The sequence below is a fragment of the Mauremys mutica genome, chromosome 16 (genome assembly GCF_020497125.1).
Source record: "Mauremys mutica isolate MM-2020 ecotype Southern chromosome 16, ASM2049712v1, whole genome shotgun sequence".
NCBI classification, from domain to species: domain Eukaryota; kingdom Metazoa; phylum Chordata; order Testudines; family Geoemydidae; genus Mauremys; species Mauremys mutica.
In genome coordinates, this window is record NC_059087.1 from 10410167 (window position 1) to 10554345 (window position 144179).

Here is a 144179-nt window from a genome sequence, read left to right on the forward strand (position 1 = left end):
ACGATACTCCAAACCAACCTTGGCATGAACTCCATTGAGGAACATGGAATGCTAGCCTGGTTAAATGGACATATGCCTAGAAGGGAATAATTTTACATATACTTAGACATGTGAGAAGGAGGGCTGTACAGTATTTAAGGTGGAGCCAATGGAGAGTGAAAAAAAAAACACCTTGGAAAGGCAGGTCATTATTTGTTGTCTGAAAGACAGAAAGACTCAGATGATTGGAATGAAAAAAAGTCTGGGAACTCATGGGATGGGGCTTGGAAACTGGAGAAATTCAACGTGAAAAAGGAAAGCCCGGAGTTACTGCAATTTGGTATGACCAAGATTACAAGACAGATATATGTAAAATATATATCAACACAGAGGATCGTGACAGGTTATATACAGGCAGGAGCATTTACCAAATGAGTTTGATAAAAAGAATTAGATTAATTAAAATTTCAGAAATTTGTAAATGTATAAAAGGGTCAGGGATTGTTAGCCAGAGTAGAGTCATTTTATAAATAATCAAGCTCAATAACACCACCATAGATGTTAAAAGGAAATACCTACACTTCATTGCTGGCTGAGGGTACCTGGAGTCCATTCCTGTAACCTGTGGTAAGGGCTTCTCTACATTTTGGGTTGGGTTGGGTGAATTAATTCACATGTAGACAAGGTAAGCTGTGAATATAAAGAGGATTAACTGTTCCTAATTAACTCCACGTGTGGATGCTCTTATTCTGGAATCAGAGTGCCTTATCATGAATGATCTTAATCTACTTTGGAAGTGTCCAAGTAGTCCTTACTTATGAAAGTAGTTCCATTTGCTTCACTGGAACTACTCACATGAGTAAACAGTACTGTATTGAGCCCTTGGTCTGTAACATCACATAAAATCACAATATGCAATAGTCACCTGGGTCAGTCATACATCTGTTAACTTTGGAGAGGCAAACTCTAGATTTAATATGAAGTGAGTCAAATCTTCACCCAATTTACTGCAAATTCAAATTGGTTAGCATCTCGAGCCTAATGGATTAAGAGGAGGTATCAGAAATCTTGCAAGATAATTGAGCAGGCCCAAGAGGTTCAGCTAAATTTTGTGTGAAGATCAGATAAGCCTCAGTATTCCTAGGAACTTGACCCAAATTTTTGAAGTCTGTTCATCATTAAAACTATAACAGGCTATGATGTTATGAAAAAATTGCTAGCACAGGAAAATGACAATAGCCCTAAAAAGATAATGATGATAACAATATAATTGTACAAGAGCAACAAACCACCAGCCTTAGATCCAGTGGGGTGATTAAGGAAAACAGAGGACCGTTACTGACAGATTAGATTAATATTGCCAAGATCCACAGCCCAGTTTGATGTCCAATGGGGCAGTTAAGAACAAAAGTGGAAAGTTAATGACAGATGAGACTGATATAGCTCAGAGCTTGGATTATTATTATTCTGCATCATGATTAAACATGAGAGGCAGAAGGTCACATCTCACAAGGAGAATTTTCTGGGAAGCCGGAAGTAAAATAATGAAAAGGTTTGTAATTCTATGAGGACGGATGGAAGAGAGACCCAATCCTCAAGGAATTATTAACATCAGTTCACCAGTCTGGCTCACTAGGCACAAGGTGATAGCAGGACACTGCATGCCCATGTGTGGCATACACACAGGAACCAGCACTTGAAGAAGAAGATCTTAAATTTCCTTCAAAACTTTGTCTTAGTAGATTTTAATGCTTCTGCTGTGTGTGTCTTTGTGATGGGGCTCTGTTCATCATGCTGGTGCCTCCAGCTGGCCATCTTGGGGATTAGCTCTGCTGGTCAGTATGCCTTCTTCCAATGGTGCCTTGCCTGCCATCACGTCTACTCTCTGACTTGTGTCACTCCAGGGACCATGGCATCCTCTTCAAGACACAGCCCTCTGGCCATCTTACCATCTGTGCTACTCATTCTGGGGTTTAGTACTGCAGTACAGCTGTCCAGCCACTTCCCCAGTAGGGAATGTGGGGAGGCGGGAGGGAAATCAGGGCCCACCCACTACTCTGGGTCCTGACCCAGAGACCCTGTAAATGGCAGCCACATGCTGGGTCCCCTCCAACTTCTCAATAATTTTCCCTGGGCCACTTCCCCACATGCCTCAGCATGTCAGTCCTAGCAGCCAGCCAGGAGCTCCCTTTCACTCCCCTGATTCCTGCCAGCAACTGCCCTGTCCATGGTGCTAGCTTCCATGTGCTAGCATGTGCTTCCATGGGCTAGCATCCATGTGCTAGGAACCGAGTCCTCTCTCCTTGAGTTCCTGGCAGCGACTGACCCTGCTCTGTAGCTCTTCTTATCTGAGACTGCAAGGCCTGGATTGGCTGCTCTCTGCAACTCCTCCCCGATTGGCTATGGTTCACACAGCTCTGCAGGCCACTCAGAGGACTCACCTCCACTGCTCCCAGCTGATGTTAACCCTTTCTACTCCTGTGTGGGACAGATGCCCCATCACAGTCTGGTTGTTCCATCCATGTCAGCTAGGGGATGATCTTGATAGAGGCCTAAAAATACTCCTAATTTTCTTCCCTATAATCAGGGCCGGCGCTTCCATTTAGGCGACCTAGGCGGTTGCCTAGAATGCCAGGATTTGGGGGGGCGGCAATTCGGCGCCGGGGGGTCCTTCCGCGCTCCAGGTCTTCGGCGGCAATTCTGCGGCAGGTCCTTCACTCGCTTCGGGACCCGCCACCAAAGTGCCCCGAAGATCGGGAGCGCCGAAGGACCCCCCTGCCGCAGAATTGCCGCCAATGACCGGGAGCGCGGAAGGACCCCCGCCTAGGGCGCCAAAAACCCTGGCGCCGCTCCTGCCTATAATTCCTCTTCTCCATATGAAAATCAGCACCATCCTTCAAGTGGAGGAAAATTGGATGGAACAAGTCTTAAAAAATGGTCAGAGAGTTCATTGCTGAGTGACATAAGGTCTGTAAACCTGTCCAATATTCCCAAGAGCACCTCTGCTGCACTCCCTGCCTCTGGACAGGAGACCAGGAATGAAGCCCAGGCCTCACAGAGCACTCACATTTTGGGTCTGATTTTCAGAGGTACTGAAGATTTATGGCTCCCGTTGATTTCAGCTGGGGTTCCGACTGCTCTGCAGCTCTGACAATCTATCCCTGAGTGAACTGACTGGGAAAAACATAATACCCACCATGTGTCAAACACCAGGGCAACACAGGGCTTTAGAAGCTTCACCAACTAGGCAACAATCAAAGGCTATGGAAAAGCAAAGGCAGCATTATGAGCAACATATTTTGGAAATGTTCTGCAAAGAATTGTGGTCCTGACATTATTATCAAAGCAAATCCCAAAGGGACATAGCCACCAGGAGTGATCTCTGGTTAAGTCCTCAAGGTGGTCTGGCTGGGTATTAAGTTTGTGTCCATCACTGGCAATCTTATCACACCAGCTAAGCTGTTTGATTGCTGGCTGTGTTGTGGCATTCCTTGGTAAACTCACTTGGAATTCATTGCTCTTCCATTCTAACACATCTGTACCAAGAAAACTACTGAGTGCTAGAGATGCATCATTTCAGAGATTTTAAAGGTGCAGCAGAGGGGGGTTTTGTTAGAGGAAAGGATTAGCTCAGGGCAGCCTATAATCGTTTGGAGAGACAAATAGAACAGAAAGAAAGAAAGAATCTCACTGTGCCACTGTGCCACTCCAGTGCATGTGGAAGGCTGCTGGACCTGAATATCAGGATGGCATTGCTGAATGGATCCTCACGCAGTGCTGTAGCTGGGCTTCCAAGGAAGAAGAAAACAGGTGGATGGCTGTTTGAAACAGTACATAGCTCAGAAACAAGAGCAGCAACACAGCTGAAAAAAATAGCCCAGGAGCAATGGGAACAGAAATTCTTTACACAAAGTATTTTGCAATCCCCGAAGCCAGTTATGGAAACAAGCAGTGTGCTCAGGGAATTCACTGCATGTTAATTTTGGATTTTCTTGTGTCCTCTGATCTTTTAGCACATAACCACTAACAGCTGATTGAATACAGCACCTCACTTTCTTGGTGCTGTTTTTCATCATCTCTCTTCTTTTGCTTGGCTTCCTACCTGTCATGTTGTTATTCCACCATGATTGCAAGCACTTTGTGCACTCATTCGTCTGTCATATCCCCTGAGCTGAGGATTATGCTCTATCCACAAGAAAATATTTTAAAGAAAGCATTTTCCAATTCTTTAGTTTTTCACCCAAGGATCCCAAAGCACTTTACAAAGCTTAATTCAATTAAACACCAGCAGCACTGCTAAGTAGTAGATAAGTATCATCATCTTGATGGAGGACTCTTTGCAAGCTTGTAGGGTTAGATGTCACTCCACTAATGGGAAATACAGAAGTCATTCTGCCCTGGAAATGGTCCTCCTTTCTTACCCACATGCCTATTTTCATTTATCTTCTGAATGTTCCAATAAAATCTGGTTTGTAAAGATACTGGCATGTTCTCCCTTCTGTTCCTACATCCATGCAGTGCCTAGAAGTCTGCAAAGGAGTATTTCATGTATAATAAATAATACAGAGCTGTCCAACATAGGCTCCCACTGAGAGAAGATGAATTTGAAATAACATTTGAGAGATCAGTCAGAAATCAATAAACTCAATCAGCTAGGATCTTAATGCTGTCCAAGACAACAATGCATGAAACTGACAAACACTGCAAGGTTAGCAAGGTCTACAGAATCATAGAATCACAGGGTTAGAAAGGACCATAAGGGTCATCTAGCCTAACCCCCTGCCAAGATGCAGGATTTGTTGTGTCTTAAACCATCCAAGACAAGTGGCTTTCCAGCCTCCTTTTGCAAACCTCCCGTGAAGAAGCTTCCACAACCTCCCACGCCGGTCTATAGTTAATGTGAAGTGAAACAAACAAGATTCCAAAATGTGCTCCCAAGCCACAGAGAAGAAGGAAAAACCAACAAAAAGATAACCAAATCCGGTGTATCCGCTGTTATATATATTGGAACAAAGAGCATAGGGGTCGCCATAATGGATCAGACCATTGGTCAATCTAATCCAGTATCCCGTCTCCAACAGTGGCCAATCCCACATGCTTCAGAAGAAGGTCCCCTGCAGTCAGCAGTTATAAGATAACTCCCAATTATTGAGGGTCAGGAGTAAACCAGCCCACAGGGAAAGTTACCGTATACCTTGAAACATGAGAGTTTATATCCCCTTTAATGATAGAAGGATCAATGAGACTGGGGCTTATCCCATGCCTCACTTTCCCCTCCTGACATAGGGTATAGACAAGTCCAAGATGGCCTTTCTGGTATCGAAGAACACCCTCTTCAGAGTGTCTCAGTTATTTAACAGAAAGGAACAACATGCAAACAACAAAAGCTTCATTCAGCTATTCCACTGGAAACTCTCTGCCTCTGAGTTAATCATCTTACGTCCTGCCCCTAATACCCCAGAACACACTCAGGCTGGGCCTCTGCTGGCTGTTCAGTCTACCCCCGATAGTGCATAACACTTTGCTGAGCCAGTCCCTAGTAGCTCTCCAGGTGGTCCCATGCCCAGTTCATTCTCCAGCACTGCTCCAGTCCCTTGCTTGGGACCACTTTATCCCTGGGCCTGTTCCTCTTTCCATGAGTCCCTGCCCACCAGGGAGACACCACTAGGAGTAGCTTCCTACCCAGCTCCCCTGAAGAGCCTGTCTCCTTAGGAGCTTCCTCTCTTCTCATATTTATTAGGCCCAGGTGTTCCTTACTAATTAACTTCCACCCAACTACCTAGGCAATTCCACAGGTGGATCTGGGTTGACTCATTCTCCTTAGCGGAGTCTGCCATAGGTAGTCTGGGGGCCTGACCCCCTTAGGGCCAAACCCTGGACAGACTTTACAAAAACACTCCACATTGGCCAAAATTGAACTTCCATTGAAGTCCATGGTCAATGCTCCTACTGATTTCAATGGCAGCAGAATTAGGCCAACACTAGACTGAGGAAATCTCATTCTCAACAATGTAATAGCCACACAGGAAAACTATGAGCAGTATCATTTACATGTGTGTTAAAATGCCCGAAAAAGAAAACCCTTGAAACCACAGATACCGCTCCTGCCAAACATTCAACTAGAGAACCTGTGGGTGTCAATAATTAAAAGAACAAGAGAAGAAATGGTACCAAATAAGTGTTAAGTACTCAGATCAATATCCTTGTGTGCTCTGTGTACCCAGAAAACCACTGGTTTTAGGAACAGTGCAATGCAAAAGCGGAAAGAGGCAGCCTGGAGCAGCCAGTCCTCTCTCCTCTCTGGGGGGTGGAGAGGGAAGACATAAGTTATCTCTAATAGATACAATGCAAAATCTCTCTTTGGAGAGGTGTTAAAATGCCCTAAACTGCAGGAAATTTCAAGGATTTTTAGGGAAGACCCCACCAAACCTCCCATACGTATCTGTTTTACAGCAGCCCAGATTCTCCAGCCTGGTCAAATTTACATGACTGAAGTTTTAGAAACGGGAGTAGGGAGCCATAGGGATGTGACCCAAGCAGGTTTGTATACATGCAGCCAAATATCACTTTCTATACCACCACAATAACTCCTTTCTCAAACATTCTTTTCTATCTATCTTAAGTATTTATCCACCCCCACACTCCTGGCCATATTATCTGAGCACCTCACAATCTTTAATGTATTTATCTGCACAACACTCCTGTGAGGCAGAGCAGAGCTATTATCCCCATTTTACAGATGGGGGACTGAGGCACAGAGAGATTACATGATGTGCTCATGAAGAAAGCCTATGGCAGAGCAAGGCCTTGCACCCAGGTCTCCAAAATCAGTGCTCTAACCAGTTGGCCATGCTTTTTCTCTTGTCTTGGTCTTTTTCCCTTGGTGTGTCCTATCACCATATGATGATGCAACACTGAATTGCGGTATAACATGTTGTTTGGTCAAGGCATAGACATCTTGTTAAATAGCTGAAGCCACTCATCAATGGCTCAGTTTGGATTCTGTAGGGTTTTAATAAATGCATTTCCATGACAGCTGGCACTTGGTGGCTGTAATTCATTTGCACACATGATTAAAAATTCAGTCAAGATTAATCCTTATTTTTCTACTCTTTAAACTACCTTCAAACAAAATCACCTACAGCAATTCGTATGGTAATCAACCAAAAAAAAAAACAACGTAGACATGAAGAAGGCACATGGGTAAAAGGTAAAGTTATTAAAATTCAAATCATTTTCCCCACAAAGTTTAGGTAGAGCTGCCCCTCGTCTACTCCATGTGATCTGAATAAGTAATTGACAATCTGCTAACAGCCTTTTATATATAGCGCACTAAGAAAAATCATGTGATAATTACAAACCCCTCCATGACATACATGAAAGACACTTGGCTTGTGGACTATATTGAAGAAATCCAACTGCATTGGAAATTAACTCAGAAAGATAGCACAATTGTTTAATTACAACCAACAGTGCAACAAGCTTTAAGACTAAGCTTGATAAGTTTATGGAGGGGACGGTATGATGGGATAGCCTAATTTTGGCAATTAATTTGGCAACTGATCTTTGAGTATCAGCAGGTAAGTATGCCCAGTGGTCTGTGATGGGATGTTAGATGGGGTGGGATCTGAGTTACTGCAGAGAATTCTTTCCTGGGTGCTGGCTGGTAAGTCTTGCCCACATGCTCAGGGTTTAACTGATCGCCATATTTGGGGTCAGGAAGGAATTTTCCTCCAGAGCAGATTGGCAGAGGCCCTGGAGGTTTTTTGCCTTCCTCTGCAGCATGGGGCACGGGTCACTTGCTGGAGGATTCTCTGCAGCTTGAGGTCTTCAAACCACAATTTGAGGACTTCAATAACTTGGACATAGGTTAGGGGTTTGTTAAAGGAGTGGGTGGGTGAGATTCTGTGGCCTGCATTGTGCAGGAGGTCAGACTAGATGATCATAATGGTCCCTTCTGACCTTAAAGTCTATGAGTCTATGAGTAAGCTAGGGCTAGATTGGAGGTGCATTGGGATTTGCATGAGATCATTGGCTCCATCCTCAGTTTCCTCTGCCTTCATCAGGAGTGATTGCTTCACCCAACTAAAAAGGGTGCCAAATCTCCTGCCCACGGGCACATTCCTCCGGATCCCGGGAGGGAAATTCCAGGGAAAGCTGCTGCTGTGTAACCCAACTCTTACAGTGGCTTAGAGTCATCATCAGGCCCAGATTCAAAACCAAGGTCCTCCTGACCACTTATTAAATTGTCTCAGGACAATTTAAAAAAAAGTGTTGGGAGTTCAGTTCTTGCCAAATTCTAACTCATGTGATAGCTTCTGCCTACCTGAATTCCCCCTGCTTTGGCTGTTAAACAGATCACTCCCCAGAGGTGGCTAAACTCATCCTGATATATTTTGTATCTACCTCAAATGGTTGCTGTAATCCTGAATTAGGTAGGGACAAACTTTACCCTAGCAGAATACCTAGGAGAACAGGGATGATGTGTATACTCTGCTCCAATAATCATTTCAGCTAGTGTTGAACTCTACAGGGAAGACTGGCAGAATGGAGCATTGTGTTGCTAGATAGCATATGGTGCTGCTATCGACAAATCCTATAATCTGCTGGCGCACACCCTAACTGGCATGCCATATCTGCAGAGTACAGGCCAGCCTCCAGTCCCACTTTCTAGTCTGTCAAATGCCAGGCAGAATTCATGCCTTCATGTTTGCTGATGGGCACAGGGGTGCTGAGAGCAGCTGGGAGTAGGACCCTGTGTTGAGATGCTCAGGTGAAAGGCGCTACGGAAGCACAGAATATTTATTATAAATGACTGTATTTTTTTTTCTGATTATGGTATATAGAGATGGCTGGAAAAGTCACTTGGGGGCTTGATCTCCTCATACTTTGGAAATTTGCACTGGGTATGAGGGGATGTGGTTGGGTGTTGGGGAGCTAGTTCCCGGCCAGCCTCGGTTCTAACCAGAATTAAATGCTGCTTCTGGGCAATTTATGCCAGTGATGAAGGGTCCTTAATGGACCCTGCACCAGTGGAGGAGGATAGTGGATCTTCACACTCCCTGCACTCCACCGCGCTCTGCTATATTGCAGTGGGGAAAGACAGCGGTCACAGCCAGCCCATGTGCGGCAGCAGGGAGTTTCCCTCCAACAGGGAAATGTCTCGAGTGGCACAAGGGGGCCAGATCTGAGTAGAGAATCTGGCCCAGAATCTGCCCACTTGTTGTGTGTTCCCTGTCCAGGAAGGAGAAGTCTGGCTGAAGGGCTGAGGTGCACTAGATTCCTTCTAAACTTTCTAGCGTTTCTCTGCTTCCATCTGGAGCTTAGGTAATAGGACACATTTTATAAACTGAACTATAGACTCAAAGTAAGTGCAAAATATTTACATTGCTGTGGTGTTATGAATCTTACATGGAAAATAGAATTCAGTCCAAGCTGCAAACTCATTTGAACAGGTCTGGGCCCATATTTAAATGGAACAAAATGAGGAGAGGATAAAGGTCTCGGTGAGATGCATAGAAAGAGTATGATGTGGAGTACCCTGAAATCTACTGGCCAAACCCTGGGCCATCACTCTGGCTCCTTTGCTTCATGTTTGCATCGCAAAGGGGCCGGGACAGCTGCCTTTTCCTTGGCTCTACATCATTCCCAGGTGGTCTCCCCGTAGCAGGTGTGTGAGTCATGCCAGAGTGCTGCTGTGCTTTGAGAAACCACGGTTGTGTAACGTTCCCTTAGGTGCTAACCAGCAGATGTCAATTAGCAACCCCAAGGTCCCTAGCTTTATCGTGCTCCCAGTCAAAACCCAGATCCAAACATCCCCAAACTTTGCAGTATTCAAAATTTAGATCCAAATTTTGCCGCTTGAGATCATCTCTCTAGATCAGATTACACTCTCCTCCTAGCTCTTTGGTTTTATGAACTTAACTTTTTAAAGGTATCTGAAACATGATGAGTTTGGATTTGACAATTCTGTACTTCCCTTCTTATTTCATGAACAAACAAACTCAAGTACTGACATACTTACAATGTGGAGAGGGACCAACATATAAAGTGACAGTTATTTTAGTAATGCCTCTAATCCATTAGTACGTGGTGAGCAATAAGCTAACATAACAAGATGACCTTTGCTAAGGAGACAGACTGGGAAAATATGTTTCTTTTCTCTAGGATATGAACTGAGCATAACGTTATTTCAGAAGTGATAAAGATCAGAGAGACGTAACACAAGGAAGATGAAATCTGACTTGTTGACTTATTCAAGCTGGAATATCCTATTGATTCCCTCTGTCAGCCCAAACAACCCATCTGTGTTCTACTGAGTTTTGGTCAAAGGATCTTCACTCTTTCATAATGTAGACAAGTTAACCTACTTAAACAAGATAATCAGCTATCATAGTGTAAATGGGGGAACGGTCCCGCTATTGTGGGGGAATTTTCCTGGCTTCTGCACTACCCCGGTGAAATGAGCTAGCAAAAGGATCTGAGTCCTTGCTCCCACTTCCTTTACCCAGAAGCCTCCCTGCCCTCGAGGACTCCCCTTCCACTCTCCTGTTTGGCAGAGTCCTCGTAACTCTGACAAGGCTGGGCCCAGGATTCCTGGGGGGCTCGACCCCCAACCCTGCTGTGGTCACCTAGGACAGGGGCTAGGGTGTCCCCACTCCGGGGTACTCGCTCTGCACTGGGCACCTCCCTGACCCACTGATCAGTTCATACAATTTAAAGCAAATACAAGTTGTTTAATTAACAATTAATTTTTAAAAAGAATAAGAAAAAATGGGAAAGGTTAAAGGAAAACACATCACCCTGCTCTGTGGCAGGGAACATCACAACCAGTGTCTCTGGAATGTCGGGGCAGTTCACAGGCTGTTCCTTGTAGGTCCCAGGTCTCTTTCTCAGGCCCTAGCTGTGCTGCAGGGATGCTGCTGGTTGGACACTTGCAATGGTGGTGGCCACACACCTCCGGGCTTTGGGTGGTGGGACCTTTCTTCCCAGCCCCAGCCCCCCGTCGGGTTAAGATCCCCCTCCCAGTCTGGCCTGCAAGGATCCTTGGCTGGGGGTATCTTTCTGTACTGGGCCCTTTGCCCAAGGTCCCCCCTTGGCTGGCCCCAGTTGCTCACCACACCTGGCTCTCTGGCTGCAGCTCTGCTCCCAGCACAGGGTCTGCTCTCCCTGGGCCGTGTCGCTGGCTCTGTGGCTGCAGCTCTGCTCCCAGCACAGGGTCTGCTCCCCCTGGGCCGTGTCGCTGGCTCTGTGGCTGCAGCTCTGCTCCCAGCACAGGGTCTGCTCCCCCTGGGCCGTGTCGCTGGCTCTGTGGCTGCAGCTCTGCTCCCAGCACAGGGTCTGCTCCCCCTGGGCCGTGTCGCTGGCTCTCTGGCTGCAGCTCTGCTCCCAGCACAGGGTCTGCTCCCCCTGGGCCGTGTCACTGGCTCTGTGGCTGCAGCTCTGCTCCCAGCACAGGGTCTGCTCTCCCTGGGCCGTGTCGCTGGCTCTGTGGCTGCAGCTCTGCTCCCAGCACAGGATCTGCTCTCCCTGGGCCGTGTCACTGGCTCTGTGGCTGCAGCTCTGCTCCCAGCACAGGGTCTGCTCCCCCTGGGCCGTGTCACTGGCTCTGTGGCTGCAGCTCTGCTCCCAGCACAGGGTCTGCTCTCCCTGGGCCGTGTCGCTGGCTCTCTGGCTGCAGCTCTGCTCCCAGCAGAGGGTCTGCTCTCCCTGGGCCGTGTCGCTGGCTCTATGGCTGCAGCTCTGCTCCCAGCACAGGATCTGCTCTCCCTGGGCCGTGTCACTGGCTCTGTGGCTGCAGCTCTGCTCCCAGCACAGGGTCTGCTCTCCCTGGGCCGTGTCGCTGGCTCTATGGCTGCAGCTCTGCTCCCAGCACAGGGTCTGCTCTCCCTGGGCCGTGTCGCTGGCTCTATGGCTGCAGCTCTGCTCCCAGCACAGGATCTGCTCTCCCTGGACCGTGTCACTGGCTCTATGGCTGCAGCTCTGCTCCCAGCACAGGGTCTGCTCTCCCTGGGCCGTGTCTCTGGCTCCGTGGCTGCGTTTCTGGCCCCTCTGGATCTGGCACAGCTCTGCTCCCCAGCTCGGCTTGGGCTCTTGCTTCTCCTTAGCTCAGCCCCACTCTGTCTGACCCAGGCAAGTCCAGCTCACACGGAGGCCGGGACCCCCCTGGCCTTCTGACTCCCTGATTAGCCTGCCCGCCCTGTCAATCAGGCTCGGAGGCTGAGGCAGACCTGGAGCATTGGCCTCTCCCCAATCTTTTAGTACTGGGAACTAGCCAACCAAAACACCCCCACTGAACGTTAGTAAGGGGGCAACAGTCCCCTTACAACTGGATGAGCTGAAAAGACATAAATCCTCCACACACTAAACAAATGACTACAAAAAGCAGACACTAATGGCAATAAGCTTGTAACATTGCAGCCATTCAACAATTACAGGCATTCAGCTGTTTGTTACAACACTCACTTGTGACTTTTTGGGCAAACCACTGAAACCTTGAGGATCAGATCTTCAGACTCCGTTGACTTCAAGGATCTGCCCCATAGGGTGAAATTCACCCCTTTGCAAGGAGCCAGCATAAATTCTGTGCACTACTTCAATCCCAATCAGGCTCTCAAAATAAGGTGAGAGACTTGAGTGGTGTATGCCTGTTGGGCTGGGCTTCTGCACAGAGGGAAATTTCACCCTGAGTCAACATCAGAAGTCATGGGTAAGCTCTGTTTCTCTCTTTTCCAGTTAAAGATGATCATGGCACAACTTGGTTGATTGCTCATGAAAGGTATTCTCAAGTATTTTGGAAACAGAACTGTGTTGGTTAATCGTGATTGGTCATGTAAGTCAGATGGCATTGTTCCTTTTCCAACATCTCTGGCATGTGTGGTAGTGTGGGTGTAATTTTGCTTTGCAGGAGTATTTGTGTAGGCTGTTTTGAAACTATGTAAATGTACCCGAGAGTACATTTACTGCTCAAGCACTCTTGGGCAACTAGAATGCAACCAGAGGGATGAATACATCCAGAGGAAACACTTACAAGTTGGGTCGATGTTTGTGAAAAATTATATGCAGTATTTGTCAAGCTCTGTCTGCAGTGACCTTGATGCAAACCCATGTTCTCTGAAACCCATGTCCTCGGAAACAAATTCATGAATGGCATAGCGCGCAGCCCAAGACCATGGTTCAATATTTGGCCGTTTCCTCACTATATGTTGTGCATACAATGGCACTTGATTCATCCTTGCTTATCATCACTGATTGGAAAAGAACAGTGCTTCCGCCATCTCCGTACATATTCTCTTTGAGGTGGTGTGGGCATGAATCGTCCTGAGAGAGTTAAGTAGAACTATTAGCATCAATCAAGAAAGGCTTGGGTGAGGGTGGGTGCACATGGCGAAGTGTACGTACAGGACATGCCAGCATCAAAGGGCTCTTGAACTAGAAAGAGTGATCTGATAGGAGATGAGTCATTAAAATGATAAATAAAGATGAAAATCTGACAGGTACCACAGTCTAGTAGACAGGGTACTGGCCTGAGAGTCAGAGGCCTGGCTCCTGTTCCTGGCTCTGTCATTCTGTGTAACCTCTGACAAATCCGTTTGCCTTTCTATGCTTCTGTTTCCCCTCCCACCCACCCATCATGTGTCTGTGTATTTAGACTGTAAGCTCTTCAGACCCAGGACACTCTCTCATTATGTGGATTTTACAGTGCCTAACACAATGGTGTCCCAGTCTTGGTTGGCACCTGTACATGCTACTGTAATCCAAATAATAGAATTGCCTATAGTGCAGTAATTCAACAACTGATCACCTTTTGTTTCCTGTCAAATCATAACTAACCTTCTAAACACAGCGTAGTGACTAGGGTCCAGATCAAGCCTCTTGCCCATTCCCTTAAAGATGTGCAAGAAGGAGGGTGGGTGGGTGCTGGGGGAAAGTTAATAGTTAGCCTTATGCTGTATTAATTTCCCCAAGTATTCTCTGCGAGGGGAAAACAATACGACTCCTGGCCCTGGTCTCTCCCTACTCAGAGATCCCTTCCCCCGCCCCCACATCCAAGGGGATTGTGAAGCTGACTCCCCGACTCCACCTTTTGAGAAGGCAGATCCACGGAGGGGTTCTCTCAGGGTCACCATTCTTCCCTTAGTAGCTAATTACACACATCAAATACCACCCTGAGATCATGAAACACCCTGGAAATGTAGGGGATTGTTAATCCATAATAATGAGCTGCAGCGATAGTAAGGGGGGAAAAACCAACCTAAAAGAACTGTGCTTAGTTCAGAAAAGTTTCTCAGAGGTTGGGGGGAAATGGAAATGTCACTGCCATGAGCTGACAGGGTACATTTAACACAGCGCCTAATACCAGGGGTCAGACGACTGTGCTGTTCTACCAAAAAACCTATTAGCAGCCTGCAGAAAGGCCTCTCCATCTATCCACAGAGAGGGTTAATGAGATTCCTTAATTGGGTACAATGGAGAGGGGAAGCTGCAGCTTTATATTTTAGCTCTGCGATCAAACAAGACCTTAATGCCCTCAGGACATTGTCTTTAACAAGAAACAGTAGTGTGACTAATTCTACAACCACAGGACCTAACGGGGAGAAACCAGATCCAGCCCGCTAGCAAACTGGAGACACACAGGGAGAGTTTAAAATAAGGCATCCTGAGTCTTGCCAAACTTTAACTTCCCATGCTATCGGCATTCAGGCTATGGTGAGCTTGTATTTTACTCCCCGGGCTTTGGGGCTGGTTCCCAGCAAAGGGCCACTGGCTTCATGCAAGATCCAGAGAAAATCTTTGATGGCCGAAAGCAGCCACAGCAACCGCTGCCTCCTTGGCTCGTGGACCCGCAGTGCTGCTGAACAGTTGGTGGAACTGGTTGCAGAGGGGAATGGCCCAGGAAGTAAATCCCCATTGTAGCTTCTGCCAGTGAAGTCCTATAGAATCCCTTGCTGAATTTAAAGCTGCCATCCCTTAGTGCTGAAGGCAGCATGGTCTACTGGATAGGGCACCAAACTGAGCACTGGGAGACCCGACTTCTATTCCTGGATCTGCCACTGACTTGCTCTGCCTTCATATCTCATTGCCTTTGTTTCCCCTCCCACCCTTTGTCTGACTTCTCTACTAGACTAAACTCGTACAGCCTAGTGCCTCTTACCATGTGCACCGTGCTGAGGCCTCTAGGTGGTACCATAGTACAGATGACAAATCACACCACCATTAGCAGGGCAGTGATGATCGCTCCTGCCCGCCCCCAGGGGAGGCTTCCTTGCAGGATTGCAGCAGCAGGGGTGAGTCTGGCCCGCTGTCTGCATGAAAAGTTATAAACAAATGATCAAATGTCAATCTCATCTGGGGAGAGAAGGCGAGTGCCTTTGGGAGTGCCCAGAGCTCAGGCCTCAACATGGCAAAGCACTTAAGCCCTTGTGTAGCATTAACTATGTGTTTAAGCAATCAAGTCAATGGAACTACTTGCACTTCAGGACTTTGCTGCATGGGGGCCCTGGAATGCACTCTGCTATCATGGGCTCCATAAGCTTTAATAGAGCATAGAGTTTCCTTTCAGTGTCTCACTAGGAATGGGAGCCATTTTATTTAGTATATAGAGATATACCTATCTCATAGAACTAGAAGGGACCCTGAAAGGTCATCATAGCCAACCCCCTGCCTTCACTAGCAGGACCAAGTACTGATGTTGCCCTAGATCTCTAAGTGGCCCCCTCAAGGGCTGAGCTCACAACCCTGGGTTGAATAGGCTAATGCTCAAACCACCAAGCTATCCCTCCCCTCCAGTTGTAAAATGCTAGTTTGAAAGACCATCTACAATAATTTATTTTCCACAGCAAACTGCTAAAGCCATTACCCGCTGGCTATGAGAAACATATTTTCCTAGAACCCTGAGGTTTTAACTCTTCTCTGACTGTAATCCTGCATTCCAACCCAGAGCCCGATTCTGAGGTGCTTGGGATTTGTGACTGCTTGGGACCTTTGAAGATCATGGTGAAATCCTAGCCCTAGTGAAGTCATTTGCAAAACTCACATTGACTTCAGTGGAGCCAGGTTTTCACCCACGGTGCTCATCTTTCCATATAAGGAGATTAGAGGTAGCTCTTCAGCTGCCTGAAGCTAACTTAGTAAAGTACTGAAGGGGGCAGGAAGACATGGAATCATTTTTTGCTTTGCAATGGTATTTTGGAAGTGGAATCCAAAGGCTCATACTGTAACAGAGTTAGGGAGACTAAAGGATCATGAGTAATGAAGCACCTTGACCACTAGTAGTGGAAGACTAGTGTGTTGGAGAAGAACTAGGATATTGGACTGAAGGACCTAAGTCTCTTCTCTCACTGGTTTAAATCAGAAGTACCTGCAATCCCATTGCAGAGTAATGCAGTGGGAATAGAATCAGACTCAAGGGACTTATGTGAAAAAGTGAAGAGAGACCCAGTTATTATGGAAGTTCCTATGGACTGCACAAGCAAGACCTGATTCACCCCTATGTAAGAGGGCACAACTCCACTGCAGTCAATGGAGTTACATCCTCTAACGCCAGAGGTGGATATATGGTCCTAATTTTCAACCAGACTGTTTTTCTCCCATTTCTAAGGTGGAGGGACAGTTAAGTGAAGGGATTACTGCTACATAATTCCGACAAGATATTGCCTTTCCGGATTATGAATTTGGACTGAAAAATGTGTCATTTCTTAGTTGTATTTTTCTGCTATACCCGCTAAGTCTGTATATTTAAGAGCGACTGTGAATTCTTCTTTCTGCCTTTTCTCCAGGGAGGAAGTGTAGGTTATTATAATAGGTTGTCAGTGAAACAGTTCGTGTTAGTAATGCTAAGGGAATTCTGTGCAATACCTAAGTCAGTTAGATGCTAATGCCTGATGTTATGAGGAGAGATGTGCCAAACCCAGAGGCTATAATCTGAATACCTTCAAATTTCAGGGACAGTTTGCTTTTGCAGCCTGGTATCCTATAGTTTTGCTTATGGGATGGCTCTGTCATAGTCCCTGGGTACTCTGCTTCTGCTAAGACCTTTCCCCGCCCATGCCTCCACTTCTCTTTGAGTGGGATCCCACAACTGAACCACTCTGGGTTTCACCCCTCTGGTTGCAACCAAGTTACTGATGGGCTTGACACCTTCAAGAGTTTCCCTCTAAGAGCCTGTGGACAGCAGCAGTATCAGTGAGACAGTAGTGTGCCTAGGAACCCCGCTCATGAACCAGGACCCCATTGTGTTAGGTGCTGTACACACCTAACAAAAGGACAGTCCCTGTCTCAAAGTGCTTACAGACACAGAAGCAGCTTCTCCAAAACAAAGTATGATTTACTGTGCCCAATATGTACATAATGCTGTACCCAGAGAGGTGGAGCTTAACCAGAGACCTTTACTTATGCTTGGCATTCCTCTCATGCCCCGAGATAGACGTGACTTAATCTTGGTGTCCCCTGTTCTAGTCATGGGAACCAAGTTGTATCCTGCTTTCAGGAGACTCTGACTCTTGGTCAGTTTGCGTCAGCCTGCAGGATGCTCCCGCTCAGTGTCTGCTCTTTCCCCTTTGCCTTTCTACCAGGAGCACCTTTGAACAGGTCAGTGGCTTTTGATCTGCACATTCTCAGCCATGACCAAACAGTCCGGTCACAGAGTTGGACCTATGGAGTCACTCTTCATGGTTATGGTGTTTGCAGGGCCGGCTCCAGACCCCAGCGCGCCAAGCGTGCGCTCGGGGCGGCATTTTGCCAGGAGGGCGGCAGGCGACTCCGGCGGACCTTCCGCAGTCATGCCTGCGGGAGGTCGACTGGAGCTGCTGGTCCCGCGGCTCCGGTCGACCTCCCGCAGGCATGACTGCGGATGCTCCACCGGAGCCGCGGGACCAGAGGACCCTCCGCAGGCATGTCTGCAAGAGGTCCCCCGGAGCCGCGGGACCGGCGTGCTTGGAGCGGCCAAATTCCTAGAGCCGTCCCTGGGTGTTTGTGGGGGATGCTCCTTATCCAAGCCATTTTTTCCTGCCTGGTTTCTTTTAACAGCCTCTTTTGATCTAACTATCCATCCAGGCAGCATAATATCAGCAATATATTGAGGGACACTGGATATTTATTTTTTTAAAATCATACATTTTCCTGTTTCCACAGGACCCATAACTGATTGGGGCTTGATTATCTGGTTCAGATGTGAACACAACTGATCTTGCAAAGTTTCTCCTATTTGGAGCTAAAAACCTCTGGACCTAGACCTCCCCCCACTGCAGCTTGAGACTATTGCTTCTTGTTCTGTCATCTGCCACCACTGAGAACAGTGGCCCTGATTCAGCTTTGAGTTCAAGACCTGTTGTAAACCTATTCCAGTTCCAGTGCAAACATCATCTCATCTCTAGTGATGAGACTGTTAAAATGGGAGACACTAAACATTTTGTATATAGTCATATCATGCTTTTGTTGTGTATTTGGTTGTCATGGTTTTTGCTGCTATGGCAACTGAGTTAGAGTATTATGGTCTGTAAATAAAATGGAGGTTTTGGTTAGCTGTCTGCTCTCTGGCCTCAAGTGATTGCTTCCTACTCCGGCTGCCCCAAGGATATAACAGCTTTCACCCTCTGGATGTGGCTCAAGGATTCAGGAGTAGAACTGGTCTCTGACTGGATCTAAATGTCTGTGTGGGTAACAGCTCTCATTCTCCAGGTCTGGGAAAGATTGTCAGAAAAGGATCGATCGAAACATTTCACAAATTTGTGTTGAAACAAATTTTTAAAAAGTCAATACAACATTTTGATTTTTTTTTTAAAAATGACATTTTCAATTCAAAACTACTTTGCTCCAGTTTGATTTTTATAAAGGTAAAAGACCCTCAAAACCAAAATGAAATGTGTCATTCGACCCAATATAAAAACCAATTTTGTTGGTCCTGACATAAAATCTTTTGACTTTTTTGGCCACCAGACTGAAAAATTGGGTATTTGCACAGTTTTATTTGTGAGTTGATGGACTCAGTTCAGTTCCCAGTGGACGAAGTACATCAGAAAGTTATGCAATGGCAGTGTTTTATGGGTTTCACACACCTTTGGCGATCCAGTCCGGTCACCCCATGAAAAATAACAGCACCTCTGTAAAATACAGATTTCCGTTGCCCTGCATTTATTCCAAAGCATGTGAAAGCTTAGCTGTGAAGCCTTTTGTTAGCCCTCTTTAATTTGAAAAAGGAGTTTACATAATCTGATCTGAATGCATGTAAGTCATATTTGCTTCAGCCTTGTTTTGCATTGTCTGCTGAACAGAAAATTGAAGGCTACACACTAATAGCATGTTAACAAGCAAGTATTCGATGTGGCACCAAAAGCTTTTTCTTTTTGCATTAATTGAAATTATCACTGTTTGACATAAAATACATCAGCTAATGATTTTGAACAAGCACATTTCACAATTAGAGTTGTGAAAACTAAACTAGAGCTAATGAAAACTAAAGGGTATAACAAATCCCATCATGAATAGTTTGACTGGGAGGGGAAAAATCACCACTATTAGTTTTGCTTGGTTTAAACTGAAAAAAAACCAACAAAGCACAACCACCGAACCATTTTCTGTTAGTTTAGATACTACAATGCCATGGTGCTTGGGTTGCTAGGAATATATTTGTTGTTTGTCTAACTCACGGTCAGAGAATTTTACAGCACAGCTCTGAGGATAAAAAACTTGGGAAGTTTCACCTGTTTCAAAGTGAGGTTTAAAAATACCATATTGTTTTGCTTCAAAAGGATCCCAGATTCCACACACTCTGAGATGTTTTAACTTCTAAACCATTCCAGAGTTTTGTTCTTGTAGAGGGTCAGAAATAGACTCCAAGACTCGCTAACCTGCAGCATGATTCCCCGCAGTGCTCTTTAAAAGCTCTTTTGATGTAATGTCTATAAATAACTTCAAGCAGAATATATTTAAAAAACAGCATTGTCCATTAATGTTCTAGACACCTTACCTAAGGCACTTCTTGTCACAGCTGTCCCTACAGCAAATTCATTTCTAGGGTACTTGATATCAGTCAAATTATTGCATCCCACAGTCTGTTCTATACTTAGTGATTTCTGTAGACTAGTTTTATGACCGACGACAGAATCCAGAGCTCTAGATGTGATCGGATATGTAGTTCATCCAACTGCAAAGACTGAATAGTTATGTATTATGGTTTGCAGAACATCAGAAGTGTGCTCGGGCCAAACAAAAATTGACAGGTGCCTGCCCCAAGGAGATTACAGTTCAAATCAAATGTAAAACGGCAAAGGATGACAATAACCAAAGGGCTGGGGAGGGGAGTGGGGGTATTGGTAATAAGTAATGAAAGATTATGAGATAGGATCTTTGTACCCATGCATAATTTATAATCTGTCACTACCTAGTACTTGTGGAAAACAGATACACAATACAAATTTCTTCTGCTCTAATCTGAAGATATAAATATCTAGACCCTGGATCTTGCTAAGCACCCAACTACTCAAAAACCTCTACTCCACTTTGGAGTTAGCAATTCAAAATCCCTTTAACAAGTTCAGGTTCTTTCTGGTGAATGCACAGACTAGTGAATGTAATGAAAGCCAGCCTGACTGCTGAACTGCTAGAATGGAAATAAGGATAAGTTTGAGTTCCTTCGTACTTCACAGTGCTTAAATGAAGACAAATGTTATGCCATAATAGGGAATCTAGTTGGCAATAATTAGTTTGACTAAGTCTAGAAGGAAATGAGTTTACTCTAAATCAAATTATCTCAAAGTAATTTAGATTGGATTTTTCAACTCCCATTGAATTTCGGCACTTAAACTTCCTTAGACTCCTCTGTAACTCTAGTAGTAGCATTAAGGCTGAGATTTTCATAGAGTGCAGGCAGCAAAGAGTTCTGTGGCACCTTATAGACTAACAAACGTATTGGAGCATGAGCTTTCATGGGTGACTACTCGCTTTGTCGGATGCATGTCATCCAATGAAGCGGGTATTCACCCACGAAAGCTCATGCTCCAATACATTTGTTAGTCTATAAGGTGCCACAGAACTCTTTGCCGCTTTTACAGATCCAGACTAATACGGCTACCCCTCTGATACATAGAGTGCAGGGTGATTCACTACTAAGAATGCACTATAAATAGCTTTCACCATGATATCAGGAATCAGAATGTATCTTAAACAGGAGGCATTTATTAGAGAAATCACTACAATTACAGGCACAAACAATAAGGCTTCCACACAGGTCGAGTTCCAGCTTACCATGGACCCTGCACTGCCTGGACTTCTCCCCAATGCATAGAGACATCTAGTGGCTGGCTAATATATAACAAATCATCACAGCTTTTGCTTCTGCAGCACTGGACTCAAGACCATAGTGGAAATTAGTTTCACGGCCTTATTATAGTCATTTGACAGTATCATAGGTCCTATTGTCTTGAAGGAAAACTAAATATTCCCTAATAGTCCCAGGCTGAGAGTGGTCTAGAACTGTGAACCCACCCAAATCAGTGTCAGGTCAAGCACAAATGTCACTGATCTGGCCTGCCTGGCAAGAGGCCAGGGCACAATAGAACTTGGATCCAACGGTGGAGGATGGGGCAGAGAGAGAGAGAGAGAGAGAGAGAGAGAGAAGCAGGTCCCTCTCTCTCTCCCGCTTTTGCCTCCAATGTTTGAATTTAACCCACTGCTGTGTTATGCTTTATGAGGGGTGATTTGAGAACCCCATAATTCATAGCACAGTAGAATGCTAATTTGAAACAAAAGGCCCAGCAGCAAACTGCATCATGAAGCGGTGGCAGTGATGTTCCCAAACCCCCTATCTGGAGAAGAGATTATCCCCATCCCCTTGGGAGCTAGAAATGGTGATGGTGAGTGAGTTAGTAGACAAAGCATAAATCACCAGGCCCAGACCATCCTTGGAGGCCCCCTTTACTCTCCTTCCTCTGAGAGGCCTTTTCTCCACAATCCAGTCTTGTCCTACAAAATTCTAAGCTGCATAGAATTTGCTGCTGTGTTCCAGTACAATCTGGGACTACAGTTCAGTGACAATCAGATCTTCTGAGAACGCCATGTCGTCACTGCATGTCTCTCTTGTAGGATCAACATGTGACCTGCTCAGCTGGGGCATTTAAGTCTGTGATAAAGTGGGAGCCTGGCAGACAACCAGCACTAAATTCACAGGTTTCAAGTGGCTTGTTTACCTGACTTTACCAGCCACTCAAAGATGTGTCTGTCATGCATTCTTAACAATTAAACCCTAATCCACTATCTGCATAAAATGGCTACTAATCTAAAAAAATCTCCTTTGACTGATACCCAGACCCCGGATATTTTGCTGCCAAAAGTACATTTCAAGACCTCGCAAACAACTAGTGATGCTGAAAAAAGACGTTGAGAATGCAGTATTTAAAACAATGATGGTGTCAGCCATGTGTGTAGTAGATTTAATCCATCCAGGGATTACTAGCACATTTGTGGAAAGAGGCCTTTAAGGACTGAACTGTGTTAAAAAGAAAATCTTAATATCATTCTTCAAAGGACATGATCTGTTAAAAAGATGATTTGAAATAAGACTGCATACCCAAAGCCATCTCAACAGTATCATTTAAGAGATTAAACAGAGCTGGAGTGTGGGCGGAGATTCTCCCTCCCAGCAGTAGAGTATCTGATAGCCTTGAGGGATTCTCTCATACAGTTCATCAATTCTTATCATATTTAATCCAGATACTTCTGAGAACACACTGCAGAGAAAACTGGAACCAATTTAGCAGATAAGTTCCCAAAGTAGGTAACCGACCCCTCTCCAACCCAAAGAAACCCACAAGTGGGACTGTCAATTTCAAATAATCTAAAACAATATCAAAGTCCCATTATGTATCGCATGCCTCTCAAACTTTGAGCAAAGTGGACTTTCTCATGAGGAACGATGAGATCTCATGGCATGAGATGCCTCACGATTTTGGGGTGTATAAGACAAATGGGACAGATTTGTGCCCAGTGATTCGATCATCAGGCAGCAGTAAATCTTCTTGGTGTGGAGCACAATGAAACAAATTGTTTACAACTTCACCAGGGGCCTGGAACCATGTGAAATAACCACAAAACTTAGGTAGGTTAGCCCTGTCTGGGTATTGGTGAGACCTGGATGCTTGAGGTCATAGAATGCTCTAGCCTGTCTCCTAGGATGGCTTTGGCACAGCTACCCCTGTAGGCACAGAAGTGGAGATACAGAGAAAAGTGCACGTCCACGTGCCCATGGGAGGAACCAGACCCAATGTTTTATTATAATGAATTGCAGATTCTGTCTGTTGGAGAGGTTTGATCAAAAAATACTGTGTCCTCCCTGGGGAGAAGTGGATCAGAAAGAAGAACTGGCCCCAAATTTGAATCATCCCCTAAACCAAGTCAAACCTGAGCTTTTCCTCAAGTCCTGACTGATTAAAATCAGACTCCCATTTCACTTATTCTGAAATACTCATACTCTTTTGTAATTTCCCTCTACTTCCCGAGTTACTCAGCAGCAAGCAACACACACCTGCATGCCAGGGTGCCTGATTATCACCAACAGTAAAGGAGATCCTGACTAGCCCAGTGGTGATGCTGGATAGGTGGGAATCCTCTAGCCACCCTTCTGCTGCAGTCCTTTTACTTAAAAGGAAATTCATGTTGGTGATGCCCCCACTTGACTGAGAACCTCCGGGAATAAACTGAGCTAATCCGTGCAATGGGTTTAACCCAGAATTACCAGTTATAAACTCTATACAGAAAATAACTCTAATCTAAGAGTGTAACGTACCTTTACTTCACAACCAGGGGCGGCTCTAGACATTTCACCACCCCAAGCAGGGCGGCATGCCACTGGAGGCGCTCTGCCGGTCGCCGGGAGGGCGGCAGGTGGCTCCGGAGGTCTGGGGGTCCGCTGGTCCCGCGGCTTTGGTAGACCACCGGAGCTGCAGGAGCAGTGGACCCTCCGCAGGCACGCCTGCGGGAGGTCCACCGGAGCCGCCTGCCACCCTCCCGTCGACCGGCAGAGCGCCCCCCGTGGCATGCTGCCCCAAGCACGCGCTTGGCGTGCTGGGTCCTGGAGCCGCCCCTGTTCACAACTCAGAAAAACAGGATATAACAGATTGAGACTAATTAAAATGCCACAACCACTTCAAGTCAGTAGGGGAAGCTTGAATAAAGTCAATTAATAAACGCCATTCACGGTAGTAAAGGAAATGTAACCAACTTACATCTGCACCACCACTACCAGTTACCACACCCCTGCGTGTGCACTCCTCTTAATTCCAGAATTCTAGATGCTTCCGTGGGTGGACATGAAAACCCTGAAGCCTGGGACTCTGCTGGTCCAGTGAAGTAGTTCAAGTCAACAAGGGGTAGACCGACTGTAACTTGGGAATCAATCTAAGCTGCACAACCCCTGTGAAAAAGGGAGTCGTTATAGCCAGAGGTCAGTAACTCTGGATGCTGGCTAGACAACAAGACCACTTCTCTTCTCAGACTCATGGAAACCACATAAAGTCTCTTTGCTATCCCCTTTCTGGTCACAGCAACAGCCTTTGCCCCGGCTCCCATGAAGCCCAGCAATAGCCTTCTTGGCTCCCTGCGTGGTCAAAGCACCAACAGTTTCTGGTTTTCTATCTACAATTTAGTAGTAGCTCCTAGCTTAGACATAGCTCCGCAAAGCAACCCCCGTCCCCTGACCAAGGGACGGGTAACAGCTCTCGAGTCCGAACAGGGGATGGCACTAGCAGGCTGGCGTCCCACGTGGATGGAGCTCAGAGAAGACTTCCAGTCACTCAGCAGCTACTTTTTCCTTTGTATCAGCTGCCCCCCCACAAAAAAATGGAGCCCACCACATACTGCCTCTGCCTTCAAAATGAGGCTCCTCTCACACCTGGAGGTGGAAGGCTCTCTCTTCCCCAAGGTATCATGGGAGTTGTAGTCTCCAAGGCCAAATTGCAGCACTCAGGGTCTTCCCAACCAGAACACCCCAATTAAATTCAGAGGCCCTCAAAGAGGGGGTGCCTACATCTTCCTTCCCTCCTTTCAAGATCTCATGGCAGAGTCTGCCAGCTCCTGTCAGACCCCAGGTGCCGGTGAATACAAACTATAGGTATAGCCCCAGAGTATGCAAAAGCTGAACAAAGCAGTGGCTGTGGTTGAGCAGAGGCTGCCAGAACTTGCAATGAGATCTTCACATGCATCAGAGGAACTGTCCCCAGAAGGGTTGTGTCCGGGGGGGACCACAAAGTGGAAGGAATCAGAGTGGTTCTGCAGGATCAGGGAGTATTAGAAAACCTCAAAAAATTGGGATCAGATAAGCTTTTGTTCTTCCAGTATATATCCACGCATCTAGGTTCTTCTGTGGCTGCCCATCTCTGCAATACGTCAGTGCTACCTCAGCAACAGCGCTAAACCTTTTGAGGTGTGCTTATCACATATTAACAAGGCAGAACCAAATAATAAAACCCAGCATTAGCTGTGTCACTGTACAAGTGAGCACTGAAAAACATTTATGGCCACGTTCTAGCCCCTAGCATCTCCTTATTCATCAATATCTCCCTGAAATGTAACAGTTTTAATTAAGGTCTCAACCTCTATTCCTTGCTTTCATCATGTCTCTCAATCCGTTACTTAAAACTGAGTCCAGTTCTCATCCTTCAAAGACTTGATCCACAGGTCCTAAAGGAGATTCAATCACAAGGGAAGCAAAGGGAGCCAACAAATATTGTATCCTCAGATTAAAACTCAAAGGGAAAGCTTTTCACACACATTTTGTTAAAGGTCTGTTGCTGTAGAGCAAGGAAATAATTTACACAGACCTAGGAAAGTATAGCTTTTTTTCCAAGCCTATTCCTTACTAAAAAGCAATGTTAAAAGCTTGTTAGAGTTGCAAGGTAAAGCACTAAAATGTCATGAAACACAACTATTAGATTGCTTGAGCAGTCTTAACTCTGCCCTTGTACACATGCATTATGATACAGCCAGATTCCATGATAACACGCTATTCATTATAAAGGACCGTTGCCACATTTACCAGCCTGGGCACTGGGGTCACAGTTCGCCAAAGTATCTAAGCATATGAGCAGCCCCTAACTGAACATTTTAATTAAAAAATCAATATGAAATAAAACCCTCAATGACTAGAGAAATCAAAACATTCTGTTAATAAAATGTTAAAAATTGAAATCAAACATTTTGACCTTATTTGAACACATCATCTTCATTTTTCTCCCCAAAACAAAATTTCTTTGAAATTGACCCAATTTCACATAACATTTCACTTTCAACATATCAATATTTCCAATGGAAAAAACATTCCTTTGGAAAATTTCTGATCAGTTCTAATAATAATAATTTCTATGCCCAGGGAGTACTGTTTCACTTTGCAACCTTGATGAATTTATAATTTTTTTTAAATGGAATTTCCTAGGTTTGTTTGGATTTTTTTAAAAGGAAAAACAAAAACAAAACAAAAAATGTGATCCTGTGATATACTTTTCCCTGTACAAGGTGAGTACACAATGAAGCAACTTGTTACCAAGAGAGAAATACAAGGGAGTTTATGCTGAAGCTTCAGAAAACTAGGAGTCTGTTTGGGACAATAATTATCTTTGCAACCAAATAATAGAAAATAATATTGTACAGCCAGAAAAGCACTTTTACAAGTGGGTTATATCCCTTCATTTTACAGAACTACTAATTCTATCCTTTTCACCAGCAATTTTTGTAACCTATTCTTACTTATATACCATTTCATGTAAGAATTACCTAGTAGAATTCTCTGACGTGTGTCATATAGGAGGTCAGACTAGCTGATCACAGTCATCCCTTCTGCTCTTAAAAAAAATATCAATTGATCAATTAATGAATTTGAAGTGTTGGAAACTCAACAGCCTACACCAGTCATCTGTTCAACTGTCCGTTTATTTACTTTAATTGTACACAACTATTCAGATTGGAAATATAGAAAGCAATTGGGTTTGTATCTACTTTAGAGACACATTCCAATACCCTGTACAAGTTAGTGGCATATTATACCACAAATAGATCAACTGAAGTATAATGGACTCATTTGGGAGTAAGATCTACATGAGTAAATATATCAGAATCTGGCCCTTAATAGTCTGTCCACATTTTCTGTCTTTTACCCAAGCAATTATAAACTGTCACTTTCACATATCAGTTATCCATTCATTGATCCATGGATCTCAGATAGGAAGATTAAAAGGGAACCTTAACATGAAGCAGTCCAAAAGTTTTAAACATTTACTTTTTCCTTTTAATGAGGCAATTGGCATGATCAGCAATAGTTGCCATTACACATTGTGCTCCATGCAAATGAGATTAGGGTATACGTGTTTTTTTTTCCTTGGGTTTTGCTTCTCTGCTGATTGACTGCCAAATGGAAAAAAAATCTGGCATCTGAAGACTTGACAATTTTCAAACCGAATAACAGGCCCCCGGGTTTTCTGCAGGCATTTATAACAATATATTTTTAAGCCAGATTAATGGAGTTTTTTTGTGCAGTACCAAATTTATTAAAAGATTGCTTTTCCGTGTATGTTTTCCTTTCTTCTTTTGTTACACTGTTGCTTTGAAATATAAATTGCAGCAGCAGGGGGGAAATGAAATATAATGGGAAACAGCATTATAAGCACATTAGGAATTAGAAGACTATCCTGGAAAATATGTATTTGAGTATTAAATAAGTTTTTATTTCTTATTTGATTAGCCCCAATGCTATAAGTTTGCTCATGGGTAGGAATACAACTCAGTTTGACACCCGAAGACTGAAAAACAACTGTGTTCCAGTGAGACTTAATTAAAATAAATAGCCGCGGAACGTCCTTCAACTGCAGGTGAAAGTAGCGAAATCAGAAATGAATGTGGCTGATGTGAAATAGTTCAGAAAATACAAAACAACCAGTAGGTTGCAAATGAGGCATTTACAAGACCATTTGCCCTGTGGGGAATTTCTGGCCCTGTGAGTTGTATTCTGTTTGGCTCTTTTGGAGTGGGGATGGTGGGAAGCGGGGGAGGGGAGACAGTCTCCCTTGTAGATCAGGTGAGCTTTAAAGGGACACCACCTGTATAAGAGGTATGGAACAGAACTAGTGTCATTGCTACATGAGCTTCAAACATGATCTGAGGGTGGATAGAATTGAGATTCAAGTAGCAGAAGCACGAGGCACAATCCTGCTCTCAGTTATATGTTTGCAACTCTTACTGGGACTTAGGCAGCTATAAGTGAGAACAGAGTTGGGTCATGTACATCTAATGGACAAGCTGTGATGGTGGGTTAGTTAAGCTCTATGGCATTTTGGGGTGCAATCCAGAACAGTGATGTCACCTTTGCCCTGCAAACATGGGTGCCTCACAATGCTTTGTTTCTGTAGCTCCCACTGGGGCCGCTTACAAACAGCCTTCCAGCATGCAGGTTACACCCTGAGTGTCTGTGTATAGCTGCAGCCTGCCAGCCACACGTCAGTCACACACTGGCTTCCACCAGCCTCGGTTACCAGTTGCAGGGTGACCCCAACACACTCCCAGATTTCGCCCCAAAACATGTGTTCTGCACTGTCCAGCTGGACAGTCCAGATAAATTAGGCCCGTTGTCCCTCTAAAGGGATCAATATACAACAGTTTCTACCATAAATGGAGTTACCCACACAGTTCCATTTAAAGACAACATGGGATTAGCTTTTAATTAAAAAATAAAACAAGTTTATTTAATCACAAAGAGAGAGATTTTAAGTGAGCACAAATATAAGGCATTAAAGTCTGAAATGGTTACAAGAGAAACAAAGATAACACGCTGCCTAGGACTAAAACTTACCAAGCTACACTTGGTTCAAGATACATTCTTACCATATGCTCCCCGTAACAGGGCTGATCAAATTTCAGGTTGGGATCTCTCCTAAAGTCCATAGGTTGTTTGTCTTCATAGGTTAAAAGGAGAGAGATGGACAGGGAGAGAACTTGGGATGGTTTGCCCCTCATTTTCATAGCTCAGTCACTCTTTGAAATGTATTTTCTGGAGGGTACCCCTAGGTAAAGTTCATTCCTAGTGTGAAGTTGTCCTCAAGGAGCCTGGTGTTTAAAAGGGATCCTTGCGGTTGGTTGCTAAGAAAGCAGATCTGTTTGGTCCTGCCCCATTCCTTGCCAAAGAATGGCCACTTGAGAGGTGATTGCCCATCGGCTTTGATGACAGTTGACTAGAGGCAGCAGCTTATCCTTTGTCTTTGAGAAACAGGTTTACCCTCTCCCCAGATTTGTCTGGTAAGCATACTTCAGTCATGATTTCGGCTTACATAATGCTGCTACATACATTTCATCATGATAGTATTGACCAGCCAGCTATTAGTTTTCTAATGATTCCTCACAAGGCATGTTTTGCACAAAGATTAAACCAGCCGTGTGTAAGTACAGGGGTGCAGTTCATCACAGTGTCATTAGCCTTCACCTCTGTGAGCCAAAGAATTCAAATCACAGAAACGTCCATTTCAATCCTGGATTTCTTCACAGTGAAAACAATGATTTTATCCTTCCCGTCATTCAATAAACCCCAGAGTGCAGGATGACTGGCTCTGCTCAAGTGAGTGCTATGACCAGAGCCAGGAGGCGGTATGGAGAGAACACATTGTATAATTCCCAGGGCCCATTAGCGTCTATGTATACAAGACCATAACAAATTAGAGGAGCCCTGAGGCTACTCTAATACTGGTGGAGGAGAGTGAACAGGCTCTCAGTTGCCACTGAATGGCCAAAGATAGTGTAGAGTCCCTGTGTTACCCTACATCCACCACCCCTATACAGGAATCTGAATAATACAAAATCAGACTCAATTTATTCTGATCTTTTCTGAGAAACAGGGAGAAGATAAAGAATAATCTTTCAGCAGCTGGAGACTTCAGTGGTATAGTCCAGTGCCACACCATGAGCATCACTTCCATTGAAAGGAGTGAGAAGTACATGAACCTAATGGAAGAACAGATCCCATAATCACGATGAGACAAAGTTTCTTTGATACCTGGATAAATGATCCAGTCTTGGCGGTATTTTAATTTTTAATGTGATAGCTATATCATAATCCTAAATAGACTCCTGTAAATCCATTTAGAAGCATAATTAAATGAAAATCAAGTTTGAATAGAAGGTGCATTGATTTTCCATGCCAGAAACGAAGCAATTTAGTCTTTTACTCAAGGTGGTACTATTCTGTGCCAGTACTAATTAAATTCTAATGTGTTCAGAGCACAGAAATTATATTGTCTCATAGTGAAGTAACTATATCAAACTGAGGGGCAGAGACTTTAATGGCCTGATCTGGTGAATTAACATAAACCAGCAGCCCTTGTTATATTGCAAGTACATTTTTCATTGGAACTGACATTTCTTGATTTTTATAGATTACTATATGGGTGGGGGGAAGAGAGGGTTGCTGGTTAATTTTTGTTATTGTTTGGTCCTAGAAGTTGGAATTTCAGAAGAATAAATGATAAATGTCTGGAGAGTTAAAAAACACTAAATAAAAAACAAAAATGTAACCAAATCCCCTCCCCTTAAAAAAATCTCAGAGGCCCAGACTTGTTATAAAACCTAGTCCCAAACCCTTGGTTTGAAGCGTAATTGCCTAAAAATCTGTATATATAATATTAATCTTTAATCTGCTGATGGCTTTGATCTGGTCAGCCAGCTGAATGCAGTGGGTGGATGCATCTCAAAAGGCCATAGAAGCCACAAGATTGTTTCCCAGCCAGTTTCTTTAGGACTTCCAGCCAAATATCCTTATGCTATGGCCCAATTAAATCCAATTTGCACAAGTAAAGCAGGGTTCGAATTTGGATAGGAGGCCTGCAAGAAATACCAAAAACTCCATATGGCAAGGAGTGGGATTGATGAGTCAGCAGAAAAACAACTTCTCTCTGAGCAAATACTGACCCGGATGTTAAGAAGACTGGGAAAGAAGCTTTGTCCAGTTCATGCACATTATGGGCTCCACTTTCAAAGGCCCAGCTTCCCTTTTTGCAGGCATTGTTTGCATCATAAAATTGTGCCTGCTTTCTCTTACATCTGCAGTTGATTGCAAGCAGAAATATCAGTATAACCAGATACACGTTAGAAGAGGACAGTTAGCTAGCTGAGGTTTATTACTCATTGATATTGTTGATCTGGCAAAAGAAAACTAGTTTTCCCTGTTCCCTAGTCTTGCCTTGCTGGCACTGCCATTGGCAGACTGTTTTCCTGCCAGCATGCCATACAGTTATAACTAGAACTAGTAGGGAATTTTTCCACAAAACCTTTTATCAGCAGAAAACGGCAATTTGCTGAAACTGAAACGTTGGGTTTTGACAAATTTCCTGTTTCAAAGCTTTTTCGAAAATAAACTTGAAACTTGTCAAAAAGTCCCACTGTGGCATTTTCAAAACACAAAAGTTCTGTTTTTTCGGGTAGAAACTACTTTTTGTTTAGAAATTATAGTTACAGATAAAAAAGGCCAAAGTCAGCATATTTCAATTGGTCCAATCCAAATTTTTTTCTATTCATGAAAGTTTGAGATTTTAATATTTTGTCTTAATATGGGAAAAGAACATTTTCAAAATCTTGAAAATTCACCCAGGACAGGAAAACCATTTCCTACCCAGCTCCAGGAATAACCCTGTACCAATGCTTCTATATGTGATCAATATCGATTAGATCATTTTGAATTAGTTGTCGGTCAGTCATTTAGGTAAGTACCACTCTTGTCTTGCCTGAGGCTAAATCTCTAAATTACGGTTGGTCAGAAAACAAGATTTCTGTTCTGTGAAAAACTGAGGTTTCAAAAATTGTTTTCATTCCAATGCAAAATGAAAGCAAGACCTTTCAAAATAATTGAGAGAGACAGAGAGACAGATAGACAGAAAAACTCACCCCAGAATAACCAATGGTTAGGGGACTCATCTAGGATGTGGGAGACCTAGAGTCAAGCCCCTGCTCTGAATTAGGTATTCTGGGGTGAATGCCTCTTTCTCTCATGTTTTTTCATGAAATTTTCAAAAAGTGTCAGTTTTGTCCCAATGTTGAACAGGAAATATTTTTGAAGTCTCAATTTTTGTGGGACAGGAAACCTGTTTCCCACTGAGATCTAAAAATAGGAAGAACAGCAACTACCTCACAGAAGTGTTGTGAATCTTCAATTAATGAATGTTTGAAGTACTCTTAGATCCTTGTTTGAAAGGAGTTCTATAGACGTATGTGGCAACAGTCCATTAGATACCTTTGAGTATCTGGACTGCAGTGTTAAAATATTTTTTCCTCCTTGATCTACTTCTTTAATCATTTTCTTTCCTTTTTGCTTCTCCAGGAAGGCCTTGTAAGTTCTTTGTCCAACTTGGATATAATTCGTGCCTAAGTCTATCAATAGTATTTAAGGTGTTCTCTGACTTGTAACAGAGGACTTTGGTCAACCATTCCAACAGGCATCTTCTCCTCTTGTCCGATATTTACAATCACCATGAAATTTACTACTTTCAGAATTAAAATTCTGAACTTGACCCTTGCTGGCCAGAAGGAGCTGTATGAAGTGACTGCATCATGTTGGGTTTCCTATAATACCTGATAGCAAATAAAACATTTTAAAAACTATCAAACACCAGAATCCTGTATAATTTACCAGCTAGCAAGTTCCTTTTAGGGAGGAAAGGGAAATGTTAGGAATATGAATTAAAGTTATACTTGCTCCAGGAGCGTGCATTTTGTATATGTGTTAAAGTTCTGCTTTAACATCTATGCTTGGAGTAAATCCCAGAAGAGATTGAATCAATTTCCATTCATTATGAAAGAGAAACTTAAAATTACTCTGATGTACAGACACTTGGTATTCCCAACATCTTTCAGGCCATTGAGATTAGTGGTGTGTGACAGGATCTGTGATGATTAGTGATCAAGAGCCTTAAATCATGGTGCCGTTCGTATTAACAGAAAAGCTTAAAGGGCGGGGTCTGTGTTATAAGAAGACTCTAATCCACAGCTTTCATTAACAATGTCCAAAACTGGAAATCAGCCATCTTTATCTGCGCCTCACTTTTATATCTAAAACGTATTCAGCAAAGAAAGAGAAAATTCCATAAATTACCATTCCTTGTTTCTATTGCTTCTGAAACCAAACAGCAATTTTTGAATAAATATCTATACCCCAAATACATGTATCATGAATACCACATGTTTTAAGAGCAGTTAATAAATCTGTAAATCCTTTGGTGGCCTCTTGAGCCCTACAGAGTCTTCCTTTGTCCTTGACCTATGAGATATTCTTGCTGAAGGAAATTCTACAAAAATTAAAGAACTGGAAGAATGTAAACAAAACTATGGCAGAGTGTTGGATTCCTTCTGATCTTCTATTACAAAAATTCCCTTGAAAGTATTTTGTTCTTCTTGTAATGTGATGAAATAGCATCCACCTGGGGGAAAACTCACTCTGGAAATCATAGTGCTAGGTGTTAGGCACATTTCTGTGACTGGTTCAGGTAATAAATTCAAACAGCTGTCTTCCATGATCACCGGTCTGGTGAAGGGGTCAACTGTCTTGTCACAGGAAGACGTGAAAACAGTGTATCTGGTTAAGCCAGAAATACAGAAAAAACGAAATGACGACTAAATAATAAGCAAAATGCCAGCCTGAGCATGTGCAATTCCAAATAGCTTCTCATGGTGTGTCCCAATAATAATTATGGTTTGCTCTTATGGACAGAAATCTTGATCCCAGTCTGAAATACTTTCCAGTTTGGTGGTGGGGGAGGTAAAGATCCAGGGTTATGTTGCTGGCTCATATCTAATACAGAAAGGAAGATATTCCAAAGGAAAGGGTGTTAGCCTGGGATGTGGTTTCAATTCCCTGCTTCGCTACACATTTCTGTGTGCCATTGGGCAAATCACTTAGTCTCTCTGTGCCTCAATTCCGCATCTGTAAAGCAGGGATAATAGCACTGTCCTGCCTCACAGGGATGCTATGAGAATACATAAGATTATAAGGTGCTCAGATGTGACTGTGATGGGGGGATGGGGTTTAAATGTAGCACAGCTGGTAGAACATTTCCCCACGGAACCGTTTTATATCAGAAAGTGTTGATTCAACATAATTAAAAGGTTTCCCAGGAATATATCAATTGTGTCAAAATTTTTGACAAAAAATTATTGAAGAGCTTAGTTTTGATATGGTCAAAGATCTTCATTTTGACTTTTATATTACATTATATAGCTAGAGAGCACTTCAAACTTATCATAATGAAATGTTTCAATAAGGTCACTTCAATATTTCTGAAACAATTTTGCTTTGCAAGAAATTTAGAATTGATTTTTTGTTCCAATTCAGGATAAAAGGAGTTGTCCAAATATCAGAATTTCCCATGGAATAGCTCTAAGAAGTGCCTAAGATAGATAGACCATACTGAAACTCTTGGGCCAGAGTCTCAGCTGCTATCCCGGCATCACTCCATTGAAATTAATTAAGCTGTTTGAGTTATACCTGTTATAGATCTTACCCGTAAAGTCAGAAAAAGTGGGCTGAAAGTGAACATAAGAACAGCCATACTGGGTCAGACCAAAGGTCCATCAAGCCCAGTATCCTGTCTTCCAACAGTGGCCAATGCCAGATGCTTCAGAGAAAATGAACAGAACAGGTAATCATCAAGTGATCCATTTCTTGTCGCTCATTCCCAGCGTCTGGCAAACACTGTTACAAGATTTCGTATACAATTTCCAGTATAATTCTTGTCCCAAGATGCCCTATGGGATGCATTATTCAGATATTTGTGTTTCCATTCCATTGGATTGAAGTCCAATGAGTGCTGAGGGCAGGATGGATGTTAAAAATAATTCTAGACAATTTTCTGAATCGCCAAAAAAAACTTGATTCTGGTTTTGGGGTGAAGGTTGACATTAGTTTTTGTTTTATCCAAAGAAGCTTGCCAACAACTCATTTAAAAGCTCAATAAAATGTTCACATTGCCATCTTACATTTTCCAAAGCAGGGAGCTTTGTTGCCATAACCTCTTCCAATGGTATTGGGGGGCAGGGGGGAACGAAAGAGTTTAGAGGTAAAAAAATACTTTGTTTTAACTAGAGCAGAGGTTTGTTTTGATGCAGTTTAATGCCTAAACCAAAGATGCCGTTAAAAAGAAACAAATGCCAGCTCTTGAGTTCAGTATAAAGACATTCAGAACAAACGAAAATGACAACAGAAGTTCAGTGCTGAGATTTGTCCTTGAAGTGCTGAAGACAGTGTACTGCCGCATAAATGCCTTGAGGCAACAAAGGCTGCAACAAAAGATGGAAAGAGGAGGCGAGTCAGTCGTCTGTTTTCTTTGCTTCCTTTTTAACTTTCCCGTTCAGGGTCATTTTTGTTAACGATGTCATGAAAAGTCATTATTCTCAGCAAGACTGCAGAATGTTGAGCCATAAGTTAGAACGTCTCATTCCCAACTAATATGCAGTTTATCCCTACAAATATCAGGAGAAAAGGATGAAAGAAGCCAAAGCAAATTTTCCCCACCAATAAAGAGAAAAATCAGGCACAACTGAAGCTTTTCTCTTTTCTATAAGCCATTCCTTTAATAACAAAAGGAATAAATTATCTCTGTTTTCATACAATGCTCAATCCACAGCCTATTTATGTTAAATATCTTAATGGGATAACTAAAACCACCCTTCAACTTCCTGTTCACACATCAGACATTTACTGTACCTGAAGTAGCTTCTTTGGGGAATGACCTACACACTGATTAGTTATACAAATATATATGTAAAGTTTGCTGGTGCTGACATTTAATTAAGGGTACATATGTCTGATAATTAAACTTGGCTGTTGTAAGAAAACTTTCATGGCATACTTTTGATGAATGACGGCCAATGACTTTTGATAAGGATTCTAAGTTTCCAATATACATTGTCATGATTTGTGTCTTTCAGTATTGGATGAAATCCCACATCATTGAAAAGACCCCCAGGAGCTCAGCCAATTCCTTTTCTGGGACTCACTCTCTATCAAATTGTGAAGTACTCTAAGAAGTAACCCCAAAGAAAAAAACCTCATTGGAGCATACACATAATTTACATGCATGTCAGAATACATAACACCTGGATATTTACTACCATGATAATTTATTCTGAGTGATGAAATACTTGCATTGTCTATTAGCTCCACTGGTAATTAATTACTTTCCTCAGTATTACTGGACAAAAGGAAAAACAAAGCTGTGCTGAGTGGAAAATGGTAACTGTAGTGGAACTGCCTGATGGGTTTGCAACAAAATCTGAAACCACACAGAACACTGTCATGCTTTATATTAAGCTTCCATTTATAAAGGGTTAATAAAGCATTTTATAAGCATGTGACAGACATAACTAGTATGCAGATAAGCACATGAACAGAAGATGTTATACACAGTTATAAGCAACAAAATGACCTGTTTTAATAGTTGATTGGTATAGATTCCAACATAGAATCATAGGACTGGAAGGGACCTCAAGAAGTCATCTAGTCCAGTCCCCTGGACTCATGGCAGGATAAGTATTATCTAGACCATCCCTGACAGGTGTTTGTCCAACCTGCTCTTAAAAATCTCCAATGATGGAGATTCCGCAACCTCCCTAGGCAATTTATTCCAGTGCTTAACCACCCTGACAGTTAGGAATGTCCAACCTAAACCACCCTTGCTGCAATTTAAAGCTCATTGTTTGTCCTAGCCTCAAACGTTAAGAAAAAAAAATTGCCCTCCTCCTTGTAATAACCTTTTACGTACTTGAAAACATCTATTAACCCTTTATAAATGATATATTCATAAAAAGCATGACCCCAAATTTGACTCTTTTCTGATTTTCCTACCAACTTAAAATGCCAGACTATGTTCACAAAAGTATTTGCTGAGGGTTCTTGCCCTGAAAATTTACAAAATTCTCAGTTTTTACTCAAAACCAGGAAAAAATGTAGTTGTTTTAACTGGTGTTGATGTGAAGATTTTGTATTTCCTCTAACTCGAAGTTCAGGTGTGTGTGTGTGGGGGGGTGGAGTATGAGACGCAAATCCACACACACTAAATCAAAGCACCATATTCAATATAATTAAAAAATATGTAGAAAGGATCTTTCATCCTGATAGGTTAGCTCTACTTCGTTCAACATCCAACAACAGGAGTCTTAAAGAAGTTCAGATAACCATAAATAAATGTTTGCATCAAATACAGACACATTCCCAAGTGGCTACTTTGCAGTGATCTCCTGTTGTAAGCACGTATCTTGCGTGTTGATGTAAAAAATTAGGGTGAGATTCACCCATATGCCTAGGGCCAGTGCAACACTAAGATCCTCAAATAAGAGCTTAACAGGAATCTAATTGGTGCATTAGAGTTGTGCTGACCCTCTTCACAGGGGCAAGTTGCACCCTCACTGATAAGAAAAACACATCTGGAATCAGTAGGTTAACACTGCCTATGTCTTTTATATCATCGGATGATGCTCTTTCCCCCTCCCCCCTTTTTTTTATTAAATAGACTTGTCGGAGCTGTCGATGTTGCCATTACAAAGCTTCCAAATTCTGTACATATCTAGATAACATTACCTAGTTATGTGCTGTTTTCCTTCGGTATTTTCTATACAAGTATATCAGCTTAAAAGATTTCCAACATATCTCATTACTTGCACTATATGTACTTACCACTGTGGTACTGAAGTGCTAAGTAAATACTGTAGTTCAATAAGCACCTGATTTTTAGGGTGCTTACCCCCCAACTCAGTTTCCAAACCTTCAGCAACACAGTCATCATTTCAGGCCCATTAAAGATTTCCTTAGTTAGTTTGTAACCAGATCTTCAGTTGCGTTTCCTACATGGTGTTTGCAATTGTATGGAATATGTCATTGTTTGTGCAGTGAACAGATATTAATTTGTTATTTGGTTAATGTAGCATTACATGACTTTAAGCATCTCATAAACAGAAATCCATTTTAAAAACTGAATCACAGTGCGATTGTAGACAAGACATTTACATGCAAAAATATTGGTACACTGGGTGTTTTAATTTCTATTTCCTCTAAGATCATAATCTTAAAAGTCTTGCAGGTATATTAAAATAGAACAATAGCAAAGAATGACTATTTTTATTGCATCTCTCGTGTTATTCCCCTAGATGCCATTGTTTCACAGACGGAACATATTTGTGCCAATTGTAAAACCTTAGAAAACACTGGACTTGTCAATGAAAAATCAAAACCTAAAATATTTCAATTTGGAAATGTTACCACAGTGCCTCATGGGAGTTGTAGCTGGGTTGCCTCATGTGCCTATTCTCCTCTATAGGCCAGACTCCCTGGTCAGCCTATATCTCCTGTGATTTGCCATGGTCTCCCCTTTTGGTGATGGCATCATAGCAGATAAAGTTTGGCTGGGGAGCCCAACCTACAGAGAAGAGGACCATGAGGCATCCCCGCTATAACTCCCATGAGGCACTGCAGAGACATTTCTACATTCAAATAATTCTAGTTTTCAAGCCAAATTTTTATTTTTATTTTCAGGCACTGGATTATTGACCAAAAAAAAAAAATCTGCAGAAAGTTCACCCTTTTCATGAAAGAATTTTGTTACTGTTGTTGTTGGAAACCTATTTTTTTCCACTGGAAAACATTTTCAACCGAAAATTTTCACCCAGCCCTGGATGATCCCCCACATTTAGATTATACCTAACATAATCATCTTCCTTCCCCACTGTGTGTGGACTGTGTCACTCCTCATCTTTTCCTCGCTTTACTGCCTCAAACTCCAATTAACCACACTTACATGTCAAGTCCTACACAAGCTGTACTCTGTCTGCAGCTTTCCTTCCATTTTCTCCTACTTCTCCTCCTCCTCTCACCTCCTTCTCTTCTCAGCTCTGTGCCTTCTTTCTTGCTGCCCACTACTGGTTTTAGGGTGACCAGATGTCCCGATTTTATAGGGACAGTCCTGATTTTGGGGTCTTTTTCTTATATAGACTCCTATTACCCCCCACCCCCATCCCGATTTTTCACACTTTCTGTCTGGTCACCCTAACTGGTTTTGGGTTTACAGTGAGCCTCAGATGACTCAACCCTTGCATCCACACAGCATCTATTGTTCTCAATGGGGCTCTGCATAGACACAGGGGTCCACCCACACAGAGCTTATTGCAGGATCAGGGGCTATGCCTGGAAAACAAACTCTCTCCACTTCTCATCTGCCAAATGCTTCCTTGCTTCTCCTCCACATCTCTCTTTTAATCCCAGTTCTTCCCTGTGGGTCTCCTTTTCTATATGAGTTTCCTTGCCAATGACTTGTACACCCACTTATTTCCTTTTTTGAACTATAGCATGGGTTTTATCTGCTCCACCATCAGCGCTTCAAGGCAAGGACTGTATCTTAATCTGTGTTATGGAAGACACCATAGATGTGGATCCATATAATTCTTAGTATACATCACTAGTTATAATTATAGTTTCCAGGGACCCTGACAGTGTCTTTAGGGAAGTGAACTTTCAATGGGACAAGTTAAAAAAGTGACATGCTCCAGCCCTTACCTTGCCCTCAATCCGTGCATACAACTCTCATTGAGATCAATGGGGCTTGGGAGAGCAGATCAAGGACAGAATTTAGCCCTTAGATTACATTTACTGCAACAGTTAATGGGTCAAATTCAGTTCCTGTTGAAGTCACAGGGGTTTTCCCACAGACGTCAATGGAACCAGGATTAGGTCCATTGCATGTTGATTAGATATCACTTGGTTATTAAAAAAAACAAAAAACAAAAAACCAACCACACCAGTTTCTCTAGTTTAACTATCAAAGAGGACAAGGGGTTTAAATGCATAGTATCCTGCATCATTAAGAGTGTGATTTTTCAAAAGAGCTTATGGGAGTTAGGCACACAAATCCCATTGACATTCAATGGAAGTTGAATACCCAAATCCCTTGGGCTCCTTTGGGAACCCCAGCCTAAGGGGTACTCTAGCCATTAGCCTCGAATAACATACAATGCCTGCTCTGTTAAGTAGTAGGACAGTTATTGATTGTTTTTCATACTTAGTTCTTATTGCTCACTGTAAATAGTTGAGAAGTCAGCAGTTGCCAGCATTTATCACATAGTCATATTCTAAGTGCCTGGGGTTATTTCCTTTTCTACATATAGGGGAACATTGTGGTATATTAGAAACCACAGTCTAGTAACTATTGGCAGATGATGGCTTTTCATATAACAAACGCTGGAGAGCCCCTATTCCATTAAGTAGCTATCCTGTTATATGGCTCAATCCTACAGTCTTAATGTAAGTGAAATACTTGAGCAAAACTACCATTGACTTCAGTGGGTAAGGACAACCTGATCAGGACTCCAAAAAGTATTTATTTACCATAACACACGGTGGCAATATTTTAAAGGCAATGCCTACATGGACCACTGAAAGGATATTTAATGAAAAGCTAGCGTCATTATCCTCCTGTAATACAAGACTAGGAATATGAGGCCTGATTCAAAGCCCATGGAAGTCAATAGGAATCTTTCCATTGATTGCAATAGGTTATGGAGCAGTGCCATGAAAGCAAAAAGTTATTTTGTGCTTAATGTCACCAGGTCACTTTCTTGTTTCTTATTTATTCTTTTTAGCCCCTGGGGAACATTTGTTTTCAAAACAGAATTTTTGTAAACTGACAAGTCACCTGCAAGGAGAAAGCAATACACAATCCCAACCTCGTTTGTTCCCCTTGTAGTCTGCTTTTGCCAAAGTCTCCAATATCCTTTTCCTAGCTAAAGCTCAGAACCAGTACCCTGTCCTACTTCTCTTCGACTTGTCTGCCACCTTTCACCATGCTCTTCTTGAAGTCTCATCCTTCCTTGGCTTCCGTGATTCTGTCCTTTTTCAGTTCTCCTCCTACCTCTCCAATTGCTCTGTTAAAGGATCCTCTTCATCTATCCGCCAACTTTCTGTGGTGCTCCATGGGGCTCTGTCCTGGGTCCTTCTCTTCTCCCTTTACAGCCTCTCTCTAGGTATCTCATCCACAAACACAAATTCAACTACCATCCTTACGCTGATGACTCTTGGATCTACTTCTCTACTCCAGACTTTTCTCCTTGTGTCCAAACTAAAATGTCGGCCTGTTTCTCTGACATCTCCCTGTGGATATCTAGGGTCTCGATTTAGCCATTTTGGGCTTGTGCTGATCTCCTCCCAAGCTCTCCCCGCTGCCTCCTTTCTCAATCAGACCACCATCCGGCCTGTCACTAAGCATTATCTTCAACTCAGACGTCTCTCTAGGTCCTCACATCCAGGCTGTGTCTAAATCTAGCCAATTCTTAATATCACTAATATGCGGCCTTTCCTATCAATCCGCTCAGCTGAAGCACTCTTGATTACTACAACATCCTTCTCTCTGACCTTGACAAATGCAATATTACCCCGCTTATATCTATTCAGAATGCTGCTGCAAAGATCACGTTCTCAGCATATTGCTTTGACCATGTCACCCCTCTCTTTGCATCCCTTCCCCTTCTGTACTACATCAAACAAAGTGCTTGTATTCACTTCCAAGGCCCTTCATCCAATCCCCACCCTACCTATCAGCACTCATTCACTATACAGCTGTTGATTCTCATTTTCAATTGGCCCACGTTGCCAGTCTCCATCTTCCACTCACTAAATTTTCAAACAAGAACCTTTGTGCTTTCTCCCATGCTTGGGAGGAGCTCCCCATAAACATCCACAAAGCTGCCTCATTATCCTTTTTCAAATCCCTCCTTGAAACTCTCTTTTGCCAGGATGCCTACAAAAAACTTAACAGTTTGTCTGCTGATGTGCTGAGACCACTCTCATCATTGTGACTCCTTGCGTTTCCCGGTCTGGCTGTCTCCATTTGATGTCTCTTATCTTACCTTAGACTGAAGCTCCCTGGGGCAGGGACCATCTTTTTGTTCTATGTTTGTACAGCACCTAGCACAATAGGGTCCTGTTCCATGAGCAGGGCTCCTAGGTGCTACAGTAATATGAATAATAACACACACATGCATACACACAGACATACACACACACACACACACATATATGTGCATACACACACGTGAATAAACCCTGTTGAGAAACCCATTTCTAAAGAGGATTATCTGCCAAACCTGCAACTGGAAAACAAATATTGATGTAATGGCTCAGCAGCTAGTTGCAGATTTACTAACACAATGATTACAAAAACGCACTGTCTGAAAAGTGAAGCAAAGTAAGGAGGATTAGGAAGGGCAAGGACAACTGAATTAAAAATGCTCATCTTTTATTAATCATATACATTTTGCATAAGAAGATTATTTTTGCTAGCAGGGTCTAACAACACAATTACTCATCATAATCATTGCTACAGTTTGCCTACCATATAACAATTTAATGCTACGGTGCTAAAAACATCATCTTGCCACAGAACCCAGAATCTACCTCGACAAGCCTCACACAGAGATGTGCTTTCAATAGTTTTGGTGCTGTTTTCAGAAGCTAAGAACTCACATTTTGACCCGAATGTAGCTCATCATATCTCAGAATCCTGTTTTGGCCAATATTTAGTACTGTATGTGGCTGCGTGTTAGGGGTTAAGAAGGAAGCATCATACAATAGAATAGCTATCACTTTTACCCCTAGGCTACTGACCTATTGGATCTACCATTGTGCACCTCCTCTCACCCTCTGTCAGGCCTGCCAACTGTTTGCCAGTACCTTGAGGGAGAGGAGGTGGAGCTATAGCACCTCTACTCCATGTCCCACTTGGGGCCACTATCAACATCCAGCATGGGAGCAGACACTATGCACCCCAGCGTACGGGGACTGTAATTCCGCTTGGCACTTATATACTCAATATATAAAAACCACTTGGTACTCAATGCTTTTTTTTGCCTCTGTCTTCATGAACAAGGTCAGCTCCCAGACTACTGCACTGGGCAGCACAGTATGGGGAGGAGGTGACCAGCCCTCTGTGGAGAAAGAAGTGGTTCAGGACTATTTAGAAAAGCTGGATGAGCACAAGTCCATGGGGCCGGATGCACTGCATCTGAGGGTGCTAACGGAGTTGGCGGATGTGATTGCAGAGCCATTGGCCATTATCTTTGAAAACTCATGGTGATCGGGGGAGGTCCCGGATGACTGGAAAAAGGCTAATGTAGTGCCCACCTTTAAAAAAGGACAGGAGGAGGATCCAGGGAACTACAAGCCAGTCAGTCTCATCTCAGTCCCTGGAAAAATCACGGAGCAGGTCCTCAAGGAACCAATTCTGAAGCACTTAGAGGAGAGGAAAGTGATCAGGAACAGTCAGCATGGATTCACCAAGGGCAAGTCATGCCTGACTAACCTAATTGCCTTCTATGAGGAGATAACTGGCTCTGTGGATCGGGGAAAGCAGTGGACATGACTTTAGCAAAACTTTTGATACGGTCTCCCACAATATTTTTGCTGGCAAGTTAAAGAAGTATGGGCTGGATGATCGTCGGGCTCAACGAGTAGTGATCAATGGCTCCATGTCTAGTTGGCAGCCGGTATCAAGCGGAGTGCCTCAGAGGTCAGTCCAGGGGCCGGTTTTGTTCAATATCTTCATTAATGATCTAGAGGATGGCATGGATTGCACCCTCAGCAAGTTTGCAGATGACACTAAACTTGGAAGAATGGTAGATATGCTGGAGGGTAGGGATAGGATACAGAGGGACCTAGACAAATTAGAGGTTTGGGCCAAAATAAATCTGATGAGGTTCAACAAGGACAAGTGCTGAGTCCTGCACTTAGGATGGAAGAATCCCATGAACTGCTACAAACTAGGGACTGAGTGGCTAGGCAGTAGTTCTGCAGAAAAGGACCTAGGGGTTACAGTGGATGAGAAGCTGGATATAAGTCAAAAGTGTGCCCTTGTTGCCAAGAAGGCTAACAGCATTTTGGGCTGTATAAGTAGAAGCATTGCCAGCAGATCGAAGGACATGATCATTCCCCTCTATTCAGCATTGGTGAGGCCTCATCTGGAGTACTGTGTCCAGTTTTGGGCCCCACACTACAAGAAGGATGTGGAAAAATTGGAAAGAGTCCAGCGGAGGGCAACAAAAATGATTAGGGGGCTGGACACATGATTTATGAGGTGAGGCTGAGGTAACTGGGATTATTTAGTCTGCAGAAGAGAAGAATGAGGGGGGATTTGCTAGCTGCTTTCAACTACCTGAAAGAGGGTTCCAAAGAGGATGGATCTAGACTGTTCTCAGTGGTACCAGATGACAGAACAAGGAGTAATAGTCTCAAGTTGCAGTGGGGGAAGTTTAGGTTGGATATTAGGAAAAACTTTTTCACTAAGAGGGTGGTGAAGCACTGGAATGGGTTACCTAGGGAGATGGTGGAATCTCCTTCCTTAGAGGTTTTTAAGGTCAGGCTTGACAAAGCTCTGGCTGGGATGATTTCATAGAATCATAGAATCATAGAATTCAAGATCAGAAGGGACCATGATGATCATCTAGTCTGACCTCCTGCAAGATGCTTCGGAGGAAGGCGAAAAACCTCCAGGGCCACTGCCAATCTACCCTGGAGGAAAATTCCTTCCCGACCCCAAATATGGCGGTCAGCTGAACCCCGAGCATGCGGGCAAGACTCTCCAGCCATACCCTCTGGAAAAAGGCTAACAATATCCTATCATTGAGCCATTGTACTAATTACCAGTGTGGCACTTAATTGACCTATTGACTAAGCCCGTTATCCTATCATACCATCTCCTCCATAAACTTATCTAGCTTAATCTTAAAGTCATGGAGGTCCTTTGCCCCCACTGTTTCCTTTGGTAGGCTGTTCCAGAATTGCATTCCTCTGATGGTTAGAAACCTTCGTCTAATTTCAAGCCTAAATTTCCTGACTGACAATTTATATCCGTTTGTCCTCGTGTCCACATTAGCACTGAGCTGAAATAATTCCTCTCCTTCCCTGGTATTTATCCCTCTGATATATTTAAAGAGTGCAATCATATCTCCTCTTATCCTTCTTTTGGTTAAGGAAAACAAACCGAGCTCCTCAAGTCTCCTTTCATACGACAGGCTTTCCATTCCTCGGATCATTCTAGTGGCCCTTCTTTGTACCCGTTCCAGTTTGAATTCATCCTTCTTAAACATGGGAGACCAAAACTGCACACAATACTCCAAATGAGGTCTTACCAACGCCTTATATAACGGGACTAGCACCTCCTTATCCCTACTAGAAATACCTCGCCTAATGCATCCCAAGACCACATTAGCTTTTTTAACGGCCACATCACATTGCCTACTCATAGTCATCCTACGATCAACCAGGACTCCTAGGTCCTTCTCCTCCTCCGTTACTTCCAACTGGTGCGTCCCCAGCTTATAACTAAAGTTCTTGTTAGTCATCCCCAAATGCATAACCTTACACTTCTCACTATTGAATTTCATCCTGTTACTAATTTAGTTGGGAATTGGTCCTGCTTTGAGCAGGATGTTGGACTAGATGACCTCCTGAGGTCCCTTCCAACCCTGATATTCTATGATTCTATGATTATGCAGGGCATAGCCTGGGGAATGATCTTTGCATTGTGCCCCCACAGAGGAGCCCAGGAGTATCTGTCCCTAAGCAAAGACACTTAAAGAAAGGCTGGTCCTTTGCATCCAGAAAGGGCAGTTACTAATTCTGTATATAGCACCTACTGTTCACCATCATGACTGAGCACTTTCCAGGCAGACACACAGACAAAGACATCTGGTAAACACTAATGATGTGCATCTTTCTCTGGATTCAGTGACGATGATACTAGCCATGTTGCTCTTTTTTTTTTTTTTGGTGAGGACAACCTCAGAAGATTTAGAAATTCAAGCCCACCAGAGCTCAGATGTTCCTTCAGAACTTTTGAAGTTTCCCTGCTCTACCTCTTCCCTTCCTGCTGTATATCCATCAGCTCCCTCCAAACACTCAACCTACCACTGTTTATCTAGGTTCTTTGACCAGGCCCATCCCTGGGATATCAGAACACCCATCACTCCCTTTTCTGGAGTCCTCACAGGTTCCCCACCTTTAAATATCACATTATCCCTCTCTTTAGTCTTCCAGGTCTGACCCTGCACTGAATCATCTGACTCTATTGTTCAAATCTCTCATGATTTAGGGACTTCTTTGGGACTGAGAAGCTTCTTCCCTAACACTGGAAAAACTCCATCATCCCATATATTGAAGATAACAATGAGCCAGCACAGATTTCCACACTTCACAAGACCTCACTCAGGTTCTGGTGGTTCTACCATTGGAGCAGCTGGGGAACTACCTTGCTCCACAAAATGAGAAAATACCATTCAGGGTAAATCAAATTTACTTTAGCTTTTCGTTTACCAGGAAAGCTCTCCCAGAATAAGTCTCTAGGGGAGGGCAACTGTTCTGAGGCTCAGGCTGCATGGCAGTATCCAGGAGAGGCTCCACAGAAGCAGAAATGGGACTTCACTGAGTAGTCTGGTAGCCCCAGTGGAGTACTGCAGGGCTTGTTCAAAAAAGCCTTTAAATTATTGAGCAAACACGCAGCAGAGGCATATTAGAAGTGTGACCCAGAGTTACCGTTGAGGTCTGAGAACACTTCCCTGAATCTTTTCCAAACTAAAAATAATAATAAAAAAAAGAGTTTAGAGATTCCTATATCTTCAGAACCTGAGGGCTCATCCCAAAATTTCTGACACAAAATATTTTATTATTACTGCAGGTGGTGTTGATTGCACAATGAAACTGCCTTTGTTTGGCTTAGAATGTAACCTACAACTGTAAGGAGAGCAGCCTCAATTCCATCTTTGGCTACCTTTCTACCTTGCATCTTTCTGGGAGCCTTCTCACTGATGCGGCCTTTGAAGTCCACCTTCTCTCAGCGTCTAGCACAAACATCATTAATGTTGGGGCAGTTTACATCAGAACCCAGAGCCATGGAGGCTGGTGTCACAGGTTGAAACTCATTAGGCAAACGACTTTTGATAGTTCAACAATTTGAAAGTATCTAATTAACTCAGCAGGGGGTGTGCTGATTTTAATATTCCAAGCCTCAGATTGGGTAATGTCTTGTTAAAGATTCAGCTTCCATGAAACTTGAAAATGGCTCTTTCATTTTCACTGGAGAGAGGTGTGGGCATTAATAGCTGTATCCTAGAGCCTGATAGATTTTTGGCAGACCAGAATCTTTGAGGCTGAAGTCACCATAAATTACACCTGCTCATTGATCAACTTACAATGTGTCTGTTGTAAAACTGTGACTTCTTATAGCATCAGGCAGGCCCAACCTTAGCAAGTCAGAGGCTTAGGGACACCCAGAGCATGGGGATGCATCCCCGACCATCTTGGTAAATAGCCATCGATGGACCTATCCACCAGGAACTTATCTAATTCTTTTTTGAACCCAGTTATATTTTTTGTCTTCACAACACCCCCTGGCAAAAAGAAACAGCCAGGTTGGCTGTGACCCTCATTTCATGAGACAGACACACTGTCAGCTTGCCTCCTAGGTGAAGGATTCTGTGTGGGGTTTTTTTTGCCCTCTTACTCCTCCCCCGATATACTAATCTCATCCTTTGTCTTTATTCATAAACAGGACACCCCCAGCTATTTGTTTCATCTTGTAGACTTCCTTTCTAGTACATTGCATAATCTCTTCCTTTACCTATGCAAACAGGCCTACACATTGTGGGGCACACAATACACAAGTGACCAGGCAGGGAGATAGGAACATTTCCAAGGTAACAGGTGCCTTTCAGGCAGGAGGTGATCTGCCTAAACTCTAAGACCTTAAGAACCTACCTTTTCAGTAGAGATACATAACTCCTTAAATATGATCTGTACACACACTTTGCAATGATCATGATGACCAGTGGGCAACGGGCTCTCACACGCCATGGTTTGTTGAACTATTATGCATATATCCAATCCAGGGCATCTCTGTAAAACCCTACATATTCCCTGAGTCCTCTGCTAGTTGGCATCAAGGGGTCTCTGGGTCTCACCACACACTGGGAGCTCTGGGCCAAGTTCTACCCACAGTTACTCCTGGAAAAACCTATAGAGTCCAACAGGGTTCCTTGGGTGTAACTATGGGAAATATTTGGCCATGGGTGTGTGATATAGGGACAAAGGGTAGTAAATAGACTGCCCTCGACTCAGGATGCATTGTGACTCAAACACCTCTGCAGTACAGTTCCTCCCATGCTTCCTCTTTTCTTCAGAGTGGTAGTAATTTACTCCTGACCTGTACCACACCGGCACATTACAACATTCCCAGTTCAGTCAAGTTGTTCTTCTCCACTGGCCAGCGTGTCCAGAGGGTGGCACCCATTCCTCACTCGCACCCTGTTGACCAGCTCTGCAGAGGACATAAACAGGTGCACAGTACCCACTTACTCCTGCATGCCTTGACCCCAGGCTCAGGTAGTCCATGGAGAGGTGTGTCCTACTCTCTTTCATACCTCTGTGTGGTTGTACAGCACAAGTCACAAGCTGACCCCAGGAAAAGCAAGAGACTGCCCATAATGCCCTTGCAGAGATGATTAATGAAGCTAACCCTCCCATGCACATTTTACCTATAGAAACGCTGTTTACCGTGTGTGTGTCAACAGCCAGACATGGAAGATTGTGCGGTGCCATCTGTTGTATTTCGTTTCAGATCAAGGCAGTGACGCGGAGGTTTAATGGAGTTATTTTTGTGCTCAGTGCTACTGCTACACAGAATGGTAATTAAGAGGGGTGAGCACTGGACTGGAAGGCAATATGCGTGAGACTCGTGGAAGTAGCCCTGAAGCTATAATAGTACTGAAAACAAGTTCTGTTACTTAGAGCTTCAGTAAATCAAGTTCATGGAAGGTGAGGGTGGCAGAGGGTTTGGTTTGTTTTTTTCAGCTGTAGTATCATCATTAGAGGGTCCTCAAGACTATCTTGTGGTCGAAGCTGCATTCATATTTCAGAGATAAGAGGTGAGTGGGAAGAGCTTTTATTTTTAATGGAGAAGTCTCCAGTTCTTTTAATTTTGTTTTGATAAGAAAATGCCGCATGAGTTGCTTCTCTCTTCAGAAAAGAAAAAATACAAGTGTGTGAGGAGCCACAAATGTGGTATATAACTTCAGAGTGGCTCTTGGCTTATTGTGAATGACTTGTTTTGGAAACAGAGGGACAGATGCAAAACAACGGGCAATGTTTGAAAATTCCAGTCACTGGCTCCATGCCCTCAATGAAGGAAAGGACAGGAACTAGCAGCCAGAAAACTATGAGATGCCCTGGTATGAAGAAGATGACAGGAAGAACGGTTGTGTGGTTGAGGGAATGGACTGGGATGCAGGAGATCTGGGTTTAATTTCCAGGCCTCTAGCGCAGACTTCCTGTGGGATCTTGGGCAAGTTATCTATTCTCTTTGGGCCTCAGTTCCCAGTCTCCAAAATGGAAACAAACAAATCTGCCTTTCTCTCACCTTTTGTCTGGCTTTTCTATTTTGACTGCAAGCTCTTCAAGGCAGGGGCCTGGTTGGGGCCTACCAGAGTAGGAAGGCGAGTGTTAACATGATACAGCAGGAAATGTCTTAAATGACCTCCATTTCTTTGGCTTTACTTACTTCAAATACTTAATTTCAGCATGTCAGGGTCTGCACCCTCACTTGAAACTGGGGGGTTTCAAAGTGAGGACCCGCATGTCTTCCCCCACCCCAAAATCCTAGGGTAGGTCTCCCCTTTTGCTGCCACCACCTCGGTCAATTACGTGGGCCGGGACACCCCTGTTTCCCCCCTGTCTCCCTTCAAAGACACTCCCTGGGAACACTGATCAACTCACAGAGGAGGAACCTTCCCCCTCCCCTCTCCTCCCTCTCTCCTAGCCACTCTGGAGAGATATACACCGATTCAACTCTGTGAATCACTGAGAGAGAGTGTCTTAGCCCCTTCCCCGATCCACAGTAGAAGGGATTTAATCAAATCTTTATAGAAAGAATTTATTAAAAGAAAAACAAGAAAATACAGAATCTCTATGAGTCCAAGCTGGACACTCATAGGGTATAACCTTGCTAAGTTCTGGACAGAATCCTCTCTCTTTCTCAGTACAACCAGTACAAGCAGAATTAAGAATAATCAATAACAAACACACAGAATTGCAAACATAGGATTATTAGATAAGGACACAAAGTATCTTTCTAATACTCACTATCTTGACTAGAAGAAATTAGTTCAGAAAGGTGGAAGCTGGTAGACTTGATTAAAACATCTGGACTCTTGTAACTCCAGACGGCTAAAGACAATACACACACACACAGAGGGAAAAAGTTCCCTCCTAGGAATTTCAAATTCTCTTCCCTGATTGGTCCTCAGGTCAGGTGCCCACCAGGTACTATGCTTTAACCCTTTACTAACTATTCATGACACAGCATCTAACACCTCTCTCTTAGGTTCTAAGTGCCCTTGACAAATTACTAAAAACATGATGTGACAGAGATGGAAACAGCAGTAACAAACCACCTACTTCTCCCTCTCCAAGAGAAACCACAGAATTAAAACGTCCCCACCTCAGCTCTCACAAAACCTAATCCAGATTACTCCCAACCTCAAACTTTCCCACGTTAATAAAATGTCCTTTCCAGAAAGACGACAACAGCCCAATTGTTTTAATGCCAATATGTCTTCTCTCAAACTGCCTTTGTTTTACATGATTCCTGTGGTAATGTGAGTAGTTTGCGTAGCAGTGGTTTTTGCCCCTTCATGGGTACTCACAGTGGAAAATTAGGCCCCTCTTTCCCTAGGTAAATGTGCTGCTTGTCTAGATGTTGAAGTCAGATTGGCCACTCTATATAATACTGGCTTTTTCAACAAAGCAATTTATTACTAACTGCAAGAAAGAAACCCTCATAATAGCAAAATAGTGATGAGAACAACATTATTTGTCAGACTCTGAGCCTGGTTCTCCTCTCACATCATATTTACACTCAAATAAATTTATTGTGCCCGATTCTCCATTGACTTGCACCTGGTATAGCCATTTACACCTGTGCAAACAAAGGGAGTGTAATAGTGGGTGTAAACCACTACCATTTTGATTCAATAGTATTTTACATAGGTGGAAAATATCATTCATGTTGGAAAGCCGTGGAGAATCAGGCTTACTCCAGACTTCACTGGAATTACTATTGGCATACAGTTAGGCATATCAGAATTGCAATACAAAGTTCTTTGCTTTCTGATACAAGTTAGCTTCATGGAGCCACAATGAACAACAAAAGTCATCCCATTGAAAGAATGAATCATTTTGTAAAGGATGAATCGCATTGTAAAGGCTGAAGGACAGAAAATAGGATTTTCTTGAGGAGAGATGCAGATAACGTGTAAAGAAGAACACTAACAACATTACTGTTTCTATCAAATGGTCCCATTCAGTCTGTTATATGAAGGAGACTTATTTCCCCTTACAGATCTGACATCCCAGCCGTGCAAGGTCTTTCTCACATGATTTCAGTGGGACTATTCAAAAGGTACATGCCATTTCTAGTCATTTTCAAAAGGCAGAGGACTGCAGGACTGGCCCCAGAATTAGCAAATCCAATCATCAGTGGACGTTAGTGACAGATTAATGGGAAAAAATTATATCTGAATTCTGAAATGTGCAAATTACATAATCACATCAAAGTCAGCAAGACATTGTACAGAGGACGGGAACCAAATGTACTTGTTCCACAGGCAACCTTAAATATTGTAATTTTACAGTTTTGTACTGTGTTGTACCATGGTAACCATCTGACATCTCATCTAGTAACTCAGTGGAGTATTTAAAAAAACCCACTTATCTAAATTTTAAGCAGTCTACCTCTGTAGTGGAGAAAGTCAACTGTTCCTCTATCAAGGACCTGTAGCTCACCCTTGTAGAGGAATAGGCTCAACGGGGCAGATCCTCAGCTGGTGTAAATCAGCATAACCCTACTGTCTTATATGAAGCCTTGCTAAATAACACTAGTTGAGCATCTGGCAAAAAGAGTTGATAGGATCCTAACATACATGGAAAAGACCTAATTCAGAACAGGGAGGCACGTGTCCAAGGCACGGTTGCTTTAATGACAACAGCAAGAGTTATTCCCCTGTCAATGTGTCCTGTACTGGTAAAAGTGAAAGGATTGTGCATGGAAGACGCACAGGGAAAATATTCAAGTTTTCATGCAAGGAAGATGCCTAGTTAATGACACTCCTGAATATTTCGTCCATGGGCATTGCACTTTGGCCATTACAGCATGCATATAAATGTCACGGTAATTGGTACATTGGGCCAGATCCAAAACTCACTGAAGGACTCCCACTGAGTTCACTGGACTTTGGATCAAGTTAATTTAGAGAGGAATGAAGACCTCCAGTTATACAGGCTTCTTGATGATGCCCAGTGAAGAGTCCATGATTACTTAATGTATCTACCTCACTTGCTGCTATAGAGGCCCAAAGTGAAAGTAACTCCCCAAAAGCGCTTGGCTATTGCAATTGTCCCCTTTTGCATTAAAAAGTGTTAGTATCTTTTAACTTTGTCAAGCTGAATCTCAGTAACTACTTGGAACATTAAGCTCACATCACCAAGAACAATAAGTCCCAGGGAGAAAACAAATTCACTCTCTCTCACTACAGTTTTTAGCTTGCTTTAAAACCCACCTTTAAAAGCTTTGCTGAATAGATGGATTCACAGACTTTAGGGCCAGAAGGACCATTGGGAGTCTCACCTCCTGCATGTCGCAAGCAACAGAACCTCACCCACTCCCTCTTATAATAGACCCATAACCTCTGGCTGAATTACTGAAGTTCTCAAATCATGATTTAAAGACTTCACATTACATAGAATCCATCCTTTACACTAGTTTGAGCCAGCAAGGGACCCATGCCCTATGCTGCAGAGGAAGGCAAAAAAAAACACACCCAGGGTCTCTGGACATTCCCCAGTCATCTGCATTTCTATCAGTGATGGGATGAGTGCCTTTAAGCTGAACCTTGTTAATTCTCTTATGAGCTTACATTCAAAAGGCTCAAAAGGCTTATCTTCTTATCTGATACTTCACTATGACAGAATAAACAGCTCTAAACAACGGTTGAGCCCACCAGTAATTTACCTTGTCAAGAAAAGATTAACGGTGGTATTCTCATGTCTAATTTGTGTCTCCTTTTGTGCAGTAACCTATCTGGTGGTTTACCTGCCCAGCTATTCACAGTGTAGACCCATCAAGACAAGAATTTAAACATTTACAGGAAGAAAGGCATGTGTTGATAGGAGTGGTACCCATTTCCATCTAACAGAGGAAGTACAATGACATTTCATACAATTACAGTGGAAAATTGGTTACAACCTTAACTATCGTAAAAAAGTCTCACTACAATTCAGTTAGGCTTGTATTTAAAACTAATACAAACAGTACACATGAGCTTGCAATTTTTTGCTTCTTTATTCAGTTCCAGGCTTATTTTCCTGCTCTCCCGAGATTTAACAAAAATCTAAGAAGTTTGTTTCACGGGATGCATGTGGAAAATTCTGTTATGCGGCATGTTTGGAAATATCCCGCTTTCCCTCTGCTGCTTCTAACCACATCAGTAGGCAGATTCTCACTTCCTCATACATATTCCCTCTTAAGGGACCCTCTCCCCATTTTGGCTGATAGCATCTCTTCCTGCATCACTTTCAATTGTTTGTAGCTATAATAGGCAGTCATCCTGCAGTCAGATCTGCACAGGTGAACTCTTATGCCTGTGGGGAAATAAATTTACTGTAAATGTATCTGCATGGTTGCAAAGGCAGATCCAATTACCTTAGATGATATGCTCTGCAGAGCAAGAATTGTGTCTTTATTCTCTTTGTAAAATGCCATGCACACCCACATAGCAGAGTTAAGTAATAACAACAACAAACAACAACATCCTTCAATGCAGACATTACATCATCACGAAGTATCCCATTACCTTCAGGGAAATTAATGGACTTTACATTAGTGGAAATTCTTGTTTATTCTATGAACTATATATTTGAAGCTATAGCCAACAGTCTGAGGGTCTCATTGTGCTTCTTACTGTCTGTCCATTACACATTAAACATCATAATAGAAAAGGCAGACATTAAGAGCAGAAATTCTAGTCCCCCTACTCTGGCTAAGCTATTTCCAACTGAAAGAAACAATGGGTTATCTATACAACAATTTCCACTACCTTAAGACAGAAGAACTTCATCTTCAGTGAAACCTGCCAGTACTAGTTATTGAGAGAATTCATTCTTCTACAGTGAAAATTATTCTGCAATAACTTTGACATTATTACAATTCAAGATATATAATTTTATGATAGATCAAAAGCCTAGGAAATTGTTGGGGGGAGAAGAGAATGAAATAGTCTCAGTTGAAATCAGGGCTATCATGGCATTAAAGGTTACATATAAAGAGTAAGGCCTTGTCTACGCAGAAGGAAACATTTGGCTAAACCAGGTTTAAACATGGTTTAAAAAAACACCCTTAGGATAACAAAGCACAGTTTGCATAACCATTATGGATGGGACACAACTGGTTTCTAAACATGGTTTGTAAAACTTTCTCCAGACCACACTGGTTCTTAGATTATCCCTTTATTCCAGCCAGAAATTCAGAGCCAGATTCTCTGTTCCTCCTGAGCTCTACTTACTGCAGACAATAAGCCACTTTTTCTCCCAACCCATATTCTGGGATTTACCCAGACCCCAAGACAAATTAGAGCAAATTCAGGGCTGCTCTAACCTCAGCTGCAACAGCCTCCTGGTGCCCTTTTAGTAGCCAACAATAGCCGTAGTGCAGTGCACGCACCCTGGATATGCCATCTAAGCCAGGGTTGGTAGAAGGGGGCAGGACAGAGCTGTCCCAACAGCTCTGTAGTGCTTAGGGAGCTCCCTCATGTTAGACTATTCGCTGGTTCTGTGAGATATACAATCCATTATTGATGCAGGAGCAATGTAAAGGGACTAGAGAGGAATACTGGTTTGGAAAAAAGGGATTTCCCCAGAGTGCTGATGGGACCTACAAGTGTGAGAACAGTCTGCGGCTTCCTTTATTATAAACCCATCAACTCATTGGCATAAAGCCTGCGCTACTAGGGATTCTAAAGTGCATGTTTGAGAGCCATTATGAGGGAGTCAGAATCCAGGAAAGTGGGCCTGAAAGGTAGGGAGAAAAAGGGTGAAGTCATAAGAATATTTTTCTTGATTAAATAGCCCTAAATGGGCATCTCTGTTTATTTACCTGTGTTCGCACTCCGCACTACTCCCTTTGCTACACAAATTTCTGTTCAAACACAGACCGGTCATTGCATCTGGAACAGCGAAGTTCAAATGCATTAGCTGCAAGACAAGGACACACAGGTATTTCAAACTATGTCATCATCAACACAGAGGCACAGTCATATTTCTGAGGGTGAGGAGATTGTTTTGTCAGATAGCAGCACATGGCAGTTCAGTAACATATTGTAGTGTACACTGCTAGAGCCATGCCTGAACATAAAAAGCAGAGTGATTTGTTTAGAGAATGTGTTTTGCATACTGTAAAGCTTTGTAGGTGAAATTCACCCCTTTGCAGAGGGGTAGCAGAAGACCCATGGACCACCTACATCCACTTAAAAGGGTTTCAGTCCAAAAGGTCTTTAAGGAGTGTGGCAAATTGCCGGCACTAGTATGATGGGTCTTGCGCTTTCTCTTCTTGGGTGTGGGGGGGTGTCAGGGCACTGTTTCTTGCCCCTGAACTGGGGTTTTAACTGCCCCACTAGTGTCCTAGAGGAGGAGAGTGGAGAGGGAGGGACTCGGGTTCCTTCCCCTGGGCTACTTCCCTCTCCTGCCTTCAGCTTGTGGGGGCTTCCTGCCCTCCCTCTGCACAAGCCAGGTGTCCCTTTACCTAGGGTCTTGGTCTTCTTAGCCCACCACAGCACTTCTCCAAATTTTCCTCTGCTTCCCTCCAAACTGTTTTCTGCTCCAACACCAATTCACTCTGCTCCAACTCCTCCAAACTGCTCTCTAGGCTCCCTTCTAACCCTCTCCTGCTGCCCTCTGGTCATGCTGTATCACAGGAGGCTTTGAGAGGACTTAGGTGCTAGTGCTTATATTGTCTGCTGGCCTTCATCTTGTCATGGTGATGGACAAACACTGAGATATCTAGAATAAGTTAGTGGATTAGAGACAGGCCCAAACCAAAACTGTGGAGAAGCGTGGATTCACACCCAGATCCAAACTTCACAGCAATATCCTATCTCTATAGCAGGCAGAACAAGAACTGTGGACACAAATAACTCCCTCCAAGCTTTGAAAAAAGCTCTCCTACAGATCCAAGCTAACTCCCAGGCCACAGGTAGAGGTGGCCCATCTCACAAATGGATTAGATCAGATGTTCTCTACCTGAGGGTTACAGCCCCCAATACATGCTAGGTGACTACTCTTACCATGTTGTTAAATGGGAGATGGGCCAGGACCAAGCTAGATGGGAGCAGGTGGAATAGGTTGAGAAATGCTATATCTAACACCATCATAGTATACCTTATACAAAGGTTATTCCAGGCTCACAATCACTGCAGATTGTTTCCTAGTTTTATCTTTTTCCTGCATATAGAAAATTATTGTATGGCACACTTTAAATGAAAGGAATGATACAGACACTTCATCACAGTGTTGATACAAGTTGAAGAACTGATTGCTATTTGGTATATTTGCCTGAGGAATGTAGAGGAAGACTGAAATTTTCCCTCTCTAATTTGTTACCTGACTCTAAATGTTCAGTAATTTCCTATCCTTGTGATGTGTTTTCCCCTTCATGTTATGATTTTTGTGTAGTTTGCATTATTATTTGCTACCAGAGAACAGAGTGCAGCATGCGATTTACCTTGCTCTCCATCTTCAAGACAGTTGTGAGGCTTCTCTTTCTCATGGAAATTCATAGATAAATCACTCAGCATGTTTGCTATTTAGCCCATGTATGTAATATTTCATTTTTATGATACTAAATTATATCATGACCTCAAGGCATGAGATGCAATAAACTGCATGATAGCCAACTTTTTATACTGGAGGCCTTCACTATTTCAGTATAATATAAATATTGAGCATATGAATTTCAGGGAGAAGGTCCCATTTAGGAAGATCAAAGAAGTCTGCTCATTTTAGAGTCACAGCCTATCATTAATTCACTCCACTGATAACTCCAAAGGGAAATCCAGGTAAAGACTGATGATGTCATAAGGCCTAATATTCTGCTTCAGTTCTCCCCTAGCATAGACCCATCAACCTTGCTATCTACAATTATTGTTGATAAATTATGTTCCACAGCAGGTAATCACGTGTATTGCTAGTGCTGATAGGGACAATAAAAAAGATGAACTTCCATGCACCTGCTAGGTGAGCATGACCTGATACCCTAGACAGACAACCACCATTGAGTCTGCTCAGAGAAGCGAGATGCACTCATTTTAAAGTGTCCCTCTAAATGTGGAAGTACCTAATCTGCCACCAGAGCTCTATCGGTCCAATAAAAGATATTATCTCACCTACCTTGGCTCTCTAATATCCTGGGACACGGCTACTGCTCACCACATACCTTTAGCAGTGTTAGCCAATATCATTAACACAAAACAGTGAAGAATGTGGGGGTTCGTACTGGTTGTCTGAAATGGGATGAATTCAACCTGAGTAATTCCACTGACCTTAGTCTACTAGGCACAGATGGCATTTCACTTTAACCGCTGACAGTGAATTAAGGACCAAATCCAGCCCCACGTCCATAGCTGCGGAAGGCCCAGGGGAATGGAACCGGTAAGGTTCCGAGCAAAGGGAGGTGCATGTGAGAGCATCATGCAGAGACCGTATACCCTTGAGTGGCCTGCACTCAGATTTCCGCAGCAGCAGTGGGAGCATGGGCCCCATGAATCACTGTTACACAATCCCTTGTCCTGTAAGGGGCTGAATAAGGGCATTCAGAGGCCAATCCAATCTTTTGGGCTGCAGTAGCCTTCTCAGAGCATCTCCAGAGTCACTTCATGGTCTGGTAGGGTAGATTTCCTGCCCTCACACTCTCTTACATATCTACCCAGCAAGAAAGTTGCTTTGGCAGAAAGTTTGCCTCTAAGTGCTGAGTCACACATCCCAAAAGTAGCAGAGGATTAATACATGTTATTTATTTTAATTTTGCTTATCAGGGGGAAAAATGTTTCTATTGCTCTGAAGTGGGACTTAGAGATGGTTGGAATGATCAGTTGCAGAGTTCTTAAAGTCTGATTGCTGGTGTGTTTCAGCTATTGTATGCTAAAAAGATTTAAGGGAAACGTGGCTTAGTGTTCTACACAAAGGAACTCCTGGGTTTTAATGACCATTGCACAACTCACCGCATGGCCAATTTGTGTTTGAGTTATTAAGAGCAGGTAACAATATATTTCAATAAGAGTGGGCTGAACTGAGCCCTGACATAACTCACTGATGCACTCCAGTTAAATAAATAGTTGCACTAAGAATGAATTTGACCCTATATATATATATATACACACACACACACACAAACAGAGTTTTCTTAATCCATATGCTGTGAAATTGCCCTTTGAATGGCATATTCTTATTATTTTTAATAATAATTTCCCATTTTTTCCAACCATTTTTCTATTCTTCAGTTGAACAGGCTTGGGAAGGATAAAAATAGAAACCACTCTTTTGCAAATAATAGCAGTTATTGTGTCCTTTTACCATGTTACTCAAGGTTGTTCCTGCAGTATTTTGAAAATCATTTTGCACAGATCCCAAATAACATCCAAATACCTCGATTTTTGATATTGCAATAGCAAGATTCAGTATGGAAATGACCTGCTGAGAACCTAAGGGAGAACTAATTCCTTTTCACTTGTCTAACTTGGGCTAAATTAGTGTGCTGTAATATTACAAGTAAAGCGCTAGAGAGGACAGAAACTCAGCTGATGTAAATTGTGTAGCACCTGTTAAGAGCTGCTGTAAAGAATTACCCAGAGGAAGTCTTAAGAACGGCCATATTGGGTCAGGATAATAGTCCATCTAGCCTAGTATCCTGTCTGACAATGGTCAGTACCAAAGGGAATGAACAGAACAGAGCAATTTCAAGTGCTCCATCCCCTGTTGTCCAGTCCCAACTTCTGGAGGTTGGAGGTTTAGGGACACCTGGAGCACAGGATTGTCTACCTGACCATCTTAGCTAATAGATCCATCAATGATTATCTTCCATGAACTTTCTAATTTTTTGGTGAACCCAGTTATACTTTTGGCCTTCACAACATCCCCTGGCAATGAGTTTCACAGGCTGACTGTGTGTTGTGTGTAGAAGTACTTCCTTTTGTTTGTTTAAAACCTGCTGCCTATTAATTTCAGCAGGTGACCCCTGGTTCTTGTGTTATGTGAATAACACTTCCCTATTCACTTTCTCTACACCACTCACAATTTCATAGACCTCTTTCAACCCTTCCCCCTTAGTCATCTCTTTTTCTAAGCTGACCAGTCCCAGACTTTTTAAATCTCTCCTTGTATGGAAGCTGTTCCATATCCCTGATCATTTTTGTTGCCCTTCCCTGTACCCTTTGCAATTCCAATATATCTTGGCTGAGATGGGTCAACCAGAACTGCAGGCAGTATTCAGAGTGTGAGAATAGTGGCATTATGCTGTTTTCTACCTTATTATCTGTCCCTTTCCTAGGGGTTCCTAACATTGTGTTAGCTTTTTTGACTGCTGCTACGCACTGAGGGGCTCTTTCATAGATTTCGGTTCCTCACCTTGATGTCACTATGGGTTGCAAGGCTCTAATTTGCAGTTCACAATGACAAACTTTGGAACTATGCTTCACATTCTTGAGCGCCATCTACTGGCACCATAACTATTTACTTTCTATACTGATCTAGAGCCATGCTGCGACTGCTCCATACAGCTCAGTGACTCTGCATTGATTTACGGCGTTGAGGCTCTGACCTACTGGCTTTAACTAAGAGATTGTCATTTGCCAGTAGCATAAGGCTGCCGAAAAGAGAGAGCCTTTGACTCAGTTCTCCACTGTAAAGGTCAGTCATTACAGACAGGGTGCCAAGCTCTGCCCTTTGATTCTGGTGTGCCTGGCCCAAGTTAAACCCTGAAGGGGGATGCTACTAGTGGATAACATTCCCCCCAACAGACAACCAGGTGCAGCAGAGCCTCACAACACCACATCCCTTCTGTCCAATCATCAATCAGGCAAAGCTCCCTCCCTCCCTGACCCATTTCCCTTTTCATCCCCTAACAGGTCCCCTCCCCTGGTCAGCACACATCTGGCAAAGGAGGGAGCGGCGGGTGGTGAAGCTGGCAGCTGAGTCACCCCCATCACTTTTACACTGGTTGCAAATTCCCCCTATGCAGGAATCTCCAGAACATTCAACAGTCAGTTTAAGTTCATTTTGCACTGTGTGAAAAGTGTAAAGAGAACTTAGCAGACTGAAGAACCCAGCTCTTTGAATCCAGGTCTGCGGATCTCTGCAGAGTCAACCATTACAAATGATTGAGGGCAGAGATGCAGCAAAAATTAATTGCTGGTAAAACTCCTCAGCTGCTCGTCACTCGGGTATATTTTCAAATTCCTAAGAAGCGTAGGAAGCAGCAGTAAAGTTTGTAGTTTATGCATGGATCTGTATGAACTAGGTTAAGCTATTGCTTTCTCTTTCCAAGAATTTGGTCAATTGAATCCAATTTTGAAAGCTTGGGAGAATAATTTCAAATATAAAGGATTCCCGACTCTTTCTGCGTCTTCACGCTCTCCTGACACTGGCATTATTTACCCACATGTTGCCAGTAATTAGGAGTTAGATTATAAACTAATAGCAAACCAACTTCCTTGGTTAATTTAAGGAGGTAAAAGGTCTAGGGAACCCTTGCAAATCCTGTTTTAAAGTGCAATTTTTTTAAACTAAAACATCCATTAAATGAACAGTAGCCCATACAGCCAGCGCATTTTATTCTTTGGGGAAAGAGTCAGTGTCAGCCATGTGGGCAGTCATTCCTAATGGTTAGAGCAGAATTCAGAGCCAAGCATCAGAGCTGGAGTCAGAGGCCAGGTGCCAGAGCCTAGGATAATGGTTAGAGCAGAATTCAGAGCCAAGCGTCAGAACTGGAGTCAGAGGCCAGGTGCCAGACCCTGGGATAATGGTTAGAGCAGAATTCAGAGCCAAGCATCAGAGCTGGAGTCAGAGGCCAGGTGCCAGAGCCTAGGATGAAAGCCAGTCAGGAACTGGATCGAGGGCTAGAACCAGTTTACCTGGAGTGAAGCAAGGCAGGAGCAAGGCTGGGTCCAAGGCTGGAAAAAGGCAGACGTTAACACTACCATGAGTTTGACCACCTTGCTGCTGGTCTTAAGAGCAAGTCTGATGATCCCCTCAGCCAATCGGGGAAGGGGGATTGGGCCAATCAAATGGCTCCATTTGGGCCCAGCCCTGCTCATCAGACTGCCTCGGGGGTAAGCCAGTGGATCGTTACTGCTAACAGTCAGTTTACAGTATGAAAATCAAAAACAAAGTGCCATCATCACATATTTTCTATATTCTTCAACATAGTGTCCATCAGTGTACTCGAAATATCATGAAAGTTGGCCTGTTTCACTGAACACTTTAAATACAATTCATGTGCTGTCAAAGACCATACACTGCACTGTGCGCTCTTCATACAGTATCGAACATATGTGGAAAACACACTGCTTTCCCCTCTGAATTTACAACAGTGTCAGCCAACAGTGACATGGTGCCAGCTATTCAGGTCTTTAAATAGATATTTATTCGTGCTTGCCTGTGGAGTTACCATAAGCCCCGAGAAAGGGCAGCCCACAGTTTTGCTGCCCAAGAAGCCGACCAAGTACCAGACTGTCACAATCTGGTCCCTGCTTTCCTCTCTGCTCCAGCATGAGGGGGGCTGCTCTCTCCATGGTGCTGTCATCTGCAGCGTATCTAGTCAGAGCAGGAGTATCGGGGGTGCTTTCCTCCCGCACCTTCCTCCCTTGCTCAGGTACCAAGAGTGCGCCATAATCTCACCCTGTATGATTAACAAGCCATCCAATGCATCTGAAAATCCATAAAATGATGACAGATGGCAGGGATGTCAAGAGCCAGTAAATGGGACTTGTTTCCTATCTGTTTATTCCTGGAAACAGCCTTGCCTTATAGTATTTGCTCATCCCCAGAAGACATTATTCTACTGCTGAAAAGGATGTTAGCTGCTGCAAGAGGCCCTCTTGGTGCCTGGCACGCTCGTACTGGCAAATGTCTCAAGAACGGATCGCTAATCCCACCCTCACAGATGTTGGTTGTCTTTTACAATGACAGCCAGGCCATATGTGGAGAGAACATCAAAAGGAAGCCTAGAAGGACAGGCAACGTGCCAACAAAAAGAATCCTTTTGGGCCATCAGGAAGAACAGAAGGCACTTGAAAATCCCACGATCTGTCGCTCTCCATCAGCCAATATTATATATGTAACCAAGTTTCTGAATATATAAACGAAGAAGTCATTCTGTTTGGGTATTTATAGGTTGGACATGATCTGCTGGCTTGGTGTTTTGACAGCTTAATCATGTGAGAGAAAGGAGGAGAGCGGGAAAACAACCCAAACCACTACACTAATGAGTGCTGGAAGGCATCAGGATTTTGCTGAGTGGCCCATTATTGGTCTTGCAATGTCAGCAAAGGGCACCCTCTATTAACAAACTGAAGCTGAATCCCTGCACAATAACACAGCAAGAGACAAAAATCTGCCAGAGTTCGCTTCAGGAGGGGGAGAGGGAAGACACATAAACCACTGAACTATAATAACGAAACCCCGTGTGCACTAGTGTTCTGTTTTCAGTAGGGAGCGATCTTCAACTCACGTGAGCAGCCAATGGAAGAAAAATGACTGGACTACTGCCATCGTTTATGTAAATGGCTGGCAACAAAGACTGCTGAAAAAGAACACCTAGACTGAGTTCACAGAATAAGCAGTTTAAAAATGTCACTAAAAGGAAGTGACCCTCCTTCTCTGTAAGTAGTTTTAGCTTTGGCCCCACAACCGTTCAGTCATCAACATCCTCTGGTGACATTTTCTGAATAAAGTCTTGTTTCATGTTCATTTATTTCCGATAATGTATTTCTGATGGGAGTTTGCGGGCTTGTCTAACACAGGGAGGTTAGCGTGCAGGGATGTAGAGTGTGAATTTGAAGTGTACTAGCTACTCTGCACTAGATCTCTGGGTGGACACTCTTACTGCGCACTAAGAGCGCCCTCACACATACCCTTCCAAAGTGCACTAAGATAACATGCACGCAGGCTCTCAGTGCACTGTAAGAGTGTGCACACAGGAAGTTAGTGCAGAGAAACGAGTGAGTTTTAACTTTATACCTTAGCTCACGGAGCACAAATTTCCCTATATAGCCAAGAGAAATGCAGCCTACATCACTAGCTGCTCTGCATTTGAATTCCAGGCTTCTGGAGAGGAGGTTTTCAACATTGATCCAGGTTGGCTAAATATCAAGGGCTAGCCTGTGCTCATGTTACAGACCGAGGGACAGCACAATGCCACTTAACATCCCGCTTAAATAGACTTTAGGCCATATGCTGCTCCTCTGCATAGGGGTTAATTTCACCCACAAATGAGCGCTCTCTCACACAAGTAGTCTTAGTGAAGCCACTGGGAAGTTGTGTGAATAAGTGCTCACCAATGAAAGTGTTGCAAAATCTGGACCGAAATTATTACATAAGTTCAAGCTTGGGCCATTTATTATAGTATTTTGAAGGAATTCTGTTGTGGAAATTGCATCAACCCATTGCAAAGTGGACAGAGAAGAGACATGGTTATCATGCTATAGGATACTATTAATTTATATATAATATGGATCATACAAAGCATTCGACATTGATGGTAGAATAGAGAGTTTGCATACTTCTGTTAGAATTAATTTGCAATGTATCCTGTTGGGTGAAATCTCATTGTTTTCAAGATCCAAGCCCAGTGTAAGGTGTAATAGACATTAAAATATATCTGAAAATATGTTGACAACCTGTCTCTCGTTGCCCTTGTAACTGTCTGGTGGCAATCACCCTTATGCACATTCCAACCTTAATTTCCTCTTGAAGCTAAAGACTATGAGAGTCAATAGCCCCATCCCAATAGGTAGGACATCTTGTCTGGGGATCATGAATTAAGCTAAAGCTAAAATATACAGTTCTCAGGAAAGGAAAACCCTGATGTTTGAAAGAATTTTCTTAGTTTCTCAAAACCAGAGACTCCCATAATTCACTTACGGATAAGAGTTCCATCTCTCTGAGTCTAGTGAAGGAGAACCCCTGCAAGGCAACAGATAAGAGTAACTGCCTCCTTTCCTGTGCAGAGTGTCCTATTTAGGGTGACCAGATAGCAACTGTGAAAAAAAGGGACAGGGGGTGGGGAGTAAGAGGTGCCTATATAAAAAAAAGTCCCCAAAAACGGGACTGTCCCTATAAAAACAGGACATCTGGTCACCCTAGAGTCCTATTGTATCTTATATGTTAAATAAGAACAAGAGGACTGGGGAAAAAATGTAGGTTTCAAACAGTTAATAGCTTGGCTGGAGACCCAAAAACCTGAATGTTCCAGAGGTCAAACTTCCTGATACCTCAAGAAGCCGTGTGTGTGTGTGTGTGTGTGTGTGTTCACCCCAACTTAGAAACTGTACATTTGTTTGCTTATGAATCTCATCTACTATGAATAATCTGTCTTGTTCCTCCATCTCACATTCTATAACAAGCCTCAAAAGATGTGAAGAGAAGAGCATTAGATATAATCAAAGAATGAATGGATCATGTCCACTGGATTTAAAAGCCTATAAGGGATTCTTTGTTTCCTTTTTAAATTATTGTTGCACTTCAGAAGTGATAGGCATTGTATAGCACAAAAACGGTATGTTGGAAGATATAAACACCTAGCCAGGGTATAACTTTGACATATTAAAAGAAATTGTTTTAAAAGGGGGATTCCAATTAATTGAGGCTAATTCTGAAAAGCAATCCATTAAATTAGCTAAGCTCTCCAACTAAAAGCACCGAAGAAATTTGTTACACGTGGATGCCAGCTCCTAGATATTAACAGGAGACGCAGTGAGATAGAGAGCTGAAAGCCAAGAGCTATTTGGCAAATGGCCAATAGAAATAAGACTGGGACCCCCTCCAACGAGTCCTAAAATCAAGGTATATAAAGCTGAGGTCATCACATTGGACCCCAGAACTAGCTGAACCCCTGTGGACAGCCTCTCCCCTCATCCAGGGTCACAGGACTAGGCAGTTTTTTCCAGCAGAAGAGTTTAAGCAGAGTTCAATGAACTCCCTCTCATCAGGTCACAGGATCAAGAACTGACTTACTTACCCCATGCAGAAGCAGAAGCTGCGGAATCCCCAGTGCAAGCAGATGCACAGACCAGCCATGTGGAAAGGATTCTTCCTCATCGCAGTGTAGAAGTAAGAAGTAGTAGTTAGATTTTCTTTGACAATTGTATTTCCTCTTCTGTTCTTTAACATAAGTAACTGTAGGTTATCTTGCTGAGTCTACACTCTTCAGTAAGACCTCAAGAAACCATATTTTAGATTTTAACTAATGATATATGCATTCCTGGAGCCCAAGCAATTGGCCTAAGAGATTTGAACTATAATGTTAAGCAATAGCTTCTGATATTCTAAACTTGTCCCTTTCAGACCAAAGCATTCAAATAGCAGGGACCACACTCTTGAAAGTGCCTTATAGACAGGTGCATCCTTACCCCTTGGAGAAATACTGGAGGTGTGTTAGGTACTAAAGAACTGACGATTAATGTCATAAATAAGTATAAGAAGAAATTTACGTGATTAGCATTGTTCCTTGGCATAGCTACTAAGTCTCAGTCATAGGTACCGTGACCCTCTACTGGAGCGCCTCCTACTGTCCATTCTGGGGAGGAGCTCTTCCAGCCTGGCTCTCTCTTCTTGCAGTTCCTCAGCCCGGTGTTTCTCTCTGTCGCTTTTTGGCCCCTCTCTTGCCCTTCAGGAGCTGCCGCACCTCATCTTCAAGGCTTAGCCATCCAGCCAAGTCACAAGAGTCCTTCCCTTCTGGGGTATTATCACAGTTTTCCACACTGTCCCAGGGAATCTTTAAATCCAATGTCCTGGCCAAGCCACTCCCTCAGTGGCTGGAACAAACAGACCAGACAGTGTTTAAGTTTTCTGCCCAGATTGTGACACTCATTCAGTGGCTTGTAGGGGAACCCAGGCCCACCCTCTACTCTGGGTTCCAGTCCAGGGCCCTAGCTCCAGCAGTGAAGGTCTGGGGAATCACAAACTGTCCTGCCACTCTCCTGGACTATTTCCTACCTTGCCTATCCCAGGCTGACATTCTCCACCCTTCTAGCCAAATCCCTATCCTCTGGGTCTGCAAGACAAAGCCCTCCTTTTGGATCCAAATCCCTTTCACTCCCTTGTCCCAGGGGAATGACTGCAGTCCTCTTCCCTGCAGCCCTTTCTGCTACCAGCTCCCTCGTTTACAGAGGCCCAGTCTGTTCCTGCATGGATGAGCTTCCTTTAATTAGGGCTTTCCTCTCAGCTTAAATATTACACACACACACACACACAGCCTAATAGATTAATTGGCCCATCTGGCCAATGATAACCCTTTCAGCACAAGTGTGAGGAGCACACCGTATCACACTCACAGTCTTCGACAACTGCTTTCAGGACTGTATTGGTATGTTCAGAACATCCCTAGAACATTGTTTGAGTCTACACTCTACTGATGCCCTGTTGATTAAATACAGATGTGGTTCTGGGCGAATTAATAAACTGAGTGTGTTGGGGTCACCCTGCAAGTAGTAACCAAGGCTGGTGGAAGCCAGAGAGTGGCTGGTGTGTTGCTGACAGGCTGCTGGGGGTCAGAGCTGCTGGACCACGGCTGTGGTTATACACAGACATTCAGGGTGTGAGTGGCCCAGGTTGGGAGCCACAAAAAGCAGAGCATTGTGAAGCACCCAAGGTTGAAGGGCAGGTGGTGACACAACCCCATCCTCATTGGTCTGAATTCCAGGATTTCACCCTGGAATGTGACAGCGATTTTTGGAAAAAAGTGACCCATTTTTCAGAAGTGACGGACACTTACGGCTATGCCCACTCTGCAATAAAAGGCGTGTGGTGGCCTGGCCATGGCTGGCCCGGCTCCACTGACTTCAGCTCACAGCGCTCAGGCTACGGGGCCCAAGTGACTGCGCGGATGTTCAGGCTTGGGTTCAAGCCCAGGCTCTGAAACCCTGTGAGGTGGGTGATTCTCAGGGCCCGGGCTCCAGCCTGAGCTGGACTGTCTATACTGCACCTTTTATCCCTGCAGCCCAAGCCCCGTGAACCCAAGTCAATTATCCCAGCCTCTGAGACTTACGGCCATGGGTTTTTTACTACAGTGTCGAGATCCCCTTTAGGAGCCTAAGTCCTATTGACTTGTACTGTGGAGTAATCAATAGCCAATAAACACAGAACCCACCCACGACATTTTTACAGAGTCAATTCTCCGAGATGAGCCACTCTTCAAAAAGACTAATAAATATTAAAGCTTTGCTACCATCAGAGTTTTGCCCTAAACTAAAACAAAAGATACTTATGCAGTTAAACTTACACAGATGGAAATCTCCTGTGATGACATTTCACTATACAGAAAACATGGTGTGCTCAGAATGCAAAATTTCCTCTCTAGCTGGTGTTTGAAACATGCAAACAAAAGTCCTAGATACATGTTGTAGCCTTCAAAGAACTCACACATGCATTTAAATCCATTCCACACCTTCAAAGGATGAAACTGTAAAATACATAATCTTCCATTCATTATTAGGAGGCAGATCGGGTGGAAAAAGCTGAGCTGAAAAGGTGGCCATAAAATAACTTATTTCGCTTGTTCGATTCTATAATACAAGAATATAGATAACAAAGTTCTTGTTCCACTGAAGCACACTGGGAGAAAGGAAGATTATGGAAGATAAACATTCAACAAAATTCAGAGTTTTACTTTGCATGCCTGTCATTCCTCTAATGATTGAAATTATATATTCCTCCCAACCTCAGAGATCCAGCTTATTGACCCCTTTTTTACTGCACACTACAGAATATACTGGGATTGAGTCATCTTTGCAGTCACAGGCAGATTTAAGAACTTCAGCCTTTCATTATATTTTTTTTCTCTGCAGAGGAAAATATATATATATATATCTCCAGCCCTTCAGTTCCGTTAATGAGTCCGTTTGATTCAGGAGAGTGGAAAGTACAAATAAATGAGAAGGAGAGACAGAAGGATGAAGGTGTTTCTTTCAAAACAGGAGATCTATGCAACTACATGGCATAGAAATAAAAGAAGTGGCCGGGTAATTACACTGTACGTTAACATCTCAACCAAACATTAAGGACTTGAATTCTTGATCTCCTCTGAATGAGACTCAACTGGATTCTTGAAAGGCAAACTCTGGGCTCCTGGCACCCCTGCTGCCAGCATAACTCTCAGCAGGCAACCCCCAGGGTTGGGATATGCATCCAGAAAGGCCTTGGTGATGGAATCAGGGTTGCTGGAGCCAACCGGTGCCATCTTAAAAGTGGGAGTGATTAGCCCAGGAGAGGGTCGGTGCCAGGAAACGTGCGGATTCTTTGCACGGCGCTGTAGATACATACTGTGCATACTCACTGCAACCAAACTCCCCGAGGAGCCTACCGTATGAGTCCAGGACACTATAAAACAGAACACACACAAAGTTGGGGGGGATTGTTATATAACTGGGGCATGCCACAGGACCAGTAGGTCTTCAGGCAACTGTTCCAAGTGCAACGTGAAAGAAAACAATGAGCCACAAGGGCGCAGAAGAAACAAAAGCAATGGCAAGGTAAGGTGGTGTGCAGCAGCAGGAGCGAGAGGAAGGTGTAGGATGAGACAGGGCAGACCGAGAGCTGGGAAGGGCCCCTTTTTAAGATACAAGTATGAATAGCTTGAATATGGTGTCGAAGGTGTGCAGAAGCCAACAACATGGCTAGGGAACTGGGCTGGAAATCAGGAGACCAGAATTTTACTCCCCTCTCTGCTGCGGGCCAGCTGGGTGAACTTGGGTAAGTCACACCCACTTTGTGCCTCTATTTCTCCTCTAGCCCTTTGTCTTGTCTATTCAGATTGAGAACTCTATTGGGCAAGGACTGTCTCTTATGTGTATGCATGGAACCTAGGGCACACGGGCCCTGCTATCAGCGAGGTCCTCTAGGACAGTGGGTCTCAAACTAGGGCCGCTGCTTGTTCAGGGAAAGCCCCTGGCAGGCCGAGCTGGTTTGTTTACCTGCTGTGTCTACAGGTTCGGCCGATCGCAGCTCCCACTGGCCGCAGTTCGCTGCTCCAGGCCAATGGGGGCTGCGGGAAACGGCGGTCAGTACGTCCCTCGGCCCGCGCCACTTCCTACAGCTCCCATTGTCCTGGAGCAGCGAACCACGGCCACTGTGAGCGGCCATCGGCCGAATCTGCAGACACGGCAGGTAAACAAACCGGCCCGGCCCGCCAGGGGCTTTCCCTGCACAAGCGGCGGCCCTAGTTTGAGAACTCCTGCTCTAGGAGTTACTGTAATACAAATAAATGACAGACAGCACTGGAGCAGCGGAAAAGGACTGAGACAACTACTTTCTCACACGCAGAGCAGGATTCCCCTCCAGATAAATACTGAGGCATCACAGCAATGCCTGTACTGCAAGTGCCTCTGCTCGACTTGTTTTTCAGCTAAATACAAAGGCTCCATTTGCCAGAGTTGTGAATAGAGCACCCTTGCTGGAACAGTAGTTAAAGGAAAAGAAGGAACATGCCTATCGAGGAGGAAGAATTCTGCACAGAAGATGGGGAAGGAAAACAATCATTTTTAAAGCAGCCATATGAAAAATAAACCTACTCTGGCTTTGAGCCGAGATGCACCCAGGCATACTTAAAAGAAACAAGTCATTTTAATTAGCTTTTCTTGGACTCATGAGCTTGTGGGGCTTAGGGGTGCTGGAGAATAGAGAAATAAATACCTATAAACCTAAATGAAGTGCAAACTGGCCCTGTTGCAAGCTCTCTCAGCTCTGCTAATAATCACTTTCAACAATGCAAATCCACAGTGACCTCTGTTGTTCCTTTCATATTGGAGATTAAAGCATGGCGCGCTCACATTGCTGCTGCTGAGCATGCTGTGTGAACAGGGAAATCAATGACTCCTTCAGTCCGGTAGAGTGTTATCAGCAATGAAATAATTAATTTCAATTCAACTATTTAAAAGGAAGATGCTGTAAACAGAAAAATGCCCTTTTCTGAAAACACGAGGCATATGGAAGATGTTACTAACCTCTCTGTTCATTACACTAGATGCTTTTTATTGCAGAAGTAATGTTAAAGGGGGGTTTCCATATTCTTTCCTGCCCAAACATTTCCTTAATGCACTTAATATTCATCATTTAAGAAAAACTGAAGTGGCTGCTTTGGTGGCCACTTTTTACCACCTCACGTTCCTGGGATAAGCTATGGTTCTTCAGGAGTAAGCATCTCCAGCACATGCTCCTGGAGGTCAGTGCTCATCTGTCTTGATGGCTTGTCACCTCGTTTCTTGCAACCAAGTGCTTTCGTTTTTAATGTTCTGGGAACTGGCTCACAATACATTTTCGGGACCCACCAGCACCAAATCACATGAAAGCTAAACAGTGGGGTTCTCCACAGAGCCTGCCCAGGAGGGCATCAGTAGCTTCTCAAACTGGCACGGTATTAGAGCAGAAGGGTGTAGGGGGCCGGGAGTGCGAGGAGGGCTCCAGGCGCCACACGGCTCCGGCCTGGCCCCCGACCTCATCCCCAAGCGGCGTGGCTCTGGCCCGATCCCGACCGCGGCCGGCCGGGCGGTGCGAATCCGGCCCAGTCCCGACCTCAGCCGGCCGGGCGAAATGGCTCCAGCCCAGCCCCTGGGCCCGGCCAGCCGGGGAGCATGGCTCCAGCCCGGCCCCAGCCAGCTGGGCGCCCCGACTCTGGCTCTGGCCGAGCGCCCCGGCTCCGGTCCCAACCCCGGCCAAGTGGCCCGGCCCAGCCCCGGCCCGGCCCCCATCTCCAGGCAGCGCGGTAAGGGGGCAGGGAGCATGGACGGAGTGTTGGATAGAGGGCAGGGGAGTTGGATTAGTGTCGGGGCAGTCAGAGGGCAGGGAACAGGGGGATTTAAGGGTTCCGGGGGGGGAGGCTGTCAGGAAAAAGCAGGGGTTGGATGGGGCGGCAGGGGGCAGTCAGGGGACAGGGAAGGGTGGTGGATGGGCACAGGGGTCTGGGGGGGGGCTGTCAAGGAACGTGGGGGGTTGGATGGGGCAGGAGTCCCGGGCGGGGCATGACCCCCCTCATGGGGTGAGGAGGAGGGAACCAGTTGTTAATATTTTGGCAGCTCATCACTGGCTACAGCTACTTCTGCTACTCCACCTAAAAATAGTCCGGGTACTGTGCCTGGTAGAACTCAGTGGTTCCTGTTTCACAGACACCTCTAGATTGGCTGTTCTGTCTGAAGGGGTGATAAAGTTGTAGTAATGGCTGAGGTACCTCTGGGTTCTGCTTCTGGCAGCCAGTGGGGAAGGAGATTGCACATGCCCTGGCTTCACAGGGGAGGTTATATTGACCCCCACTTTCAGACCCACCCTTCTTCTCTGTCCCCAAAAGTCATCCTCCATGCTGCATAGACAAAGGGTCGTGCGTAGGGTTTGGTGTCCCTCTGCACAGACAGACCCCCAATCACACAGCAGAACTGCATTAACTTGAGCCTTCCTAGATAGCAGGGCTGGCTTGGAGCAATATTCCACTCATTATAAGCAAATGTCCATCATTTGATTCTTCTCCAGGCTCAGTGCATCTCTGAAGGTTAAAAGTCAACAGCAGTAGAACCTGGAATTCAGCCAAGGTCTTGTGTGTTAGGGTCACCGGCCTCTCCAAGGGAGACTTTTCATTAATAATTGTTTTCCTTTTATGCTGCGCCAAGCTGCTAAATGGTGATAAGCCGTTCAAGATGTAAAGAGAAACAGGGCAGTATGTCTGAAAAATAATAAGGAGCTGCATAATTTCTCTCTCTTTTGGACACATTAGTCTGTATTTGAGATTTATAAACAGCTGCCATGCTTACTGCACAACCAATTCAATTTGGTGACCACCTACCTTTATCTACGTCAGGTATAGCTACAGTGCCAGTATAAAACATTTAAGCACTGAATATGCTGCACACAGCATACAGTGTAGATTAGATAGATGATCGGAATACACTCAGCTTTTTAAACAGTGCAGGTAACTAAACAGTGGAGGAGTTTACCAAGGGGCATTGGACCTGAGTCTTATTTATAGTGCGTGTAATGTAATTTACACAGCCAGAGAGGTGTAAAGTGGCTTTCGTGCAATGAAAATCTTAGAGATTTTAAATCAAGACTGGATGTCTGTTTAGAAGAATAATTCCTAGCACTGCAGTGAATTGCTTTGGTGGAATTCAATGACCTGGGTTATCTTTGGTTTCCTCTAAAGCAGTGGTTCTCAACCTTTTTTTTTTTCATGGACCACTTGAAAATTGCTGAGGGTCTCGGCGGACCACTTAATGATCTTTCCAAATGTTGTTTGTACCGTTAGCTAACTATTGTAAAGCCCTTTGGATAAAATTGGTTTTTTGTTCTACAAATAAAAGCACACAACTCATATTTTAATATCAGTAGTCGTACCTTTCTAATGGGATGGATTCTAATGCGATGGATGTGCCCTCTCTCCCCTGCCGTGGCAGCCCCTGAGCTGGGCCTGGGAGGGGGGAGTGTCTCTCCCCCAACACAGCAGCCACAGAGCTGAGGCTGAGAAGGAGAGCCTTCTCTCCCTGACAGCTGCAGCCCTAGAAAGTCGCCTTTTTCTCTGGCTGCTGCAGCCCTGCATGTCCCAAATTCCCCACACCCCCTCTTCTCACCCCTGTCCCCTCCCAGCTTCCCCCTATTCCCCTCAAGGCCACCACCTCGCCTTACATGTGCATCTTCTCCAGGGTCCAGGCACCTAATTAGTGGAGCCACGCCTGCACAGTTCCACTAATTAAGTGGGTGGCCCTTCGTTCTCTCGTGTGCAGCTTCCCAGGTGTACACCTTAGAGGGACCTATCACGGACCATCTGAATGGAGCTCGTGGACCACTGGTGGTTCATGGACCACAGTTTGAGAACCTGTGCTCTAAAAATCACTTCAGGCCTTAAAATCTATGACTCAACAGGAATCAAACAAGGAAAATACAATAGGGGACTCCAGTATAGGGCTTTAGGGCCTAGACGTGGGTGGTCTAGTCAGAGAGAGTATTTACGTATGATTTTAGCCCCTTTACCTATTTGTGAATTATTCTAAGGTTTTGAGATTTACGAACATACATGCTCGCTATTCAAACATTTTCAGCCAATAGGTTCTTTACCAACTATTTGCAACTTACAGTGAGAGACTGGTTGCCTACACCACACCTCATTGTTATTTTCATGCAAACTGAATGACTGACAGAGTTATGTAAACAAGAAGAGGAGCTGAAAGCTTTCCAGGAGCCAGGTGAATCCATCAGGCACTAATCACCACACAAAGCTATTTACACTGGTACTCATGAGGCTCAATTTCTGGGTGAAGTTCAGAGGGCTAACACAAAGCTTACGTACCACTTAAATCTCTCTCAAGATCTATTTTAAGTACATAACTGGGGCATAGGTGGTGTATAAGCCTTGCATGGACGCTGTTCACAGGGTTAGATTTCATACACTGGCAAACAAAGTTAAATCCTCTTCTACAAGAACAAGACCTGGGTAAGTTAGAAGGTCGGGAGCTGGATTTAGACCTGACAGCCAGAGCACTTTTCGAGGTCAACCAAGACGGCAGCCTATTACAAGTGGAGTGATATATAAAAAGGTATCTGTAACAGCCAATCTTTTACGTGCATCTCCGACCACTCCCAAAGTTCAGAGAACCTGGAATTTCAACAAACAGCTAACTGAATTGAGATTTCTCCAGCGTGGCTCATAATCATCAATGAACAAAAATCTGACACTGGGCTATTGCTGACTTAGGGTGAAGTTGTGCCCCAGTATGGATAAATCAAGCTAATACTAAAGTTCTGCCCTTCGGAGCAGAATCTGCCTCTTCCATTTCCCTTCTATTAAAATACAAAACCAAAAAACACCTATTAGATCAAAAAGATGCATTTCAGCAAGTTAACAGAGCCATAAATGTTGTAGCCCTGTTTCACATTTCCTGCTTTCTGCAAAAACTATGGAAGCCTTAAAAATTCAAAAAAAAAAAGGGCTCTTTAAATTTTGTCATTAGGGAGAAAACTTAGGACAGCAGAGTGGACTTGTCGCTTAATAATAATGGATGACAAACTGAAATGTTTATTTTCAAAATTACTTTAAATAAAATCCACACCCAACACAGAAGCCAAGTAGAGATATTTCATTTCCATCAGGATTCTAATGCCAAGATATTGAAAAGTGAATAGTGCAATTACTTCCTGAACTAGTGCTGCTTCACCCAGAATTTCTGCTAATGTTTTTGTGGATGAATAGTCCTTTTGATCTACATCATCCAGACAAGATCTTTTCCTGCCTTGTGTTCTTCTGCCAACAACTTTCCCCTATAGTATGGGTTAACCTGCCCCACCCATTATACCCCTTCAAATGTGCCCCGCAAATCAAATCTTTCTTTTCATAAGATCTTTGATAAGCATTTGCTGAGTTCAATCATCTCCAGTATTTTTTCTTTGCTTATGTTCTCTATCAACGATACTTTCAGAATTCTTCTAATACCACAATTTGAAGGACTGTAGCTTATTATCGATCGCTTGGATATCCATGTTTCACATCTGTAATTTAACACAAACCAAAAGTAAGTTTTTAAGAGTCAGAATTTAGTCTTCAGATTTATCTCTCTTCTCATCAGATGATTATTCTTCCAGAACATCTCTTTCACTCTTACTATTCTGGAGGTGACTTCAATATCCAATGTTCCATCTTTTGTAATTATGTTTCCTAGGTAGCAATATTTTCTCACTTGCTGTATGGCTGTCTCATTCATTGGAAGCTTGCATATTTTCCCAAATCCTTGCATACCATAGTTTTTTTTCTTGTCGTTCAACTTTAGACCATATTCTTTGCCACATTCATACATATAATCTCCACTAACTTCACCAGACCTTCTTCTGAATCAGCCAACAGTGCTGTCATCTGCATAGCGAATGTTATTCACCCATTTTCCATTCATTTTAATACCTTCTTCTGTTTCTTCAATTAATTTAATCAAATATGCACTCTAAATGTTGAATAAAGTTGGTGACATCATACAACCTTGTCTCACTCCTCTCTTGATCTCTATTAGATTCTCATTTTCTTTTCTATTATAATCACCTTCGGATTCCAGAATAAATTGATTTTGTTTCTTGGCATTTGTATCCATCAACCCTTACAGACCTTCCTATGTTAAGCAATTTGTACTGGTAGATTCTGTCAAATTCTTTCTGGAAGTCTGCAAAAACCCCACAAATATATTGTTTTCCCCATTTCAATTGGTCTTTCTAATATGAACTTCAAGTTCATAATGCCATTTATTGTGCCCTTTCCGCATTTGAAGCCGTATTGTTCTTAATTTATTTGTTTATCAATCTTTTCTTGTATTCAGTATTGAACAACTCACAAAAGTATCTTAGAGATGTACAGTATTAGGCTGATAGTTCTATAGACTTAACAATTCATAGCATTTTGGGGAGGGGGGCAATTTGGATACAAACAGAAGTCTATTGACAACTCTCCTGTCTCCGACTTATTCTTTATTATCTCTGACAGGGCTTTCAAAGCTTCATCCCCTATACTTTTTTAACAATTCAGCCAGTTATTCCATCACAACGTACTGCTTTTCCATTTGGAAGTCTCTTTATTGTTGCCATGATTTCTTCATCCATTATCAGCAGGCTTTCTTGATTAATCTCTAGTTCAGGTTTTTCCAGACTAAAATCACCATATAGTTTGCCATCGCTCATTCATGTTTTATAGGTCTGTGAAATATTGTCCAATTTTGTCCTTAAAGGTTCTATTTTCATCTTTCTACTGCAATTGAAGGCTCTTATCTTTCGATACATCTCACTTTGTTTGTTCTCTTTATCCACTTGTTCGATTTCTTTGCATTTCTTATTCAATCATTCAGACTTCACTAATCTGCATTTATTCTTTATCATTTTATTTAGTCTTTGGTATTCCACTTTTCTGTTGTCAAGTTTTGTGCTTTTATTTTTCTTCTTTCGCCCATCAAAGCAACGATGTCATCTGTTATCCACGGGTTTTTCTTAGCTATTAACCTCTTCCCCTACATGCTTATCTGAACTTGATAGCCTATTTCAGGCATTCCCAAGTCACTTGGTCATTGTTTTCATTAATGATCTGCATCGCTTCTTCTTGGTAGTGACTTTGTATCTTGTGATTCCTCAGGGCTTCCAGGTTCCATCTTATATAGCATTTGATTATCTGTAACTTTTTCAATTTGATATTCAGTCTCATCAATACCATTGTATGATCTGATCCACAATCTGCCCTTGGTAAATCATTAACCTTCCTAACACCATTTCTATGCCTACGGTTGATTGTGATAAAATCAATTTTTTTTTGTACATCCCTTGTGGTGATTCCTATGAATGCTTTGTGCTTTCTTTTTGTTCATAATAAGTATTGCAGATAATGCAGTCATGTTTCTTGCAAAATTCTAAGAATCTTTGTCCACTGTGGTTTCTTTTACCAAGACTAAAAGGGACAAGGGCCACAGATACTCTCTCTCTTTCTTCCTACTTTTGCATTCCAATTTCCTATAAAACTTACTATTCTTTCTTCCCACTGCTGATTTCCATTGTTTCTACAGTGTTTTCATAGAATTCTTCTACATCCTCATCAGAATCTGCAGTTGTAGGGGCATATACCTGAGTATTCATTATATCGTTAGCTAGTTTAGGGAGTCAAAATATCCAGCCAAAATGTCAGAAGGTTCGATGTTTCCAAAAGTAGTTTCCTCAACTCCTCTAGGAGCCTTGGATTTGTTCCTACACTAATGGAAGTCGATGGCAATGCTTTTATTGATGTAGCCTGTTGTACGTTCTTGCCTGTTGTACGTTCTTTATTGTAAGCACAGCTTGCCGGTTTTGTGTTACAATTGCTAGTACCCTAGTGATCAGTTTCCAGTAATGATTCCACTTACCAAAGGCAGTGTGGTCCAATTGATAAGCACTAGAATGGGAGTCAGGAGAGGTGGCATCTACTTCTGCTTCTACAATTGAGTTGTTGTGTAATGTTCATCATTCATCTTTCTCTTAGAACATAAGAACGGCCATACTGGATCAGATCAATGGTCAATTTAGCCCAGTATCTTGTCTTCTGACAGTGGCCAATACCACTCTTCCAAGCCTTTGTTTCTCTTGCCTATTTAGAGCATAAGCTCTTTGGGACAAGGTCTATCTTTTATTCTAGGTTTGTGCAGTGGGGCAACCAACTTCAACTGGAGCCTCTAGGCACTAACACAATACAAACCGTAATGACTAATTTCCATTATTATTGATGTTATAGTAAATGAGAAATGATTAGGTTTCTTGGGCCTATTCTTCGGCAATTCACTATAGGAAACTATCACCAATGCAGAGACTCATGCTACTTAAATTCTGTTATTTTTCGGACTTAAGTGGTACATCGGTCCAGTGTATAGGGGTGAATTTCACCCTAGCTGATTCTTTTTTTGAGTGACAAGGGTTGGGGGGGAATACCATATAAATTAATTAATTTCCTAAACCATGGAAATTAAATAGATGTACCCAAAGTTACAGTAAAATGCATGTAGCTTTTTATTATATTATTTATTGATAAGAGTCACAATGATTCAATGGAGCATAAATTAGCCTCTATTCGTTTTTGATTTAATCAAGTTTATTGGCAAGTTCTTGGCAATTTTCTTCTCCTGTTAGACTTTTCAAGTGTCTTCAACAGATAAAAGGTATTTTAGTTCAAAGAAATATGAGCTATTTTTAATGGAAGTACTAGATTTGAATAGAATGGATACAAAAAAAGGAAAAAAAATCTCCAGACATCAGATTGGTTTGAAAAGCACATATTAGAAGTCAAATATCGTATCAAAGTCACCATAAATAATCAAATGCCATCATTTGCCCATTTTTGGTATTTAAAAAAGTGACAAAGGCTAATATGAATTCAAGGCTTTAAAATTAAGAGACTCAAGGACCCCAGGAGATTTGTATCTGAAATCCTTTGTGCGCGTAGCTCCAGTTGTGCAAACAACTCTGCAAGGACAGAGACAGTGCTGCCAACTCTTGTGATAGTAGCACAAGTCCTGTGATTCTATGGTATATTTCTTAAAGCCCCGGCTACCAGAATCAAGTGCAAAGCTTGAAAATGTGAAGCAAGTGCATGTTACAGGATCAGAAACCAAATAAAAAGAACCCAATTTTTATTATTTTAAAGAAATGTAACAATTCTTAAGCCACTTCATGATTTTTTGGAGTTTGACTTATGATTTCTGAATGATTGATGTCGGCAATACCGTAGACCCTTCTGCAATGCCTCCGTGGCTGAAGCTGCTTGCAAAAATCCAGGCCCAAAGGTCAGATCCTGCTCCCACTAAACTCAGTGGGCTTGAGCACTCTCTGGGCTGGTCTACACTACAGCTGTAAGTTGACCTAAGTCACGCTGCTTCAGTTACATACGTTAAATAACTTAGGTCGACTTACAGCGGTGTCTACACTATGTCAATAGGAGACGCTCTCCTGCCGACTTACCTTACTCTTCTCGGGGAGCTGGAGTACAAGAGTCAACAGGAGAGCACTCTGCCATTGACTTAGTGGGTCTTCATCAGACCTACTAATTTGACACCGCTGCATCGATCGCACCGATGTAGTCGTAAGTATAGATAAGACCTCTGTGTGAAGTTCACCTCTGTGCAGCGGACCAGCACAAGCCTAATAGCTCCACTGACTTAAATAGTACAATGTCCACTTACACTTGCTGAGGACCAGGCCAATACAGCTTAAATGAGACTTTTGTTCTGGATAGGTTTTGTGCTGGCCCTCTACATGGGGGTAAATTTCACCCTTGGCTCCCCTGGAAGTCGACAGGAGCCAAACGGAGGGTGCTCAGCAAATTGCAGGAAGCACTTGGTTCCTCACAGGATCCGGCCTCACGTTTCAGCATAACGTACATGACCATAGCTCTTAGGCTCAAGTAAATCAGTGTAGCTCCATCAAGTTACACTAGCTGAGACGTTGGCCTACGATAACCTTCAGAGCATGGAGTTAGGATTTGGAGAGATTGCTACGAAGAAAGAAAGATAAGCATTCAGCAGACCTCTCTACTGGAGTGTGGAAGAAGGGCTGACAGAAATGAAGAGACTAGAATTAAATTTATTCCTCCCTCCCCCGCCACACACACACACATTCCCATTTGCAGAAGAATTCCCAGGGAGATTCTTATGGGCTGAGACAGACATTTATACAGTAAAGTTATCTGATATAAATCAACTTGCTACAGTATATTACACATTATTTAGAGTTACTTTGATGTTTCTAAAAATATGAATGTAAGTCGTATAATCTAATACGAAATTACAGCTTCCTCATCGTAGAAGGGAAAAAGGAAAACCTGATGTCGCTGATGTACTTGAGAACACATGATCTATTTTGATAACGCATTGTATTTATAAAGTCTGTCCCCAGGCAGGCTATGCTAAAATGAATTGGAATCAAAAGGCATGTGGTCAGGATGATTGGGAATAATTCTGGTACCATTTTTTCTAGGTCAATACCGAGGTATGCAGCAATACAGAAGATTCAAAACATGCATCTAAATATATCGCCTCAAAAAATTAGACAGAAGTATTCCTGTCCATCTCTGATAACTGCAGTTATTCCATGATGGCAGTGAGCACCACATATGTTTATGGATTCGTACTGATTTTTTTCTTGTCTGTTTCTGATTTCACCAGGCCGTCATTCATTACCATCTCGCATGATTGGTTCCACAAACAGACGATGCAAAAGGAAAGTCATTTTTTATAACACATGGACCTTGGGTTATATGTCTGTGGCATGCTGCTCAAATGTCTTATTTTGAATTGCACTAGATCATTGCCATTGCTAAGACCCATCTTAAATATCCTAAATCTGAAAACATAGTGATTGATAGAGGCTCTAATCACACTTGTTGATTGTAACGGTCCTTCTGGCCTTAAGAATTATGAATCCTGCAAGCAGCAATGCACTTGCTTAATTTTGTTCAGGTGAGTCATCCCATTGAAACCACTGACACTTCTCATACGTGACAAGTTAAGCACGCATGTATTTGCAGGATCGGGGCCATCATTCTTAAAAGTGTAATTAAATGTGAGGCTGGTGAGGGGAAAGTGGCATCCGAATGAGGTGGGTTGCATGACCCCAATACCACCTGTTTCCTTTTTCAGGTCCAGGAGCAATTCATGGCATTAGTCATCACCTTTAAGTCCTTATGTGATTGGGGTGCTGGGGGGGGGCCACACTGAGATTGCTTAAATCAGGGCAAATTGGAAAAAGAAGGGGGGGGCAGACAATCCCCAAAGATAGTGATTATTCTAATACTTCGATCCACCAAGCTAGCAACAGAGCAGCTTCTGCAATTGGTTACACAGAAGCCAAAACACGGTTCCCTTAAAGCAACCCAGCCTTTGGGCTCCCTCCCAGACAGGATCGGACACATTACCTTCCAGGTTAATGAATATTTCAGATCTTACCAAATACGCACTCACAGCCCATTCTTATTGACTAAACTAAAATGTATTAAAAAAGAAGCGAGAGAAAGTATTGGTTAAAAGATCATTATACGTACAGACCTGAGTGCAGTTCTGAGATCAGTTTCATAATAGAAATGGTGAGCCTAGAAGTTGTAAAGAATTCTTAGAATTAGTCCGTAGGTTCAGTCAAATGTCCAGTACCAGAGTGATCCGGATTGGACTTAAAGCTGAATACAGCTCAAGCAGATCGGAGATGCAAGGATCAGGTCCCAAGGGTCTTTTATGCAGTTCCTGGGCAGCGCAGAGTCCTTGAATAAACAATAGGCTTTTGAAGTAACCTTTTGTTTCCTAAACGTCACTGGTAATTAATTACACGGGTTAACACAGAGGTGGGCAAACTGGGGCCCGCAGGACCATCCTGCCCAGCCGGGGAGCCCAGCCCCCAGCCCCTCCCTTGCTATCCCCCCTCCCCCGCAGCCTCAGCTTGCTGTGCCACCAGAGCTCTGGGCGGTGGGGCTGCGAGCTCCTGCCGGGTAGCACGGCTGTGAGAGTTGCCGACCTGCCCCAGTGCTCTAGACTTTGCGGCGGTGTGGCTGGCTCCAGCCAGGTGGCGCGGCTGCCATTCCTGGTGCTCTGAGCAGCATGGTAAGGGGGCGGGGAGGTTGGATAAGGGGCAGGGGCGTGTGGGGGGCAGTCAGGGGACAGGGAGCAGGGGGCGTGGGAGTCCCAGGGGGCTGTCAGGGGGTGTGGGTGTGGATAGTGATTGGGGCAGTCAGGGGACAGGGGGCGTGGGAGTCCCAGGGGGCTGTCAGGGGGTGTGGGTGTGGATAGTGGTTGGGGGCAGTCAGGGGACAGGGAGCGGGGGGGGTTGAATAGGGGGTGGTATACTGGGGGGCGGATGGGGCGGGGGAGTGGTCAGTGGACAAGGAGCAGGCGGTTGGATGGGGCGGGGGTTCTGAGGGTGGTAGTCAGAGGGTGAGAATGGGAGGGGGCAGATAGAGGGCGGGGTCCAGACTGTTTGGGGAGGCACAGCCTTCCCTACCCGGCCCTCCATACAGTTTCGGAACCCCGATGTGGCCCTCAGGACAAAAAGTTTGCCCAGCCCTGGGTTAAAATAAGGTAATTATCCATTAAGCAGTTTAGAGTCAGTTTACCACAAATTTTAAAGAGACATATAGACAATGACATTATTTTACCCAAGTTTCATCTCAATGTTCATATTTCCTTTTGATCTCTGAATTAACAGAATACATCCCTAGACAGGAACCATTTGGTTACATTGTTAACCCCTAACAAGATATAGGTAAACATGGACTACTACAATCACTATCTTCTTCCAATTCTTTAATAATACAAGTTTACTTTTCAAAGCTCTAGCCTATCTAACATGGAATGGCCCTAATTACCATTTACATACTTTTCTAACATGTCTCTAAAGGTTGAATGTGGGTCAATTAGCCTGCAAGCTGCTTACCCCTTTCTGGCAATGTGTCACACCTTGAATGGTCTGACACCTAGTTATTTAAGAGCATGCATCTCAAACTACCCCATCCAGGCCTTTAGATCCGCTGGAAATTGCATTCTAGCCCCATATAAGGGTCCAATCCCAGGGGGTGATGGGCAGCTTTGACTCCTCTTGGGAGAGATTCTCTACTGCTTTATACCTTGGGTTGCATTTACACCTGAGCAAAATGAGTGCACAGAGTAGGTGTCAAATTATACCATTCTAATGTGGTAGCATTTTACAGCAGGGATTGAACTGGGGATCATCAGAACTAAAAGCATAAACCTTTACTAAAGCGTGTGTTGCAGAGTCAAGACTCCTTATCTGGGGCTGTAACAGACTCTTCTGTGTCGATTGGGCACAGAGGATATGATCTGTAATACACACTGATCCGTGGGTTACCCATGACAGAGGAGAATCAGGCCCAATGGTGTCTAGTTCTGATATTTCTTACACCAATTTTACATTGGGCTTGATTCTCATTTCATGTACACCAGTTTTACTGTGCTGCAACTCCGCGAATAACTCCAATGAAGTGTACGTAAGGCCAGAATCAGGCCTTCTGTTTCTGGTGGCAGATCATTCTCATCTAAGAAGCCCTGGGCCTGATTCTCCTTTCACTTTCGCTGTTGTGTTTCCACTGCCTTCAGCGGAGTTTATTCAGATTTACAAAGTGAGAGGAGAATCAGGCCTGAATTTAAAATGCATTTGTCCTTTGTAGTCCAGCAGAGCTCACATCCAGAAATTGTTTATTTCTTTGTTTTCTGTTCTCATTTTCTGTAGTTGGAGTTCCTGTTTCTATTCTACACAAGTTATTACATTGCACCCGTCACCATAACTGCAGCAACAACAGGTGCTCAAGAAATAATGATACTCAACTCATACATAGTGCTTTTCATCCAGAGCCCTCAAAGCACTTTACAAAGAAGGTATTATTCCCATTTTATAGATGAGGAAATTGAGGCAGTGACAGGTGAAGTTACTTGCCCAAGATCACCCAGTAGGCTAGTGGCAGTACTGGGAACAGAATTCAGGTCTCCTGTGTTAGCAGCTGACTTTGTATTACCTGTGGTAATCATACCATAAGTGACTTCCTCCCTCCAGGCATATACACTTCTATCCTGATATAATGCAACCCAATATAACAAGAATTTGGATATAACACAGTAAAGCAGTGCTCGGGGGCAGTGGGGGGCGCTCTGGCGGATCAAAGCAAGTTCGATATAACGCGGTTTCACCTATAACGCGGTAAGATTTTTTGGCTCCCGAGGACAGCGTTATATCGGAGTAGATGTGTAGCAGTTTTATACCTGGGCAACAAAAAGGCTTTTCTATCCAACATTATTTAAAACCTTGTAAAGTCTAGTTATTTACAGTTAGATAAAGATTTGATCGAAATTTTTTGCTTTCACAGCATTAGCTGTCAGGTCATCTATCTTTAATGCAGAGAGTTAGTGCACAAAATATGGAAAGAACTAGCTGGCTGTGCAGCTGCATGCTGTTACAGAGCTTGATCCTTGCATTAAACTACCAAATGGAGACAGTGGAGTTTGGGGGCGTTTTTTTGTTCTGTTTTGCTTAAAATATGGAAGGTCACTGCAGTGACATCATAGATCCATGGCTTGAAACCATGAAAAATGCAAGAGCACACGCTGACATTTCCATGCTTTTTCAAAACCACCACGAAACACATAAAAAACATTTTATGGTTGTCCGGTTACCACGCCACGGGCATATTTTAGTATTAATTCTTGAACTGGTTCATCACCTATAACCATGCCACTACTAAGCCAGTATTATTACCCCCATTTTACATATGGAGAAGCTGAGGTCAAAAAGAAGCCATTTCCCCAAGGCCACACACAAAGTATCAGGTGTGCAAATATGTAATAAAATGCTAAATTGCATGAAATTTTAAGTTTTTACACATTCTTTCTGATGGAGTTATGCTCAGTGGAGCATTTACCCTCGTTGTGGATCCAGCCCAAAGAACTGTTTGCATTTCTATGACAGATTTTGCATATTTTCAAGTGGAAATTGGTCCACTTCTATGTAAAAATACCTCTCACACCAAACCAGGCGAAAATAAATTATTTGGATGCAAAAACAATGACCACTTGTTGAAATACTGCGTGAAGCCTGTTCCTACAAACACTTTGGGCTCGTCTACAAGGAAACCCTCAGGAAAATTAAGGCAAATCAATTAACTGTGTGAAGTTAACGAGCATAAGTTAAAGTGGCCTGCGACGTGCAGAAGGTCAGACTAGATGATCATGATGGTCCCTTCTGGCTTTAAAGTCTGTGAGTGTAAGTGTGTTAACGTCAAACAACACGTGAATGTTCTCATCCAGGAGTAAAGAGGCCTTAGTTCACTGCAGTCTTTACCATTTTACTCTTGAATGAGCGAGCTCGTAGTGGAGGTATCTGATCACCGCAGCGATGCCTCCTTCTGGCCACATCTGGGGATTAGCTCTGCCAGTCTGATGCCACTTCCTGCGGTTGCTCACTCCATCTCTCTCGCTCGCTCTCTGGGGAGTTGACTGCTCCCGCTTCATGGCTTGACCCTTCAGCCACTGTAGTTTCCCCTTTTTTGCCACTCACCCCATGGCTGGTACTGGAACCTCTACACAGGTCCCAGCTCAGGAACCCTACAACAAGCAGTCACAGTCTGGACGGTCCTAAACCTCACCGCTGTATCCCTGGGCTACTTCCTACCTTGCCTTCTCTCCCCCTGGGAATGACTGCAGCCTCTCTCTCTGCAGCCCCTTTCCGCTCTCAGCCACTGGGATTCAGACAGGCCCCTGCAGCTCCTCTCCCACCGAGCCTCATCTCTAATTAGTCCTCCTCCAGGACTCCTCCTAGCCCAGTTAACTGGCCCACCTAGCCACCTGAACCCCTTCACGCCTTGTGTGGAGTAGATACCCCATCACAGGGGGTTACAATTCTCTAAGTTACGTGCATTGGCCTTATGCTTTCGGTTGTTCACCTTAACACCAGCCATGTGAGCAGCACCACTGAGATCAGGATCTGTGGCCCCCATTTAATAAAGCACTTAAGCATATGCCTAATTTTAAGAACATGATTAGTCCCAATGGGATTAATGTTCTTAAGTATCTTGCTGGATTTACACACGCTTGGATTTAGCAGCAAGCCTTGAAGTCATAGTTTTAATGGATCCATTCACATGGAAAGAGGGTTGCTCCTTTATCTTAGAGTGGAGAGCAAGCATTGAGCTAAAAAGCTGAGGGACGGAGAGGTTAGTGCGTTCACTGCCTTTGTTCTAGAAGATAAGCTAGCACTTGGCAATTGGCTGTATATATCCAATAACCACATACCAGGGAAGCACTCCATTCCAGAGACTGAGTGAGGTCTATGAACTATGCTGATGTTACACCCGCTGAGAATCTAGCCCAAAACCTGTCTCCACAGGCCATCACCAATAGTCCAGACAGCTGGGGAAAGCAGGCATGAGATATTTTCACTACCTATGATAGATGCTGGTAGCAACGGATTTGGAGTTTTTGCACATCTCTAAAAATAAATAAAGGTGTTTTATAGTGAACTTGATTTTACATAAAATTTTGGACTAATAAAGTATATCTCAGATCTGTAAGGGCTTTAGCCTCTAGATTGCATGGTGCTGGCGTTTAATTACACAGGTATTTTCCCCCTAGCTCTGCTGTCATGTAATCCCTCTTAAATTAGGTCTCAATGCCTAAAATGCATATTCTTTAATACAATTCAGAGGTCATAATCATACCCTTAGAAACAAGTAATCTATATAGCAAAGTTTTCACAGTGCTTGAATGCTCATGCGGCAACTGATCACTTTGATATTCCTTGCTCTCCCCCCCTTGCTCATTCTCTCTTGATTTTTTGGTGTCAGAACCAACTTAGTATGAAGCCATACATTTTAAAAGTCATCTCTAAAACAGCAACATTAAACATGTCACAGTGAAAGCCAAACAAATCAATATATATTATAGCGTTCACGGTACAGCGAGCACTAGAGTTAAGGTTGCAAAGACACGTTTATTCTTAAACCCATCTTTACACTCACTCAAAAAAAAAAAATCCTACTTTCTTCACAAAACTTGCAGCACATCTAATCTGTGATGGAAAAATAATAGTTACAAATCCATGGCTCCCTAGGACTTCACGGTTCTAATTACGTTGCATGCTACAGATATTTCAAACTTCAAGGGGCAGGACTTGGACACTGCGTCTTCTCCAAAACCACAGGTCCCGCTAACTCAAGGATTGGCAGCAGTTCTCAAACTTCATTGCACCGCGACACCCTTCTGACAACCAAAATAAATTACTACATGACCCCAGGAGGGGGAGAGGGGTCAAAACCCGAGCCCATTCGAGCCCCGCCACTCCAGGCTGGGGGGCCAGAGCCCAAGCCCCACCGCCCTGGGTGGGCAGGCCAAAGCTGAAACTCAAGGGCTTCATCCCCAGATGGGGGGGGCCTATAACCTGAGTCCTGCCACCCAGGGCCGAAGCTCTGCCACTGAGGGCTGAAGCCTTCGGGTTTTGGCTTCGGCCCTGGCCAGTGGGGCTCGGCCTTTGGCCCTAGGCCCTAGCAAGTCTAATGCCAGCCCTGGCAACCTCATTAAAATGGGGTTGTGACCCACTTTGGAGTCCTGACCCACAGTTTGAGACCCACTAGGATAGAGGTAGGATGGTCTAGCATTTAGGGCACTGGCTTAGGATCTATGAGATATGGGTTCAGTTCTGGAATCAGCTGATTTCAACCAGAGCTAAGTACCTAGAGAGATTTTCAAAGTTCCTATCAGTATCTCTCATTGCCTAAATACCTCTAAAAATACAGCCATTAGACTCATTGTGCCTCAGTTCTGCATCTGTAAAATGGGGATAACTGAACTTCCTTACCTCATGGACAGGGGGAGAGGAGGTCTGAAGATAAATACATTAAAGATTGCAAGGCTTTCAGATACTACAGTAACATAGGCCACATAAGTATTTCAGAATAGACAGAAACTAAAGAAGGATCTCTACTCACCCATAGTAGTATAGGGCTTATGACACACAAGTGAACAGTTCTGATTTAATCCAGTATGGGACAGTGGAACACAAAGACACTAGTTCACTTCAATCTACATTACGTTAAATGGAGCACTTAAATTAACTTGGATATGAGAGATTACTAATTTCACAGAGGTTCCTTATACTTAAAATGGAGAATGCCACTGTAAGATCTCTAGAACTTGAATGTACATTTTAGGGGTGCCCAATTGCACCATCAGATCATTAGATGTTAGATATACTGTATTGGTTAATCACTTATCTCATTAGATTAATAGAGATAAAGTCTACTCTTATTTACAACATACGCTACCCCAATGGAGTCAACTGGGTTGTATCAGATGCAAACGAGGGCCCAGTTTGGCTCTTGGTTTCATATTATATAATGTTCGGAATAAGTTCTTAAGTGAACTGTGGCATACCAGGAACAGAACAGTAGTTTTATTCTAATTGTTTAAATCTCAGTCATGCCTTAGAGGTTTCAAGAAGATGAGAGACTCATTGTGCTAGGCACTAACATATCTATTGCTCTTAGGGTGCCCCAAACAGGGCTAACCCCTCACATATACATGCCCTGCCCTGCAGTCTACATTCACCCTGACATAAAAACCTCGGGTCATAAACCAGGCAAAAAAGTGGGTGAATAGAGACAAAGAATGAAGATAACAATCCTAAGTTCACTCATTAAAGCACAGGCATATCTTAATGGTTGCATTCGTTATATTGTGCTTGCATCTTACCTTTCCTCCCACTTCACCACTTGTAAGCAAAATGACAGAAGTGCATTTAGGAAGGATTTGAATCAGGTGAGGGAGGAGGAGCTTAATAAACAAGCTTAATTCAGCTACAAGATCAAGCTGGAGAGAAATGTTCTGGCTCCACCCACAACACCCACTTTCTGTTGCCCCCTGCAGGCTGTTTATAAAATACAGGGTGGAAGCCTCTCTCTTTATCACTGGCTTAATATACCCTCAGGACAGCACATTGTCACCTAGCAACAGCTGAGACTTGACTCCACCCTTTGCTGTTGCTCTTGTGTGTGGTATTTACCATATGCAAGTGGCCTATGGGATACCCACGTGAGATTTAATCAGCTCTCAGAAGTTGCTAGGCGACGGTGTCCTGCCTTCGGGATACGTTCAGCCAGTGATGATGAACAATTTCTACTTTGCATTTTAATATATGTGGCATATATAGACATGCACACGGCAATTAGCATGCACTTACAATAACAATGAAATGATTAATCAGCTGAGATTGCAAACGACTGGAAGTTCATTTTGTTTTTAACTGAGAGAGTTTAGCCAGCACCGTGATTAAAGAGCTGGTTCTAAGGTCCCGAAGAATAAACTTTGGCTTTGTTGTTACTGATGAAGGCAGGATTTTGCAGCAACTTTGTTATTTTGTGAAGGAAGGAAAGGGAAATTTGGTGTTTTGTTTCTTTTAACGCTTATGAAAACAAGGGGGCATTTTACATTAACTGCAGATTTGTCACATCACCTGTACTACGTAGTGTGTTAGCAAGGGAAGGAGGAGCTAGAACCAAAGAAGATTACAGTAACTCAAACTTGCTTCAAGAAGATAGCTACTGGAAAGATGAGAGCGGTGTTCCCATTAGACGCTTAAAGAGGTGATACACTATTGTATTGATCCTACAGTAGACAGAGTTTTCCAGATACCATCTACTTAGGCAATGAAAAAACAAATATTCTTGTATCTGACTACTTGCTTGCAGAGACACAGATCATTTTTGATTATTAGGCCTGTACAGTTATAGAACAACAGTTTACATTGACTAATGGACTATAAATGACCTAGTCTAAAGCCCACTGAAATCAACAGAAAGACTCCACTGTGACCACAGCTATCATGCTGACCAATATTGTCTCGCTGTTTCCTTGCTCTCTGGACTACATCCATCTGTTGTCTCTTGTCTATACTGAGTTTGTAAGTTCTTTGGGGACAGGGACTGTTTTTGTGTGTTTTGTACAGTGCTGGACACAATGAGGCCTTGATCCATGACAGGGACTCCCCCTAAGCACTACAATACCACCAATAATAATTTCAGTGGACTCTGGGTCCAGCCCACAATTACCCAACATAGATAGTGAATATAACAGGCAGAGTAGCAGTAGTGTGCAGGAATAGTAAAGGTGTGGATTAAAGGCTGTACATTTGTGAACTGTGGGTGCTCCAATTCTGCAATGTGATCTCCACTGAACCATAGGCTCACACTGCCTCTGCTTGCTCTGCCTTTGTAGATACATGTCCAATCTCTCTTCCCATCCCTCATGCCGATATTATTGTTTTAAAATTCTCACTTTTATATTTATTGCCTACAGCAACTCATCCTACCTTTCTTTTTCCTCTTATTTCCTACCCTGGGGTTTGTTCTTTTGCCAGAAGCTGGGAATGAACCACAGGGGATGGATCACTTGATGATTCCCTGTTCTGTTCATTCCCTCTGGGGCACCTGGCATTGGCCATTGTCAGAAGACAGGATGCTGGGCTAGATGGACCTTTGGTCTGACCCAGTAGGGCCGTTCTTATGTTCATCTTTGCATAATCTTCTTCCTTCTGCCACTGTTTATAAATATTGCGATTTTTTTTCACTTCTCTGTGGAACTCTCCCTCTCTCTCTTCATTTTTCTGACTTTCTTTGTCATACTGAATCCAATCTCCAAAACCTGTCTCTTTTTCCTCTCCTTAATACTGCTCCCTTTCATGATTTATCATCTCCTCTCTTCCTCTTCTTGTAAACCCAAGCTGTTTTTTCCTCACTCAGGACCACCAGTTCTTAACCTGCATGTGTTTATTATTGATTATCATTATTTTCCCCCTTTATTGCTGTCTCTGTCTGCTCTACTTCAACAGACCTTTGGATCAAAAATGATGAATTAATACAAAACAATGTGTGTGATTTGCACTCCCTCTGGACGAGCAGTCGCTACAGAGGAATCCTTGTTATTCAGGTCAATAACTTGGTGATATAATGTACTGGCTCTGTGCACAGGAGTGAGTGAATGAAGTGCTCTTTGGTGGCTGGCCCAGAAAGAAGGTAAGGCGGCTGCTACTAGGGAAGAGAGCGCCTTGAAGTTGAGAGAGAGAGAGAAGCAGACCAGCGTTCTAGTCCTAGATCCCTTTCAGTTCCCATACAATGTATTTTGTTGTATTGATCTGTTATCTGTAGACATGGATTCATACAGATGGACCCCTGACAACAGCATTCACGCCCTGAAGTAACAGCAGGAGGTTGAAATTCCCCTACTGTGCAGAGGGCTAACACATGGCCTACAACCCCTTTTGTCCCTCTTCAATGCTGAAAATAGGATTTAAGTCATGTGTGGGCCTAACCCTCTGCATATGGGAGAATTTGACCAAGTTGCACGCATGAGTGCACCAGGAGAAGAACATGCACATCCTATTAATTACAGCAGGTTGAATAATGAACATTAATTCACAAATAATTCTTTATTGGGGAAAAATGCAAGAAATTCATAACAAATTTTAATTGCGCCAAGTTATTCAACCTGCTCCTCTACTATTTACTTGCATCAGTCATCAGTAGGAAGGACTGCAACAACAATGGAGGGGAGGGAGCTTTCCAAACCCATGGCTTGGATTCTTTTCTTGGCTCACACTCCAGCCTCAGTCTTGCTAAGAATAGTTCTCCTAATAATTAAACACTAATGTTCTTTTGTGAGCACATTATAATGAAATAAATTGCTTCCAGGGAACAATAAACTTCGGAGAACATCTGAAGCATTTTAACAGCAGAGAGCATTTTGCTGCTGCACTGTTCACTTGAAAAGGAGACGGCGAATGTCTTGGAAACAATCTTCTGCACTTTTAGTATTTCTAATAAATTGGGGCACTTCAATGTGCGATTTTACTCATTCCCAAATACTCAGTGCCACCCGAGATGGTAGCATTTATTATACAAGACTCTACTTCATTTTCCATGCAAAATTCTCGACCCAAAAAAAATGAGTAACTTTTTAAGGTTAAAGAATGCAGATATGATAGGAGAATTTCTTTCCTCCAGGGTAACCTTTAGTCATTTGGAACTTGACTCTGCAGTCTTTACATCTTAATTCATCTAAATCCCCACTGCATTGTATGGGACTTCTCATGTGAATAAGGATTTCAGGATTGGGCTCTTGTCTTCTTAGGGCCTGGTCTAAGTCATATAAAAGTCAAAAGCCAGAATCCCCTTGACTTCAATGAGTGTGAGATCAGACTCTTTTGGCTTGATCCTACCAGGTGGTCAGCACCTTACTGTGCTTCTCAGGATCAGGCCCACATTAAATACTATGTAAATGACACACACACAGGGTTTTATACATGGATGTACTGGTTTTCTATAACAGTGTACATTTTAAAATCATTGTAACCTACTAATTGCAAAGTGCCCCGTAGGAATGCTTACAAAGTAGTTATGTGGGGTATGCCAGACATGCTATACCGTGACCATGAAATTAAAGTTTGCATGCATGACCAGTATTTTGCAATTTAAAAGTCCATTTAAAATACACATTTTGTGTAAGCAAAGAGTGGATACGAGATATAACTGTTCCACCCACTTTTCTTTTGCAATTGATTAAAACTGGACCAGGTAGAAAGGGTTAATGTTTGAATGCTAGTAGAAAATGTGTATTTTTGCCATGCTGCTTATTTAGGGTTATGGGCTAGAGCTCCCGGAGCTTGAAAATTGTAACAACTACCACGAGTTGACATCATTCATGTATCAGAGGAATAAAATGTATTCATGTGTATAGTGCAATTCCCAAGCAGTGCTAGACACGCCAGTACAGTATAGCCATGTGAATGAAGCTGTTTGTATTAAAGACAGTTAGACAGTCTATTCAGAACAGATATTTTGGTTGTTGCTAAGAATATAAAAGTAGTACAAACCATAGGAGATCAATTCTGAGTCATGTGAAACAGGCAAATAAATCTTCCTTCTGCTGTTCTCAAAATGTATCGCCTTTGCTTGTGCACTGGTGTTTCTCCAAGACAGATGGATTATCACTAGAACACTTTTTAGTACACCGTTCTTGTATTTACATAGTGTAAGGTTCCAACATTTAACCAATTGGTGCTTATAGCTTTGAAGAACTTGTAGGTTAATTATGACTCTGTGGACATGATGGGAGTGATAAAATTAAGCACTTTGGTAGTTAAACAGTCTGCTCATTAGTTTACACTACCTGAAGCAGACTAATTTGTTGCATTTTTTTTCTGCTTGAGGAAGAATAATATGTATCGAAGCACTACCTGTTTGCAAAATGTAAGTCCTCTTTCTTTGCATCTTCCTAGTGGTGGGACTCTTGTAGCCTGGAGTGAGATTAAGTTTTAGATTTTATGAAGACACTGTGGTGCTCTAAATAAAGAGGGCTGCTTATAATTGCTTTGAATCTACACATGGACATTCATCGAGTCTAAGGCCAGAAAACACCATTGTGATCATCTATTGTCGATACCAGCATTGCTACATGTTTTGGGCTAAATTATAAGTTCCACTACATTGGCACCTTCTGAAATGATCAGAAGGGTATCATCTCCTGTACATGGCAAGAGATCCACCATCACCCTATGTATAAGTCAAGATGCAGACAGAAATATACCATTCCTGCCTTTGTATTGACGGGAACCGCAGTGTTTCTATGTCTCCATCAAGGTGCCTCAGTTATAACACAGGCAGTGGGAGTATTAAAAAGGAATAACGTATCCTCTGCACAGTTTTTCTTTTTGGTTCTGATTAATTTTCACTTTAAAGATCCTTATTCCCACCGGTGTAAGAAAACCTTCCCAAGAAGCGAGTGGGTCCTGGCTTGTTTGGGTAATGGAAAAATACCCTGATATAAGTCAGATGCCAATAACTCTCATGCTTAGCATTTAACACAGCTCTAAGTAGCTGCAAAATTAAACATAGTTTTATTCTTGTGGCCCTTGCCAAGCACTTAGCTCAGTGGCAGATCTTTGACAGACAGGGCTCATTGTAGTATTTGCTGTAGAGGTGCCTAGCAGGACAGGGTCTCTGCCTGAAAGAGCTTCCCACCTAAATAGGTGTATCAGACAAAGGGTCTGGGAAAGGGCTGTACTATTATCCCCATTTTACAGATGGGGAACTGAAGCACAGAGGGAATAAGTGATTTATTCAAGCTGAGACCAGAACCGTAGAGCAGACCTAGGAATTGAAGTCAGTTCTCCTGAGTTCTAGTCCAGTCCCTTAACCACAAGACCATCTTTCCTCACAAATGCAATACAATTTTTCATCCCCGTTTTCCCCCCACAGTGCTACCCTCACTTTTTGAATTCTACCAGCATTTTTCTAATTTTTTTGCTACCATTTAGAAGACATTTGTGAAAAAAAATTAAAGAATGTTTCATTTTTATTTGTAGAAACTGCGTTTTTAAATCATACTGAATTAGCAAAAGCAGCCAAGAGTCCTGTGGCACCTTATAGACTAACAGACGTTTTGGAGCATGAGCTTTCGTGGGTGAATACCCACTTCGTCGGATGCATGTAGTGGAAATCTCCAGGGGCAGGTATATATATGCCCCTGGAGATTTCCACTACATGCATCCGACGAAGTGAGTATTCTCCCACGAAAGCTCATGCTCCAAAACGTCTGTTAGTCTATAAGGTGCCACAGGACTCTTGGCTGCTTTTACAGATCCAGACTAACACGGCTACCCCTCTGATACTGAATTAGCAGTAAGTCATTTTTTTCCCTCTCTCTTCTCTAACCATGGTTAAAAAGTTAAATACCACATATAAAAATCATAATGGATAATCTATGCTTTGCTACATAAAATTTATTTCTGTGTTTCCATTTACTTTTCTTCATTTGCGTCTGGTTACAAGTAACAACAGGCTTTTGGGTAAGTATTAATTAATCATTTCTTATTTTCACTACCCCAGATGTGCTAGTCATTTGTTGCTTAGTACACAACCAAAATCTGTCATGCTGTCATGAAATATATGCATTCACACAATAAGGAATATGTCCATCAGTAATCCCCCATAAAATAAGAATGCTGAATAATACATCCCTTTCATAGTAAACTCTGAATATTGCCGCCATAATATTGGTGTGTAATTTGAAAACAGCTCCCTGCTGATTTTATTATGCATCATAGCAAGGTTCCTATATTTCTCTTTTACAATTCATGGCTTTTTTTAAAAAAACAGCCTCCTTAAATGGTTTTTGAACTTTTCATCTGGTTGATGTCAAATGAACACATTCTAATCAATTCCTTGATGTACTGAAGCCTATGAAGAAGACTGATTGTTTCTAAATTAGCTACTGTATGTGGCTATGTTTAGAACTATTTTTTTTCTTCCCAAGATAGAGTGATCATAGCTCAGGGAGTTGAAAATTCCACCTTTAAATGTCTTTAAATTCCATACTACCTCCTTTTCATTTGCCAAATTTTGTTTGTGGTCTGGGATTAAATATTCCTCCCCGCCCCCCCCCAGTAGCCACTGAGGGAGCTTATACAAATATAGAATGCACATAATTTAGAAATAGAACCACCACAGTCTGTTTCTAAATGTATTTGTATGATTTCAGCAATACCTAAAAGTCTCTGGCAGTACCAATTGCCACTGAGGGGAGAGTTTTAGCAGACCTTCTTATGGTTTCCCTTCATTATATTTCTCTTTATATCTGATGAGGCAGAGTGAAGTAGCATTATATATTTTGGAGACTGTTGCCTATTTCGAAGCAGGAAAACCTTGAACAAAACAATGTGTTTGTACAAATATTCTGTATTGAACATGGTTGAATGGCAGTAGTTTTAGGATTACCATGAAGAGGGAGAGGCACTTAGACACCACAGTGACAAGTGCTGTCAGGAAACAGAGGCTCCTCAAACTTGCAATCACTTGTGCGCCAACAGACAGACCCTCAGTAACTTCCACGTGACTTCATGAAAGTGAAAGGGTCAGTTTATGCACCGTGTATTGCTGAATCAGGGCCACAGACCAACCGCTTCTCCAGCCTAGCACTTCTACTGCAATATTAATTAGGTACCAAAGTTAGAAACCTGTTCACCACTTCCTACACACAGCATTGCTAGTTCAGATTTACAGTCACCGGCTCAGCACTGTAAGTAAGAATCAAAGACAGAGTTTTCCTTGAACTGGTTGTCATGTGCGGAGAAATATGTTCACATTGCTGTTAATACCACTGCAGCTAATGACTGGACTTGGCAATTACTGCATAGATTGATTACGCTCTGTAACTAACCGATCACTGTATTGGCGTTTGTCAGATAAACACGCATTAACCCATTAATCCAATGTATTCATGTCACTATTGATTCTTAGGTAGAAAGTAGAAGAAAACCCAGGCACTTATTACCACTAAGTATCATGAAAATGACACAAGAGGATGATATTGTATTCCATTATCATGGGATAAACTTAGCTAATGCTATGAAAATTATTATTCAGCAGGGCGTGTCAACGTTGAAAACTACAGTGGAAGGAAACAACATGGTAACATGTAAAAAGAGTCTTTGCATTTGTCTGTATTATGTTTCTCCATACACAAAGATAAACAGATACATTCAGTTTTAAAGGAATAGCAAGAAAAAGAAGAAAGAACAAAAATAAGATCTCCATGGCAGCACAGCCTGTGTGTGGGTGTTTCTCTGTCTCGCTGACAGACGATACTGAACTGAATGTACAATAACTGCCTCTCTCTTCAGACAACAGAGCCCTAGCGATTTAAAGGTGCAGTACATAAAAAATAAAGATAGATCAGGTATATAATTACATGCACCACAATCTGATGGGGCGGCAACTTTAGTCCAACAGGTAGACCGTTCTCCTAGGAAGCCTCAAAGAGGCAAGTTATTGGACTTCTTGCAAAACAAGTAACCATGTATTTCTCTCTTTTAATAATTTGCCAGGTGGCCTCTGCTGATCCACCTGTACAAAGCAAATGTCACAGCTCCTTAGGTCTTACAAAATCAGGTGATGATTGATACAAGGTTGAATTTTATTACTTCCCAGTTGTATTTGGAATGTAGGAGAGATTAAATGAAAGGTTCTTGAGGAGGAGGGGACAATTTTTCAAAGCAAATGCCCCAAAGGACACAGTTTTTATCAGTCACCAGAAAGAAGATTATAGTATATCAAACATTTTATCACGTTTTCCATTAACATTTTAACCAGTCAAATTCAGCTAAAGGATAAGTCATCAGAGGCATTTTTTGAGTAAGAAATTATAATAGACTCCACTGACCTATATGGTACCTATTACTACCCTGATCCAAAGTGGATAGACTCCCATTGACTTCATGACCCTTGGATCAGGCTTATACAATAGACACCTGAAACAAATTGTCTTACCTCCACATTCACATGCAATCTGGGACTTGCATGGCTCAGTCAGAGCCTTCTGAAACAATGGACTCAGACGCACTTAGAGAGCTCACAAATGTTTGAGGAAAAGTGACACCCATAGGGCACTGCTCTTCCTTGACAATGTACTGAAACTGAAATTTTCCTTATGACAAGACATTCAAGTCCCTTGTCATTTTAAAATATTTTTTTTAATTTTGTTTAAAAATTATTTCTGGGTTGTTTTTTTGGGGGGGACTACAGGATTGGCTGCCCTGAATCAGTCCAATAATGCAGCTAGACCAGAATCCTCCCCACATGGAAAGTTTCTTCCTAACCCTGTAAATGAAAGGTTGATATATGCTCTGAAGCATGAGGACTTATGTCCCTTCCAAAATGCTTGGATCTGTTTATATGTTTTCCAATCCTTGCAATTGTAATTCTGCATGTTCTTGCTATTTGCATAAACATCCAGCTCTTTTTTAACATCTTACTATGTTCTTGGTTTGATAATATTTTGTGGCAATCAGTTCCAAAGGCAGAGAGAGAGAGAGAGAGAGAGAGAGAGAGCACATTCCCTTTATTAATTTGGTATTAAAGGCAGGGGCAGAATTGAAGATTCACCAGAAGGGATCAGGATTTCTCTGGGTTACATTGGAACTAATCAAACAAACCATAGCCAATGTCCTACAAATGGTGAATTTTAAGTTCAGTGCATTACGTTTAATTTGTGGAGTTGTACTAAGCGTGCACACTTTAAAAATCCCACCTCAGGTCACAAGGTACAGCAGAGAGACATTTTGAAAAATTCATATTAGAAGCACAGAGTATGTCGTTTCAGAAGAGGATCTGTACAATATTTATGATATACTTCTCTGTAGTTGCTAAGTGGACCTTGAAAGTACAGTATTTAAAAATTCAATTTCTCATCATCATATTATGTCTGGAAATGTGAAAAGGCCACTTGACACTGAAACTGTACAGCGTTAAGAGGTATGAAGTCAATCAATGTACTGGATTAGCCCTCTCCTCCTGCACAGAAACTGTGATTGTTATAGCTCTATTGGAGTTGAATCTTGCTTCCTTCAAGGCAGAACACAAGACTCTTATCCTTGTCTTCCAGAGTGCTCCTAGCAACACTCCTTTTGATGCCCATGGATTTTATTTCCTCTGTTCAAACCACGCCACTAACCACCTCCTTTGTTCCCTTCACCTAGACCCATCTGTTGATCTTCCGAACATAGCCTCCTACAGCTGCAACCCCAAAGGAGCAGAGCATCTCATAAAACAATGATTTTATCCTCATGCCCCCCTGCATTATATGGCGTTTTGTAGCTGGCGGAACGGATGCAGACATGTTAAGTGATCTTGCCCAAGATCACTCACAAGTCTGGGTCAGAACCAGAAATCAAAAGCAGAACTCCCATATCCTACTCCACCTCTTAAACAACAAAAGACAATCTTTCCTCTCCCCTAATGTACAGAACAAGAATGAATGAACAAACGAAATATTGTATCGTGGTGAGGAACATGTTAGAATCCTGTGAAACAATGGAGGGGATCTGTGACACCAGGACCATGGATTCGGTAGACATTTCCATGGTAACTATTTCAAGGCAAGAGCAGAGAAAAAGGGACGGTTGCAACTTTACAAGTTGTCGTCATTATCTTAAAGAATTGTTCATTGTATCAAGTCACAGTTGCATTTCTCAGCTAAGGATCCCTATAGATTATTCCAAAGTCCTCACTAGGCACAACCCTAATAACGTAGGTTGATCCATTCAAACTTCAAAAGATATCCAAAGAAGAGAGTTCTGCTAACCAGTTATGAGGTTAGCAACCAAGAATGCTGGTAGCTTCCCTTCTGCTGTCATTTGGAGACTCAATGGAGGCTAAAACCATGAGGGCCTTCACCAGGCCATTCTGTAGAGACAATACTTTGTTGCTCTGACATAGCTATTGTCAGCCAGAGATTTTGAAGGGCTTTATAAAAGGAAGGCCTCATTATCCTCGTTTTACAGATGGAGGAATTGAGACACAGAGAGGTGAGGTGACTTTCCTAATATCACACCAGCGGGACAGAGGAAGAGCTGGGAATGCATTCCCAGTCTCCCGACTCACCATTCAGTACCCTGGCTGCTGGACTGCACGTCTTACCAATCTATAATAATAATACCTAACTCTTATATAGTGTTTTTCATCAGTAGATCTCAAAGCGCTTTACAAAAGAGGTCAGTATCATTACCCCCATTTTACAGATGTCAAAACTGAGGCACAGGTAGGTGAAGTGACTTGCCCAAGATCACCCAGCAGGCCAGTGGAAGAGCCAGGAATAGAACCTAGCTCCCCTAAGTCCCAGCACATTCCACTATCCTGGGGTCTACACCTTGAACAATAACAGTGACTTCAGTGAAGTTGCACCACGTGTAATTCAGAGCAGAGCTGGGCCCTTACAAATCTCTCTGTCTGTCAGATATATACTGTCAGATAAATAATTGTTCACAGTTTCATTTTTTTGCCAAGCTGCATTGTAATCTCTTCTCTTTGTGTTTTCCTGGAGCTGTCAGTTTCTCAAGGATTTCTTCATGATCACAATGATGTAGGTTTTCAAATATTTGGGTAAGACTTCAAAGTACATCACATCTTCTTTTCAATTCTAGGGGAAAAAGCCAAGGATTCTGCATATGACAAAGTTAATTACTAAAAGAAAAAGGGAAGGTTGGCTGGTGTGAAATGTAATATTTTATTTTCACTGACATTAACCCCTCTTACTGCTCAGGGAACATAAACCAAGAGTTAAGACTGCTACTGACTCCTTTTGCATCATTGGGAAATCATTGAGCATATCTGTTCACCCTGGAATTTAATGTTGACAGAGATCAATATTAAAAAGTCAATAGTTACTCCCAGTTAGCACAATTCTGGACACTCCCTATCCAAAAATATACAGCAGAAAGATAAAAGGTCCAGAGAAAGGCCATGAAAATCCTTAGAATGGCGTGGAAAGCTTTCTGTATGAGGAGAGAGTTTTTTAAAAGGACCAGGATTATTTATTTTTTGAGAAGAGATGAATCAGAGGTGACACCACAGAAGAATTTAAAATAATGGTCTATCAAGTGCTCTTATTTGTCTCTCTCAAGAACAAGGAGGAATCACTGAAATTACAAGTCAACACATTTCAAACTGCTAAGTATCTAATTAGCCTGCAGAATTCACTGCCAGAAGACATTTTAGGACAATGAGTTTAGAACCATTAAATGCATAATTAACAAATGGAACTCCCTGTCACCGGATATCAGTAGTGCAAAGAGCTCAGAAAGCTTGAAAAGGAGGTAGGATACTTCTATGAATAAAAAGAATATCCAAATTGACCCTGGGAAGTATTCATGCCACTAACTGCTTGGGGTGAGGAGTAAGACTTTCTTCCTGAGCATGCAATTGCATAATTTTCCATTACAGAGATTTTATACTTTCCTCTAAAGCTTCTGGTACTGGCTACTGTTGGTGACAGCAGGAGAGAGGCCTCTCCAGATGGACCACTGGTCTGATCCAGTACGTTTATTTCTATGCTCTGTCTGATGTGAGATGGCCATCCGCACCCCCAAAAAGTGTGCATTTCCTTTCTTTTGTTCAAAGGCTTCTGCATTGTATTGTTGTTTTAGCAGCCGGATGGCAGATCAAAGCCACTCAAGTTCATTTTCTCTCCTCATCTTAAACAGATGCCACCTTGCTGGGTTCTTGCAAGTGTGAAGAAATTACTTCAGAAAATATTTCAGTCCTGCACCTTTGTTGTGGCCATGCAGTCATTTTCTCAGCAGACTGGCAATATCATAGCATATAATTTTACATGCCACTTTTCTACCAATCCACAACATCTTGGAGCTCTGTTCCTCAGGACGCTGCAATAACCAGAAGTGACGAGTCAGGGTCATGGATCTCATTATTCTGGAATAAAACTGATAGTGACAATTCCAGCAGGTGTCATTTAAAATGAAACTTTTCACTGACTGAAAAGTATCAACATTTCCAATAACAAGAAATCAGGTTGATCAGAATTTTGTGACAGAATTCTGACACTGACTACACCAGTAGTTCTCAACCAGGGACACGGTTACCCCTCAGAGTACTCAGAAGTCTTCCAGGGGGTACATTAACTCATCTAGATATTTGCCTAGATTTACAACAGGCTACATAAAAAGCACTAGCAAAGTCAGTACAAACTAAAATTTCACAGACAATGACTTGTTTATACTGCTCTGTATATTATACACTGAAATTTAAGTACAGTATTTATATGCCAATCAATTTATTGTATAATTATATGGTAAAAATGAGAAAGTCAGCAATTTTTCAGTAATAGTGTGGTGTGACATTTGCGTATTTTTATGTCTAATTTTGTAAGTTTTTAAGTGAGGTAAAACTTGGGGATACACAAGACAAATCAAACTCTTGAAAGGGGTACAGTAGTCTGGAAAGTTGAGAGCCACTGGACTAGACAGTTTCAGTTCTAAAGGGAAAAAAATCTCTTCCAGGAGGAGTGCTGTCTAGTGGTTAGAGTATTCTGCCAAGAGTCAGGACTTGGGAGTTATTTTTTCAACTCTGCCCGTGGTACCCTAGGTAAATCTTCCCTTCTATTTACCTAGCTGTTTAATGAGTATAATACCTCCCTACCTCACAGAGGTTTTCATTAAGTTTAACTGATATTTTCAAATGCTTCTCATACTGCCATAGGAGTTCAATATATCGTTATCATGGAAAGGGCCTTCCAAAGTAGGTTTTTCCTATACCATAAACCATATCCTGAAGCAATTTACCTTTACAATAATAATAAATCTGGAGATGTGCAGGGATATAGATACTGTCCCCAGTTTGGGACTGAGTCTCCTCACAAATTCAGGATGCCTGACTTCCACTAGAATAAGTCTAACATTCCCTATATTTCTTTCACAACATGCTCCACACCTTTTAGAGCTAGATTATCAAAAAAAAAAATCTTCTCTGCGTGTGGACACAATTCATGCTACCAACGTTTGTGCCTGCATTTTGTGCTCACAGTTCAACTGGGGACGTCCCTGGCACCTGCATTTCAAATGAGGGTGCAAAACGGAGTGTTTGAAACTGTCACAAATTACAGGTGCAAATACTCTGAATTGTGTCCTTAATTTGTTTTTTCGGTGAACTTCAATTTGGTGTCTTGAAATTCTTGTTGCTCTTTAAAAATTGAGCCTGTCAAGGGGGAGTCTTTTGGCTGCTTCACGTTATCCCCTTCAAAGTATAGACATATTTTTCGGTAACATCTATAGCGCTCAATACTGGACACAAAGAAGGTTCTCATCACAGCTATATAAATCAATTTCCATTACTGGAGATTGAACACCGGAAGAGATCTCATCAAGGCCATATGTATCAAAGAAGCCACCTCCATGGAGAATTACATTGCATTTGTCTAGCAACTCACCCAGCCATCATGTTCTCTCTAGTTGCACACTTGCATTTAAACAATTCCTGATTACTATGCTGCAGAATCTTTGCAATTAACATCTCTTTCCTATTTTTTTCTAAGTCTCTTTTTTTCTTAATTACTTATCTGTGCTCTAAATCCTTTTCAAGTGCTGCTAGACAAAAAGACTAAGGGTCACATCTTCAGCTGGCATTTATTGATGGAGTTTCACCGATTTCAGTGGCACCAGTGCACAGACTCAGAGATTAATTTCCAGCCCATAAACTGGACAATGGGTGCACTCTGTCTCATTAAACTCCTCGCCTTTTCTTGCCACCTCTTGCTGTTTGTCTTGTTTCTTGCAACCAGCATACATCCAACCTTCATGCTGTTGTTATTATTTATTACGTATATGGCATCATAGATATGCAAAGGGCTTTGCAATGGAGATAAAGATTGACCTTTTGCCCCAAAAAATATACTCTAAGGTCTCAATCCTGCAAAGATTTATGCACACTACCCTCGGGAGCAGTATTGTTGAGTTTAATGGACGGCTCACATATGTAAAGTTAATCAATCACATGCAGGACTTAGGTTTCTGCAGGGTTGAGGTCTAAGATCGCAACATGAGAAGATGACACCACAGGGAAGGGGAGGCAAAGGGAAGGAGAAGAGGGTATTCAACAAGACACTTTGGATGCTAGTGCACACATCTAGGGTTAGATTGTAATTTACAATCTGCGTTGAGTAAAAGGCAGAGACACAGTGCGCACCTTGCTCCATGGAAGACTGAAGCAGCACAAGGCCTTTTCTGGCTGAAGCTCATTTTCCCCCGGCCCTGCATTACCTGGAGTACTGGAGGATAGAGCATAACTTTGTCCCCCTCTTCATTCCCCACTCACCTACACAAGAGAGGGACTAGCATACTGAATGCAGGGGTGCAAAGGGGCTCCCTATCTTGCTTGCTTCCCCTTGCAGAAGTGAGATATTAGAAAGGACTTGAAGGAGAGAGGAGGAGGTCTGGTGGATGTGGTCAGGAATGGACTTCCAGGCGTAGGTGCAGAAGGAAAAAAGGCAACAGAGACAGGCAAAAGGCACTAGTGGAATAGCTCTTCTGCACATGGTCCCTCCCACGTCCTTTAACCTGGGCTTACAGAATCTGAAGTAAAGGACCTGAGAGGAAACATAAGCATTAAAAGCACCCTAGGGCTCCATTTTTTAGTGTTTGGAAATACAGCATATATGTACTATGTGTATGGCAGTTTATGATAGACTGTTTAGATAGTTTCCTATCAGTCACAAAGATCCCCACCATGGATCAGAGGCAGCTTTCTAAGGGTGTGTCTGCACCATCTGGAATAAAGTAGAGGGTGAATTCAAAGTGGATTAACTATTCCCAATTCACTCCATGCAGGGGCAGATGCTCTTACTCAGGAATAAGAGTGCTGTTTTATTCCAAATTTGCTTAACCCATTTCCAAAGTAGCTTCAGCTAATTCAGAATAAGGCACTCTACATAAAAGCCTCCACGCATGGAGTGCATCAGGAATAGCTATTCTGGAGTAACTCCCCATGTAGACAAACCCCAACAGAGCGAAGGAGGGATCAAATAGTTGTCATTGAGCTGCATGCTTGCGAGGACTTTATTCCCATTTGCCTCAGTGGGTCCTGAGGTTGCACAGCACCTCGGTGAATCAGGACAGTTCTTTAGAGGCCTGCTCCATAGCCTACACTGAAATCAGTGGGAGTCTTTCGACTGACTTCAGCAGGACTTTGTATCACGCACCAGATCCCCACTGACTTCAGTGTCACCAGAGTTTCACTCTACGTACCTAGGCTCCTAAAATCGTGCTTAACTTTAGGCCTCCAACTTTGCAAAATGTGGCCTCCACAATGGGGGTGGAAGAAAACAGTATTTTACTTTATCAAAGCAGCTGGAATGGTTTGTAGTCATTAAAGCAGTGATGAGAGTAACGGTCAAGTTGGGAACCACTGTCCAAGGAATTGGTGAGCATGGCTAATTGCACCGTCTGTCAGTCCTTGAGCTATTTACAAAGGGCTTGAAGATGCTGCAGGATGGTGATCATGTGTCTCTCTCCTCAGAGTTGGGGGAACAAAAGAAAAAAAGCTTTAAGCTAAAATTTTCCTCATAACCTTTCTGCTGAGACACAAGCTTCGTGAGGTAAATAAGCAGGGCTGGTGTTGGATTGTAAAGTAATATGAATGTATTAGGAATATGAATAGTAGTTCTGCCAGCTAAGATTTTAAAGCATCCTTTAAACCCCAGTGATGGAAATTTCTGTCAGGTTCCTGTGGCTTTGTATGAATAGGTATCATTTGCATGCTTGTATAACAGAAAATATATTTACTGCAGCTAAGATGACTGAAATAATAGTTACTTCTCCTGGTATTTTTTATTGCATTGAGGGCCCATTTGTCTCTCATTTACAACAGTGTAAATCAGGAACAACTGAATTGAAGTCACTGGAGTTAGCAATGTAAAGTTGATACAAGTGAGAAGAGACTCAGGCCCTCACATCTTGAAATGGATGGAAATGGCTTCTAGAATTTGAAAATCAACTAGCAGCTATGGATACAAACAAGGACAAAGATGGAAAGATTATTGTTGCACTATGTTGGAGCCAAAGCATATAATATTTTAGAAAATATCTCAGCAAGCACTTTGAGACCACATGAAATGTACAAAGCTATGCATAACAGAGCACTGCAGTCTAAAGCTAAATATTAAGCAGGGCTGGTTTTAAACTCAAGATGGGCCAAACAAGGAGCTGATGGGGGTGCATGCACGTTAGCAGATGCCCTTGATATAAATGAGAGCTGATTGCATGCAGGGTGTTAATCATGAGGACTCCTTGAGTTTGGAATTCACTGGAGGTTTTTCGCCTTCCTCTGCAGCATGGGGCACGGGTCACTTGCTGGAGGATGTGTATAATGGTCCCTTCTGACCTTAAAGTCTATGAGTCTAATGCTCTCATTTATCTGCCAGAGTCCAGACTTGTTAACCTTCCAGTGGCCCATCTTCTCATCAGTGTCGTTCATTAAGTAATTACAGGTTTCATGCTGCACTGGGTTGGCTCAGGTCCCTGAAGTAATGGTGCAGGCATGCACCAATCGTCAGATGCATGCAGGTGTTATGGTTACATTAATTGTGGTTTGTTTCATTCCAAGAGTCCCAATTTTGGGCAGTTTTGTCTGGACAGCTGAGGTTAGATTTCCCTTTGGGAAGTCAGAATGATCAGGTTCTGGGTTTTCCAAACCATCCCTCAGAAGCTTGGAGATGCAGATTAGGCATTGGCCCATCCTTTGTGCCAACGAACTCACAAGGATGGCTGAGCCCTTGTGGGGAAGTTCAACGTTTCCTTCTGAGGTAGCCTGCATGGAGTTACATGTTGTCAACAAGCCTTGGGATAGGTTCCATCTGGGCTTGGGGTGGACATAGCCTAGTTAGGCCTTGGATTGTTTAGACTTCTCTGAATTGGAATATCAAAAGGAGAGGAAGGTCAGCCACAGCCTAGGGTTGCCTTTAAGGGTATCTTTTTCCTGGTCCTGGGGTACAAAGTTTCAGAAGGCCCATTTTCAAAAGTGACTTATGTGCCCAAATTCTACTGATGTTCAATGGGAGTTACCTAAATCATATAAAATAAATGTACCCCTTGAGCCTAATCTAGTGTCCACTGAAACCCATTGCCTGGGATTATAACCTTTGGCTGCAACTTGGTTGCAGTTAACTCCAAGTCTAATGCACGTGTTCAGCTTCACATGCTGCCCTTACGGTATAAAGGGCTCCTCACAGTGGCGGAGGTCTTTGAAGATATTATCAGAGCTGTAATTCAACCAGCAAGTAATACCTTTAACCTCACAGGTACTTTAGTTTTTAGAAATACCAGATGGCAACATGAAGTTCTAAAGTGGTGTTTTTCCAGGGGTTGAAAGTTCACAGCCTTACTTGAAATAAAGAAATGTGTGGATTTTTCAGCAAATTATCTTCCATTTTATAAAAGTTGCTTTTTCATAAGGATTTGGTCTTTACACTGTAAAAGTTCAGGTTATTAAAGCAGCAAGTCAGACTGTAAACACTAGGGAAGTGAATTTTTTTCTAGCCGGAGCCATATTACTCTTTGAAATTTTTAAATAGCATTTCACATGTATGTGTGTGCACTAGCTAGACAACAATGCTGTATTTCTGTGATTGCATGCCTCTGAATTACACAAATCTACCCCCATGTCATATGTTGATGCCTCAGCTGATTTGATACTCATTCCAGATGCTAGCTATGGTATCCTCGGTGCTATCCTGGGACAGGAGGTGAAAAATAGAGATCAGAAGATCATTTCATATGTGAGTCGTAAGCAATCCGCCAGACACAGCACAAGAAAAAAGTCTGAGGATGAAGTTTGAACCTGAGAACATGTTCATTTGTTTGTGATGCAGTGTCTTAAACTAAGAGTAGCAATTCATCAATGATAACCCTAGAGAAAGGGAAAGGACCATGTGCAGAGGGAGACCTCTGTGGGTGGACCTCGCACCTCCCTTGCAGAAATGCTTTTACAGGAAAAGCAGCTACCACCATGATACGATCTCCCCACTGCTGAAGTTGTGTAGTTAATAGAAGCTGCATCCCCCTCCACTCTCCATCCCACTCCTACAATTGACTCTTCTCCAACCGTGATTTAATCCAACTTCCTTGTGTGCCAGGTCTTTAGAGTATACAAACTATTTCAGATTCTTCCCTCCTCCTCGCACTGCCTTTCTTTCACTGCCTCAGTAACACCCACGAGCTATTTTAATATGGCCTAAAATATCATCTGGGTCCCCTTGGCTCCTGAGGCAACAGCTAGCAATTTCTTTCCATTTTAGAAAACTTCCCACTGTTCTGGCTTTCTGACCTTCAACATAAAAGTAATTTCCTAAGACTTCCATCAGCACAGTAAAAGCACACCTCACATTCCTCAATGGATACTAGCCCTATACAACACACTTGTGAGGGAGGGAAGAATTACCCCATTTTACAAATGGGAAACTGAGGCATCCGACCAATTAATTAACTTGGCCAAGGTCACCCCAGAAGTCAGGAATTGAATCCAGGTCTCCTAAGGCCTAAGTCAGTGTACTAGCCGCTAGGACACCTTTCTTCTGTTCTGATATTCCAATGTTTCTAACTTAAAGTGGTTCTTATAAAAAGATCTCAGGATTTACAGACTCATAAATTTGTCATATCCAGAAATTAATTTGCCCTATTATTACACTGGTCACCTTTTGGTAACATTTTAAAATAGATGACTCAGGATTTTTTTTTAACGTTGATATAGCCAAGGCTCTAGGCTGATCCATTTTCATTTCTCCAGCATGAAATGTATGTAGCTCAGCCCAGAGGTACGGCCTGCATCATTTATTATTCAGATAGTCTCGTATTGGTTCGGTTGGTGATACAATATGAAGTCTGCTTAGCAGTTAAGGAGCTGGATTCCAAAAAGGTAAGATGGAGACACAAGGGGAAAATCACCCTGTTGTACTAACAGTGTGACACACACGAATCCTGGCAAGAGACTAGTGTTTCTTTCCTGTCACGTGACTCTGGTCAGAATTACAAATGGTTATGTGTCACATGGCAGAGGTCAGCACCTACTGACCTACTAGGGGATACTATTATACTTGCTATCAGACATGCAAGGTGACAGGAGAGATCTCTTCAACCAGATGGAAAAAAACAGGAGTACTTGTGGCACCTTAAAGACTAACAAATTTATTGTAGCATGAGCTTTCGTGAGCTAAAGCTCGAAAGCTCATGCTACAATAAATTTGTTAGTCTTTAAGGTGCCACAAGTACTCCTGTTTTTTTTGCGGATACAGACTAACACGGCTGCTACTCTGAAACCTGTCAACCAGATGGGTAAATCCTACTTCCCTTACCAATGGTAGGGGCTACTTGAAATCAAGGGAGGCTGAAAACAGGGAGAGCATTGCTGGAAACAGATCAATATATGAGATAAGAGAAATATCAACAAAGAGTTTAACTGTTAAAAGTTTCCCATGGAGGTCCTGCTCCTGAACTCCTCTGATTGCCTTCAATAGGAGTTTTGCCAAGATTAAGCAATACAGGATCGGATCCTTGATGTTTCTCATTTAAAATACATTTAAAAAAAAATCTCTAATCTACTTTGCATGCTTGCAGACTCCCCATTCATCACAGCTTGGAAACTATCCCTTGCTTACCTGCCTTTGGCATTCTCAAGAGTACCAAAACAGCTGATGGCTAAATGCCGTGCACAATATCAGTACCATGACCAGGTGCTACAAGTAATAATATTGCACCACGTGTCAGGCTGGCCTGTCCCAACCCAGCAGATGTGGAAGGAGCAGCTCACTCCTTGTTAGCAAATTTATATAAGGCTGATATTTCCTCCACCCCTACCTTCCAAATAGCTAAATCAATTCAATGACCTATTCAGGGCCTCAATAGATTTAGTTGCTTTCAAATCATTCAATCAGTCTGGATGAGGTATGTATTGAAGTAGATTCTTTTTGTGGGGAAGAGTAGAATTAAAGCTGGGGTACAAAGAGATTAAGGTCAAAAATTTCCACTAATTTTGGGTACCCACTTTGAGACACATAGGACCTGATTTATTAGAGTACTTCGCATTATATAGCATTTTATATGTTCCAGGCACAGCTCCCATTGACTTCAGCTGCTCAGCACTCCTGCAAATCAGACCCCAGTGTCTCAAGTCAGGCATCTAGAAAACGAGGAACATACAAATCCCTGATGCAAAAGGACGTTAGAGCAGTTCAGAGAAAAGGTAGCTAAAAAAATGTTAGCACGGGCAAAACAATTTTTCCCTACCCCGTTTTCAGAAATGGCAGGACCATTTTGACTCACATTTTCCAAAATAATTCCATGTGAGGCAGACACCTGGCGCAGAAAATTTGTCCCAACTGTTTAAAGTTTGGCAACGTTATTATAACCAACTGAAAATGGGGGAGGGATAGCTCAGTGGTTTGAGCATTGGCCTGCTAAACCCAGGGTTGTGAGTTCAATCCCTTAGGAGACCACTTATGGATCTGGGGCAAAAATTGGTCCTGCTAGTGAAGACAGGGGGGGCTGGACTCAATGACCTTTCAAGGTCCCTTCCAGTTCTAGGAGATAGGTATATCTCCAATTATTACCTTTTATCTTATCAAGGGGAAAAGTCAAGCAACTTTAATAATAGTTAGTGCTGCTAGCCCTGCCTCCAATAATAACCTTTTTTTGATAGGCAAGTTGTTTCAACTACAAATATGGAGAAAATGAAATCTGAAGCCACTGTCCATATAATATGATTACAGAAAGGTAAGGAGCAGCTAGGTTTATTCAACTCACTGAACAAATGTGATATTACATGAGTCTCACAGAAAATATCTTTAGATATTAAACAAAGCCTGCTTTTTTAGTCCGATGTGATTTAATGAAATTCATGCACCAATAGTTTTTTTACACATATATAAATTAAATATCAGCATTTTTTCCTCAAAATACAAGATGATAGCAAATGGATTAGCTTTCCAAGTGTACAGGGATGTTGTATTTGTCTACTCAAAGCAATAACAAAAAGCAAGGAGGTCGTTAGGACCAGTGATGCTATACAGAGTTGAAAACATATTCATATGGATAGGGGATGCAAGAATCTAGCAGCCAGTTACTGATATGAGTTCAGGTTATTACTGTTGTCATTGATAGTTACACCCGTCACAAAGAAATTAGCCCCAGTGTTGGCAGTTTGCCATTATGTGCAGTCTATTCAAAATAAAATATCTGACTTGGAAAATATTGAAACATACAATAAGCAAATTAATAAATGTTATAACTACAAACATTAGTATGACTTATTGACCAGCTTCAACGCCTCCTATTAACATCAGGATTCTATTTACACTGGCATTTATTATTTGTATTTCAGTAACACCTAGAGACACCAAACAAGATTAAGGCTTCATTGTACAGGACACTGTGTAAACATATAGTTCTTGCTCTAAAGAACTTACAATGTAAGTAGGGAAGACAGGCAAAAAGTGGGAGAAAGGAAGTATTATTGTTAGAGTATTATTGGTCAAAACTTAGAATTTCCTTTATTTTGTTTTGTTCTGTCTGAATCATTGAAAAGTTCAAATTTCCCCCTAAACAAAATTTCCAACAAAAATTAGCTTCAGGTCAATGAAAATGCTTCCATTTTGACTTTTTAAAAACTATTATATATTATTCTAGAACATTAATAGAAAATAAAATTTCAAAATTAAAAGTCTATTCAGAATTTAAAAAATCGAAACATTCCAATCCAACATGTTAACAATTTGTTTCCATTTTTCTCTAAACAAAATTTAATCAAAACTGACACATTCACACAGAACATTTAAACAAATTAATGATTTATTTGTGGAAAAATGTTCCATTAGAAAATTTTGATCAGCTCTAATTATTATTATGATGAGGGAACCTAAATCCTCAAAACCTTCAAGTGGCGCAGATGTGGCATGTCTAGAACTCAGTAGAAATGAAATTAATGCCTGGAGTCCAAATCTGTGCTTCATGAATGTATTAATTGATTGATGCCATTGAAAGATGCACCCAGATCCAAAGTTCAGGTCTAAACTTCCTCAAAGTCCAGAGTTGATCAGATCAGGGGTTTTATTTTGGTGGGGCAAGTTTTTTGAGGAGAAGGGATGTTAAAAGAAAGTACCTTTTACTCTCCCTCAGTCCTGGGCTATCTGGTTGCTGGATGCTGAAACATGGGGAACAGAGGCACAAAGATTAAATCATTTTCCCAAAGTTAAACAGGGAGTTTATACAGTTTAGTTGTTTCTGTGTTGGTCCCAGGATACTAGAGAGATAAAGTGGGTGAGGTAATATATTCTACTGATCTCACAAAACAGGATGACTGGGCAACAAAATGGCAGATGAAATTCTATGTTGATAAATGCAAAGTAATGCATATTGGAAATGCAATTCCAACAATTCATACAAAACGATGGGGTCTAAATTATCTGTTCCACTGAAGAAAGATCTTGCAGTCATTGTTGAGAGCTCTCTGAAAGCATCCGCTCAATGTGGAGCGGTAGTCAAAAAAGCTAACAAAATATTAGGAACCATTAAGGAAGGGATAGATAAGAAGACAATAAATCCATGGGATGCCCACACCTTGAATATTGTCCCCCACATCTGAAAAAAGATATATTAGAATAGAAAAAAGTACAGAGAAGGACAACACAAATGATTTGGGGTATGGAACAGCTTCCATAAGAGGAGAGATTAAAAAGACTGGACTTGTTCAGCTTGGAAAAGAGATGACAAAGGTGGGTATGATAGAGGTCTATAAAATCATGAATGGTGTGAAGAAAATGAATAAGGCAGTGTTATTTACCCTTCACGTAACATAAAAACCAGGGGCCAACCAATGAAATTAACAGGCAACAGGTTTAAAATAAACAAAAGAAAGTCCTTCACACAGTGTACAGGCAACCTGTGGAATTCATTGCCAGGGGATGTTATGAAGGCCGAAAGTACAACTGGGTTAAAAAGAGAATTAGATACGTTCATGAAGGATAGAGCCAAGATGGTTAGGGACATAACCCCATGCTCCAGGTGTCCCTAAACCTCTGACTGCCAGATGCTGGGACTGGATGAGAGGGGATGGATCACTCAATGATTGCCCTGTTCTGTTCATTCCCTTTGAAGCATCTGGTATTAGCCACGGTCAGAAGACAGGATACTGGGCTACATGGACCATTGCTCTGATCCACTATGGCTGTTCTTATGTTCTCTAACAGGGAGTTTATAACAGAGCTAGGAATAGAATCCAGCTCTCCTGAGCACTAGCCCAGTGACTTAACCCCAAGAGTATCCGTCCTCTTCAAGGCTGAAGTTCAGCATAGTACTTAAGCACATGCCTAACTTTAAGCACATGACAAAAGATCAGATTTTAGAAATGTTACAGAGGGAACAGCAGGAAGGCGTGGCAGTCGGGGCAGAATGGGAGGAGGGGTCAAAACAACCCAAATGTTTCTATCTTAAGAAACGGGCAGCAGAGCAGAGCGTCCAGTGGTAATCCAGAAAAGTGGAGAGGACAATGTAAGAGGAAAGCTGGGTTGCTCAGTTTTTGCCATGGATAGTTTAAGAGAATAATGGGGCTATCAGAGATCTAGGAAGGGCAGTAAGCCTGCTGGGGGAGGTCAGGGAAACCATTCAGACACCACTGCTGATCCAGGATCAAACCCTCAAAAGAAGAGTCCTTTCATCTTTTAGCAGTGACATTCGCTCACCTTTCGCTTACATGCAATTTTCTTTTGGCCCGTATGCTTGAGGAGATTCTGCTATGATCTATTATGTGATGAGCTTTGCAGTAAGCTGGGGCTACAGCTCTTGGTCCTGCTTTCACTGACAAAATCCAACACCAGAGCAATTTATTTAAGTGCCATCTGTCCCTGGTCCCTGCAATGGGCTCCAGTAATTACAGCTGACGCTGCACTCATGATTCAATTTTGAAACGTTAAAAAGGACAAAATAATGCCTGGAGGATGGAGTTTAAGTTTATCAAAGGGTATGTTGTGTTAATGGGATTTTTCTTCCCCTAACTCTTTAGCCTTGCTGCAGTTAATTAAAAGAAAAGCCGGCCTTACTTTAATGGGAGCATTCGGATCCAGCCTGGAATAATTTTGGATTAAAAACTCACATTTTACAAGGTTTTTTCAGCACTCAGATTCTTGGTTGCCAAAGGAAACACAACACAGAAGTTGCAAGAAAGAAAGTCATCAAGACTGTAAAATTATTTTCATGCCTGCTCCAGAAGGGAGAGGCTGGAGACAGGATGCTGTACGTCAGCAGGCAGGGCATAAACAAAGGAAGGGAGCTCCAGAGCAGAAGTCTTAGGCCTTTTCAACCCAAGCAGTGCCACACAATCCACTAATCAGGGGGTCCTGAAGGCTAACAGCTGACCCAGTGGTCACAGTGCCAGCTGTAAAGGAGGCAGGAGCTATTTCAGATGAACTGCAAAACCTAGGCTTGTTCAGCACACGGCCAATGTGCCTGGTGTAATTAACGACACGCCAGAAGAAAGTTCCACATTGCTCTGTACATGTAAATACTCTGGGGTTGAGTCTCCCATCACCAGTGTAAATCAGGGGTAACTCCACTGATGTCAATGGACTTTCACTGGCGTAAGCAAGCAAAGAATCAGGCCCACAATCTTTCCCTGCAAGGACCAGATTCTCTCCTCCAGTCCTCAGTGGAGATGAGAAATCCGCTGTGCAGTTCGGAGAGAATGATTTTGTAATGAGAAAATAAACGTGAAGAACCATCTGTTTTCCTACAATCCCCAAGAGGGAACAAGTCAGTCTTGGGTTTGCGGGGGGCAGGCGATGCACAGCTTCTACTTACCACAACAAAGCACTTGCAAACCTTGTTACTCCTGATATTGTACTGCATAGTTGTAGCTGTGTTGGTCCCAGGATATTAAGCAGACAAGGTAGGTGAGGTCATATCTTTTATTGGACCAGAGAAGCTTTTAAGCTGCCATGGTGGGAGTATCTTTCCCAGACCTGAAGAAGAAATCTGTGTGGCACAAAAGCTTGTCTCTCTCACCAAAAGAAGTTGGTCCAAAAGAGATATTACCTCACCCGCCCCCCTCTCCGGTCTCTCTGATATTGCACTGGTTATTACACTTTTCTTCACTGCCTTCTTACTGTTTCCCCAACCTGTGAATTAATATCTTGCTATACATACAGACATCCCAACTTCACAGCATCTGCATTAGAGTCTTCAGTTTAGCTATAGAAAAACCCTGATCTCTAAATCCGCAAGCCATAGTTAAATGTTTTTCAAGTCATGCTTCACTTGTAGTCCTGTTTTATCCTTTCATAGGTTCAGCATGAGTTTTACAATTTATTTCCTACGCTCCAGTAGGAAATAAATTGTAAGTTTCAGCATTTTGTTATTCCCCCCCCACACACACCCTTTAACCCTCTCTAGTTATATTTTCAAGGAGGAGTTCCTGTAAGTTCATCGATTGCTGCTCTGCGGGCAGTGGCTGAGATGCCAGGGGGGGTGTAGGCAGTGGGGCAGATTGATACGTTGGGGCTGTTTTCCATTAGTGCCTTTTAATTTAGACCCAGGATGTTTGTTAACAACTTTAGGAAACCAAAGAAAGAAACACTGGGCTGTGTCAAGAATCGCATTGTGATGGACATAATCCTAACAAGGAAACATGGTGTGGTGGGACAGTTACACATCATAAGCTGAAGAGGTGACCAACCGTGGACAATGGTACAACTGTGGAAACCCTGATGTATTTGCTTTGCATAGGACGTGTGAACCAAACCTAGCATATTTCTAGCCTCAGGACATGACATGGGACCAAATCCGGGTAATTCACAGAGGGGTTGAGTTCACAGAGAGCCTGATTCTGATCTCACAGCAGTTTTACGCCAATGTAAATCTAGGACCTCAATAATCGTTACTGATTTATGATGGTGTAAGAAAAATCAGAATCAAGCCTATGCCTGAGGGCTCTATAAATAAATAATCATGCAAACCTTCAGCCTCAACCAGGGGTCCCAAACACGCCTCCATTCTGCAACCGTCCCAGGCCTCTCCAACACAGAAACCATCAGCCTCATTATAGCCTGAACAGGCAATGTACAGCCACTACTCCACACCCCCAAATGTTCAGCAGGGTTTTTACAGGAGCATGGTGGTGACCCGAACGGGTATGCAGCAGATGGGAAACGATACTCTCTAGTGTTGCCCATGGCTTTGCATGCTGTATGTATTTGAAGTTCTTTAACAACCACAAGTTGTCTGAAATGCCCCATATTTGTTTGGGTGCCATTGCTAGGGACAACCACTCAAAGGACTGGCCAACAGGAATGTTTCCTTCTTGGTTAAGGCAGCAAAGAATCCTGTGGCACCTTATAGACTAACAGACATTTTGGAGCATGAGCTTTCGTGGGTGAATACCCACTTCATCATGCGTCCGACGAAGGGGTATTCACCCACAAAAGCTCATGCTCCAAAACGTCTGTTAGTCTATAAGGTGCCATAGGATTCTTTGCTGCTTTTACAGATCCAGACTAACACGGCTACCCCTCTGATTCCTTCTTGGTTGCTAGCAGTGGTGTCTTTGAGAGTCCCCCTGATGTTCAGGAGGCCTCGTGGAGAGAACCACCTGTTCTCCAAGTCAGTGAGGGCTGAGGGTGGATTGAGCACCCTTCCCTGTAGATGTTTAATGCTAACAGTATGAATAGGGTCCCTGGAGCAGTAGCCAGAGATGGCAGCAAGGTGGGTGGGTGTTCAAAGGGTACCTGGGAGAGGAGAGGATGCTGGGCTGTGCAAACAACTCAGATACCATGGTGATGGGCACAGTATAAGATCCTGACTAGAACAGATCTTCCCAGGGCTGCCAGATTTTTGTGGACCGGGGCTAACATTTGAGTTGGGAACAGCACCCTGATCCCTGATGGATTTCATTTGGAGTTAAGCTCTATGGAAGGATTTCACACAACACTAGAGGAAAAAAAGAGGTCAGTTACTAAATTACACCAACAATGCCAAGAAGCCCATAATAAAATACATATTACGACTATACAGTCAGCAACAGAGACAAAGGGGCAGGATTTCTACTGGGGTGCATCAGCATAGCTCCACTGAAGTCAATAGTGCTATGCCAATTTACACCAGCTAGAGATCTGGCGGATAATTATAGTTTGTGAAACAATAAACATCTTACTTCCCTGTCCCCAATTCAGAACTGGCATTTTTCAGGACACAGGGCCATTGCCACATATGTGTTAGCATCTCTGCAATTGCTTCTCCTGGCTGCTTTCACGTCTGTCTTAACAAAGCTTCATCTGAAGCTATATCTGTTCTTCAGAACTTTTCTCTGTTCAGCAAGTTCTAAGGGTGTTTTGTGAGCCAGTGGAACTGGACTTGACTAGTGATGAGAACAAGGAGAATCCTGGAGCATTTGTGTAAGAGAATATTAGATTTATCAGAACAGAAAATTATTAAAAGAAAAAGGTCCATTTAAGGTCACCAGCACAAAGTCCAAGGGTAAACACTCCATGTGAGCAAGTATTTTGCTCTCGAGCCCCCTGTGGAAAGATTCATTCAGTCCCTGTGTGAGGCTGAATAACTTGAGATTCTCTGAGTAGTGTTCATCCTATAGCTACAATGACTTATCAAAGGAAAATCGGGTTTTAACCAGAACCATTTCTCCCCCTTGGTAATCAGAAGCAATTCATTCTCTGTACACCCTGAAATAGCTATTGAAGGGTACAGGGCTTCTCTTAATTAGCATTTGGAGTCTGGAAAACGCCATGTGGTGGGTTTGTGATTCTGTAACTGCTACGTCCTAATGACTATAAACGAATACAATTCACTTAGAAGACAAAACTTCATTTGACCTTTTAGCCCTTTCATTTCAACTCCTCCTTTGCTGGCTACAGTCCATTTATTAGCTCATGAAGGCCCAATTTTTGTTAAGTGACCCGAAATTTTGGGTGCCTCTTTTTCTTAAGTGTCTCAAACTGGGTACCCAACTCTGGAGTCACCCAATGTAACCGGCAATCCAGGCCTGAATGTTTTCTGTAGCATTATCACAAGGTGTAGCATACTCAGGTAGAGCTGACTGGGAGTTTTCCATCAAAATGATTTTTTGACAGAAAATGAAGTTTCTGCACATTTGAATTTTTCCATGGAAAAAATTCAGTTTTGCCAAAATCTGATTTTTCTTCAAGAAACTGAAACAAAACATTTCATGTTGGGCCAATTTGTCATAAACTGAAATATTTTGGTTTGTTGAACTGACCAGAACCATTTAGTTTCTAGTCAGTTTAATATTAAACTGCATTTTCCCAAACATGGAACATTGCTTCCTGGCAGTCATAATTTAGAGTCCTGATGTCCCCAGGCTATCCTATTGGCTGAACTCCTTAGCCAGACTACAGCTCCCATGATGCAATGCACCCCCCTTTGACTGCAGCATGTTGCATCATGGGAGTCACATGGTTGCAAATACATAATGGGAGATGTATTCCAGTTAGGATGCCTGGCCCATAGTGGAGAAAGGGGGCAAAGAACCCTAATTACAACTCACATGAGGCAAAACAACACAACAGGGAAATGCAGTTTAATGTTGAACCGACAAGATGAAACTGTTTGGGTCAGTTCAACAAACCAAATATTTCAATTAAAAATACTGAAATGTTTTGTTTTGATGAAAATGCCAAAACAAAAGGTTTAATCATTTCCAAATCAGAATTTTTTTAGAGCATTTCGTTCTGTGAAAATTGATATTTCATCTTTTCGTCCCAATTTGGGACAAAAACAAATATGGAAATTCCTACTTTCACTCAGCTGTAGACACAGGACAGTGTAGCAGTGATTTCTGGAGTGATCTTTATATAGCTTGCTAAGCATAAACATGAAACATCCAATGTTTTACCTAGTTCTCTAGCAACCTAACTCCTCCCATTGTGCCTAGAGTCATGACTTGGGTTGGTTAAAAGTTTTCCATCTAGACCAGTTTTGAATGGAAAGTTGGGGTTTTTTGACAAACCAAAAAGGGTTTTGGATTTGGCTTAAAACTGAAGAACAGTTCAGAAAAGCCCAGGAATAGTCTTAATACCTCATCAACCCTGCTGTAAAAGCATGTTGATTTTACAAGAACTCAGCATTACTCAGTTGAATTCACCCTACAGGGCAGATGGAACTTTAAATATGGCTATAAATATTAACTACAGTAGAAAACTGATACAGAAATAAAAGATCCTGGCAAACACATTAATTTATATCAATTTAATTCAAATTTGAATTAAGTTCTCCTCAGTTCCTTGCATTCCATTTTGCCAAGGACAATGGCACCTTTACTTCTGCCTGAAATTATCTTTTTGTCATAGCCTTATTTTCAATAGAAGGAGAGAAAACAAAAGCAATTTAATTTGAAATAATTAAGGAGGAAACATCCAAAGGCACTAATGCTCCCAACTCCCTTTGAAAGTCAATAGGAGTTAGACCAGTTGGGCACTCAGCGTGTCTTTAAAAAATCTCCCCCTACGTTAATAAAGAATTCTGCCAAGCAGCTGTTTGTGAAGTTCATACCGACTGATTAACTTCCTTCCCTGAACTGGCGTTAATCAAAAGACATCAGGAAGTCCAGTCACTCCCATTTGTGACATGGAAAATATCCAAGGCCTATTTTCTTTCATCAAGTTTATTTTGTTTTGACAGTTCTATCCAAAAGAGATTATTTTCTCTACTGCTGTAAATCAGTTTGTGCCACAGCAGACAATTAAGCTTATACAGTTATATTACATAGGCAGGATATTTAAGCTCTGACAATATATTCTTAATGGGCCTTTCGTACCATTTGTAAAGATGCAGCTATTTTTCAATATTATAGATATGCTTTATTGTGGGTTCAGCTGCACCCACAGCAATCAGGAAACCAAGGTACCACACCTACAACCCCCCACACCAGGTCGCAAAGCTTGGAGCAGGGAGCTGAGCCCAGGCCTGCAGGACAGGAAACACTGCTACAGGGTGAGCAGGGGGTGGGTTTGATCGGCAAAGCCCTATCCCCACACACATACTGGGCTGGCATTAGGTTGCAGTGTGTGAGTGGAGGGTGTTGCTGCAGCTATTTATTGCATTATTATGCAACATTATGCATCATAATTTTGTTATTACTAGTAGAGTACCACAGAGGTATCATAAGATTGTTTGTTGCAATAATAAATGACAAGTAACCCTGCTCTCTTTGTATTTATTGTGTGTTTTGTGTCATACAGCGATTACACTAGCGCTTAGTACTGTGCACCCATTGACTCGGAGACTACCTCTGCCCCTGCATGCATCACTGTGCATAGCCATTCATGTGAATAAGCCATGAATGTTTATGGCTTTTGGCTACCACAGCTGCTTCCATATCCTCTAAAACGATGCATCTGATTGATAGAGCTGGACAGAAACCTGGAAACATTTCCTATAAGAATCAGGCCAGATTCTAATATCCCAGGATTGGCAATACCATACATTCAAAAGCCATGAGTTAGGCCCCTCAAATATTGCGGGAGTCATGATAGTATCACAAGTGTTGTCAACACTCCTCCCTTATACTCCATGACTAATCCTATCAGTGAGACCCAGGGCTTGTCTACACTGCCCCGCAGCTGGACTACAGGGGGAGGGGGTGTGTGCGAATAGCAGTGCACAACAAAATGCTGTGCTATAACACCCCCCTGTGGACATTGCAGGTGTGAACTAAAAGGTCCCTTGTTCACATTAGTGTGGTCCTGTTTGAAGAGGATTGCATGAATGCAAACTACGAATCTTTGAGTTTGCACCCGTGGCATCCACACAGAGAGTTACAGCACAGCCCTTTGATGTGCACTGCAACCCCCTCATCCAAACTGTGAGGAAGTGTAGGAATAGCCCCAGGTACCATTCAGTGAGAGTCAAGTTAACAGAATCTAGCTCCCATTGTGTTCGATAAAAACCTTGCCAACTCAGACTTTTCAAGATATTCCCATTTCTTCCTCATACTGCCAGGGAAACTCACAGCATACTTGTGATTGAGATAGAAAGACAGCAGTATGGGGGGATGGGGGTGTTCTGAACACTGGAGTGTTATAACATGGTTACTTTTGGTCATTTGTACATACACAAGGAAGTTCTTATGCATGATATGCTGCATAGATTCTCCAGATTTCTGGACCCTCAGACTTAAAAGACATACAACTGAGTAGTTTGTTCAGTTTCTGAGAATGTTCAATGCTGGCCTCTCTTATGACCCCGTCCCCCTTCAAAAAACGTCATCCTAAGCACCCACTATTGGGATGGCTAGCTTTCCACGCCAAACTGGTCACAAGACTAGTGTTCCTTCTTCCCCATGGAACTCAACCGCTGCTCTTTGACTGTCAGACCTTGACATCTCAACCTATCTGAATGCAAACAAACCCCTTCCACCATCATGTGCCTGGACATGTAAAGTGATTATAGCCGTGGCATCAAATGGACTTCTAGCATAGGCAGAGTGTTCAGTGGCGCTTGTATTAGACTCATGTTTTCATTCAGATCGATTCAACAGCAGAAGGTGTCCAACTGAAGTCTTTCCAATTTCCCATCTCACCAGGGTGACCAGATGTCCCGATTTTATAGGGACAGTCCCGATTTTTGGGTCTCTCTCTTATACAGGCTCCTATTACCCGCCCCCCCCCCACCTCATCCTGATTTTTCACTCTTGCTGTCTGGTCACCCTACATCTCACAAACATTCTTTTTTCAAGTCTTTCCAATTCTGATATTTTTCTCCCCATGACCAACGCCTTCACTTTCTTTTCAGTCTTCATCTCTGTAGGTTCTGCAGAAGTTGGGCAATACTTGTATCCCTCAGAACTGTATGCGCTTGACTATGCTACAGCTTAGGGCTCGCCGGCAGGGGGAGTTAAAATGACTAAACTAAAGGTGCAAAGTTAATGTGCATACTTTTAAGAGCATTATCCCCTATGGGGATGCTCTCATTCAGAAGTTAAGTGTCCTGAATGTCCCTCTGTAGACAAGCTCCTACTGTGTAAGTGTGTAAAAGAAGTTTTACTTTGTTCTCTGTTCTTTATTGCACTGGCAAATAATGTATGACAACATGTAGGGAGATGATATTGTAAGGTAAGAGGAATGTTTCCATTAGTTTTGATCATTCTGGAATTACACCTAGAGTTATATTTTGAGTTTCTGGTTCAAGAAACAAAACAAAATTCAGTTGAAATCAGACTCTCCCAGGTTTTGCTTTACAAACAGATGGAACCACAAAATCCACATGATTTTAACACAAAACTATATATCAGACCATGATCTTTCACCTGAAATGTTTGATCGAAGCATGCATGACCTTTAAAAAAGTATATCTTTTGAAAAACAGTTGACATTTTGAATTGGTAACAAATTCCAAAACCAGAGCAGCTTTGCTTTGTTTCAGGTTTCACTGCCAACAACATTCCACAGAGATCTACATAAATACCCTTCAACGTAACCTTTTATAACTTGGCAATATAAAGGGTTTGTTTTGAAGTCCACTGAAACGGATACTGGGGTTAAATATTGCAAAGAGCCAGCAAGGCATAAAATGAGGTCCCTGGAGTTGTTTTGATTAATACCGATCACTCAGGCTTGAGATTTTAAAGACAGGTTTCTAGTTACCATGCCATTTATACCAGAGCCAGGCACTAGAGATTTGGACAAGCTCCTGTAAGAATCTCTGCACTAAACTGTGTGATATAAGACAGAGTCACTAACTTCTCAAGAGCGACAGACTGTATCTGTAATGCTCCTCGAATGCTCACCAATATCACCTACTATCTGCACCTCCCCACGTGTACCACTATCATCTTCTATACGAGATATAGCTATGAATTGTCTTACAGGCATTCTAAAAACAGAGAACGAAATTCAGCCCACGATCAGTCACAGCCTTTGATACATTGCCATGCAGGCCCACATATGTTGCAAAAAAATTAAAGCTATTTGCTTACACTGGTAACGCATCTGATTCTGTTGCAGTTCAGTAGCATCTTACTACAATAGTAGTGCCCTTGAAATCAGTGGGCCTCCTTGAAATGTAAGATACCAAATCTGCCCCAGCAGAAGGACGGGGGCAACCTATGTTGTTCTGAAATCCCCTGTAAGCCCTCAAAATAAGGGATAAAGGGGGACTGCTGTGGGCACCGGCATTGTGCTAGCTGGCTGCAATTGAGGTGGGGAGAATTTCATCGAATGTGTCTAAGGGTGGCAGGATGCAATCCAATTTAAGGAAGAATTTCTAGTACAATTTGAGCCAGTCATTAAGGCTATTAAGGATGGGAAAGTTCATTCTGCAGAAAGTTCATTCTAAAGCTCCCTGAACACCTCAGGTTTCAGCCTCGTCAGCAGATGCTAATCATGTAGCTGAAATTCAGATGTCTCTTTCTGCCCGTCCATCTTTCCAGTTCAAAACACTCTTCTCCCATCCGCCACCACCAACCCCTTCACTCTCCTCTCTTAACCCTCTCAGCTTTGCTCTTGGCCCTTCTGCAGGTTGTGTGTCACCCCGGAAGTCTGCGCTGTACTATGACCAATCACGTTTGCCTGCCAGTATTTCTTAACCGATAGGTTATGAATAGCAAGCTGACCAGGAAGGACGAGGTCAAGAGGCACTGAAATATTTATTACATGGTAAAGCAAAGAAAATCTCACTCCTCTGTTCCCCGCATACCCTTATCATTCAACGTCAGCCTCTAGAAATACACACACATTATCTATCATGGTTAGCATTCATTACTCTTACAGGAAACATAAGGGGCAGGACTTCAAATAAGGAGTCGTCTGCCCAAAGAGGTTGAAAAAACACTGACCTATATGCAAAGGCTGCATAAAAAAAAATTTCCTTTGCATCATAGCCTATGTTGCATTGGCAAACATAACATAAGAATGGCCATACTGGGTCAGACCAAAAGTCCTGTTTTCTGACAGTGGCCAATGCCAGGTGCCCCAGAGGGAATGAACAGAACAGGGAATCATCAAGTGATCCATCCCCTGTCATTTATTCCCAGCTTGTGGCAAACAGAGGCTAGGGGCACCATCCCTGCCCATCCTGGCTAATAGCCTGTGATAAGTTAAGGTGGGGGAGCTCCCTTTTATGGGCAACCAGTTAGCTATAAAGTCCCTCTTGGTGGCTGTTCTTTGCTTGCTTTACCTGTAAAGGGTTAAAGCCGTCCCGCAGGTAAAGGAAAGGGAGTGGGCACCTGACCAAAAGAGCCAATGGAAAGGCTAGAACTTTTTAAAATTGGGAAAAACCTTCCCCTTTATCTCTGTTGTTGTTCTCCAGGAAAGAGGGGAACAGGGAGCAGTTATGCTATGAGAAGCTTTAAACCAGGAATGATTATAGATCATCACATCATACCTAGAACTACCTATTTTAAGGCACAAAGATGATCCTGGCCTCTGGTGTGTCTTTCAGAGCCTCCACCCTGGCTTTGGGGATTGAGCCACTTCGGAAAGGAAGCAACCCCCACTTGCCAATGGCCAAATGAGGAAGAATCACAAAGAGCGAACACTTAGGGAGTTCCTCAAACCCTATACCAAAGAGGAAAAATAAACATACCAGAGCTTTGAGCCTGAATCGTTTCGTTTCTACCCAGATCTCTCACATCTCTACATTTATTCTAACTGGTTTGTCAAGGCAGCTCCCCTGTGTTTCACTTGGAGAAGCCGATTGTCTTCTTGATTCCACTGGATAAAAAGCGGATGCTTTTGAACAAGAAGTTTATTTAAAAATAACAGAAAGCAGCGTGTTTGTACGCACTTGCACAGCACTCATTATCTGAAAATGAGGCAGGAGGAGAAGAAAAGGAAAATATGAAAAGGTGCTTTTTTTTTTAGTAGGACATTCTTTTCTCTTTCGAATCCATTTGTACAGCCTTGAGGGATGCAAATAAGTGCTGAAAAGGGATTATTATAGAAACTGAAGTACAGTACTTTAGCATAGCACTCTAAAATCGAGTGGTGCTAAAAACAATGGCTTGCTTCCAAAATCGTTGAGTGATTAGAACCAAAAATCTTTCCCTTTCTCTCTGTGCCAATTTTCTTTTTGAAAAAGAAAAAGGGGATTGGAAGCACGTTTGCCACAAATCGGTAAGGAATTGCCTCCTCCCCTGCCCCACCAAAATTAAAGTTTGTAAAATGATCTGATCTATCGGACAGAATTATCGCCTGGTAGATTTGATGGGCCAAACCCACAGCCTGCAGATTGGTTTCACTCTATGGCTTCGATAGAGCGACGCTGATTTAAGCCAGTGAAGGATCTGGCATTCTCTGTTTTATCTTCCTTTCCTCCCATCATTCTCTTCCTTCTTCTCTGATTTTAGCTAAATTGTACACAATATGCACCTCAAATTTAATTGTTAGTGCAATTGTTAAATTGAGTAGTTGCAATGGCAAACCACTGATTACAGCACGCCAGGCAGGTAGGTGTAAATACTTAGATTTCTTGCCTGCAGTTTAGTCTGTAGGTACAATTATCTGGGAGAAAATTTTGCAGGAAGAAGGTGTAATTCCCTCTGAAAATGTACCCCTTGGATCAGTGAATTGCCACACAACAACAGGAGCAGAAAGACAGAGGTGTTACTGTGGGTTTCTGCATTGTAGATCCCTAACATTGATCTCATCGTATCTATTGGCCCTGTGATGGAATGTCTTTTTAAAAATTCTTCTTAGTCCTCTCCCGGCACAACAAATTTAGGAGGCAACATCTCAGTATCAATAGTGCTTAAGAAATTCATTCTGGCCCTGATTTAGGAATCATTTAAACTCATGCTTAATTTTAAGCATATGGTCAAGTCTCACTAACTTTAGTGGGACTTCGGCCCTATTTTAGGACAGTATCCATCCTTAGGATAGTACTTAAACATAGTGTTGCCAACCCTCATGATTCTGTCATGAGTCATATGATAACTATTGTTTACCTGAAAGCCCCAGCTCCTGGAGTCAAGTGGATGTGTGATTATTTCAGCCTTCAGTCTTAAAAAAAAAAAAAAAAAGGGAAATTTCTAGCCTTCATGGTTGGGGAGAAAACATCAAAATGTGACCCCAGTGCATCAAAAGCAGAAGGCAAATAAAAAGAACACCAAATCAATCTTTTTTTTAACATAATCTCATGATTTTAAAGCCAATCAAGATTTTTGGTGAGCCTGACATTATTTCTGAACATTTGGGATTGGCAAAACTGTGAACATATGGTTGACTTCAAGCAGATGCGTAAGTGCTGTCCTGAATAGGGCCCTCTGACCTGAAAAAACAAACAAAAAAACCAACCCAAACCCCAAAGTTCAATCCTGAAGCTGTTAGTTCTTTTCCCTTTGAATCTTCCTTGTTTTCTCATTAACTTCTTTTTGCTGTTTCCCTGCAGCACTTTCCTATTCATGTGGATCCCAGTGCTGGCTATGAACAAGTTACCTTTAAATTAGGGGCAGAAAGCTGTTTGTCAGTGCAACACCGTCAGCTTTATATAGGTCATTCGGACTATTAACATCTATAAAAAACAATTCTAAGGCCAGACTGTCATTGAAGAGCCCTATTCAATTAACATTCGCTTTCCATGTCTTAGGTCATGAAGCATCTGCAGAGCATTCTGTTCTCAGAAAGGCTATTATGGTCCTGAACCAAAGTTGTGCGTGACCACTGCTGTAAAGCCCAAATTGAAGGGATTGGTGGTTTGAACTACAGTAATGGTGGAGTCTCTGTAACTTGAAGTCTTTAAATCAAGACTTGAGAACTTCAGTAACTTGGCCAGAGGCTATGGGCCTACTACCAGAATGGGTGGGTGAGGTGCAATGCCACGTGGTCACATTAGGTGATTATGATAGTTCCCTTCTGCCCTTAGAGGACACATCTACACTGGAATAAAAGACCTGCAGCATGTCCACAGCTGACCCAGGTCAGCTGACTCGGGCACGTGGAGCTTGGGCTGGGGGGCTAAAAATTGTTGTGTAGACATTCAGGCTCCCCCCGGCAATTTTACAGCCCAAGTCCCAGGGGCGAGCCCAAGCCAGCAGACCCAGGTCAGCTGCAGGTATTTATTTGCTCTGTAGATGTACCGAGAGTCCACGAAGATCATCCAACACTCTTGTGCATTTAGGAGCCTTCAGTAAAGCTCATAATTCCCAGCGAAGGATGATTCCCCTCTCTGCCCAGGAACTGCACCAATGTCAATCTGAGCGTATGCAGCCTTCCCTGAAGCCATCTAGGGGCCGTGGTGGTGAATGATATAGATGATAGATTGAGATTGCTGTATTATTAGTTATTCGTAATACACTAACACCTAGCCGCCCCAACTAAGACCAGGACATCATTGGGGTAGGTGCTGTACATATACCTAGTGAAAAACAATCTTGACCTGAAAGAGATCACAATTTAAATAGGTAAGATAAAGGGTTAGAGGAAGTATTATCAAATCCCTCCCTATGGTATGTGACGGACCTAGATGGAGAGAGGAGGTATATATACTCTTGCTGAAAGATCATTTGAAAGTAAAACAGTCTTAATTTTAACTGACCTTTGGCACTAAAGTAAGTGTGGGAGCAAAATCTAAACCTAGTATGAAATAGATCTGCCTGGTAACTGTGACAGATTTTGAGCTCACACAGCAGTTAATTCTGTGCACTGTTCAACTGAATATTGGTGTAGGAAAAATGCATTAGTTAGTACTCCCCTCTGATCTTCATCCACAACCAATACTCAGCATCCAAGTGGGAATGCATTTTCAGGACAATGCAAAGGGGGAGATTTTCAAAGGTGCAAAGAGTGATTATGTGCCTTGAAAAAAGACACTAGGAGGTGGGTACCTAGCTCCTAATATGTACCTTTGAAAAACTCTCCCAAAATCATTACGCTCATTTCCCAAACCCTCCCAAAGTGTTATACGGAAGGTGGCTGTACTCAGAATTCAGCATAACTAGTATAGATACTGATCTGCTATTAAATTGCATTTTCTATGGGTTTTTAATTTTAAATTGAATCAAAGTTTTACTATCCCGTTTGATGTAGTCTAAGCAAAGTCTTAAGATATTAATAAGGCTATAAGTAAATATTTATCAATATAATTTATAATTACATAGCAGCTAGTACCTTTCAGGAGTCAACAGGTAATGTCTCAATTGCAAATTAAGTACCTGCACTCATTTGAGACATTTACATCAAAGTGTTACCAAAATGCCTTATTTGACTGTGCTAAAGGTTTTTTTTCACCTGAGTTCTCCCCTGTTGTTTTACTATACATTTAGCATGGATGTTTTCCACTAATACAGCTGCTCAGCAGCTCAGATCCAGAAGCATTAGAATCAGTTATCCCATGCCTGTTAGTTTCTTCCATTTCCTGATATGACACTCTAATATTCTCAACACAAAACAAATCCTTCAAACACTAATTATTTTAAATAATCATCTGGCAATTTTACCAAAGAGTGGTTGCAGAAACAACAGGATTCTGCTGCAGGGGAAAACCCTTTCTTGTGTCTATTTAAGCCAGAAGGGAAAGTTTACTGAATAAGTGTCAGGTGTGCTATACAGGCTCCTGGGAACCAGAGATTTATCTGATCAGGTTCAAATGAACAGCATACAGATTACTGGGGGTGGAGGGGAGCGGGGGTGGCTATAGGACAAGACCTTAACAACCAAGATCTTGGTAGGCGGTCCATGAACATAAGGAATCCAAAGATATATTTTGTAAGAGGAGGGGGGAGCCCTCTGCCCCATGTCTTGGCCAAAATCTCTCCCCCACCAAGTGATACACTATGGCAGTTCTAGGTCCCAGGGTGGCTCCAGGGTGAATGGATGGGGTTTGTGGAGAATGTTGAGATCCATAGGGATGAGAGAAGTTGTAGAACTGTAACAGATTGCTACTTAATGGCTTTGCACATGCAAATCCTCCTACATACTTGGGGGTGAAGTTTTCTTCTCCATCCTCATGGAATCGCTCAGCTGTAGGACAAACCCCTATTGCATAGTGTGTATTCACTCTGCATGCAGAGCCCCCATGGATACAGGAAGTACCCCACAGAACCAGACCAGTGGCTATTGTTGGAGACACTGTCACCTGTCTCCAGCAATAGCCAGTAGCAGATGCTTCAGGGGAAGGTTCAGTAAACCCTGAAGTAGAAAAAAGTACAAAGTAACAAGCCCAGGGAGGAAGGCTCCTATTAATCCCAGTCATTTAGCAATTAGAGGGGGTGAAAAGTTGGAATTTCCATTCAGTGGGAAATTCTGAACATTTGCAGAAACAAAAAGACAAACAAACAGACAGACAGACTGAGACATCGTTGTAAACTATGGCTGCCCATGTGAGCAAGAACTCAGCTACCAGCTGAGCTTCTGGGGGACAGGGATCAGCATTCACGTTGCACTTCCCATCAATACCCAGCCCAAGCTGGGGAAGCGAAGGATCCAACCAGTGGTCCAAATTCAGGGATGAATCCTGGTCATGTGACACCTAAGATACGTTGCGCACGCGCTAAGAAGAAGCTGAGAGTTTCTGTGGGACTTACAGTAGACAATGTAGGCAAAGAGAGTCCCTAGCCCCAGACCATTGCTCCTCTTTAGTCTTTAGGGATAGTTTTCTGCTTAGGTTGGTTTTCCAAAGCTCCTTCATCTTAGTTGTGCCAACATCGAAGAGTGGAACTGTGGCCATCTGACCCTTTGTCTTTTATTCTTTTTTTATATATATATACACAAACTTGTTTGCTTATCTTTCCAGTTCAAACCTGGTCTCTTTGGAGGACTGGCACACTGGAGTGATAAATGTTTAATGCTGAGATAATCCAGTTATCCTGACAAGCAAAAGTTAAGAAAGGCAAAATGCCTCTGTGCACGAGGGCTGCCTTCTGAATAGCAATTAATGAACATGCACTAGGCTTTTCAGCAATATCACAGTCGCCACAAAAGAAGCAGTCGCTGCAGAGATAAGGCGTCTCTTTCTCAGCCAGCACTGTTGATAATTAAGTGACCTTGTCAGAAAGTTTAGATGTTTAGTGATTCAGCTAGGAATATTTGGCTAGAAAAAGGAAGATAAAATTGCCTTCATAACTACTTTTGATGTCAAATCAACTACGAAACATCCCATCTTAACGGGGGAAAATACACTTAAAAACTTTATTTTCAGAGACCAATATATAATGGGGCTGCTGTGACAAGAGCTTGACACATACCTTTGTGCATTTTTGAATTTTTACATATGTAAATCAAGTAAATGTAGGGCTGCGGGCTGCTTATTTAACAGCTGTACAAAAGGATTCATGTGGTCTGGATTAAGCGATACATATTTAAGGCAAGATGAATATTTGTATCAGTCCTCGTAAATAGAGAATATATATAAAAATGAAATAGAGCAAAAGCAAAGTTAATATCAGCAGGAAATTTCACACTCTGTTAAAACAAATGAAATAACGCCTGATGGCTGCAATTAAATTCATTCCTTTGTTACGAGATATGGAGCTTTGTGGCTCTACATCCTAAAAAAAAGGGGCATCAATGTGGTTATTTTTTACTCTATGTCATGTCATGAATGTGAATCTTTGTTGCCACGAATAAGCATTTATTTCTGGTGGTGCATGGTTTGCAGTTTGGGAGGGAAGGGGATGTAGACAGAGCTATCACTTGCACAGGTTGAAGCTCAGGAATTTATTCAGCATTAAGATGACCCTTGAATATCTCTGGGACAATGGAAGTTTTGCATGTGTAATTCTGCAAGACCAGTACATTTGGTTGTTCCTTTGAACTCCCAGAGTAGAACGGGATGAACTGTTCAGAGCAAATTATTTGTTGGACACATTTTTTCCCCGTTTGTAAACATTCCATGAGAAGATTTTGATTTTGATGCCTGGGAACTAAAAGCGTTAGGATACTTCTGTCCAGTTTCCTTCCTGCACTGAGATCTGCTTGCTGCACCAGAGAAGATGGGAGCCTGTGGCCGTCTCTGATTGTCACGCTGGATCAGTGCTAGCTCCCACTTAGACACTATCAGTCAATGTCCTGCTTCAACTTAAAATAGATGGTAAAAGTCCCCAAGAGTTGGCACAGTACACCGGGCTCTGGTCATCTCCTATACCAAGGTCACATTGGAGGCGTGACACGGGAGTCAGCTACACCAGCTTTGCACCAACGGAGAGCTACCTCCTGCCAACAGAATTCTCAGCTGCTCTGTTTTGGCTGCTTTCTGATTCCTTTGACACACAAAGGTTTAGAGGACAGCAGAGATTCTGGCCTGGGTTCCTGGCTATTCAGGGGGATGTCACCAAAGTCACAGGCTTCTGCTCTCCTGTTGGATGACTAAGTTTTATAAACAGAAGGAGGGAAAATAAAGTGATTTCAGAATGGGTGTACAAACATTGTCAGGATGAAACATTAAGTCAACAAAGATGCACAAGAGACCAAGTATGTTCTTGTGAAGAAAATAAGTTAATCATATGAAGGGCCCCGGAACAAAAGGGTCACAGATACCATCAAAGTGAACTTGATGATTTTTATTTATGAATGTTCTTGTGCAGAATTTATCCAGCTCTATTTAAAAGAGCTGTGAGGATGTGGATGGCTTTGTGGAACGCCACTGATGCAAGGATGTGGATTTGTCCCCCTGCTGGTAACTCAGAGGGCAACATCCAGAGGAAATCCCTCAGCTTTTACTTCATTCCTGTTCAGTAAAACTCACATTCGATACATCGGGATTTTGCTCTCTGCTATTAGACATAATATCTAAGTACTTGATTTTAATATTTGTAAAGATTTCTGGTTAAAAATACACCCCTCCAAATTGTGACACTAACAGCACTTGCGACAGTAAAGCAAAACGCAAGCAGGCATTGGGCAAGCGTTCCAGCATACTTCTTAAATTACATGACATTTAAATGTTGACCCCTGATATTCCGGTAGTGGAATGTTGCTCACAAAGACTTAACTGTGCTGTGTCATGTTGTGGTTTTATAATACGTAGTCAGAACCAAGACCCTAGACACCAGGGGCCCAAACCCTGTTAAAGTCAATGAGCTTTAAATCGAGCCCTCAGTGCTCCAGTGGCTGTGAAAGGTCCCTGAAAAATGAAGTCCTCTATTCATATGCCAAATAGGGACATACATACAAGCTGCACCATCGCTCGCCTATGACTGAGGTAGCCTCTTCTAAGGATAAAGTGGTGGGACAGTTTCTAGCCCCGTTCAGTCCCTGGCCCCCTTGCCAACAAAGACACCAATTAGAGTCAGGAATGCTGGGGATGTAGATGCCTGCTGACTGAACGACGAGTCATTCCACACATGACAAGGAGCAGCTGTCAGAGAGGAACAACTTTTGGTCGCTAACAACCTGAGTTGGATTTGAGCCAAGGATCTGATGATAAGCTCATACCGCACTTTTCATGTTCAAAGTGCTTTGTAAACATTAATAAATCTTTGCAACATCCTCTTGAAATAGGCAATGTGTTACCCTCTTTTAGAGATGTTATTAAGACACAATTCAGCCAAGGCCATAGAGCGAATCAGTGTCATTGCCAGGTTTAAAAAAGCAAGAATTCATGGCTCCCACCATTTCAGACAACAGGACCATGCTTCTCAAGCATTTCTAGAAGTAAGAGGTTCCTATTACTGCTCTCCTGAACCAGTTTGCCAAAATAACTCATAAATATAGACAAATACAATAAAATCTACAGAAAAATTGAAGTTGTAACACTTCCTCCTCTGCTGCATCTTTAGGGCTATTTTGAGCGATATACTGCTTGCCACTAAAAGTTAAATATACAAATAGCCACATGGCAGTATCTTAGATACACAACATTCTCAGAGCACCCAGTAGGATGGAACACTTAATTAGGGTGACCAGACAGCAAGTGTGAAAAATTGGGACAATGGGTGGGGGGTAATAGGAGCCTATATAAGAAAGAGACCCCAAAATCAGGACTGTCCTTATAAAATCAGGACATCTGGTCATCCTGTGTTTAATAGAGACTACTGTACACAAACTTTTGGCAGTGGGAAAGTGGTTCATTACCTCCTCTACCAATGGGAAAGTTCCATGACCCCTATGTTCTTTTGTTGAAAGGAATCCCAATCTTTTTCCAAAATACTATGGGCCAGATCCTCAGCTGGTGTGAATTGATAGAGTTCCATGGACTATAGTGATTTACACCAGCTGCAATCTGGCACTGAGACTTCTCTAAAATAGCAATACGTATCCGTGATGAATCAGGCACTGTTCCACGAATAATCTTTTAAGTGCTGTGTGCAGAATTTCCTAAGCTATACGGTGACATCCAAAAGATCCTAGATGAAAGGAAAGCTTTGCTATGCTACCTCAATGTCTACAGCTGAGGATTCCTGTGCGTCTGCACGGTGTGTCTAGTGTAGACCAAAAGCGGGATTCACATTGGGGCTTAAAAGCTTAAAGAATTCAGTTCAAACCAAGCTGGGGGTGAGAGGGAAGTGATAAACATTTGGATCAAGACACAAAGACCATGGAATAAAAGGACTTTGCATTTTGATATCCATTTTTCCTCCTTGTGAGGGAAGACATGATGAACTTTTCTTTTTCTGGACATGCTGAATAGAAGAATCTTGCATACTGTGCCTTTCATCTAAAAGGGCTTTACAAACTGCAGATCTATAACACTGTTGAAATGCAGCATTCTCTGTAGTGCAGGGCTACCGTCATCTCACTGCATATCTCATAATGGTGACAGAAGGGGATAGTTTTAGCTGAGGAGAATAGAACTGACACCTGCTTGTGTGAAAAGCATGAGGGGATTCTCATGTTCATACTGAGCAGACGGTAGCTGAGGTTTTAAAATCTCATGTGAAAAGGCCCCCCTCACCATAAGCTATGTGATATTCTAGTTGACTATCTCAGAAAGGAGGGCTGAGTGGAACTGGGTTAAATTAAAATTTGTGGGACGCTTAAGCACTGAAAACTTGATCCTTATAGTCCTGGACCTTAAAAATCTCACATAGGGAAAGAGAACAGCTTTTTGTTACAGCAGTTCAGTGTTGGAACACACATAAGGCAGCACAGGGCAGCACTAAGCAAAGGAACTGTCTTTACATGAACCATCAGATCCTTTCCTTCAGACACAGAGGTATGAAAAGGATGCAGAATCACTCTCCTAGCCCTATAGAGATAAGAAAGGAGACAGAGGCAATTTTGCATGAAATGGAGTTGCAAGAAGCCACAAAGCAGTCACAGGGCAATGCAGTGATATATTGTTTAAAACAAACAAAAAACAGTATTTTTTTCACACAATGCACAGTCAACCTAGGGAACTCTTTGCCAGAGGATGTGTGAAGGCCAAGACTATAACAGGGTTACAAAAAAAAACCCTAGATAAATTCATGGAGGATAGGTCCATCAATGGCTATTAGCCAAGATGGGCAGGAATTGTGTCCCTAGCCTCTGTTTGTAAGAAGCTGGGAATGGGACACAGGGGATGGATCACTTGATGATTACCTGTTCTGTTCATTCCCGCTGGAGCACCTGGCATTGGCCACTGTCGGAAGACAGGATACTGGGCTAGATGGACCTTTGGTCTGACCCAGTATGGCTGTTCTTATGTGGCGATTTTGCAATGCAACCTCAGGGCAGTATTTCTCAAAAAAGCAATGATACATATGCATGAAATACAAAGAGCAAACTGGTGTGTGACAACCTGCATACGTCATACCTGCCTAACTTCAAGCTTGTGGCACAAGACTCAGATTTTTGGGGAATTTCTCAGACCTTCAATAAGGCCTCCAAAAACCTCAGGATTTTCAATGGTGCCTCAGCCAATGCCATGAAAGCAATGCTGTTAGAACAGATGGAACAGAGGGTCCAGATATGCTGCAAAAAATACAGTTGAGTTCCTGAGCACCACCATTTTCCCAGCTCACTTAGGGTTTGATCCTGCATCCCTGAAATCAGTGTAAGCTTGGTCATAATGTTAAGAGTTAGATCAAGCTCTTAAAGTGCAGGGACAGATTATTTTCCATGAGTATAAAATAACTGAAATATATTTGATATCATACAGAGAAAATAGGTGTGGACTGAGGAGAGATCTTGGGGGAGGGGGATATTTTCCTATTGTGGGCAACGCGGGGGGGGACGGAGGGTATTGCACTCCAATGCAAAGATAACTGTTTGACCTCTCCTGCCACCACCCACATGCTTAGAGAGCAATATAAGCTACTGATTCACAACATGAGGGAGCAAAAAGTTGCAAAGCCACCCTTACAGTGGCATCCTGAAATTATCTTGGGAATCTTTCCTTCTTTCCAGATGAGAATCTACGGATATAAACATTGACATTTTCTGGGTCTCACTCAGGATGCCAACACAAACAAAGCCCCTTTTTCATAAATGCAGTGGTAGCATTACACAGAAAAGTGCACATACTGGGGCCAGAGCACCAGATGATATAAATTTATATACATGCTTTGAAGCCAATGGAGTTCTGCCAATTTGCACCAGTGGAAGATCTGACCTTTCATGTATTATATATTTTAAAAGCTAGTTATTCACTTATCTAGGCTTTTCGGTACATTCTAGCTATTTTGTCTATTTTGTAAGCTCCTTAGGGCAGGGACTGTCTGCAGTAAAGTGCAAGAACACTGTCACCACTTAACTAATGATTTCTTTTTAAAACCTTCCCCTCTCACCACATTTCCAAGTTTTATTTCTTTGCCAATTTCTGGTTCGACACGAAAGGCCTGAGCTGAGATAATTAAAGACAGGAAAAAAAACAAAAAAGATCTGACACAAGGTGCTACATTTCTTAAAGGGCCCTTCTTTGAATTAATGGTGACTCAAATTAATGACTGCATTAATTTTAAATTATCAGAAAGTTCTGTACTCCCAGTGCTATATTTGAGGATCTGCTGAATTCTTCATATATACATAAAAGTGGTTGCATCTCTACTTTAAATGAAAAAACTCAGCTGAACCATAACTACAGAGCTGTGACTGGCACCTACAAAATAATATACAGTTGTCATTTGTGAGTTGCCTTTGTGATTAATATAGAATACTTTACAAAGTGTCTTAGAAGTGATGGTGCTCTCTGTCTGTTTTGTATGCAGTGTCTCAATAACCGTATAACACAGGAGCCCAGGGAATTACCTACGGCAGAGAGGCCTGCGTTGTATTCTAGCCCCTCAGCAGCTATTCCCAGCCTTCTGCAGGGCAACAGGTCTCTTCTCTGCTGGGAAAAGATTAACAAAAGAAAAATATCGCTGCAAAATATTAAAGAAAGTGATGCACTAGTAATGACAGAAAGAACTTGCATTTTCTTAAATCTGATGGCTGTAAAACGTACCTATCAAATTAATAACAATATAAATTTTAAATTATGCATCGTGTCTTTGTGAGATGAAAATCAGTGTGGCATAATTAACATGCTCCCTTCCCAGATAAAGGTCTTTTGTGCTGTCACAATTTTTTAATATAATTCAGCGTGAATAGGATTTTTGTGGGGCGATGGGAGATATTAGTTGGCAGCAAAATCACCATTGACCTTTTAGCTTACAAATAATTCTGCTTATTTGAAGGCTGCACACTGCATCTTAAACAATAAGTGGGAAACATAATGGAAATAATTTAGTTTTAGCGTTCAGCGCCGTGTGGTTGTTTTCATGCGGACAAAACAGTATGTGCTCTTTATTTTTAAGGGCTTTAGTCCAACAGCAGCAGAATTTCATTATCAGAGTGTGCAAAATATTAGGCAGCGTATGTGTCACTGGTACTCATAATATTTGTGATATGTTTGTTAGATTCTGAAAGTCTGAGCCAAAATATTGTAAACAGTTGAGCCCTAATGGGCAAAACTTATGCTGAACATATTTTCTCTTATCTGTGGCATAGGTAGAAGGAAGCAGAGTAGTGATCTTAATCCTAAAATAATCTATGCCTTCACAATATAATATTTTAACCCTGGAATTGCCACTGTGAATTTAGTAAGGCTCTATTCTAGCAAGGCACTACAAAGGTTAGAGCAGGGGAGCAGACATCAGAGTTCTTGGCTTATATTTTCATCTCTGCCACTGCCACACCATATGATTATCACAAGCTGTTTAACCTCAGTAGGGCCGATCCTCCACCGCCTTGCAACTTGTGTGGTCATTCACGTGTGTGCAAAGTGGGTGTAAAATGTGATCACCTGGTTACAAACCTTGTGGCCTTTGCTACATCAGCTCTCAAAGGCTTAGCGTGCAGTCTATCTGATACTGAATGGACAATGGTGGCATTTTTCTAAAAAACGTGCTTGGTGGAACAGTGATCTGATGGTGTTATCCTATACCCCATATGAGTGCTCTAACCATGGGGCTACAGAGTTGTTCTCTTTCTCTCTGCGCAATGACTATTCAAGTACTTTATACAAAGTGGATTACTGGGGAGTGACCATGCAGCGGGGGGCGCTCTGCCGGTCGCTGGGAGGGCGGCAGGCAGCTCCGGTGGACCTCCCACAGGTCTGCCTGCGGAGGGTCCGCTGGTCCCGCGGCTCCGGTGGACCTCCCGCAGGCACGCCTGCGGATGCTCCACCGGAGCCGTGGGACCAGCGGACCCTTCGCAGGCACATCTGCAGGAGGTCCACCGGAGCCGCGGGACTGGCGACCGCCAGAGTGCCCCCCGCGGCTTGCCGCCGTGCTTGGGGCGGCGAAATTGCTAGAGCCGCCCCTGAGTGCCTGTTAGAAGCAGATGAAAGCCCTGTAGCAGAACTCAGAACTACTTGGATTTCAAGGGAATTCTTTGCATTTCATTAAGAATCCAAAAGCGGATCCATTTGTGTGTGTGAGAAACAAGGATTTAGGGAATTCTGTACAAAAGGAAGCTCTAGAGGAAACCCAGACTTGTTTTCCATTCAAAACCGGCCCATTTTAACAATAAACATAGGCCCATTTTAGAATTAAAATGGCAAAACCTAGCCCATTTCTCATATAAAGGTGGCACTGGTGAAAAGGGTATAAAAATCCACCCCCCCCCCCCGCCCCTTGTGGTTTTGAGGTAGTTAGCAATCCTGTTAAAATAGCAAATAAAAAAAATTTGAGAGGCGTGCAGTATTGCAAAAAAACCCTAAATGACAAAAAGAATTTTGGTGCAAGATTAAAAAAACAACAACAGGACTGATTCATTTGCATGGCTCACCAGGCTATTTTTAGATGCTAATAAAAAAGTAGCAACAAGGAATTTCCCAATAGGCATCTATTCCTTGTAGCTATTTTTACTATCTGCTGGAATGAGCACATATTCTCCAGCACCCCCAAAATAAGTGTTTTTTTCAAGTCAAACTCACAACCTTGAATGTGTAATATTTGAGGCAATGGCCAGAAATGAATAGCACCACTTAACCTCAAGCAGGCTAGCTTGTAACACATTCCATTTCTACTGTACCATCACCACTGGATGGCATTAGTTAGTTGTGCAGCAGGAGTGGATGTGAAGAGGGATAATTAGATCAGCATGGTTCTTCTGATTGGTACAAAAGCTGCAAAATCTAGGAGTTATCATAGGACTGTCATATGACAGGCCATTAATACGAAGAGTGAATTTCACACGGCTAAGCAGCATAGGCAGCGTTCATGGAAGACTTAATGGATCAAGAGGCTCACAGGAAAAACTTTACCATGAGGCTTTTTACATGGAAAGGACAAGCCACATTATCCTATCATTTTATCCTTAAGAATTAATACACCAGCTGAACTTTTTAAATCACATATCAGCATTTCAACTACTGCTACCACGATAAACCTGTGAATACGTAAGATACTGATATTGGAAACTGAGTCAGGGCCAAGCTGTGATGTCGGAACCTAGATCAGGGTATTCCCACTGGGGCTTTGGATCTAGTGTTTTAACCTGGGCTAATCTCTTCCCCCAAATGCCAGTCGAGACTCACAAAGCACAGTAGTGAGGCTGAAGGACGAAAAGCTGTTCGTAACCTGCTCCGTCTCAGCACGTTATGGTCTACCATTCATTGCTCAGCTCAGACCATGCAATGCCTAGGCAGGGTGCAGTGCAACATGGATACAGGCCCAAAGGGTTCCCCATGGTTCCACACACAGAGGGGACCCCTCATACTCAGTTCTTTCCTCCCAGGCAGAAGTGAGAATCAGCTGCATTTGTGGCGTGATCCCCCCCATCCTCTGGGCCTAAAGAGGGCAACCTGCTGGTCTACCATCACACAGTGAGAGGAGGAGATAGGGGCAAGCCAGGGGACAGATAGGGCTGAGGTGGATGCACGTCCTCCCGCCCTCCAGACCCACAGCAATTGCCCAGCTGAGACTGCATTAGCTTTTATTTGCAGGACCCATCCCATGCCCCCTGGGCAGCTAAAGGGAGTCCCTGCTATCCCACCCTCCACTGGCCAGGCAGCCCCCACCCAGTCCAGAGTTAGTGCCAAGCCACAGAGCCTCCCACAGATGTCACAGAGCCCCCAAGTTTGGGTTGGCTCTGGGGTCTGCTCTGCAGGTTGGGGGGAGCAGGGTATCCCCCTCCCACAGTGCAACAATGTGAGATGGACTCTGAAGGGATTCTTGCAGATCTTTTCTCTCCCCAGAGCCATCAATGGTGGGTACATCCACTACAGGGGGATGCTCTTTTAATAGGACCACATGCCCCTGACAGATCTAGGGTGGTTGCATATAGGAATCGATTCATTGCTGTGTTACTGCAGTAGATTCACAAGGGTCACACTGGTGCAAAACTGGAGTGGACCTTTAACTGGGGCTTTATTTGAGCACTGCCAGCTATGAGCACCCAAGAGATCCACTAAACAGAGGCCTCTCCCAGCTGGCCCAGCCTATTTGGACTGCAGTGGACAGCCCTGAGCTGCGCAATGGAAAAGAGGTTGCAAGTAGCTTGCACTAACGTATCCTATCCTTTCACAGCAGGGTCTTGCCCAGTAGTGCTATATTCTCATGATTTCATTATAAAGCTCACAATTTTGAATGTTTTCTTATAACCCCAGCTCCTGGAGTCATGTGTTACATGAGAATCTTTTTTTTTTTAAAGCTAAGAAAAAAAAAAAAAAAGTATCTAGCACTCATAGCTCCAGAGCAAAACTTGAAAACAGGAACCCCTCTGGATAAAAACCAAACAACAATACAAGAACTCAAAATGTGGTATCTTAAAATCTCAAGATTTTTAAGCCAGTCGCATGAGTTTGAGATTCCTGATTCGTGATTTTTGAAAGTCTGAAGATAGCAATACTAAGTGCCAACCACGCCACCAGGGCAAAGCAGGAGACGTTTTTGGTCTTCAGTATTTGATGTCTTGAGTGAAAAATAGCCATTCGAAACCAGCTTAAAATGCCTATATAGCAAATAAATTACTGTTTACTGGTATCAAAGAGGCTTACAAAACTAATTTAATTTTGTCCTAAGTTTAGCAATCTTGCACTTAAAAACAGTTTAACCATTAAGAACCCAGACTCTGAAGGCAAATTTTATGCTGATTTCCCGCACTAGAGAAAACTACCTTTTTTTAGTTTAACAAAGCTGTTTGTTAGGTTTCCTTTCTGCACACCCGTAGCCATACAGCTCATAGGCCTGCTAGCTGTTCATTTGTTTCGGATGTCAACTGTTGCCATGATTTTTATAAACAACTCCTAAATGCGTGGATTGGGCATGACAAAAAATACTAAACACATCAGTGTGTTCCTCTACAGTTTTACCCCAGAGGTTTTGCTCGAATAGTCTTTTCATATAACAAAGTACACAGTGTGCCGAGCACACACTAAGCACATGGAAACAAATTCAACACAATACACAAACTATTTCAGAGAGACACAGAGAGCAGCACCTTGAGCAATCAGAGCTCTCGTAAGGTCAGAGTGGTGGTTGGGGATTTAACCACTAACTTGCCTTTGCTAGACATATGCTCATTACCACAGTTGATTAGAAACAGAGTTGGGGGTGGGGGAATTGGGGGGTTCCTGGGGACATTTTTTACTTTTAATTGAAAAACCTGAAAACTGGAAGTTTTCGGGTTTTCAGGGTTTTGATTTTTTGGCTTTTTTTATTTGTATTTTATTTATATATTTTTTTTTGGACAAAAAGCTGAAATTTTCCATGGAAAGCAGACACTTTCTGCAAAAGAATTTCATTTAGTCAAAAACTCAACTTTCCATCAAAAAACAGGGTCAGTGGATAACTTTCAACCCTACTCGTTATGCTAAGGCAAACTTTGAAAGTTCTACTCTGCCTGTTTTGTATCTGGCGGACTGTACAACGAAGAGCTGTGGCTGCTTTGGCGCCAACTGCAGGAGTTTTCCCATACGCTCAGTGAATTTTTGAAAGTGCTCCTCTGGGCTCTCCAGTGGTTGTTTGGCTGTTCGGTGAAGTGCTGCAGGGAGAAGTGGTTTGGAGCCCTGTCCTGACTTGTTCATCATGCAGTGTGGGGATCTGGAACAGCAGCCATACAGAATGCATATCTGTGGATGGTACGTCGAATAAGGACGCTGGTAAATTTGTGCCAATGGTATAATGTGGTTTGCCCAACTTGGTAGCTCTACAACAGGACTCACACTAAGAGTCTGTGTGGGAGGCCTATGCAGAGGAATCTAGTTCTGTCAGGGATGCTGGTTGCTGCTTTGACTTGCTAGTGGGGGAAAGAGAAAAATAAATGTACCAAAACATTTCAGTAGCCTATTTCTTGGTTGGAGGTTGTAGCTAATGCTCTGCTTCCTGGGATCAAAGGTAGTATGGTGAGTATCTAGGAAGAAGTCTATGTCAAGACTTCTCCATAGCCTTAAGATTCAAAAGGGCCAGTCATCATTAAAGTTAGATAAGTCTTTCTCTGTATGAAAGAAGTGTTCTTTATTGTGCTTAGGACACCCAGGCAGCTAATGGGTGAAAGGCTTAGCCCAGAGGTTTTGGTTAGACTTGGGGAATCAACTTATTCCGTCCTTGGGCTTGGGCCTTTTTAGTAATCTACTACAATGATCCAGGGCAAGATAGCGCAGAGTGCTTATAGGGTACCGTAAGGGGTGCTCAAGAAGCAACTGTCCTGTGCCACTCACAAAAGGGTCAGGTCCATTTACGATCACTGTGATCCCAAGTGCACAAAAACTGGTCACTCCCCACTCCTCTGGGGACAAGGAGGGGCGAAGAAGGCCGGGCGATTACCCTGCTCCACCCATTACCCGAGTCAGTGCAAGGGAGAAAGATGCTCTTCACAACGCAGTGAGCACACTTCCTCCATGCGGATGCTCTGCTCAGGGTTGTGCCTTACAGGCCTGAGTGAGCCCTATAGGGTAGAAGTCTCAGAGACTTGAAATTTGGGACTAGACCATCTCAGAGGGGCGAGAGAGACAGGGCCGGCTGTAGGCACCAGCAACCAAGCATGTGCTTGGGGCAGCATTCCGGGTTGTGGGGTTTGTTTGTTTTTTTGCTTCAGCAGTTGCGCTCTTGGAGGTTTGTTTGGTTTTTTTTGCTTGGGGCAGCAAAAAACCTAGAGCCGGCCCTGAAGAGAGACCTGTTCTGCAGAAGTCTGTACGCTAAGCTTTCCATGGTAACAAGAGCAGGGCCGCCCAGAGGGGGGGGCAAAGGGGGCAATTTGCCCCGGGCTCCGCAGGGGCCCCCAAGAGAACAGCTGAGGCTCCCGCCTCCGCCTCCGCCCCTCTCCTGGAGCCCTAGCGCATCAACCGGCGTCCTCAGACAGCGCCGCAGCGTGTCTCTGCCGGGGCCCCTGAGCCCCGCCCCGCTCAGAGCCGCGTGGTGAGGGAGCAGGGCTGGGAGCTCCGGGCTGAGCTCAGCTGCCTCCGCTCGGCGTGGAGCTCCCAGCCCCGCCCCCTCACCATGCGGCTCTGAGCGGGGCAGGGCTCAGGCCCCGCCGGGGACACGCTGCAGCTGTTCTGCGAGGCGCTGAGACTCCGGGTGAGGAGGGAGCCGGGGGTAAGAGGCTGGGGCCGGGGGGTTGACTAAGGGGCAGGGAGTCCTGGGGACAGTCAGGGCACAGGGAGGTGGCAGAGGTTGGGGGAGCGGTCAGGGGGCAGGGAATGGGGGGGGGTGGATAGGGTCAGGGCCGCCCAGAGGGGGCGGGGCAAGAGGGCGCAGGAGCTTCTTCGCTCCCGGTCTTCGCCAGCAGGGGGTCCTTCCGCTCCGGGGCGGAAGGACCCCCCACTGGCGAATTACCGCCGAAGCGGGACCCGCGCCGATGTGCAGCCCGGTCTTCAGCGGCAATTCGGCGGCGGGGGGCCCTTCCGTTCCGGGACCCACTGCCGAAGTGCCCCGAACACCGGGCTGCACTTCGGCGGCGGGTCCCGCTTTGGCGGTAATTTGGCGGCGGGGGGCTCCCGCCGCGGGTCTTTGGGGCACTTCAGCGGTGGGTCCCGGAACGGAAGGGCTCCCCGCCGCTGAAGACCCCAGGCCCCTGGAATCCTCTGGGCGGCCCTGAACAAGAGTCCAACTCTTCAGGTTGCTACATCAAATTAGCTTATAAAGTCCAGAAAGACTGGATTAATCCAAATAAAAACTGATACCATCCAAGGACAACGTTAAGCTCATGACGGGTAAACAAGAGGAGAATGGAACAAGAGGACGCAAAGAGAATGAAACCAGAGATTAAATGGACCAAATCAGGAAATTTGGTGTGGTGGAAATTAGGTGTGGTGGGAAGTTAGGCCAAAGTAATGAGGGGATGAGCTATTCCAGCCATCACTCTTCTTATTGATTGATTGATTTTTAAAAAGACCCCAAAAAGAGAGAGGCTTTGGGAGTCTGGAAACTGACTCTAGCTACCCCGGCATCCACCAGGATACCTTTGGGTCTTCATTGTCCTGATTCTGAAAGACATCCTGATCAGAACAGTCCACAGGGAAGGAACCACGACATCACCACCTCCACCAGCTTCAGCTCAATCCAGAACACCATCTGGAATGTGAGACTTGCATTCCTGCTGTCACTCTCATCCTTGTGTGTCCTTTTCCTTCCCCACCTCATTTCTTCTCTCTCTTTTTTTTTTTGTTTGGGGGGGGGGGAAGGGGGAGCTTCTGTTCAATAAGAATCTGCAGTCTGCCAAGACTTCTGCAACGTGCTGCGAGCCCATGACCAGAGAGGCGGCTAAAAGCAATGTCCTGAACAGCCCCATGCTGATACAAGTTTTCCAGGACTTGGAGTGGCTGATCAGACCATTTGCTGTGCCAGTTTTTCTCCAGCAGCAAGGTTGCAAGTGAAAGCAAGCACCAGAGACCGAAGGTACAATTTCTATCTTTGCTTTTTTTTGTGTGCCTTTTTCTGTGTGTCTTAACTCCAGATCATAGAAATGTAGGACTGGAAGGGACGTCAATAGGTCATCTAATCCAGTCCCCTGTACTCAAGGCAGGCCAATGTAATAACTAGACCATTCCATATTTTTACTAATTTCCATTTTCCCCATAAAGATAGTTAGCACCATCTTTAATGGCATATAAAGGCTGTCAAACAGGGGGGGTTACTTATGAAGAACCTTCACAGGGAAATGAGGCCTTTTCCCCCCTCCTCTCTTGCACATTTTTCATTGCACATAAGTCATAAAAAGCCACGAGACAGCAACAAAGTTCAGTCATCACCAACCTGGGTGGGGCTTTATAACTTCCAGAGGAGAAACTGTGTCCCGCACTACAGATCCCCAGAGCATCTTTTTATTTGTGTATCCTGTGAGCTTGCCTGGGACTTTTCTTTCTTTCAAATTGAGAAACAAACTGATGATCAAGTCAGTCCCTCCTAAACTGCTGAGTCGGAGGGCCAGATCTTAAGCTGGTGTGAATGAGTGGAACTCAATGAAGTCATGGCAGAACTGGCCTAGAGAGTCTATATCATACTATGCAAGATCCTCTGAAAAGTCACATTAGAGTCCTGCTGTTGGCACAATGCATCAGGAAACTTCTGATTCATTACCCTTTACCTGAGTAAATATAGTAGACCGGTAATGCAAGGAATGGAAATATTTACCCAATAGGGCCTAAGGGTTCTACAGTTTTTATTAAATGTCTTGCTTTGTTTAAAAAAAAATACATGTGGGTAAAATGAATACAATTTTTTGGACATCTTAATGCTTGGGATACATCATTTCAACAACAAAAAATATATATACTCTGATTAGATAGAGTATGACTCTTATCCTAGCAAAGACGCCAAATGTAATGTATTTAAGAATCACATTAATAATGGAATAAGGATCTGATGAATAAGAATGAAAACATTTACACAGTAAAAAGCAGTAGCATTTACTATAAATTATTAATTGCCTAATTATGACAATATGAAATAATAATTAACAAAAGGCACTGCCATTATTGCCTCACCAGAAAGAAATAACTTGGTTTAAGAGAGAATCCCACAGAACTGGAAGGCTAATTTTATTCTTCCATTTGTGGAACCATTTTCTATTACTTTTAAAACTCATTAGCAAAGCTAGTCAACCAAAGCAATATATTGGTTGTAGACAATTTGAGCATTATTATAAAGTTTCTCTCATCTCTCTGC

At 42.9% G+C, this 144179-nt stretch overlaps 1 long non-coding RNA gene across 1 annotated transcript; it reads right to left on the reverse strand.

Moving 5' to 3' along the window:
* Positions 1-53432: 53432 nt before the first annotated feature.
* On the reverse strand, positions 53433-108496 carry LOC123351168. The gene is made up of 3 exons (XR_006573944.1): positions 108379-108496; positions 55224-55321; positions 53433-53713 (listed from the first exon to the last, which is right to left on the reverse strand). It is a non-coding gene; the product is annotated as an uncharacterized LOC123351168 (long non-coding RNA).
* Between the last annotated feature and the right edge of the window lie 35683 nt (positions 108497-144179).